At 36.3% G+C, this 131,690-nt stretch overlaps 9 protein-coding genes, 1 long non-coding RNA gene and 1 pseudogene across 12 annotated transcripts; 7 read left to right on the top strand and 4 right to left on the bottom strand.

The window, feature by feature from the left end:
• The first annotated feature begins 16,401 nt into the window (after positions 1-16,401).
• Positions 16,402-21,506, top strand: LOC139851585 (uncharacterized). 3 transcript variants are annotated; one of them, XR_011760664.1, is made up of 6 exons: positions 16,402-18,690; positions 19,420-19,490; positions 19,616-20,750; positions 20,864-21,009; positions 21,102-21,174; positions 21,295-21,506. XR_011760664.1 is itself a non-coding variant. In XM_071840663.1 (2 exons), the coding sequence occupies exon 1, from the start codon at positions 16,412-16,414 to the stop codon at positions 18,677-18,679; it is 2,268 nt and encodes a 755-aa protein (XP_071696764.1). In that variant the 5' UTR covers positions 16,402-16,411; the 3' UTR covers positions 18,680-18,690; positions 18,792-19,001. The 3 variants fall into 3 exon arrangements, 1 of the variants encoding a protein (XP_071696764.1); XR_011760663.1 differs by having other exon boundaries at positions 19,420-20,750; XM_071840663.1 differs by lacking the exons at positions 19,420-19,490; positions 19,616-20,750; positions 20,864-21,009; positions 21,102-21,174; positions 21,295-21,506 and adding an exon at positions 18,792-19,001.
• On the top strand, positions 19,318-21,363 carry LOC139855014 (serine/threonine-protein kinase Aurora-2-like). Its single transcript, XM_071844277.1, has 7 exons — positions 19,318-19,352; positions 19,420-19,490; positions 19,579-19,719; positions 19,812-19,887; positions 20,875-21,009; positions 21,102-21,174; positions 21,295-21,363. The coding sequence occupies exons 1-7, from the start codon at positions 19,318-19,320 to the stop codon at positions 21,361-21,363; spliced, it is 600 nt and encodes a 199-aa protein (XP_071700378.1).
• Positions 21,507-27,399: 5,893 nt separating the features above from the next.
• On the bottom strand, positions 27,400-31,941 carry LOC139855013 (uncharacterized). Its single transcript, XM_071844276.1, has 6 exons — positions 31,927-31,941; positions 30,828-31,544; positions 30,583-30,729; positions 28,935-29,363; positions 28,533-28,856; positions 27,400-28,104 (listed from the first exon to the last, which is right to left on the bottom strand). The coding sequence occupies exons 1-6, from the start codon at positions 31,939-31,941 to the stop codon at positions 27,631-27,633; spliced, it is 2,106 nt and encodes a 701-aa protein (XP_071700377.1). The 3' UTR covers positions 27,400-27,630.
• An 87-nt stretch (positions 31,942-32,028) lies between these two features.
• Positions 32,029-39,995, top strand: LOC139855012 (uncharacterized; annotated as a pseudogene).
• LOC139851834 (uncharacterized) lies at positions 36,420-37,378 on the top strand. The gene is made up of 3 exons (XR_011760749.1): positions 36,420-36,503; positions 36,581-36,927; positions 37,026-37,378. It is a non-coding gene; the product is annotated as an uncharacterized lncRNA (long non-coding RNA).
• A 1,382-nt stretch (positions 39,996-41,377) lies between the features above and the next one.
• LOC139851833 (ATP-dependent 6-phosphofructokinase 6-like) lies at positions 41,378-60,496 on the bottom strand. Its single transcript, XM_071841009.1, has 13 exons — positions 60,395-60,496; positions 59,985-60,031; positions 59,849-59,888; positions 59,248-59,310; positions 59,023-59,160; positions 43,546-43,704; positions 43,154-43,207; positions 42,986-43,054; positions 42,651-42,780; positions 42,208-42,470; positions 42,070-42,118; positions 41,833-41,987; positions 41,378-41,741 (listed from the first exon to the last, which is right to left on the bottom strand). The coding sequence occupies exons 1-13, from the start codon at positions 60,494-60,496 to the stop codon at positions 41,559-41,561; spliced, it is 1,452 nt and encodes a 483-aa protein (XP_071697110.1). The 3' UTR covers positions 41,378-41,558.
• A 1,697-nt stretch (positions 60,497-62,193) lies between these two features.
• LOC139852895 (small GTPase LIP1-like) lies at positions 62,194-66,449 on the top strand. Its single transcript, XM_071842238.1, has 8 exons — positions 62,194-62,442; positions 62,522-62,624; positions 63,481-63,572; positions 63,662-63,803; positions 64,547-64,851; positions 65,678-65,731; positions 65,807-65,934; positions 66,232-66,449. The coding sequence occupies exons 1-8, from the start codon at positions 62,431-62,433 to the stop codon at positions 66,422-66,424; spliced, it is 1,029 nt and encodes a 342-aa protein (XP_071698339.1). The 5' UTR covers positions 62,194-62,430; the 3' UTR covers positions 66,425-66,449.
• Positions 66,450-67,901: 1,452 nt separating this feature from the next.
• LOC139855721 (early nodulin-93-like) lies at positions 67,902-69,380 on the top strand. Its single transcript, XM_071844973.1, has 4 exons — positions 67,902-68,056; positions 68,559-68,620; positions 69,047-69,122; positions 69,255-69,380. The coding sequence occupies exons 1-4, from the start codon at positions 67,927-67,929 to the stop codon at positions 69,344-69,346; spliced, it is 360 nt and encodes a 119-aa protein (XP_071701074.1). The 5' UTR covers positions 67,902-67,926; the 3' UTR covers positions 69,347-69,380.
• A 1,690-nt stretch (positions 69,381-71,070) lies between these two features.
• On the bottom strand, positions 71,071-77,398 carry LOC139853128 (endoribonuclease YBEY, chloroplastic-like). Its single transcript, XM_071842505.1, has 12 exons — positions 76,917-77,398; positions 75,906-76,160; positions 75,592-75,687; positions 73,843-74,020; positions 73,193-73,261; positions 73,006-73,106; positions 72,468-72,560; positions 72,326-72,397; positions 72,037-72,156; positions 71,889-71,939; positions 71,594-71,782; positions 71,071-71,316 (listed from the first exon to the last, which is right to left on the bottom strand). The coding sequence occupies exons 1-12, from the start codon at positions 77,304-77,306 to the stop codon at positions 71,149-71,151; spliced, it is 1,782 nt and encodes a 593-aa protein (XP_071698606.1). The 5' UTR covers positions 77,307-77,398; the 3' UTR covers positions 71,071-71,148.
• Positions 77,399-110,940: 33,542 nt separating this feature from the next.
• Positions 110,941-111,709, top strand: LOC139855604 (lipid transfer protein EARLI 1-like). Its single transcript, XM_071844843.1, has one exon. It carries the CDS (start codon positions 111,017-111,019, stop codon positions 111,476-111,478), a length of 462 nt encoding a protein of 153 aa, XP_071700944.1. The 5' UTR covers positions 110,941-111,016; the 3' UTR covers positions 111,479-111,709.
• Positions 111,710-112,880: 1,171 nt separating this feature from the next.
• On the bottom strand, positions 112,881-114,853 carry LOC139852206 (auxin-responsive protein IAA7-like). Its single transcript, XM_071841447.1, has 4 exons — positions 114,484-114,853; positions 113,770-114,026; positions 113,566-113,677; positions 112,881-113,194 (listed from the first exon to the last, which is right to left on the bottom strand). Exons 1-4 carry the CDS (start codon positions 114,612-114,614, stop codon positions 113,116-113,118), a joined length of 579 nt encoding a protein of 192 aa, XP_071697548.1. The 5' UTR covers positions 114,615-114,853; the 3' UTR covers positions 112,881-113,115.
• Positions 114,854-131,690: the final 16,837 nt, after the last annotated feature.

The raw sequence follows: 131,690 nt of genomic DNA, 5'->3' as shown, positions 1-131,690 counted from the left end.
ACTACTCTCGTGATTGCCCAAAACCGCGTACTAATGTGATCACATGTATTAATTGGTCTTACGAATGCACCGGCGACATTCATGGATCTTATGAACCGAGTGTGCCAACCTATGTTGGACAAGTCGGTAATTGTGTTCATTGATGATATTCTTGTATATTCTAGGAGTATGAAGGAATATGAACACCATTTGCGTGAAGTGTTGAAGACGTTGAGAAAAGAGAAGTTGTATGCTAAAGTCTCGAAATGCGAATTTTGGCTAAGGGAGGTTCAATTCCTTGGCCATATTGTGAACAAGGATGGTATTCAAGTGGATCCGGGGAAGATAGAGATGGTGAAGGATTGGGGACAACCGACTACGCCTACAGAAATCCGAAGTTTTCTCAGATTGGCCGGTTATTATCGTCGGTTTATCCAAGACTTTTCCAAGATTGCTTCGCCATTAACTAAGTTGACAAGGAAGAATACGAGATTCAATTGAGAGAACGAGCAAGAAATTGCTTTTCAATTGTTGAAAGAGAAATTGTGTCAAGCTCCGGTCTTGGTGTTGCCGGAAGGGGTAGATGATATGACGGTTTATTGTGATGCTTCTTGCGAAATTAAGATTAAAGGGGTAATTTGAACTTTTGACATTAGACGAATCATCAGTTTTCTCCACCCATATGGCCATATGTTGAGACAAATGTTGCAACTTTTATAAGACACGAAATAAAATTGAAATGCGTAATATTTCTTTCAAAAGCCAGATAACTTGATGTGTAATAGTTGTTCTTGTTCTTTCGATTAGATCTTAGGGTTTTTATTTGTTAGTTGAATTTAGGTTTTTATTTGGATAGATGATTTAGGGTTTTTATTTTGTTAAAAGAATTCAAAATTTTATGATGTTTTAGGGAAGATGAAGATGAAGGGTAAAAGAGACGAATTTAATCTCACGTGTAATGTACATGTCAAAATTTAATATAATTTTGTATAGAAAGACAAAGAGACCACCAAGCAACATCTGTAAAATAAAGGGATCTATGTAGCTAACAAAATAAAGGGACACAACATGCAAAACGAGTTAAAGTGAGGGACCGGCAGAGAAGAAGGACTTTTAAAAAATTTCATTATCTATACTTTTCACTAATTAAATAGTCATTATGTCCTTAAATCATATATTCATATATTAGAAGGAGAACATAATGATAATGGATAATTATAATTATATAACTATGTTGAGACAAAGTAACACGAACACTTATAATATACTAAAATAATAATATAATCATAATTATAATGAATTAATTATAAGTATAACAATAATAATATAATAATCATTATAATAATAATTGTATTTATATTTATACTTATATTTTATATCTATCTATTTATATTTATTAATAATTTATAATTTATAATAACGCAAGCAATGTTTGTCGTTTTGGTATTAAATTTGTCGTTTTAAGTTATACTGTGAGTCCAATATTATATTAGTATATAATTTGAAACTATTCACGCCAATTTTATAATTTAAGAGTATTTTTGTCTTTTCACTCCCTTAATTTACTAATATACTTCTTTAAAATCTAATCTACTTTTTCAATTTTCGGCCCATTACCACCACTAACGCCACCACAACCACCGTCGGCCGCCACTACTACCACCACCACAACAATCGTCAGCCGCTACCACCACCTCGGTGCCACACATGGCCGGACCTAGGGTAGGGCCGCAAGTGCGACCGCACTGGCCATCAAGATTTAAGGGGCATCACGATTTAAGGGTTATCAGATAGAGATGTTGACTTCTTTTTTTTTTTTTTTTTCTTTTTTTTTTTTGCAGGAAGTTTCAATGGGGTAACAGAAAGGAGAGTAGATGAAAAGTTAAAAAGTTGCGAGATAAAAAATATTTTAGGAATATTAATTTAACTTTTGTCCTTTTACCGATATGTAAGTTTTAGTTTCAGAATATCATACATGTTTTATATTTTATAACACATAATACAAACTACTTTAATTTGTGTTGAAGTTATGATTTAAAAAAGTGGAGCCACATTGAGAATGAATTAATATTATCCGAAAGTACGGGAAAAAAATGTTGATGCATCTATAGGGCTATTGATTTCATTAATATAATACCGGAGTATTAAACTTGGTTTATAAACTTTTTTAATTAGTTCTTCAAGAAAAAAAGTCACATTATTTTCATTTAAACGATTTAGGCCTTGATTCTACTCGTACTTCATTTGTTATTGTAACATCCCGCCTTTTTCCGTCAACTTTTCCGTTTAACTATTTAAGTTCCGTTAGATGTTTATAACACATCTCGTTAATATGCGTTTGAATTATCTTGTTAGGTAATTCCCGCACCCGATTTAAGTTGAGGGACCAATCTTGCCAAATGTTGAAACTTGTGACTAGGTCAAAGAGTCAAACTCTCATTCTATCCATTCATTCATCTCTTCCAATTTCTTAATACTTCAACTTTTTCTCTCAACTTCAAGAACAAAGATTCATCATCCAAAACCGAGCTAGTGATCTTCTTGCCAAACAAAATACATATTTGAACTCCTCGTGATCCCCTCTTCGATTTCATACCGGTTTCATCAATTTTGGGTAACTTTCTAAAATCACTAATCTTTGTGTTCTTGAGATTTTTAAGTTATAAGTTTGTTAATTAGTATCTATGGCTCAAGTCTAGTTTGTTTATGTGTTTTGTATGCTCGTTTTGATATTTTGAAGTAACTAGTTCATATGGAAAGTTAACATGTTTAATCTTGAGTTTTAAGTGTTTATATGTTGTTTGATGTTATGAGTTCATGTTTTAATCTTGTTCCTAGTGTTACTAGCTTCATTTGGATGTAAAGATTGATCAAAGAAACCCCTTAAACTTGATTATGAAATTTGGTGATTTTTGGTTAGGGTTTCATGAACTAAGAATGAATTTTTGATGCATTAAATGACATGAAATGTTAATGGTAAGTGTTAGGTTGTGTTGTATGCTTAATTACCTTCGAAACGGCATATTGTTCATGTAATTTGGTTGCCGAATCATTAAATGGCATTTATGACTTGTGTGTATTGAATGAGGGTCACTAAATGCGGTTTTTGGTTGTTGTATGTGAAAGTTTAATTGATAATAAATGCATAGTTATGTTCCTTGTCAAAATACCTTTCCGGTGATATAAAATACATGCCTCGAATGTTTGCGGTTTGTAAATTGTGTGGGTTTGAGTTTTGATTCGTGTACTTAGGAGTTCAGCAAGCAGGGCCTGAAATCATGCCTAGACGCCGTCCCAGGAATCAGGACGCCGTCCTGCCCTTAAAACCTAGACGCCGTCTAGGCTACCAAGACGCCGTCTTGCTCTTTAAAATGGGACGCCGTCTAGCCTAATTGGGACGCCGTCCCATTACACTAAAGTGGGCTGTTTGCGAGGCCTTTTGACATAAAATGTTTAGGACGTTCTAGACCTCCAATTTACGTGTAACTTGTTTTAACATGCTTATATATGATTAAAAACTTCAGAAAATTTGTCCGAGACCCGACCCGAACGTGTTGACTTTTTCGTTGACTTTGACCCGACCAAGTCTGACTTTTAATCAAACTTGACCAATTACTTATGTAATCTTTCTAACTTGTTTCTATACGTGTACCTTGCATGAAACTTGACTATTTGCTTCACATGCTTCGTAATCGAGTCGTATTGAGCCATAGGACTAATTGAACAACTTTGACCCCTCGTGACTTTCGTTATTGATACAACCTATTTGTTTAGGTCAAGACTAGCATTGTTACTGCACGTTTACTTGTCGAAGTACTTTTTGGTTCGTGCATACAAGGTGAGATCATAGTCCCACTTTTTACTCTTTTGAACTTACTTTTGGGATGAGAAAACATAAACGATTCTTTTGAACTAAGTGAACACAAGAACGGGAAAACAAACATTCTACATACGAGTTTAGAACGAAAATCCTCAATCCGATTATCATTAGTTACATCAGATGGTGTAAGCGAGAACTTATGTTATATGGCCATATGGGTTTGACAAACCCTCATTCAAACGGTTCGCTACCGTTTACGAATGAAATATATTTTCGGGAACAGTGTTGTTCTAGCACTAATTGATGGGGTATTCAACGGACGGAACGTTAAGCTTTGATAATTGGGTGCTCGTGAATATTAACTTTTAGAATGTACTATGGCTTTATCGATGTTGCAAATCTTGTGGTTCAACTTACTATTACTCATTTACTTATTTAAACCTATGATTTCACCAACGTTTTCGTTGACAGATTCTCTATGTTTTTCTCAGGTCCTTGAACTTAGGTGATACATGCTTCCGCTCATACTATTTGATACTTGCATTGGATGTCGAGTATACTTGCTTACGTGGAGCGTCTTTTTGACTACTTTTAATCGTGTCGCACGTGTTTCATACAAACTTTAAACATTGTTATGTACTTGTTATGGAAACTACTTTTGTAAACTTTGAAACACCCTTATTTATGAAATGAATGCGACATACTTTTCGGTCAAACTTTGTTATAAAGACTTACGACCATGTAATGGGACCATACGTAGATGACGCCGTCATTTGACGATTTGTCGGGGTCGCTACAAGTGGTATCAGAGCCTTGGTTGTAGGGATTTAGAGTTCATTGGTGTCAACCCCGAGTCTTAGGGTACATTGGTGAGTCTAGACTACAACCGGCATATAGACTTGACGTAGGAATTACTTGACTATTTGTGCATTTATACTCGAACTCTCTTACTCATATCTACTCTTATCCTATCTAAATCTTGCGTTGTATAATTTAATTGACACGCCACCTTGACTATATGATGTAATGTCGAATGCACATATGAATTAGGGTAATATAATTCCCGGAAATTATATTACGGTGACTCATATGAACATACCGACATTATGACATAAAGAATTTAAGGCGGGTCAAGGATAATTTTCTCTCTATCTTTATCCCATATCACGGTTAGTATTATTTAGAATACTAACCAACGGTATTCTTTTGTTTTGAAGGAACAATGGCTCCTCGTCGTGTACGCCGCAATGAAACTCCCGAACAAGCTCTCGAACGGATGATAGCTACCGCCGTAGATGCGGCCATGGCCGGTCACTCTTCCAACAACAATAACAATAACAACAACCACAACAACAACAACAATGGGGCCGGTAACTCAAACGAGGGATGCTCCTACAAAGCTTTCATGGGGTGCAAACCTCACACTTATGATGGAACCGGTGGACCGGTTGTGCTTACTCGTTGGTTTGAACAAACCGAGGCCGTCTTTAGCATAAGCGGTTGTCGGGATCAAGACAAGGTCAAATACTCCACCCACACTTTCTCCGGAATTACTCTAACATGGTGGAACACCTATGTTCAATCGGTGGGTACCGATGAAGCTCATGCCCTCTCTTGGGCCGATTTGAAGGAAAAGATGATTGTCGAATACTTTCCGCGCGAAGAAACCCGAAAGCTCGAGGAAGAACTAAGAGCTTTGAAAGCGGTCGGAAACGATCTTAAGGCTTATAATCAACGCTTCGCCGAACTATCCTTAATGTGTCCTAATCTTGTTAACCCCGAATCTCAAAGGATTGAGCTCTACATGCTCGGTCTTCCAAAAAGCATCAAACAAGGGGTGATGTCATCCAAACCCACTACTCATCAAGCCGCTATGAACATGGCTCGCCAACTAATTGAAACGGTTGACGAAATCGTAGTACCGGCTCCTAAGGCCGAGGACAAGTCGGGTGGCAACAAAAGGAAATGGGAAGCCACTCCATCAACCAACTACAACAACAACACCTTCACCAAAAAGCCTTTCAACAACGACGGCAAGAAGGGTTATGTCGGAAACTTACCTTTTTGCAACAAATGCCACAAGCATCATCACGGTGAATGTAACAAGCTAGTTTGTCACCGTTGCCAAGGTGTTGGTCATAGGGCCAACAATTGCACAAGCGTCGCCCCCGTTGCTCGAAAGGGGCCCAACCCTCCAAAAACGGTCACTTGTTACGAATGTGGCCAAACGGGCCATTATAAGAACGAATGCCCGAAAAAGAAAGCCAACCCCAACAACCGAGGTCGAGCCTTTAACATCAACACCGAGGAAGCCCGAGATGACAATGAACTAGTCACGGGTACGTTTCTTCTCAACAACTCTTATGTTACTTGCTTATTCGATTCGGGTGCCGATAAATGTTTTGTGTCTAAGACTTTGGCTCCTACCCTTTGCACTCCACCACACCCTTTAGATACTACTTATTCCATCGAAGTGGCCGACGGAAAACTCTTAAGTGCCGACACATATTACCGGGGGTGTACTTTAAACATTTTGGGTAATGAATTTGAAATTGACTTGATACCCATGGAATTAGGGAGTTTTGATGTAATAATCGGTATGAATTGGATGGTCAAAAATAAATCTCACATTCTTTGCGATCTTCACGCAATCCGAATTCCTATCGAGAATGGTGAACCATTGATTGTCTATGGCGATAAGAGTTGCACCAGACTCAACCTCGTTTCGTGCCTTAAAGTTAGAAAACTGCTCCGTAAGGGTTGTTTTGCGATCCTTGCTCACGTTAAGAAAGTCGAGTCCGATGAGAAGCACATCGATGATGTGCCAATTGTTAGTGACTATTCCGATGTATTTCCCGACGAATTGCCGGGTCTTCCGCCTCATCGACCGGTCGAATTCCAAATCGATCTTATTCCGGGAGCCGCACCCGTAGCACGTGCACCATATAGACTCGCCCCATCCGAAATGCAAGAATTGCAAAGTCAAATCCAAGAACTACTTGATCGTGGTTTTATCCAACCTAGCCATTCACCTTGGGGCGCTCCGATTTTGTTTGTTAAAAAGAAAGACGGATCCCTACGAATGTGCATTGATTATCGTGAACTAAATAAATTGACGGTTAAGAACCGATATCCTCTTCCTCGCATCGATGACCTCTTTGATCAACTACAAGGGTCTTGTGTATATTCGAAAATCGATCTCCGCTCGGGTTATCATCAATTGAGGGTTAAGGGGGAGGATGTCTCCAAAACCGCTTTCCGAACTCGTTATGGTAGTTATGAATTCCTTGTCATGCCATTTGGTCTCACTAACGCACCGGCGGTGTTCATGGATCTTATGAACCGCGTGTGCAAACCGTATCTCGATAAATTCGTTATTGTGTTCATTGATGACATATTGATCTATTCTAAAAATGAAGAAGAGCACGAACAACATCTCCGACTTGTGCTTGAACTTTTAAGACAAGAACAACTCTATGCCAAATTCTCCAAGTGTGAATTTTGGTTAAAGGAAATTCAATTTCTTGGTCATGTTGTAAGTGACCAAGGTATTAAAGTCGATCCAACGAAAATCGAAGCCATTAGCAAATGGGAGACTCCTACTACTCCTACTCACATTCGTCAATTTTTGGGTCTCGCCGGGTACTATCGTAGATTCATCGAAAATTTCTCTTTGGTTGCACGTCCTCTAACCGCATTGACTCACAAGGGAAAGAAATTCATTTGGGCGACCGAACATGAATCCGCATTCCAAATCTTGAAAACGAAGCTAACCACCGCTCCTATCTTGTCACTTCCCGAAGGCAATGATGACTTTGTTGTATATTGCGATGCCTCAAAACATGGTTTTGGGTGTGTATTGATGCAACGAACGAAAGTCATTGCTTATGCTTCTCGACAACTCAAAATTCATGAACGAAACTATACGACACATGATCTCGAACTCGGAGCCGTTGTCTTTGCACTTAAAATGTGGAGACACTATCTTTATGGAACCAAGAGTACTATCTTCACCGATCACAAAAGCCTTCAACACATTTTCGATCAAAAGCAACTAAACATGAGACAACGAAGGTGGATTGAAACCTTAAACGATTACGATTGCGAGCTTCGTTACCATCCCGGGAAGGCAAATGTAGTAGCCGATGCCTTAAGTCGAAAAGAAAGAGCGGTGCCTCTCCGTGTCCGAGCTTTAAACATCACCATTCACACCAACCTTAATAGCCAAATTCGGGTAGCCCAAGATGAGGCTCTCAAGGATGAAAACATCTCTCTCGAACACTTGAACGTCCTCACCTCTCGATTCGAAGTTAAAGAAAACGGACTCCGATATTTCGCCGGAAGAATTTGGGTGCCTAGTTATGGGGATCTACGAAGCCTTATTTTAGATGAAGCCCATAAGTCACGATACTCGATTCACCCCGGTGCCAATAAGATGTACCACGACCTTAAACAACTATATTGGTGGCCGAACATCAAAAGGGACGTAGCCACTTATGTTTCCAAGTGTTTGACATGTTCCAAAGTCAAAGCCGAACACCAAAGACCGTCCGGACTACTTCAACAACCCGAGATCCCGCAATGGAAGTGGGAAAGGATAACGATGGATTTTATCACCAAGCTACCAAAAACGACGGGCGGTTATGATACCATTTGGGTTATTGTTGACCGTCTCACCAAATCCGCACACTTCCTTGCCATGAAAGAAACGGACAAAATGGAGAAACTTGCACAACTTTACATTAAGGAGATCGTAGCCCGACACGGTGTACCTTTATCGATTATCTCCGACCGAGATGGCCGTTTCGTTTCTAGATTTTGGCGTACATTGCAAGAAGCGTTGGGAACGCGTTTAGACATGAGCACCGCATATCATCCTCAAACCGATGGACAAAGCGAACGTACAATTCAAACCTTAGAGGACATGTTACGAGCTTGCGTGGTTGATTTCGGAAAAGCTTGGGACAAGCACTTACCTCTCGCCGAGTTCTCTTACAACAATAGTTATCACGCGAGTATTAAAGCCGCACCTTTTGAAGCGCTATATGGCCGCAAATGTCGTTCACCTCTTTGTTGGGCCGAAGTAGGCGACGTGCAAATCACCGGACCCGAACTCATTCACGAAACCACCGAGAAAATCATTCAAATTCGAGATAGGCTTAGGACGGCCCGAAGTCGTCAAAAGAGCTATACCGACAAACGACGCAACGATCTTGAATTTCAAGCCGGTGACCGAGTAATGTTAAAAGTCGCACCTTGGAAGGGTGTAATCCGTTTTGGGAAACGCGGGAAGCTAAATCCGCGGTATATTGGTCCTTTCGAAATCTTGGAGCGTATTGGAACCGTTGCTTATCGTTTAGATCTTCCGCCTCAATTGAACTCCGTTCATCCTACCTTCCATGTATCTAACTTGAAAAAGTGTCTTGCCGAACCCGATATCGTCATCCCTCTCGAAGAACTTACTATTGATGACAAACTTCATTTTGTGGAGGAACCGGTTGAAATTGTGGACACCTCCGTCAAGACATTGAAACAAAGCCGAATTCCGATTGTCAAGGTTCGTTGGAATGCCAAAAGAGGACCCGAGTTTACTTGGGAAAGACAAGATCAAATGCAAAGGAAGTATCCTCATCTATTCGTGAATTCGGAAACGCAAGACCTCGAGGAAGAAACAACGACTACAACGCCTGCTTAAATTTCGGGACGAAATTTCTTTTAAGGTGTAGGTAATGTAACATCCCGCCTTTTTCCGTCAACTTTTCCGTTTAACTATTTAAGTTCCGTTAGATGTTTATAACACATCTCGTTAATATGCGTTTGAATTATCTTGTTAGGTAATTCCCGCACCCGATTTAAGTTGAGGGACCAATCTTGCCAAATGTTGAAACTTGTGACTAGGTCAAAGAGTCAAACTCTCATTCTATCCATTCATTCATCTCTTCCAATTTCTTAATACTTCAACTTTTTCTCTCAACTTCAAGAACAAAGATTCATCATCCAAAACCGAGCTAGTGATCTTCTTGCCAAACAAAATACATATTTGAACTCCTCGTGATCCCCTCTTCGATTTCATACCGGTTTCATCAATTTTGGGTAACTTTCTAAAATCACTAATCTTCGTGTTCTTGAGATTTTTAAGTTATAAGTTTGTTAATTAGTATCTATGGCTCAAGTCTAGTTTGTTTATGTGTTTTGTATGCTCGTTTTGATATTTTGAAGTAACTAGTTCATATGGAAAGTTAACATGTTTAATCTTGAGTTTTAAGTGTTTATATGTTGTTTGATGTTATGAGTTCATGTTTTAATCTTGTTCCTAGTGTTACTAGCTTCATTTGGATGTAAAGATTGATCAAAGAAACCCCTTAAACTTGATTATGAAATTTGGTGATTTTTGGTTAGGGTTTCATGAACTAAGAATGAATTTTTGATGCATTAAATGACATGAAATGTTAATGGTAAGTGTTAGGTTGTGTTGTATGCTTAATTACCTTCGAAACGGCATATTGTTCATGTAATTTGGTTGCCGAATCATTAAATGGCATTTATGACTTGTGTGTATTGAATGAGGGTCACTAAATGCGGTTTTTGGTTGTTGTATGTGAAAGTTTAATTGATAATAAATGCATAGTTATGTTCCTTGTCAAAATACCTTTCCGGTGATATAAAATACATGCCTCGAATGTTTGCGGTTTGTAAATTGTGTGGGTTTGAGTTTTGATTCGTGTACTTAGGAGTTCAGCAAGCAGGGCCTGAAATCATGCCTAGACGCCGTCCCAGGAATCAGGACGCCGTCCTGCCCTTAAAACCTAGACGCCGTCTAGGCTACCAAGACGCCGTCTTGCTCTTTAAAATGGGACGCCGTCTAGCCTAATTGGGACGCCGTCCCATTACACTAAAGTGGGCTGTTTGCGAGGCCTTTTGACATAAAATGTTTAGGACGTTCTAGACCTCCAATTTACGTGTAACTTGTTTTAACATGCTTATATATGATTAAAAACTTCAGAAAATTTGTCCGAGACCCGACCCGAACGTGTTGACTTTTTCGTTGACTTTGACCCGACCAAGTCTGACTTTTAATCAAACTTGACCAATTACTTATGTAATCTTTCTAACTTGTTTCTATACGTGTACCTTGCATGAAACTTGACTATTTGCTTCACATGCTTCGTAATCGAGTCGTATTGAGCCATAGGACTAATTGAACAACTTTGACCCCTCGTGACTTTCGTTATTGATACAACCTATTTGTTTAGGTCAAGACTAGCATTGTTACTGCACGTTTACTTGTCGAAGTACTTTTTGGTTCGTGCATACAAGGTGAGATCATAGTCCCACTTTTTACTCTTTTGAACTTACTTTTGGGATGAGAAAACATAAACGATTCTTTTGAACTAAGTGAACACAAGAACGGGAAAACAAACATTCTACATACGAGTTTAGAACGAAAATCCTCAATCCGATTATCATTAGTTACATCAGATGGTGTAAGCGAGAACTTATGTTATATGGCCATATGGGTTTGACAAACCCTCATTCAAACGGTTCGCTACCGTTTACGAATGAAATATATTTTCGGGAACAGTGTTGTTCTAGCACTAATTGATGGGGTATTCAACGGACGGAACGTTAAGCTTTGATAATTGGGTGCTCGTGAATATTAACTTTTAGAATGTACTATGGCTTTATCGATGTTGCAAATCTTGTGGTTCAACTTACTATTACTCATTTACTTATTTAAACCTATGATTTCACCAACGTTTTCGTTGACAGATTCTCTATGTTTTTCTCAGGTCCTTGAACTTAGGTGATACATGCTTCCGCTCATACTATTTGATACTTGCATTGGATGTCGAGTATACTTGCTTACGTGGAGCGTCTTTTTGACTACTTTTAATCGTGTCGCACGTGTTTCATACAAACTTTAAACATTGTTATGTACTTGTTATGGAAACTACTTTTGTAAACTTTGAAACACCCTTATTTATGAAATGAATGCGACATACTTTTCGGTCAAACTTTGTTATAAAGACTTACGACCATGTAATGGGACCATACGTAGATGACGCCGTCATTTGACGATTTGTCGGGGTCGCTACAGTTATTTACAGTATAAATATAGTTTTATTTTCCTATATTCTATTATTATTATTATTATTATTATTATTATTATTATTATTATTATTATTATTATTATTATTATTATTATTATTATTAAATTTATTTATTTGATTATCTGAACTTCATTAAAAATCAATACTACACATAGGAGTAGTTCATATGTCCTCTTGAATAAATAACTAAATACTCATTCAGTCGTCTTAAAACGATTGTTTTATTAATTATCGTTTTTGAAGAAAACAAATAGAAATATAAACATGTATTTGAGACGGATGGAGTATTACTCCATAGTAATTTGGAAAAATATTACATTATACCAGTAAGAATATGGTCTTTTTCTATTTTCATTTACTCGGAACTTCAGTCACGTAAAAGGAAAAAAGGCACTAGGAGGATGTTTGACTAGACTCGTCAATTAAACCATTATTACTTGTAGTTTCTCTTCAAATTGTCACACACATAGAAAAAAATTATGGTGGAAAAAAGATGTATAAGTCGATTTAACCCTAAGGGGTGACTTGGTGGTAAGATGCTTGGAAAGTTTCAAAGGAACCCAGATTCAATCCCCACCTGTTACATTTTGGGGGGGTTTGTCTTTCAAAAAAAAAAATATATATAGTAGGGGCATTATTTAACCATTTTGCAGAGGGCATCAAAACATTCAGGACGGGTTCTGGCGTCACACTAACCATCACGTCTCCACCACCGGTAGCCACTACCGTACCCAAAATAAAACAAATCTTAGAACATATATTTTGTTTAGGTAAAGTACACGAGGTTAGAAAAAAAAGTCTTGAACCTAAAGAATCAGTGGGTTTGAAAGGCAACTTGTTTTTATTACTGTTAATTACTCCGTATTAATTATTATTATTTTGTTTAATTATTTACCATTTTATTAAAATCACACACCCAACCTTCTTCTTCCACCGACTCCTCCTATCGATTTATGTTTTTTTATTTCAGGCGATTAGTGAAAATAAATTTTTTTTTTTTCGAAAAGCAAATATAATTAACACAAGCCCACTAAGGGGGGGGGGGGGGGGGGGGGGGGGGGGAACCCGTACAACTATCCACAATCGACAACCAACTAAAGAGAGCCGTCGCAATACAACATGACAAGACTAAGTTGCGGAGATAGCAACTACTAAAGCTATGCTACACAATACAAGACCATGGATCCGAGATCCAACCTAGCCAATTAAGTCTTCGACTTTTAATCCGATTAGAGATCCATTCAAAGGACTTAAGTTGAATTTCCATTAACCCCGTAGATCCGCACCATGAGGAATTAGAGAACACCTTTTGATTACGATTCTTCCAAATCAAATAACCGCACGTCCACTCGATAGATTGCCATATACCCGCCCATAGTGGAGTTAAGGAACGATTACAATTACCACGGAATAATTCGCTTATACTCAAGTTTGAAACCGCTCCTAGGCCCCACCATTTGTAAACGCGAACCCAAATATCCATTGCATGACGACAAAAGATCAAAGTATGCTCAATAGTTTCGACATCATCGTCACATAAAGGACACCTAACGGAATCCAAGTCTATGCCTCTTTTATCAAGTTCGACACGTACCGGGATCCGTCTTTTTAGCGCCCTCCATATGAAGATTGCCACTTTGCTAGGGACCAAACGATTTTTTAAGAATTCTTCACCTCGCGCATTTGACCCATTATCAAGAGTTTTCTCATCGATGATACTAGCTAACTTTTTTGTTGTAAATAACCCGTTCCCCGCTAGGTTCCAAGTCCACGAATCTATAGCCTTATCTTGTTTCACATAAGCATTTAGCATTGCATGAAGAGAGACGAGCTCATTACAAGCACGTCCCGAAACAGCCCGTCTCCATCTAAAATTACATACCACATGTCGATTGCTCCAAGTAACCCTATCATGAACATTAGCACCCGAATCTTCTTCCAAGTGAAATAGCCTCGTGAATTTTTGCCTCAAAGGAATACTGCCAAGCCATGAGTCATCCCAAAACGATGTGTCCGATCCATCACCAATAACTTTCGAAAACGAGGAGGCAAATTCAATGCCCATCTTCTCAATCATAACACCTGCACGTAAAATATTGGACCACACACTACTCGTCCCTACCGACCCATAAGGGTTAGTAGGGGGAAGTAGCCCGTTAGAACCATAAATGCTCTTAATAAAACAAACCCAGAGTGAATTAGGCTCGGTTTTAGCACGCCAAAACCACTTCCCCAAGAGTGCAAGATTTTTCGCACGCAACGACCCGATGTTTAACCCCCCATCATCATAAGGTAGAAGACACTCATCCCATTTAACCCAAGATAATTTAGAACGCTCACCCGTCCCTCCCCAAAAGAAATTTCTCCTAATACTCTCAAGAATTTTAATAACACTCAAGGGGGCACGAAATAGGGAGAAATAGTATAGAGGTAAACTACTAAGGACCGACTTAACAAGCGTTAATCTTCCACCATAAGAAATCGATCTTGCTTTCCAATTGGCGAGCTTTGAGTTGAACTTTTCAATCACCGGTTTCCAATTATGCTCTTTGTTCATGTTTTTACCAACCGGGACACCAAAGTAAATGAATGGTAGTTCACCAACTTTGCAACCAACCCTGGAGGCTAAATTAGCAACATCACTACAAGGAACCCCCAAACCGTAAAGCACACTCATATGGAAGTTGATCTTAAGACCCGAAAGATTTTCAAAACACTTAAGGGTCTTCATTAGATTACAAAAATTTTGACGTTGCCATTCACCAAAAAATATCGTATCATCCGCGAACTGAAGGTGCGATAGATTTATCTTGTCATTTCCAATTTCTACACCTTTAAAAAGACCTTCACTACATGTTCTTTTAACAAGAAGATTTAAACCCTCCGCCGCAATGAGAAAAAGGAAGGGAGAAAGCGGATCCCCTTGTCGTACTCCTCTCTCAATAAGAAATTCATTAGTAGGTACACCATTAACCAGGATCGAGATTGAAGCCGACTTAAGGCATGCACGTATCCATCTCCTCCAACGCGAACCAAACCCCATCATGTTCATCATATCAAGCAGAAAGTCCCAACTTAAACTGTCAAAAGCCTTCTCAAAGTCAACTTTAAAAATAAGGCTTTTCTTCTTTTTTTGCTTTAGAAATTCGATCGCTTCATTTGCAATTAGGGATCCATCAAGAATAAATCTTCCTTTAAGGTAAGCACTTTGTTCTAAACCAATCACCGATGGAAGTACCTTTCTAATACGAATGGAAAGAATCTTCGCGAGGATCTTATAATAGCATCCAATAAGACTTATGGGACGGAACTCATGTAATCCAAGGGGATCAATTTTCTTAGGCACCAACGTAATAAACGAAGCGTTGCAACCTTTCAAAATTTCGCAGTTTTCCCAGAACCAATGGAGTGCCATCATAAGATCATTCTTGATTAGGTCCCAATGTAGATTAAAGAATTTAAATTTGAAACCATCGGGACCGGGCGCCTTTGAACAATCACATTCTTTTATTGCTTCAAGAACCTCCTTTTCAGTGAAAGATACCTCAATAGCAGCAGCAGATTCAGCACTTATTTTCGAGACAGATACCTGATCAGACTCGAGGAAGGTAGGAGCGTCGGCAGGCAAAGCAGCCGCACCCCCAGCTTCTGTACCAGCACCTGTTGTGGACACTGTTGGCGTCGAATGGGCAGGAGAATGAAGCTCAAAGACTGATGTTGTGGGGGCTGTTACACCAGCCTCTGAGCCGACCGTAGCAGCAGGCTGATCAGCTGCAAAATTCCTTGTGGTCGAGTTGAGAGGGACCAAGATGTTGGGGCGTGCAAAACACATTTTGTTAACGTTTCTTTTTTCGTATTGCAACTTGAAGTGATCGTGAACCGCTTGTTTAACCTTTATAGGGTCTTCACACCAAGTACCATCGATAACTAAACCCCGAATATTCCTCTTCGAGTGTCTTCTTTTGAAAACCGAGTAAAAATATTTGGAGTTTTCATCCCCGTCTTGAATCCATTTGACCCTCGCTTTTTCTTTTGCCATATTTGCCTTGACCTTCTCTTTCTCTATCCATTGTTTCCTAGAATCAATCCATCTCAATCTCTCATCATCACTTAAAACTCTACTCTCCGCTACTAGTTCCCATTCACAAGCTTTCTTTTTGAGGATTTCAATTTCGGCATCGAGACTACCAAAAGTATTCTTGCTCCACTCTTTCAATGTTTGTTTGACATTTTAGTTTTTTTTTTTTTTTTCCCCATCTTTTCAGTCGGCTATTAAATTGACTGAAATCTCCATCGTTTACATCTTAAACACAATTGTTTTTCGCTTCTTCATTTGCTGCAAAAATTCATTCATCATCATCAGGTAACTTGCGATTGATTGTTAGATTCTGTTGTTGTTTTTTTAAAGTTCAGCTATTATTATAATTATAATAAATTGTTAATGATATAAGAGCACACCTAATTGAAAATCTATTTACTCCGTATTTTAGAACAACTTAAAATGGCGATCAGAAGGCTTGCTCTGCTTCCCAACTCAGCTACCAAACTCTGTTCAATCTCTAACCCTAAAAACTTCTTCTGTTCCAATAACAATAACAATTATTCCGATAATAATAATAATACCAATGATCCACATGTACAACTTACAAACCTTAACGTACTGCTACAACAACGTCAAACCGACAAAGCCCTCGAATTGTACCAGTCAATCAGGAAAAATGGTGACTTTCCATCTCTATCTACATTCAATTCACTCCTCGAATGCTTAGTTTCTTCACGTGAATACAAAAAAGTATTAGAGTTATTTAGTAATGTTGTTGATTCCAGAATTAGAGTTGATAGTTTTACTTATGGGAAAGCTGTTCAATCAGCTGTTAAAATTGGTGATTTGAAAAGGGGTATGGAGTTGATGGATTTGATGAGGAATAATGGTAGAGTTAGTGTTACCAAGTTTGTGTATAATGTTTTAATCGGTGGGTTGTGTAAAGAAAAGAGGTTGGTGGATGCACGGAAACTGTTCGATGAAATGCTTGAGAGACGTGTGCCGCTTGATAAGGTTACCTTTAATACGTTAATTGACGGGTATTGTAAAGTTGGGGATTTAGATGAGGCGTTTAGGATTCGCGAAATGATGAAAGGTATGAATGTGGAGGCGAGTCTTGTTACGTTTAATACACTGCTTAACGGTCTTTGTAGAGGGAAAAGGATGGATGAGGCGATAAAGGTCTGGGAAGAAATGAAGGTTCTTGGGTTTGTTCCCGACTCGTATAGTTATAGTTTTATGTTTGACTGGTTTTCGAGGTCTAATGATGTGGATGCACTTGTGTCTTTGTATCAACAAGTCGATAAAGATGGTATTCGTATTAATGGATACACTACCTGCATTTTATTAAACGGGTTATGCAAGGGAGGGAAAACCAATAAAGCTGAGGATATTTTGGTGAAATTACTCAACAATGGACTTGTTCCAACTGCCGTGATGTTCAATACGATCGTAGATGGTCATTGCAGGGAGGGTAACATACAAATGGCTCTTTTTGCAATCGAGAAAATGAAACTTCATGGGTTAAATCCAAGCATCATCACTTTTAATTCAGTGATAAACGGGTATTGTCAATCTGGTAATCTTGTTGAAGCAGAAAAATGGATAAAAAGAATGCCAGAAATGGGTGTGTCTCCCGATGTAGTAACTTATAACATACTGCTTGATGGATTTGGACGGAATCATCAATTCGATATGTGTTTCCAAATTTTGGAAGATATGGAGAGTAACGGGTTGAAGCCGAATGCTGTAAGTTATGGGTCACTATTGAACCAATTGTGCAAGGATGGAAGGCTTGTTGAAGCTCAGGTTGTATTTACAGATATGATAAGTAGAGGTGTTGTGTTAAATACAAACATGTGTAATATGCTGATTGATGGGTATTGTAATGGAGGGAAGATAAAAGATGCATTCAAAGTGTTTGATGAAATGTCGATTAATAAAGTAGTTCCAACATTGGTTACTTACAATACACTCATTAACGGGCTCTGCAAAAATGGAAGGGTTGAGGAAGCCGAACAACTGGCTTCAAAAATCACAAATCAAGGTCTTAAATATGATGTAAGAACGTATAATTGCTTGATCTCTGGCTATTCTATGAAAGGAGATAGCCGCATGTGTTTAGAGTTATATGAGAAAATGAAAGTATCGGGAATCAAGCCTACTATTTATACATTTCATCCGTTAATTTCTGGATGCAAGAATGAAGGTATAACAGTTATAGAGAAACTCATAAATGAAATGTCTCAGATGAACCTGACTTTTGACCGTTTGATCTATAATGAACTAATTCGTTTTTATGCGGAGCACGGTTTAGTAGAGAAAACGTTTGCATTGTACAATGAGATGGTTGATAATGGAATTTTTCCTGATAGAATGGCATACAATAGCTTGATCATTGTGTATTTGAAAGAGGGAAAACTTGGTGAATCAAAGCATCTTGTTGATAAAATGAAGGCAGCGGGATTAGTTCCTAAAGCAGATACATATGAAATAATGATCAAGGGTCTTTGTGATATTAGCGAATTAAGTGAAGGGTATATTTGGTACGTTGAAATGGTTGATAATGGGTTTTTGCCAAGTGTAAGTGTTGCTAATGAGCTTCTTAAGGGTCTTGAAAAGGAAGGAAGGTTTCAGGAGGTACAAAGAATCTCGTCCGAAATGCGTGCAAGAGGATTAGATTATTCGAGTATAAATGAGGATGTTTGTGCTGCTTCAAATTTGTAGATGGTGGTAAGGTGAACCCACTAAGCTTGTATACTAGTATAATTTAGTTCTTTTATCAAGTTCTTAGTTCTACTTGCACCTTTTTAACCGTTTATCTCCAACAATTTATTAGATCAATGTAGTTGTGGAAATGATTTTGGCGTCATACAGTTGTGAGCTTCAATTATGCTGATTTGATTATAGATATGAAGTGTGAAGTTTCATGTTGATTTCCAATTATTGTTGAATCATTCAGTGGTGAAGTTTAATTATCCTGATATGGATTAAGATACGCAATTGTGATGTTTTTTATTATGTTGATTTGGAAGTTATGTTTGAATCATTCCATTGTGAAGTTTGATTATTCAGTTGTGAACTTTATATATGCTATTCTGTTTTTATGTTTATAGTACTGGTAGATGGCTTCTGTGATTATTTAGTTAGTAAACTATTGAAGATGAACATTTAGCACTAAAAGGAAGGATGGAAGGTAGAATAGCCACCATAGTGCTGTAGTGTCTCGCCTAGTCACATATATTTTGTAATAGTGACTAAAGTTACCTTTTTTTGGTTCTCTTTTCGGGCCCGAGTGATCCGAATCGCTATGCGAGCTGACTAATCTCGAGGCGACTCGCTTTGCGAGTTACAATTTGCTAAATATGCAGATGCTTGGGAATTTCCAAAAGAGACTCAGGTTCAATCCCCAGCTTTGTCTTTTAAAATAAATAAAAATTGCTAAATATGCTGGGGTAATTTTGCAGGATTATAGAGAGTGTGGGACAAGGAGTGGCTGAATTTGTGGAATGCATGACTTGCAAACACTGTGTCTCAGGTAAAAGCAATATTTGCCAACAATTATTAGGCTTGGAAAGAAACGGTGTAATACGTAGTGATAAAAAAACTCGTTTCTTTTATTGGAGGACAAAAGCCAGTTTATCACGATTGTGCTGTTTCTAGTTTCAGCGAATACCCAGTTGTTCATAAAGGGTGCGCTGTCAAAATCCACAAAGATGCTCCTTTAGAGAAAGTTTGCCTATTCAGTTGTGGAGCTGCAGCAGGCAGTATTCTAATAATATCCTATTACTACTAATTAGTAGACGCCCAATGTTTGCGTTGTATTAATAATAATAATATAGGCTGGAATCATTTTTAGGATTTGGTGCTGCTTGGAATGTTGCTGATGTTTCTAAGGGAATAACGATTTCGATTTTTGGTATAGGAACTGTAGGGTTATCTGTAAGTGTGTGAACCTTGTTTTCATAAACTGTATGCTGGTTACATGTAAAGTATATCTATCATTATGTATGTGTATTGTTTTGCACTGTTGTAAGAGTCGGCCGACACGTTCGTTTGGGGACTAGCTCGCCCTGACTCGCCCAAAAACGTCTTAAAAGTCGGTCAACACTAAAAAGGCGGGCCGAGTCGGGTCTGAGCAGAGGCGAAACTAGGATTTTTTTCACCGGGGGCAAAAAAAAAAAATTTAAACCGTAGCAATTTTTTTGGACAAAATTTGAAGATTTTGGGACAAAAGTTGGGAGATTTTGGGGCAAAATTTGAAGATTTTGGGACAAAAGTTGGAGAATTTGGGGCAAAATTTGAAGGTTTTGGGGCAAAATTTGTAGGTTTGGGGGCAAAAAAAAAAAATCCACCGGGGGCAAAGTCGAAAAACCCAAAATTTTTACACTGAAAAAAAAAAAATTCCACTGGGGCGGCCGCCCCCCTCTGCCCCTACACACTTTCGCCCCTGGGTCTGAGTCGAAGTCAAAGTTAGGTAAACAAGAATATACTGTATTTTCTAAGATTAGATTTTGTGCCATATACCTATGTTTGAAATATTTATAGTTTATGTTAGATATATTTATGTGTAATATAAATATGTTTAATTTATTTATTATTAAAAGTCAACGTTGGTCAACTCCTGACTCGTAACGTTGGTCAACTCCTGACTCGTCCCTGACTCTACTGACTTGTCCCCGACTCAACTGACTCATCCATCCTTCAAGGTCCCGACCGACTCGTCTCGTACTCACGACTTTTATAACCATTAGGAAGAGGAAAGTTCGGGCATGTCTATATCGCACGAGAAAATAGGGTGAGTAAACCAAAGATACTTGACATTCTTAGCATATTCTATGCAATCATATCCATTATATTTGTACCTTCTTTTATTTGTTTTTTTTTTTTTTTTTTTTTTTTTTTCCAAAGTAAATATATAGTGCTAAAGCTAAAGCAGTGGAGAGCAAGGAGCATGATGTGAGTCTAGATATACGGAGTTTTGATATCTTGTGCTATGAGTTTCTATATGGTCTCCCTCCATTTGAAGCAGAAGAGCACTCTGATACGTATAGAAGGTGATGATGCTATTTACAATATTACCCTCAACGTGTTCTAGTTTAATAAAGGTTTGGATATCTAATAGGCATTGTCAAACTCAATCGTGCAGGATAACACAAGTAGATCTAAAATTCCCCTCAAAATCTGTAGTTTCCACACTTGCAAAGGACCTCATTAGTCAGGTTTCACCAAACCCTTTTATAATTAACCGGGAAATTGTATTATGATTGGTTATTTGGATATCAATTTATGTCCAATGTAGACGTGATAATTGATTTATTAACATGTTACATTTGATGCAGATGCTTGTCAAGGATGCATCTAAACCAGGCAGCGAGCTCCATTTGTGGAGTCTGGAATTTTGCTTGTGATGGGTTGAATTTTTTTTATGTGGTTTCCTTTTTTGTAGGCATAGGTTTGGTGGTCATCAGATTCCTTTTTGGGCCGGATGTTCTATTTTCCATTGGTTTCGGCTTTTGCTGTTTGTTTGTTTATTTTGTAGTATTGTTACTCTAGCCGTTATTTAAGTTTCGGTTTGTTATAGCCTCGGTTTTACTTTGCTTACTAGATTAAACAAGTTTGTTCACCCTATTAGTGAGGCGTTTAGTTTGACTAGGCCTCGTCGTTCGATTCTTTTGAATTGGTTGTAGTTGTTAATCTTTGGACGCTTTCTAATCTGGGATGGCAAAAAGACCCGTACCCGATAGAAAAACCCAAAATCCGACATTTTTGGACCGGGTCCAGGCCACGTTTGCGGGTTCGAGGGCCGGGTATAGGGATGGTTTTGAAATTTTATCTGGGTTCGGGTTCGGGGATGGTTTTAGATACAAACCCGATTACCCGACCCATATACCTGAATAAAGACTTGAATTCGTATACCCATCCCATTTAATATTTCAGTAATAGATAATATAAATATAAATATGATCCAAAAAGGGATTTGAAGATTCTGGTCACAAAATTTTAACAAGAACACGACTACTTATATGATTCAAGTAGCTATTTCCTTTCAAAATCAATAAATCTTAAAATGTGAAACTTGACCGAATCAATAAAACTTAATGTTAAACCGACCGACAGAAGTTCAACTAGCTAGTTTGCAGTTCTTATTCTTACATCATACAATGGCCTGATTTTAAACAAGATAAAATAACAGAGGTTGATCAGATTAACACCACATGATGTAACTGTTAGTCTCCAACAACATCCGTTAAAAAACTAACAATTTAGTTCATAAAACAATACTAGAATAGAAACAAAAATGAAAACATGGTATCATACCCAATCAACTACGGAGTATAATAATAATACTAGTGAAATGACCCGTGGAATCACGGGTTTGTTTAAACGAAACAGTTTAATAATGTGTTTTAGGTATTAAGTAAACGTAAATGCTAAAGTCATTTAGTTTAATGACCCGTAGAACCACATAGTCTGACTAAGAAACTCGTCAGCTGAACATTTCATCAAACACCTAAAATGCGTATTAAACAATCTACATTCAATCATAATAGATAACATTGGTTGTCATTTTGTTTTAAAAGTGTAAATTAAAATATAAATTTAGAATTAATTTCCTTCTGCTTAGTTTTTAATCTTTTATACATTCTTGTACTCAATTCAAAATAATTAATTAAAATTATTCAAAATTATTAAATTTTAATAATTAAAATAATTATTAATAAGATTTAATTATTAATATTTTAACTAATAAGATTTAATTTTAATTTAAAATTATTTAGATTAATGACATCACCCACCATGCTTAGATTTTTTTCATTTGTTTTTGATTTTCTTTTAATAAAATAATTAACCTAATAATGAAATCATCATTATAAGATTTTAATAGAAACTATATATAATAATTAGTATAATAATCAGGTCTCTTTTTGTATGACCGAACCAATATGATTTTAAAGTAACTATTAATGTTTTGACTCGTAAATGGGGGAATGTTTTGACTCATAAATGGGGGAACCGAATACTGTGAATACCCGATAATCTATATAATCATATAAAGCTCTAAAATGATGATGTCATTATTAAGATAATTACCCCTTAATTTTTATAATAATGATGTCATAATTATATATTAATTTAATTAAAAAAATAATAGAAAATTTTTTATAAATGGAAATACTAATCTCTCTCAAATTGTAATTTTATTTTTCTAAAAAAATTTAAAAGACATTTATTATTACTAATAATTATTATTATTATTAAAAATATAAATACTCAACTTTGAGCGAACTTTATTATTATTATTTACTTTTAATATAATAATTATAATTATTAAATTATTAATATTCAAATATGGATTCTTTTTACGAAATTAATTATGTTACATATATATACGAAAATACATGTCTCTATATATTTGTAAAATCAACGACAAGTATCTTAGTCAAACGGGTCATTAAAATGAATGACTTTAGCATTTACATTCACTTAATACCTAAAACATGTCATTAAATTGTTTCATTTTAACAAACCCGCGATTTTACGAGTCATTTTACTAGTTAATAAATAAAATGGGGACCCGTCGGGTTTGGAACCGGGTTGGAGACTTAATCGGGTTTGGGACTCAGATCAGGCCCAATTACCCTATATACTACTACAAGACAAAAAGTTGCATCTCTATGGCCCAGTTCACGTTTTTCTTATTTATTTATTTATTTATTTATTTATTTCACTCTTTTTATCATTTAGAACAACTACATGGTAGTTTAGGTGGTACTCCGTATTTTTTTTAAAAAGTCAACAGCTATCAAGTTAAATTTCATACTCATTTTCTTTTTCTTTTTTTTTTACTTATGTTATATTAGCATTTAATAGCTAATACTTAATGAAGACTTGTATACATATACGGAGTAATAAAAATTGTCATAAAAATGAATCAAAACAGCCTTAACTAAAAGCTTTTGCTTCCATTTTTTAAGTGGATTCTTATTAGGGTCAATCACCAAAATACCCATTTTTTTGGCCTTTTCTGAGCTGGAACCCCCTTTTTTTTTTTTTTTTGAGAATTTGCCCGCGCAAGGCGCAAGTATCTTTAGACCTTGCGACCTTGCGGCTTGCGCCTTTGCGTGTAAACGCAAGGCGCAAGGATAAGGGCTTGCGTCCTTGCGTCCTTGCGCCTTGCGCCTTATCATAATGGATTTTTCCTGATTTCTGGATAAGATTTTTTTGGATTCTTTGTACCTTTACGGATAAGATTATGTACCTGTCTATTTAATGAGGCTAGAACTCCAGATTAATAATTTTATTTTACTTCATTTTCAAAAAGATCAAGTCATTAGAGCATCGTTAAGGTACCAACTTTTATCTATTTTTTCACTAATTTGTGTCTTAATGAGCTGTAGTAATGATGAAGCATTTGTTGTTCATGTATGTTGTGGAGGTAATTTTGAATTTGTTAACAACATACCTATGTATCTGCCTCTTGACTGTTTTAGAACCAGATTAAAACTACCACTTGCTCCACAAAAACCAATAAATCGAAGAGTATTGTTAAGGAAAATTCTCAAAAAAATTGAATTGCCACCTAATGCACCTGTTTCGCTAAGATATATTGATAATAATCATATTTTTGATATTACTGATGATCATGAAGATTTTTTTGAGTTTTTAAAACACGCTGTCACAAACGAGCCTATTGATATTTATGTTGTCGACAAAGTTAGAATGCTTCAACCCGGACAAAATTCACAAACACACCAGCCCCAACAAAATCCACAAACACACCATCTCCAACAAAACCTCCGGATTCTCGAGTCTCAACCAAACAAACAAACTCACCATCTGCAAAAAGAACAGGATGAAATACACAATTCCGAACCAAACCTCGAAACACACTATTCGGAAGAAAAACAGGCTGAAATACCACCTCCAAACACAGAAGAATTTGACTTCTTCAACCATGGCGCCGAGAACGTGTGTAAAATAAAAAAAATAGAGAACCCGTTTATACCTGTTGTTGGGTCTAGTGAATCGGATGAAGCAAGTGACGAGGAAGATGAAGATGAAGAAGATGAAGAAAAACAAGATGTATTCTGGAATATGCCAACTCTACACAGTCAGCAAGATGAAGAAAACCCAGAATTTACGACCCCAATTCCAACCACGTATCAGGTATCTGATTTGGTCAAAGTTCGTCAAACGTTTTCGAACAAGGAAGAATTCCTAAACCAGCTATTTACAAAATGCCTTGAAGAAAACTTTCAAATAAAGCCTGTAAAGTCAGACAAATCTCGGTACACCGCTAAATGTGTGTTGCCAAATTGTGAGTGGAAATGTAGTGCATACAAAATAAGACACACTGAAAACTTTATGGTTAAAAAGTTGCATGACGTACACACTTGCTCACGCACACAAATTATGGGAAACAATAAACATGCTACTAAAAAGGTGTTGGGTAGTATTCTTATGGATTCGTTCAAGGCTGCTAATCGAGAGTATAAACCAAAAGATATACGTGATGATGTAGCTAATCGGTTTAGAGTGAGTGTATCATACAATCAAGCATGGAGGGCCAAGTGTCAAGCAATAGAGATGTTACGTGGCAGTAGTGATGACTCCTTTAGAATGCTTCCCATTTACCTTCATAACCTTAAGATCCACAACCCGGGGACCATCACCAATTTGGTTACCGATAAAGAAAATAAATTTGTGATGTGTTACATGTCCATTGGAGTAGTTGTAAGTAAATATATTTTAGCAAAAACCACCTTTTAATATGTACACCATACGCAAAGGCGCAAGGGTCACCTTGCGCCAACTAATACGCAATGACGCAATAAAAACCTTGCGCCTTGCGTATGGTGTATGAGGTCTTTATTAATAATATTTGATTTACTGTGAAAATTTCATGCAGATTCGATCATTTGTGCAACATGTCCGCCCGATAATCATCGTCGATGCTGCACATTTAAAGGGTGGGTACCTGGGTACTAATTTAGTTGCTGTTGCGATGGATGGCAATAATGGAATTTTGCCATTGGCTTATGGAATTGGTGAAGGCGAGACAAACAGTGTTTGGTCATGGTTTTTTGGTAACCTAAGAGATCATTTAATGAGTTATGGTATGGTTGATCGTATGTCAGAGATTACTTTTATTTCTGATCGTGCTGCTTCAATAGCACACGGCATTGCAAACGTGTTTCCGGAAGCGTTTCACGCTCATTGTGCACGTCATTTATTCATGAACATCAAAACTAAATCCAACAAGATGAAATTCTTCGAATGGCACTTTTGGAAAATGGTTAAGGCGTACCGTGCGTCGGATTTTCATGATCATCTGGATGTATTTCGAAGGAGATTGAAAGCGTCTTATAAAGTTCTATGTGAGGATGGTATCAATAGATGGTCCAGAAGTCAATCTACTCATATTAGGTATTCATACCTTACAAGCAACAGTGTAGAGTCTATAAACTCTCTATCAAGACATGCTCGTAAACTACCCGTTTGCATGTTGTTCGAATTTTTTCGTTGTTCAATACAGGATTGGTATTTCAAACATCGCAACAAATCAGTTAGTCTTACTTCACCGGTTACTCCATATGTTGAACGTAAGCTAGCTAAGAGGACGGACAAATCAAGAAGATGGCGAGCATTTCCATCGACAAATGATCTAATAGAGGTACATGATGGACGAAATAATGGGTTGGTTAATCTACAAGATAGAACTTGTTCATGTGGTCAATGGCAATTATCAGGCATACCCTGCGGTCATGTGATTGCATCAGCACGACACTTCAGAGTGGAGGATATTAGTTGTTATGTATCACATTGGTTCAGCACTCAAACATACATAAATACGTATTCCGAACACATTCTTCCTCTCCCCCATCGGTCTGAATGGTCGGATCCGGTTCCCGGGATTTTGCAACTTGTACACCCCCCAGTTCTAAAGAAAAGACAACCTGGACGTCCTAAAGGTAAAAAACGCATTCCTTCAAAAGGTGAAGAAACTTCAAAAAAAGTAAGAACTTGTAGTCGTTGCAAAGAACCAGGTCATTCTCGATCAACATGCCCAGCTGCTTATGACCGAACAGGTGAATCAACTTCTCAACGGGCAAGAAACACAACCTCGAAGGCGAAAGAGACAGTCGAACCATCTCAAGCTTATCAATCTCAGTTTTATCCAACGTACAATTTAGGTAGTAATTAGTTCCTAGAATACGTTTATTTTCAGGAACAAATTAAGGTGTGATGTCTTCCATTGTTGTAATATTTTTTAATTAGTATTTTATGATGTGGTTTCGTGTGTTACTTCATATGTTATAATATTGAATGCACAAGCTAGTGTTACAAGAATAATAAAAATTTTGTGGCGCAAGGTCGCAAGATGAACCTTGCGTGTGTTTCAAAAATAAGCGCAAGGATGCAAGAAGAACCTTGCGCCTGCTTAATAAAAAGGCGCAAAGACGCAAGAATCACCTTGCGCCTGCTTCTAAATACGAGGCGCAAGGCCGCAAGAAGGACCTTGCGTCTACGGCTATTACGGGACGCAAGGTCGCAAGGTCTGATTACACACCTTTGCGCCTTCAAAAATACAGTTACGGACCTGTTCACAGTTTACAACATTTACAGTTTTATACACAAATTACATAATTAACTACAGTTTTCAAAATAAAACCTCAGTTACCAACTTTTGCTTTCTCTTTTGGTGGGGGTTCCTGGGTATCAAAGCGTGCACGAAAGAAGGTCTTGGCCATTCTCACTCTGTAGTCTTCTGCGGCCTTTTTAGGATCTCCAATGTTTGGGATTTCATCCCACCCAAAGATCACCCTCTCCATATGGATGCAGACCCAAACACCACAGTCCCCATTACTTCCACCTTGCACCGGCACGACTGGTGCTGCCTCGGTCATGAACTCGATGCTCTCCTTGTTTTCCAAGTAGTCAACAATCTGGGAGTCTTGCTTTTGGTTAAAGTAATCAATTGCTCTTAAGTATACAGGCAATTGATCTCCCAGATCTTTGGTGAGCTTGACAATTTCTTGATCAACATGACCGGGCAAACTATCGTACACCAATATCTTCTGTTCCTCCAAGTTCAACACAATCAGAATAAAGTGTTGAGCATCGTAAAAGTGAACGGGGATCAAAATCTGCAAAAAACATACACAATATTAGCTAAACTGTAATAGGCGCAAGGACGCAAGACCATACCTTGCGCCTGCAGAATGGAAGCAAGGACGCAAGACTAAAGGGCGCAAGGACGCAAGGACAACCTTGCGTCAACCAGAAACAACAGGCGCAAGGACGCAGGGACAACCTTGCGTCAAACCTAAAACACAAGGCGCAAAGACGCAAGTCACACCTTGCGCCTGTGCCAGAACACCTAAAAAGACCAGGCGCAAAGACGCAAGACTGAACCTTGCGCCTGTGCCAGAACACCTCAAAACACCAGACGCAAAGACACAAGGACAACCTTGCGTCCAACCTAAAACACCAGGCGCAAGAACGCAAGACTTAACCTTGCGCCTGTTCCAGAACACTTCAAAACCTAAAATTTGTATTGGGAATTAAAACATACCTTATCACAATAGGCCCAGGATGGATATAGCTCATCACTACCATCCCCTAATCCAATCAAATACATATAATCAGGTGGATTCTCCCCTGTGATTGCTACTTCTCCTCTTTTCTCCGCTTCTTTCCGTTTCTCTTCCTCCCTTTGTGTATCATCATAATAGGACTGAAACGCTGCAAGGCTAGAAAGGAAACCCAATGGCATGACAGTCCATCGAGAACTACACGCAAACGAGTCGGTCGGGATAATAGGAGTGGAATACTGGCTTGCTCGGGGGAGAACCCTCTGACGATATCTCAACATAAGTGTAGCCCATCCATCAATATGCTACAATTGTGATAAAACAAATAAGCATGAAACTTACTTAGTTTTCCAAGAATGGAAACAAATAAGCGAGCAACTTACTAAGTTTTCCAAGTATCCGGAATATCCAAGACCAAGTAACCTGATCCAAAACTCAGGTGTGAGGTATATAAAATTTTCGTTCTGAAAAATGAACATGCACCGCGTTTCTTGCTTACTATCCACCATACTCTTCGGATCTTTTGCAGGCCCAACGTGCTTTCTACCGTCTCTCCAAGCATTGGGTGGTGGTGGTAGTAGAGTTCCTTGATCATTCACTAGCCTGTCTACCATCGACCAAATTTCCTCGTCATTAACCCAATCCTTTTGCGACCGTTTACGCTTTTTCACAATCGGAGCAACAATATCTTCTTCAACAATAGGGTGGGGTTCTTCTTCAACAACACCCTGTTCTTCAGTATCGAGATTAACAACCTCCTCAGCCTCAGACACCCTCAGCCTTTTCACTTTGCGAGCAACATCATCTGACAGCTGTGAATTATAGAAAGTCAGGAAAAAAGGCGCAAGGGCGCAAGATAACCCTTGCGACACACGCAAGGACGCAAGGTATGACCTTGCGCCATTTATGTAACATAGGCGCAAGGTCGCAAGACCATACCTTGCGCCTGTTTGTCAAAACAAGCGCAAGGACGCAAGACATGACCTTGCGCCTACTTTTAACAAACACAGCCTGTTTATTCTCGATAATTAATGACAAAACTGCAAGTTTAAGGTAAAAAAATGTAATTAAAGATATACCTTCTCGATTGGTTTTCTGTATCCCGGTGTTGTGAAAGGGGAGCTTAGTACACGCGTTGGTCGTCGATCTCTCATTCCACGTCTAATCCGTTGAGCTGATTTGTCGTTTTCATTGTCTGAGAAGGATCGACCAAGTAACTCCTCATCTTGATTTTGCTCTTGTTCTGATATTCGTTTCTCTTGTTCAGATATACGTCTCTCGTGATCATTTATTTGCGTTCTACACTCTTGCAGCTCCTTCTCTTGCCTATCCATCCGTTTCACCAAAGACATGTATAATTCCTTTGCATCAGTAGATAAGTTTGATTGAGTCTGAGATTGAGACTGAGATTGAGATTGAGACTGTTCTCCACCACCATGTTCCTCATTGACAGGTTCATCTTCAACAGGTTCTTCAACTTCCTCATCCACTTCCGTCCCATCAAAGTATTGGCAACTTTTTAACCACCATTGACATCCACTCTCAACATCAGTGGGATGCAGAGTACGAAAAGGTCGTTTATTCTTCGGACAATCATCCTGTACAACAGCAGCAAAAGTTAAATCCAAAGGCGCAAGGACGCAAGACCAACCTTGCGCCTCGTAAATGATGACGCAAGACTACTCTTGCGTTGACCATAAGACGTTAGCTGAAGGCGCAAGGACCCAAGGACAAACCTTGCGTCCCGGAAACAAACACGCAAGCCGTGAACCTTGCGTGTTACGTCATCAGTAACCAAGCGCAAGGTTGGTCTTGCGTCCTTGCGCCTAATTACTGATGACGCAAGACTACTCTTGCGTTGGAGATATGACGTAAGGTGCAGGCGCAAGGTCGCAAGAACGAACCTTGCGCCTTGGTCACGCAAGGACGCAAGATATATCTTGCGCCCATCACAGAACCCATTTTATCCTAAATCCTTACTCTGTATTCTTCCAGCACCAACAAAACTTTTATGTTAAAAACAACACTTACCATAACGTTTAGTAGATGCAGGTAATCAGTGACTGAAAAAGTCTCAGCCGATGAACGTTTCCAAAATAAGGCCCTCGGTACTCCATTTTTGTCTGTCTTGTGGGCAAAACTTTTAATTGTTCGTCGATATGCCTCGAGAATCCAAATCTACAAAATTAGTTAAATAAATAAGGACGCATAAAAAAATAATATACGATTCAAATGTAGAGGTATTAACCAAATCTACCAAACTTGTTTATTTTTACCTTAAATGACCACATAAAACCGACCAAAGTATAACCCTTTCCCACCTCTAACTGACTTTCCCGAGCTTGAAATCCATCTTTAACTACGGGGTAAGTGGCATCCCAAATACGATTACCCCACGGGTAGTCATTCAATTTAGCAAAGTCTTCGACTAGCCATAGGTATTTTTTGCTCACCACATGAATCCCTTGCTTACCCATAAACGCTCTCTCCACAATCAAAATAATGGCTAGTCGCACGACATCATCATCACTAACCACAAAATCAGCACCATCATATAAAAGCTTTTGGATATCGGTAATTGTAATGTTTGAATTAACTTTACGATTTGGGAAACAACGTCGTCTAATCGGTGGTGTTTCTACATCATAACTTCTGGGAATGTAATGTGCCATGTCCGTGCGACGACTAAACTTAAACCCCGTGATGAGACAAAATTCCCGCCTACTAAATCTAATTTTGAAATTCGGACGGAAACTAAACCATATTTCCTCATCATCAGCAGGGTACTTTTCATCTATTCCTATCGGTCGCTCACTCTTTCTTTGGAGCATTGCATGTACAAGGCCCGGATCATTGCCGGTGTAAGAAAGATCTAGCCAAGGACCAAAACAAGTTCCCCTAAAAATTTTTTGTTGATTCTCAGTCATTGATGCCTTTAGTTGAGGTATAACATTAAGCATATTCTTCATCGTCAACTTCGCCTCAACATATCCCTGAAACAGACAGTTTTTCAGAAGAAAAATACAGGCGCAAGGACGCAAGTCGCACCTTGCGTCTCGTGTATCACACAGGCGCAAGGACGCAAGACGTGCCTTGCGCCAGCTACTAGGGACAAAACGCAAGGACGCAAGACTTTCCTTGCGCCTATACCAGATTCTAGTTTTAAGCCCTAAAACAATCGTGTTCCAGTTTTTATAAAATGTTAGCTTCCAAATACTGTAACTTTAACAAATCTAGCAACACTATAAGTGAGTTTTGCATCACCAAGCTCGTTGAAGCATTTCATCGAACACTTGGTGTGCAACAAAAATTATATATCATTTTCGACATAGAAATGGAGTAATCGAACGGAGATAGTTGAAAGGAAACACTTACCTGTTCTTGTGACATATTGATCACGTTTTTTGTCGGTTTTTTTTCTCTTCCTTTTTCTCAATCGTGGTGGTGATGGTGATGCTAATGGAGGCGGTGATGGTAATGGTGGTGAGATGTACTGATGGCGGTGGTGCTGGCGATGGTGGTGGTGGTGGTGGTGATGTGGTGAGTCTCAGAAGAAAGGTCGCAAGGGTAGACGGGTCGCAAGGGGGTCGCAAGTGCAAGGTTCTTTGTAATCGCCGTCGGTCGCAAAGTGGTCGCAAGAGCTGAGTGTCGGGGTGTGTGTGTGTATGTGGTGTCTGATTTCTATATTTGACCTAATTTTTTAACACAAGGACGCAAGGCGCAAGGCGCAAGGACGCAAGGCGCAAGGACGCAAGTCGCAAGGTCTCTTGCGCCTTGCGCGGGCATTTTGTCAAGGTTTTTTTTTTTTGGGTACCAGCTCAGAAAAGATCAAAAAAATGGGTATTTTGGTGATTGACCCTTCTTATTAAGATCCTTTTCTTGGACTTCCTTTTCGACTGGCCCACCTTTTTTTCTCATGCCCAACGAAGTGGGCTTAACCATCTTTTTTTTTTTTTTTTTTTTTTTTTTTTTTTTTTTTTGGGAAAAAAAAAAAAACAATTTATTTTAAGTGCAAGTCAAGATGGCGACCAGAATACTAGGAGTAGAAATGGCGACCAGAAGGCTTGCTGTTGCTCTGCTTCCCAACTTAGCTACCAAACTCTGTTCAATCTCTAACCCTACCAAACTCTGTTCAATCTCTAACCCTATAAAATTCTTCTGTTCCAACAACAATAGCAATTATTCCTACAAAGTTCTTATGTTACAACTTACAAAGCTTAACGTAGTGCTACACCAACGTCAAACCGACAAAGCCCTTGAATTGTATAATAAGCCAATCAGGAATATGGATTTAATGAGGATTAATGGTAGAGTTAGTGTTACTAAGTTTGTGTATAATGGTTTGATTGTTGGGCTGTGTAAAGAAAAGAGATTGGTGGATGCACAGAAACTGTTAGATGAAATGCTTGAGAGACATGTGCCGCCTGATAAGGTTACGTTTAATACATTAATTGATGCGTATTGTAAAGCTGGGGATTTAGATGAGGCGTTTAGGATTCGCGAAATGATGAAAGATATGAATGTGGAGGCGAGTCCTCTTACGTTTAATACGCTGCTTAACGGTCTTTATAGAAGGAAGAGGATAGATGAGGCGATTAAGGTTTGGGAAGAAATGAAGGTTCTTGGGTTTGATCCCGACTTTCATACTTATGATTTAATGTACAATTGGTTTTTGAGGTCTAATAATGCGGATGCTCTTGTGTGTTTGTATCAGCAACTTGATAAAGATGGTAAACACATTGATAGATTCACTATTCACATTTTATTAGATGGGTTATGTAAGGGAGGGAAAACCAATAAAGCTGAAGATATTTTGTTGAAATTACTCAATAATGGGCACGTTCCAACGCCCTTTATGTTCAATACAATCGTAGATGGTCATTGCAAGGAGGGTAACATACAAATGGCTCTTTCGGCAATTGAGAAAATGGAACTTCGTGGGTTAAATCCATGCAGCATCACTTTTAATTCGGTGATCAATCGGTGCTGTCAGTCTGGTGATCTTGTTGAAGTAGAAAAATGGATAAAAAGAATGCCAGAAATGGGTTTGTCTCTTGGTGTGGTAACTTATAACATTCTGATTGATGGATTTGGACGGAATCATCAATTTGATATATGTTTCCAGATTCTCGAAGAAATGGAGAGTAATGGGTTAAAGCCAGATGCTGTAAGTTACGGCTTACTAATGAATCAATTGTGCAAGGATGGAAGGCTCGTTGAAGCTCAGGTTGTATTTGCAGATATGATAAGTAAAGGTGTTGTCCCAAATACGAACATTTATAATGTGCTAATTCGCGGGTATTGTAATGGAGGGAAGATTGAAGATGCATTCAAAGTGTTCGATGAAATGTCGATTAATAAAGTAGTTCCAACATTGGTTACTTACAATACATTCATAAATGGGCTCTGCAAAAAGGGCAGGGTTGAGGAAGCCGAACAACTGGCTTCAAAAATCATAAATCAGGGTCTTGAATATGACTCAATAACGTATAATTGTTTAATCTCTGGTTATTCTATGAAAGGAGATAGCCACATGTGTTTAGAGTTATATGAGAAAATGAAAGTATCAGGATTCATGCCTACTATCGATACATTTCATCCGTTAATTTCTGGATGCAGGAATGAAAGTATTACAGTTATGGAGAAACTCATCAATGAAATGTCACAGATGAAAGTGACTTATGACCGTTTGATCTATAATGAACTAATTCGTTTTTATGCGGAGCACGGTTTAGTAGAGAAAACGTTAGCATTTTATCATGAGATGGTCGATAATGGAATTTTTCCCGATAGAATGGCCTACGATAGCTTGATCATTGTGTATATGAAAGAGGGGAAACTTCGTGAATCATAGGATATTGTTGATAAAATGAAGGCAGCAAGATTAGTTCCTAAAGCAGATACATATGAAATAATGATCAAGGGTCTTTGTGATATCAACGAATTAAGTGAAGGGTATATTTGGTACGTTGAAATGGTTGCTAATGGGTTTTTGCCAAGTGTAAGCGTTGCTAATGAGCTTCTTAACGGTCTTCGAAAGGAAGGAAGGTTTCAGGAGGTACAAAGAATCTCGTCCGAAATGCGTGCAAGAGGATTAGATTATTCGAGTATAAATGAGGATCTTTGTGTTGGTTCAAATTTGTAGATAGTGGTAAGTTGAACCCACTAAGCTTGTTTACTAGTATAATTTAGTTCTTTTGTCAAGTTCTTACTTCTTAGTATGACTTGCACTTTTTTAACCGTTTATCTCCAAACAATTTATTAGGTCAACGTAGTTATGGAAATGATTTTGGCGTCATTTAGTTGTGAACTTCAATTATGCCGATTTGATTATCGATAAAAAGTGTGAAGTTTCATGTTGATTTCCATTTATTTTTGAAATCATTCAGTGGTGAAGTTTAATTATCCTGATATGGATTATAGATATGTAATTTTGATGTTTTTTATTATGTTGATTTGGAAGTAATGCTTGAATCGTTCCATTGTGAAGTTTGATTATTCAATTGTGAACTTTATATAAGTTATTCTGTTTTTGTGTAAATAGTACCGGCAGATAGCTTCTGTGATTATTTAGTTGTTACCTTTTATAGGCTGGAATCATTTTATAGGTTTTGGTGCTGCTTGGAATGTTGCTGATGTTTCTAAGAGATCAACGATTGCGATCTTTGGTTTAGGAACTGTAGGGTTATTTGTAAGTGTGTGAACCTTGTTTCATAAAACTTTATGCTGGTTACGTGTAAAGTATATCTATCATTATGTATATTGTTTTGCACTGTTGTAAGAGTTGGCTAACACATTGGTGTGGGGACTAGCCTATCCCGACTCGCCCAAAAACCTCTTAAAAGTCCGTCAACACTAAAAAGTCAGACTGAGTCGGCTAAGTCGGGCCGAGTCGGGTCTGAGTGAAAGTAAGGTAAAAAAAATTATATTCTTTTAATATTAAATTTTGTGCCATACATCTATGTTTGAAATATTTATATTTTATGTTTGATTTATTGTTGGAATGATTCTTGATTTTAAAAAAACTGTTTTTTATGACTGTAATTGTGTTTTATGTATTTTGAAGGATGAATGGGATAGAGTTTGAGAAAATCACACTAAAAATCTTGGAAGATGAACAACTTGCCTCTGAATATAAAGGTTCATTACATAAAAATCTTTAACTGTTTTGTGTTAAGATTGTGCATTTTTTAAATTTTTGTTATTTAATGTAAACATAGATCAGAAAAGAATTTACATACTAACTAAATAGACAAAAGTTATGAATAGTAATCAGGGGTATTTTCGACTTTTTACCTTTTTAAAATTTTTTTTTAACTAAATTTCATTTTACCAACAAAGCCCCTCACACTTTTAAAAAAAATTCAAATCGACCCCCCAAACAGGGGTTAAAGCGTCAAATAACTATTTTCATAAAAAATCTTAAATAAACTCCACCCAAATATTCAACGAGTCATATCTTCTCGCTCGCAACGAGTTAAATTTTTTCGACACCATCGTTAAACTCGAAATAATTTTAGGAACACAATGTCACTAGCTATACGCAAAACGGACGCTTTTTAAAAAACGCTAAATATTTGGGGTATTTTTCATACACGTTGATTTTGCGTTAATTTTTTTAAAAGTCGACAATTCCATAGCGAAACGCGGAGATGCACATATATTGTTAATTTAAAATAACATTTAAATCTCTCACGGGTTATACCTTTTAGTTCGACTCGAGTTGCGCTTCAACGACATCGTCGTTAGCCACAAAATAATTTTACTAAATGCAATAAAATACATTGAAAATCGAACCCCCGGCGCGAAGCGAGGGTTCGATAACTAGTTATTAACTAATTAGCATAAGTATTTTCACTGGTATTGTTTATGCAGAAATAAATCCCATGTCTCAAGTTCCAGAAATAGTCCATGGAGACTTTAAGCTGTTTGAGAGGGGTTTTTTTTCATCTGTAAGCCTGTAATGTTTTGTCTTTACTCTTTACCTTCAATGAAAATTGATTTGGTACATTTTTGTTATCACTATTAGTGTTATGAATAATGGAGCAACATCATTGGTCACCGCAGCATGCGTTACAATCTTTGGTGTAGTAGGTGTCAGTGTAGCCACCACATTAGCAGCGATGGTAATCTTTAGTAACCACTTTTTTTGTTGGTGTTTGAATTTGTGATATGAACTTGCAATATGAATATTACAATGTTAAATTGTAGTATTTACCCAATATTGTTTGTATTAAATGTATTTTAGTTATGGCTATTTGGCTATTTTGAGGTTAACTAATCAGTTTCGTATCAACTGCAATAAAAGAGAAGAGTCGTGTGTCAATAAGGAAAAGGCAAAAGAAAGCATCATTATTTGACGAAAATGGCAGCCAGGTAAACTAACCAGGTATAAACTATCATTATTTGATCACTCGATGCTTTCATTTCATGTCACAATGTCATTTTTTGTAATGCATGTACAATTCTATTAGCGAAAAGGAACATGTTCCCAACTTAAGGTAAACATTACAAAGTGTCAAGCAAATATTAAAGTAAGTACCTGAATAAAAGTGTAGACTAGAAAGGTATTTGAAGCAGAGGAAACAAAAGTGTCTACAACATAAGGAAGGAGATGATGCAAAAGATTATGATACTAGCTTAAGGCATGAAATTCAAAGTTGTAACAACCTTGAATCGGGCCTAGCGGTAAATGACTTTTTACCATTAGTTAATATTAATTTATTAATATTAGTGATTTTAAGAATTATGTGTTAACAATTATTTGATTCTTTAGTTATGTGCGTTTTGTGACAAGGGTCACATAACATGTTTCATTATGTGTCGTTGTTGTGGTGTATGATTAACTTCTTATTGCATCTCATGCAGAATACGTTGTAGCATCTTCTTTGTTATTTAAGTTGTTTAAGTTTGTTTTTTTTTTTGCCACTTTTGGTGTTTGTTTTGCAGTTCATAACATTTGGTTTTGCGTGTACACCGTCAAGAAGCAGCAGCAACAGTTGCAGCCGCATCGAGGGCTGCGGGCATTTCAATTGAAGGACCTGATCTACTCGGTGAGAATTACGGAAACAAACCAGAGCTCACATGCAAGCAGTGTGGATTTATCAAAAGTTAATTCAGTTTAACAGGTTTCATACTTTTTTCGTTAAAATCTACAGCTAGCGTTAAAATTGCATAAACCTTAGAGCAGCAACGCGCGAACCCTCAATTCTTGTTTACTCTATGAAACAAAAATGAAAACATTGTATACATACCTGTTGACAATCAGGTCTCTTTTTGTATGATTCTAAGACCACTTCCTATGGGAGCATTACCCGTAGCCACCCGTCATTACCCGTTAGTTACCTGCATAATGCCATAGGCACGGATTCATTATAGGTATTAGTTATAGGAGTCTCACCATGGATTTAACGAATGGTTATTGAAAAAAATGGGACCCACTCACCCCACATGCTAGTAGCTTTTTGTAAAAAAATACCCCTTTCACAAAATGTACAAACTTTTTATGCATATTTTACAACTTTTTTTGTGTTGATTAAAATAAATATAAAAAAAATAATTAATGATGTGGCATGTAAGAGGAAGATGTTTTAGCCATTATAGGCAGTGTTTAGTTATAGGATTTTATGGGTTAGTTATAGGATTTGAGTGCTGATGTGGCGCTGATGTGGGGATCCGAATACATAAATGGGCATCCGAATACATACCGTGGGGATCCAGAATCCGATAGTTAATAAGTGAATGAGGACCCACCAAATATGAGACCGGGATTGTTAACCAGGACCGAGTCCGGCCCGTTGACATCCCTTAAGTACAAGTCAAAATGGCGACCAGAATGCTATGAGTAAAAATGGCGACCCGAAGGCTTGCTCTCCTTCCCAACTTAGCTACCAAACTCTCTATAATCTCTAACCCTAAAATATACCTCTGTTCCAACAACAATAACAATTATTCCTACGAAGTCTTCGCGTCACAAGTTATAAAGCTTGACGAACTGCTACACCAACGTCAATGTGACAAAGCCCTTGAATTGTATAATAACTCAATCAGGAATATGGATTTGATGAGGAATAATGATAGAGTTACTGTTACTAAGTTTGTGTATAATGTTTTGATTGATGGGCTGTGTAAAGAAAAGAGATTGGTGGATGCACGGAAACTGTTTGATGAAATGCTTGAGAGACATGTGTCGCCTGATAAGGTTACATTTAATACATTAATTGATGGGTATTGTAAAGCTGGGGATTTAGATGAGGCGTTAAAGGTCTGGGAAGAAATGAAGGTTCTTACGGTTTCTCCCGAATCGTATACTTATAGTTCTATGTTTGACCGGTCTTTGAAGTCTGATAATGTGTCTTTTTATCGGCAACTTGATAAAGATGGTTATCATCATTATGGATCCAGTACTATCATTTTATTAAATGGGTTATGTAAGGGAGGGAAAACTAATAAAGCTGAGGATATTTTGGTGAAATTACTCAATAATGGACTCGTTCCAACGGCCTTGATGTTCAATATGATCGTAGATGGTCATTGCAGGGAGGGTAACATACAAGTGGCTCTTTCGGCGATCGAGAATATGAAACTGTATGGGTTGAATCCAAGCAGCAACACTTTTAATTCGGTAATCGGCCAGTACTGTAAGTCTGGTGATCTTGTTGAAGCAGAAAAATTGATAAAAAGGATGCCAGAAATGGGTGTGTCTCCTGATGCTGTAAGTTATGGTTTACTAACGAACGAATTTTGCAAGTACGGAAGGCTTGTTGAAGCTCGTGTTGTATTTACAGATATGATAAGTAGAGGTGTTGTGCCAAATACGAAAATGTATAATATGCTAATTGGCGGGTATTGTAACAGAGGGAAGATAAATGATGCATTCAAAGTGTTTGATGAAATGTCGATTAATAAAGTAGTTCCAACAGTGGTTACTTACAATACACTCATAAACGGGTTATGCAAAATGGGCAGGGTTGAGGAAGCTGAACAACTGGCTTTGAAAATCACAGATCAAGGTCTTAAATATGACTCAGATACATATGATTGTTTAATCTCTGGTTATTCTATGAAAGGAGATAGCCGCATATGTTTAGAGTTATATGAGAAAATGAAAGTATCAGGATTCATGCCTTCAATCTATACATTATTACTTGTTGATAGAATGAAGGCAGCAGGAGTAGTTCCTAAAGCAGATACGTATGAAACAACGATCTCGTCATATTTGGTACGTTGAAATGGTTGATAATGGGTTTTTGCCAAGTGTAAGCGTTGCTAATGAGCTTCTTAAGGGTCTTCGAAAGGAAGGAAGGTTTCAGGAGGTACAAAGAATTTCGTCTGATTATTTATGTTTCTAGACCATTAAGTTAATGTTTATGTTTATATTTATGGTTTTCTTCTATATTTACATTTATAATCTTGAAATTTATTATTTAATGTAAAAAGTCTAATCTGATTAATCCCGAGTTGTCGACCCCAAACTATACAATTAAGCTAATCCTGGTACTATAGTACACCTTAGTAATGAACTGTTAAACCCTAAGTGCTTTAATGAAATGAGGAGCCCTCAAAATTATACATGTTACTCGCTGCAGTTTAAGCATTTGAAGAGACTGGTGCAGGTTCCTCCTACATTGACCGAAGCATTTGAAATGGTCAATCAAATTCACAAGGCACGCACGCACGCACGCACGCACACGACCATTTCAAAGTCTTTTTTTTCCTCAGTTGCTACCTGAACTCCTGTTGCTTTCTCTTTCCAACAATTGTCTTGCTGTTGCTTCTTTCTGAAATTCGATCACTTGTTTTGGTCCCAAAAGCTCGGCTGATTGGTGGAAGCAAGTACCCTGGCCCACATTCTGTCGGTGATGAATACCTTATTATGATGATCCACTATACGCTGCACCTCAACAAACCACATCAAACTTGCTGCTAAGAAATTAACAGAAAATAATAAACTTAAAGATATATGGATTTAAAAGCTTTTCTACATGTATTAATGCCTCCTTGTTCCTATGGATTTCCTGTTTTGGACATCAAGTACCAAGTACATGTTTATTTTACTCATATGGTGTTTGGGTTTCCATTGAAAATCAAGGTGGCATGATTGGCCTGAGATCAGATGGGTTCGGTATCTAATTGGGTTGGGTTGAAATTGGTTAATTAAAATAAATTGAGTCTGGGTTGAGTGGCTCATGATTGCAAACAACCCCGTCTCTTGCCGTTGCGGCGGTTTGGTGACTAGCCCGTCCCGTCTCGGTCAAAAGTACAAATTGGTGTCAATGTTTCTCGTACGCATGGTTGCAAATGACGGTTGCGGCGGTTTGGTGACTAGCCAGTCCCGTTTCGCCAAAAAAAGTTCTAATAAGTCGTCAACACTAAAATTCAGGACAAAGTTGGTCAAAACTCGGCTTTTTGTCCGTGTTTGTTCTAGTGTAACTGAAAATCTCCAGCCCATTTCTAAATTAGCTGTGAAAAACACCGGCTTAATAGTTATTAAATACACTATAATTATAGAAAAAAATATAAAAGAACTTGTATACTCCGTATTATTTAAACTAACACCGCATCATCTTATATGTAAATCATTGTTTATAATATTTTTGTCTAATATAGTTATATTTTATATATTTATGTCAAATATATCTATATTTAAAAGTCAATGTTGGTTAACGTCCGTTTCGACCCCGTCTTGACTCACTCGCCCTTTCAAGGTCCTGACCGACTCGTCTCTGTCTTGCATCTTTTTCAACCTTGCTCGTATGATATACATATCATGAACTTAAATGAATGCATGTTGCATAATCAACTATGCAATTAAGATAATCCTAGTACAATAGTACACCTGAGCAATGAACTGTTAAAGCTTAAGTGCTTTATTGAAATGATACCATCAAAACTATACATTTTAATCGCTGCAGCTTAAGCATTTGAAGAGGCTGGTGCAGGTTCCTCCTACATTGACCGAAGCGTTTGAGATGGTCAATCAGATTCACAAGTCAAAGTCTTTTTTCTCAGTTGTTACCTGAACTCCTGCTGCTTTCTCTTTTCAACAATTGTCTTGCTGCCTCTTCTTCCCCTTTCTCAAATTCGATTACTTCTTTTGGTCCCAAAAAGCTCGGCTGATTGGTGGAAGCAAGTACCCTGGCCCACATTCTGTCGGTTATTACAACCTTATTATGATGATCCACTATACGCTGCATATCAAGAAACAACCTCAAACTTGCTGCTAAGAAATTAACAGAAAATAATAAACTGAAAGATATATGGATTCAAGTATCAACTTACACTGAACGGAATATAAGTATGTCGACCATGAACAATGCCGCTAATGAAGCCGGTGAACCCCGCCATGGCTCCATGTACACAGTTTTGAGCTAGGAGAGTACAGTATATATTATCAGATGCGTTACTTGGAACCGCACGGATCATGTAAGTAGGATCTGTATCATTCAACATATTGTTTTTGTTAATTAAGATTTTATGCTATGGTTCACAGTAGAATAATGTATAGTTACCACTTACCAATGTATTTAAGTGTAATTGACGTGTAACTCTTTGTAGCAAAGTGATCCTGCAATGCAATACAAGAATAAATCTGAAGCATAAAATTAAAATTAAAATTAACTATAAATTCATCAGGATTAAGTATACAATTAATACCTTAATTTTTTCAGAAAGCCACTGTCCAACATCTTTAAGTAATTTGTTCCCAGAAGCATCTTTTGCGGTTGATGAATTGGTTTGTGCAACTAGCTCTTGACCAGCTCCTTCAGCTACAACAATAACCATGTGTCCATTTTCTTTGAGCCGTTGCTCTACGTATTCTAAAAGGCCACCTTCACCTTCTAGATAAAAAGGTGATTCTGGTATTAAACATAGGTCCACATCCCGACTCGCAAGAGTTGCATACATTGCAATAAACCCTGAGTTAAAAAAAATAATAAAGAATATTTAAGTAGGAAGCCAATAGGTAGAAGTTACTAGTGGCAAAATAGGCAGTTTGGGAGTGTTGGGTAACGGGTCTGAATTCGTTACCCAACCCAGGTGGGGTCGAATTTGCCACCTGTACATTTTTTTTTATGTCAAGTTGAGGTAAAGCTAACCGCTGTAACGCCCCATTAGTTTAACTACTCCTATTCCATTTTCTGCACTCACTGCCTCCACATGTGCAGCGTCAATAGCACGTTGAGCCTCTTCAACAGCAGTATCAAAACCGAACGACCTGTCAATGACCTGAAACAAGAATGAAATAATCTGAGAGATGCTAGTAAAAATGCAGCTAACACCTAAACCAACAAGCCAGAGCAAAAAATCCAAAAATAGTTCAGTTTTATTCAACTTTCTTAAAGAACCTGGCATACTATAATTGATGATAAAATTATAGTATACTTGTTAATAAACTTAAATAAAGAAAATGGATTGTCCAGAATGAAAATACCGTGATGTCATTGTCAATTGTCTTTGGAATCCCAGCCACAACTGCTTTTATGCCCCGTCGTCTAATTTCCTGCACATATAAAATGCTACCGAAATGATTTTGCTGTTCCATTTTAGTGCTATACATATATATAAACTGTGAAAATTAATAAGTTATAATGCAACATACTTCAAATATTATGGCTGCACCTTTTTGTGTTCCATCACCTCCAATTATATAAACCTGTAAGAATTTAATAAATCTATCAGTAGTTTGTGCAGCATGAACTAGTGGCAAAACATTCATTAGATTCTTACAAGAAAAGAAAAGGTAAAGGTAGACATATTGAAGCATGGGTCGTAGATGTGGCAATTTCAACCCACATACCAATGGGTCAAAGTTTATTTCTAACAAAGTCAAACAGGCTGAATAAACCTAGATTACATTGAAATAAATAACGATATATTATAAATAAATTAAGAAATTTGGGCAAAAAGTCCCTATTGATCCATAATCCAATCCGCCCATTTTGCCACCTCCATCATGTAACATCACTCTGCAGCACGTCAACCTTCAAATACCTGATTGATACCACGGTCTTGAATGCTGTCAACAATCTTTGACTTGTCATGGCCCCCTCGAGAAGAACCAAGAACTGTACCACCACGTTTATGGATATCGTTTACAAAGTTGGGTGTCAACGTGATGGTGTTTTTTGAGTAGAAACCTCTGTAACCCCCCTACATGATATTATGCAAATACATATTAGACAACTACTTGTATTGTAATATAGCATTGTAATCATAGTTTAGGGATTGTTAATGTAAGTATACCTTCTATAAATAGAAGGTCTCATGTACTGGTATAACACACAAATACAAGAACACAGTTCTTTCTTTCTCTCTTTATCTCTTACAGTTAATATGGTATCAAGAGCTGTAAAGGCCTAAGTCCGGCAACAATTCCGGCAGCCAAGCTATTTTCCGGCAACAATTCCGGCCAAAAAAAAAAAAAAAAAAAAACTGACCTTAAAAACTCGTAGTATGCTCTGTGGTTGCAGCCTTGCCTGAACCTTCACATCAGAAACGAGGCTTTCGGGTCATAACACCCAACCCGTCATCACACAAACCCACCGCCATTATCTTCAGTGAAGAAAATGTAACTGAAGATCAACTACCTCAAATCAGCGAAAATTACAAACTACACTAAGTTCGGAATTATAATCCGAATCAAAACCAAAATTTTCAGCCTCAAAGAACACCAAAAGTAGCCGGATATTTTCCGATCCTTTTTAGATCTAGCCCGATCCAGCTTAAATCAGGGAAATCGGCCAACACCATTAGCTTCGGAATCAAATTCCGACCTAACCCTGAATTTTTTAGATTTTTTTTTTCACTGTTCATCTCCGGCGCCACTGTTCATCGCCGCAGTCAGCCACTGTTCACCGCCGCCGGCCACTGTTCACCGCCGCCGCCACTGTTCACCGCCGATTTCTTTATTTTTGGTTCTGTTTTGGAAAGAACGGGAGTAAAAGAAAAATAACCCACTGAAGTTTAACTCCATTCTCTTTTATATTACCTCCCGTACTTATCTTCTCTATTCTATATTTTATTTTTATTTATTTTCTTTTCAAAAAAAAAGAGTAAAAACAAAAAAAAAAACAAAAAAAAAAAACGCAAAAAAAAGCAAAAAAAAAAAAAAAATAAAAGCGCAAAAAAAAAAAAAAAAAAAAACAGATACGAAAAAAAAAAAAAACAAACGAGTTACTGTATCATTTTCTCTATTTTTGAAAATGGCACTATTAGCTACATTTACTCCAGCAGAGAAAACCGCACACAACTCTCACAAATTTGGTTTCACCTTATCTCCCACGAACTATGGTTACTGGAAGACAATGGTTCAACCGTTCTTCGTCACCAATAAATTGTTTGACTATATTGATGGCACAATCCCTTGTCCACCTAAGAATGTCCCATCATCGGTCCAATCACCAGAAAAAGATGAAGAAACACAGTCTCAACCACAAAACCCCAATTACATTAATTGGGTCTCTAATGATGCTCATATACGAATGCTTCTCATTTCTACTATATCCGAAGCATCATTTCAACATGTTCAAGGACTAACGTCTCGTGATCTCTGGTTGTCCCTTGAGCGTGCCTACGCTCCTCACACTTCCTCTCGGGAATACACTTTAAAAACCCAACTTCTCCGACTACAGATGAAGCCAGATGAAACAACCGCAGACTACCTAACTAGGATTCAAGAATACGATGTTGCGCTCGCTAACATAGGCGAAAAGATGAAAGAAAAAGATTTGGTGATGCTAGTTATATCAGGACTACGAGAGGAATACAACGGTTTAAAATCAAGCCTTCTGGGCCGCGAAAAGCCTCCTACCTTTGTAGACCTTCATGGTCTGCTATCAGACCACGACTACATGATCAAGAAATCTGTACCTGACATTCCTTCAGCTCAAGCATTCACGACTAGCACACAAAGTCGCAATTCAACAGCTCCTAATAATGTCTTGCCCGCTTCACAAACAGATCAGCTTCAAGCGGTACAATCGCTTTTATCTCAACTTGGACTCCAAGCTCAACCTGCCCATACACCGGCTGCACAAGCCATGTACACTAACCGATCTGGCAATAACCGTGGTCGTGGACGTGATTACAGGCGTGGACGAGGCAACTATAACAACAGAAATCAAGCAGGTAATCGAAATTCATTTAACTGGGCTTCTAATCAAAACACAGTTTTTGGCACATGCAACAGGTGTGGGATTGGGCACATCCCATCTCAATGCCCTAATCGTTACCCTGCTACTATGAGACGACAGTCACCTTCAGCCAACTTTACAGACTATCGCTCCCAAGCGTCAACCTCTTGGATCCCAGACACAGGCTCTAGTCACCATGTTGCTTCAGACCTATCCAACTTTGGCAACTCCGAGGTCTACTACGGTGAGGACAATCTTCATGTTGGCAATGGTAAGGGTTTACCCATTTTACACGTTGGTTCCTCACAATTTTCGTCTCCAAACAAAACCTTTTCCCTTAAAGACATACTTCATGTTCCTGAAATAAAACATAAATTACTTTCTGTACAAAAGTTTTGTCTCGATAACAATGTGTATTTTGAATTTCACTCAACTTTCTTTGCTGTGAAGGACAAGATTACACACACTACCCTCCTCACGGGTCCAAGTAATGGTGGTCTTTACTCCTTCCATCTTCCCCAGTTCACAAAATAGCATTCTCCACTACCCGTGCATCTTCAATTACATGGCATCAAAGACTCGGACATCCACATCCACAATTGTTGAAGTCCATGTTATCTAAATATCATTTGCCTTTACAAAATAAGTTTACAACCACCTTTTGTGATTCATGTAATGTTGGAAAATCCTCTAAACTTCATCTATTACCATCTACTTATAAAAGTTCGCACATTTTGGATTTAGTCTTTTGTGATGTATGGGGACCTGCGCCTGTTACCTCCTATGATGGTCACAAATACTTTTTGTTGTGTATTGATCACTTTTCACGATTTATGTGGTTTTTCCCATTAAAACTCAAATCTGATGTTTATGCCACCTTTAAGCAATTTGTGGCAATGGTTGAACGACAATTTCAGACCAAACTCAAATCTGTCCAAACTGATTGGGGAGGTGAATTTAGAAATCTCCATCAATTCTTTTCTCCACTAGGCATCAATCATCGTCTTTCCTGTCCTCATACAAGTGAACAAAATGGTTTGGTTGAAAGACGACATCGTCATGTTGTTGAAACCGGTCTTACTCTACTCGCTCAATCACATGTACCACAACGTTTTTGGCATTTTGCTTTTGGAACTGCAGTATACCTTATCAATCGAATGCCATCTCGAACAAACTCAGCCACCTCACCTTTTGAACATGTGTTCAAACATAAACCTGATTTTTCATTTCTTCGAGTTTTTGGGTGCCAATGCTACCCTCATCTTCGTTCATACAACCAACACAAAATGGATTTTCGATCTACACCTTGTGTATTTCTTGGTTACAGTACTGCCCATCATGGTTATCGATGTTTCGACCCAAAGTCGGATCATATTTATATAGCCCGTCATGTTCGATTCAACGAGCAATCTTTTCCTTTTAAACAATCTGTTACAACCATTTCTACACATCCAGTCAATCCCTACATCTCTAAATATCCAAATCCTACCTCACAAACTAAAGATTCACCTTCCACAGTTCCTAAAACACATTCTGTCCCACCAGAACCACAAAATACCACCACTACACCGCTTGAACATGGCACGATCAAACCACCTATCATTCAAACATATCATCGACGCTCCAAAACCTCCTCATCATCACCTAAACAAAGTCACAACCAACTACCTCAGACTACTGCTACTACTACCACCACTTCCACAAACACTGAGCCACCTCCTCGTTCTCGACCAGCCAATCTTCGCCCTAATCCTAAACAAATCCACCAACATAAGGCTACCTCCTATCATACAAGAGGTCCCTCGTCCGATACTGAACCAGCAAACTTTACCATTGCTAACAAAGATCCTCACTGGCGTAAAGCCATGACTGAAGAGTATTCAGCGTTGGTGCGGAATGGTACTTGGTCACTAGTACCTCGTGTTCCAAATTCTAATGTGGTTGATTGCAAGTGGGTATACAAATTAAAACGGGATCAAACAGGGGCAGTACAACGCTACAAAGCACGTTTAGTTGCTAAAGGGTTTCGACAACAACCAGGCATCGACTATCAGGAAACATTTAGCCCCGTTGTAAAATCAACAACCATTCGTGTGGTTCTCTCCTTGGCTGTGTCTCAGAAATGGTCCCTCAGGCAACTTGATGTACAAAATGCCTTTTTACATGGTGATCTTCACGAAACAGTTTATCTACAACAACCACCGGGATTCGTCAATTCAGCTACACCAAATCATGTGTACCTCCTTCACAAAGCCTTATATGGATTAAAGCAAGCACCTAGAGCATGGTTTCATCGACTCTCGACAGCACTTCATTCTCTTGGATTTCATGGGTCGAAAACGGATACTTCCTTATTCATCTACTCTAAAGGGAACACTCTTCTATATATGCTTGTGTATGTTGATGACATTATTTTAACAGGGAACGATACAAAAGAAATAGATAGGGTGGTACAAAGTCTAAGCCGCTCATTTGCTGTTAAAGACATGGTGTGACGATCGCTCCAAATCCAAATGGACGAACACGTCATTCATTGATTTCATTGCGAGGTATTTGACCACTATGTGATACATTTTGTAACATTGTATTCGTTTGAAAAGGTATTTCATAAATGAATATATAAATTCCAGGTTTTTAACATCTGATGATTTCTACGTATAGACAATCACCATTTAAATGGTTTACAATAATACATCTGTTGACAATACAGTCAAAATAAGATACATGGTAATGGTTTGGTGAATGCAAGTTTCTTGTATATAGCATGTATGACTCCAAGCACATATCTTGTATCACGTATAAGCAAACAGCGGAAGACTTCTAGAATCCTGAGAATAAACATGCTTCAAGTGTCAACACAAAGGTTGGTGAGTTCATAGTTTTAATATTACACATAATCCGTATATCAATGTGGATTACAAAAGTTCAGTTGTTTTATTCAAAACGCTTATCAATAGGTTTTACATAAAAGGTGGATCACAAAATTTCAGTTGTTTCATCCGAAACGTTTATCAATCGGTTCTACAAAATTGAGCACCCTGGTAACTAAACTTTAATACTTATATAATTTGTACTCTTTGTATAATCATCTTAATAATACACGCAAACCAACGTGTACGCTTCTCAAATAGCATACGTCCGTTAAAAGGCTAGTGCTCTAGCTCGGACGGGGATATCAAGCCCTATGGATCCATATACTACTACTCGCGCCCACCAGTTCTTATAACTGGCAGTTACTAGTTACCAAAGCTAAGGGATTTTCGGTTTAAACTCAGTGTAGAATTTAGTATGTACTTGTATCCATTGCGTTTAAAATAAATTGCATGTATTCTCAGCCCAAAAATATAGATTGCAAAAGCAATTAAAAAGGGAGCAAATGAAACTCACGCATATAAATATTGTATATCGGTTAATAAAGCATTTGCATGTATTCTCAGCCCAAAAATGTAGAGAGTAAAAGGGATCTTATGAAACTCACTCAAATCAGTTTTAGTTTTTGTATTCATTTTATAAAACAGCGCATGTATTCTCAGTCCCAAAAATATATATAAAAAGGGAGTAATGAAACTCACGCATATAAATATTGTATATCGGTTAATAAAGCATTTGCATATATTCTCAGCCCAAAAATGTAGAGAGTAAAAGGGATCTTATGAAACTCACTCAAATCAGTTTTAGTTTTTGTATTCATTTTATAAAACAGCGCATGTATTCTCAGTCCCAAAAATATATATAAAAAGGGAGTAATGAAACTCACTGTTTAATATTGATATACAATATTGCAGGAAAGCACGTAGACGCATCGGAGATGATAAACACGAGGTTTGATTCACAAAAAATACCCCCGAACATTACCCATAACCTCCTTGGCAATAACCCATAATTTCCTTAGCTCTAGCTTGCTCGAAAACTCATTTTGAAAATTACTTGGACAGCACTCCGTCGTAATATTTGATGTACATTATTATTTTTGTATCGCAAAAATAATAACACTAATAATAAAAAAAATAATAAGATTAATAATAATCTTATTAATAATAATAATAATAATAATAATAATAATAATAATAATATAAATAATAAATAAAATAAATACGGAGTAATATGTATGTGTGTGTTTTTTTTTTTCTTTCTTTACTCGGCAGAAAATGTTGCAATTTATAGAACCTGGCCTGAAATCTGGAGTCATGCGACTCGCATGGAAATGGCCTTCTGGCCATGCGACTCGCATGAGGACCAGGGACAGCTCACATTGTTTTGGCTCCTAGCTTGTCGACATAATATAAAATAAATATAAATATATAAATAATTAATATAATTATTTATATATTATATTTTATTCTTGTGCATAGTAGACTAGATATTTTTGGTCCGTTGCGTCGGGCGTTTCTTCTTGACTCGGGTCCCGGTTCCGGATTTTCAGACGTCCTTGCGTACTATTTTATATCGTGTACTTTGCGTTCCGCAACTTGTACTCTTGTCATTTTTAGACGTTCTTCATCAATAATTTGAACCTTTTTAATTGTATCTTGTACATTTGAGCATTTTGGACCTTTCCGTCTTCAATTCTTCGTTTTCGCCTTTTGTCTTCGCACTTATTAAATATAAACGAATATTACTTGAATATGGAACAATTACAACTAAAATCCTGTCTTTCTTGGGGGATAATGCTATGAAATATATGTTCCTTTTTAGCCTTATCAATAGCCTTAAATTATCCCTTAATTATATCACTCAAAGTGTATCTTAAACTTTCGAGTGTTTTGGTCATTTACTTCTATAAATCATCGTCTCGCTATTTGTTAAAATACATTTTTATAATAGCGTTTTACTGTAGCAAAGTTACTGTAGCAAGTCAAATTTTACTGTAGCAATTCACTGTAGCAAAGTCAATTTCACTGTAGCAAATAGTGATTTTCGAAAACACTGTAGCATTTTGAGTAATGTGGCAATTTGAAAACACTGTAACAAATTAGTGTTTAACTGGTTCATCTTAAACGCTTTAGTTAACTTATCTAAATATCAATTGAATCAATAAACGAATGTTACTATCGTTTATTATATATATGTATATATCTTTTTAATATACATAAATCAGTTTTTTAAATACACATTGGAAGTTATTTATAAATAAATTTTAATAATAAATATTTCAACTTATCATATACATTCAAATAGATATTTAAACCAATAAGTTTAATGTACGGTATCAAACAATTAATACATTGTTACCTTTTCATGTTATAGTATATATGTATCTATTTACATATAATTGTTCGCGAATCGTTGGAAACAACCGAAGGGTATTTAAATATATAAAAGTAATTCAAAAATTTTGAGATTCAGTTTTACAGACTTTGCTTATCGTGTCAGAAATGTTAATCATATAAAGATTAAGTTTAAATTTAGTCGAAATTTCTGGGTCATCACAGTACCTACCCGTTAAAGAAATTTCGTCCCGAAATTTGAGTGAGGTCGTCATGGCTAACAATAAAAATGTTTTCATGACGAATATGAGTTGATAAATAGAATTTTATTACCGTTGAGTAATATGGATAAAACAATCCAATTACTCAGAGCTTATAAGAGAAGTTATCGTAATAGAGTGAAATGGAGAATAGAGATGCGTCTTATCTCTTGATGTAGTAACGATTGATTTCCGGAATTTAAGGAATAGAAAATCTTCATTATCTAAATAAGATTTGATTCTTCGGGAATTAAGGAAATTATGATTTCCTTTGATTAAATGCGTAATCTACCTCGATTGCTATGTCTGATATTTCGCTATAAATTGACCTCTTCCGTTTCATTTGTTTTCACCACTCCTACTTTCTTTCCCAATTAATACATTCAAAAGATTGTGAAAATGTTTAATCCAGTTCTGGTTCTTGACCTAATATTGACGTTTGCCACACTCATCCTTCTTTTCCAGCTCCCACCAGAAGAATCTGTTTATTTCTATTATGCTCTAGGGATAGTTGTATTTATCATTCTCCCGTGTCTTTATATTGCTATACGCATTGATATACACGGTTTGTAAATTTATGTGTTTTTATCTGGCTTTTATTTTCAATTATATTTCGGAGCTTCATGCTTTCGTTTTCTCTTCCCGACCTTAAGTCAAGCGGATACTGGTCCAGAATTCGTAGCTATACATTTCAGAATGAACATAGTTAATGTTCTAAGAAGGTAATCGTAATGGCACGATCTTGATTTGTCAAATTACCAGAATATCCGGAAAAGACCAAATCATCAAGAAAATATTTTCTTGATATGTTTAGAGGTTAAATAGAATAAAAGAGTTATGTAACATGGTTCATTATGAGGGTGGGATCTGTGAACCTTTATCACGTTCCATTAGAAACTCAGCATGACTTACTGTAATATAATCACGTTGATCAAGTGTCATTATATTATACTAACTCATGCTTCAGTTCCCAACACTACTTCAAAAACATCCATTTTTCAAAATTTTCAGAAATTAGAAACTAAAATAGTTTCTTTTATGATGTAACACAGATAGCGTGAAGAGATAAATAATTTCGGATGATAATAGTTATGAAGATATCTTCAGAAATATCGAAGATATTTATAATGAAAGATATGATAATATCTTAGAATTTCTAATATCGAAGGATGATGAAGAATATTGTCCGTAGGGGTTTAGTATCAGGAGCAAGGTATTCGTTAATGACTTCAGAAGATACTGAATCATTTGTATTCTTTAAAGGCAGGTTTAGTCTTTGTGATTTATCCACAACCCTCCTTCATACTTTGCTCAATCCGTTTTCCAGTTTCAAACCTTCTCTTTTTCTCAGCTTTACCACCATATTATTCTTTATCATCAAACTTTTGACTGTTAAGGTCGTTTACAGTTTTTGCTGCTTCATCAGCATTGTTCCAATTTCAGAGAACTAGTTTCATAGTTTGGGGTGTTTTTCAAAAACTTCACATTCGAAGTATGTAATTCGAGGAGGTAGACGTTATATGTACACATATAACTGTTGGCGTAGACGTGCTGCAAGATTTCAAAATACTGATTGCAAATTCCCGATAGTTGGAATGGCAACTATTGTTACAAGATGTGGATGAGTACATGATAGGGTTTCAATGTATATATAGTGATTTCCGGAGAGTTTCAAATAGCAGAGTGACGGAGTCGCTGGTACATTTACTGCTAATATGGTGGAACATAAAAGGTTCCCCAGTAACAAAAACGTATATGCCAAAGTTATAAGTCTGAAAGGTCGTCGTTGACTAGTTGAATGGGTGATAATACTGGATACTTTTAAAAAGGAATTGCAAGGTTACTTTCAGTAATAATAATGCCGAAGGATTTATCACAGATACGTGTTAAAGTTTTACTTAGGTTTCGAGAGCTTTCCAGATATATGATTATAAGTACAAATCTTTCTTCTCGTAGATATCGTGTAGTTGGTTTGTCTTCTCGTTTGTTCATTAGTTGAAGTGTTTCCAAGAATTTCGATGGGTTTGAACGCAAAATATAATCATATGATGTTCTAGTACTGTTCTGAATTCAAAGCATGGGTTTTGAAGCATGGTTTTGAAAGATGTAGGAATCTAAGAGTGATGTTTTTCGTTTAATCTTGACTTGGATTCTGATCTATCGAAATCAGAATATGAAATTGAATGAAAATGGTTATTCTGCGATGAACAGATACGTATATCTATAGGTTTGAGCAGTATAGTTAATGATTGCTGAATCAGAATTGAAGAATGTATAGTGTAACATATTAATGTGGAATTTATATATTTCTAGGGTATTACCTACCCGTTAAAATATTCTCATCATTAACAGTTTGTACAAAAGGATTTTCAATTACAATCTTTATGAAAATATATGTATGTATATTTCCTTCAGATGTAATATAGATTTAATGAGTTATTAAACTCATTTGATTTTCGGTTGGAACTAGAAACGAATAATCTCTTCTATATTAAAGATTACATAATCGTCGCAGGATATTTCTCCAATGAAGTTATGAATTAATACTTCATCGTTTATGGTTATTAGTATTCTTCGGTGCCTACGGTGCGTATGAGGTTGATACTCGTGGGACAGATTATGAGGTTAAGGTTTACGGTGCGGATGTTGTTGTTGGTGGTACTGGTACTGTTGTTGGTTGTGCTGCTGGTTCTGGTGGTGCTACCGGTGCTGCCTGTGATGCCTGCAAATTGTGCATCATATTCTCCAAAGCCACAACTCGAGCGCGAAGCTCGTTAACTTCTTCTATTATTCCGGGATGATTGGCGGTTGGTACGAGAGGATGAATATAGTTTAAAATTCTAGTTATCATATAATCGTTGCGAAATATCCTGGAAATTAGGGTAAAGATAGTGTTTCGAACGGGTTCGCCGGTAAGTGCCTCAGGTTCCTCACCAAGAGGTGAATTCGGTTGGTGGAAAGGATCGCCTTCCTCTTCTCTCCATCGATTAAGTTGATTACGAACCCATCCCCCATTCATCCAGAATTGGTGGTGACTGATTGGTTGATTCATTCCGGTTACACTGCTTTCGGAACTCAGGTGGAAACTCATATCGGAATCCGAAGAACCCGAATTACTTGCAGAATTCATCTTACACGGTTAGATAAATAATTTTCGATGTGAAATGATTTTCGGATATCGGATGATATTCTAATTACATAGAATACCTTTATATAGTACAAAGGATCCGCAAATTACGGAGAAACTTTCGGAAACTGTCAAGTAAAGGTAACAGTAACAGATACGCTAAAATATTCATTTTGTCTATACACTAGTCATGCAATCCATGCAATAAGATGTGTCTAGACTACAAATGATAAGCAGGTAATTTTCCACACAAGGAATGATAAGCAGGTAATTTCTAACAAAAAAATTATAAGCAACAACTTTTATCATGCAGACATGGTCGAAGTCCAGACTCACTAATGTATCCTAACAATAACCGGTTAGACACACTAATGCAAATTCTGGTTCGCTAAGACCAACGCTCTGATACCAACTGTGACGATCGCTCCAAATCCAAATGGACGAACACGTCATTCATTGATTTCATTGCGAGGTATTTGACCTCTATGTGATACATTTTGTAACATTGTATTCGTTTGAAAAGGTATTTCATAAATGAATATATAAATTCCAGGTTTTTAACATCTGATGATTTCTACGTATAGACAATCACCATTTAAATGGTTTACAATAATACATCTGTTGACAATACAGTCAAAATAAGATACATGGTAATGGTTTGGTGAATGCAAGTTTCTTGTATATAGCATGTATGACTCCAAGCACATATCTTGTATCACGTATAAGCAAACAGCGGAAGACTTCTAGAATCCTGAGAATAAACATGCTTCAAGTGTCAACACAAAGGTTGGTGAGTTCATAGTTTTAATATTACACATAATCCGTATATCAATGTGGATTACAAAAGTTCAGTTGTTTTATTCAAAACGTTTATCAATAGGTTTTACATAAAAGGTGGATCACAAGATTTCAGTTGTTTCATCCGAAACGTTTATCAATCGGTTCTACAAAATTGAGCACCCTGGTAACTAAACTTTAATACTTATATAATTTGTACCCTTTATATAATCATCTTAATAATACACGCAAACCAACGTGTACGCTTCTCAAATAGCATACGTCCGTTAAAAGGCTAGTGCTCTAGCTCGGACGGGGATATCAAGCCCTATGGATCCATATACTACTACTCGCGCCCACCAGTTCTTATAACTGGCAGTTACTAGTTACCAAAGCTAAGGGATTTTCGGTTTAAACTCAGTGTAGAATTTAGTATGTACTTGTATCCATTGCGTTTAAAATAAATTGCATGTATTCTCAGCCCAAAAATATAGATTGCAAAAGCAATTAAAAAGGGAGCAAATGAAACTCACGCATATAAATATTGTATATCGGTTAATAAAGCATTTGCATGTATTCTCAGCCCAAAAATGTAGAGAGTAAAAGGGATCTTATGAAACTCACTCAAATCAGTTTTAGTTTTTGTATTCATTTTATAAAACAGCGCATGTATTCTCAGTCCCAAAAATATATATAAAAAGGGAGTAATGAAACTCACGCATATAAATATTGTATATCGGTTAATAAAGCATTTGCATGTATTCTCAGCCCAAAAATGTAGAGAGTAAAAGGGATCTTATGAAACTCACTCAAATCAGTTTTAGTTTTTGTATTCATTTTATAAAACAGCGCATGTATTCTCAGTCCCAAAAATATATATAAAATGGGAGTAATGAAACTCACTGTTTAATATTGATATACAATATTGCAGGAAAGCACGTAGACGCATCGGAGATGATAAACACGAGGTTTGATTCACAAAAAAAATACCCCCAAACATTACCCATAACCTCCTTGGCAATAACCCATAATTTCCTTAGCTCTAGCTTGCTCGAAAACTCATTTTGAAAATTACTTGGACAGCACTCCGTCGTAATATTTGATGTACATTATTATTTTTGTATCGCAAAAATAATAACACTAATAATAAAAAAAATAATAAGATTAATAATAATCTTATTAATAATAATAATAATAATAATAATAATAATAATAATATAAATAATAAATAAAATAAATACGGAGTAATATGTATGTGTGTGTTTTTTTTTCTTTCTTTACTCGGCAGAAAATGTTGCAATTTATAGAACCTGGCCTGAAATCTGGAGTCATGCGACTCGCATGGAAATGGCCTTCTGGCCATGCGACTCGCATGAGGACCAGGGACAGCTCACATTGTTTTGGCTCCTAGCTTGTCGACATAATATAAAATAAATATAAATATATAAATAATTAATATAATTATTTATATATTATATTTTATTCTTGTGCATAGTAGACTAGATATTTTTGGTCCGTTGCGTCGGGCGTTTCTTCTTGACTCGGGTCCCGGTTCTGGATTTTCAGACGTCCTTGCGTACTATTTTATATCGTGTACTTTGCGTTCCGCAACTTGTACTCTTGTCATTTTTAGACGTTCTTCATCAATAATTTGAACCTTTTTAATTGTATCTTGTACATTTGAGCATTTTGGACCTTTCCGTCTTCAATTCTTCGTTTTCGCCTTTTGTCTTCGCACTTATTAAATATAAACGAATATTACTTGAATATGGAACAATTACAACTAAAATTCTGTCTTTCTTGGGGGATAATGCTATGAAATATATGTTCCTTTTTAGCCTTATCAATAGCCTTAAATTATCCCTTAATTATATCACTCAAAGTGTATCTTAAACTTTCGAGATGTTTTGGTCATTTACTTCTATAAATCATCGTCTCGCTATTTGTTAAAATACATTTTTATAATAGCGTTTTACTGTAGCAAAGTTACTGTAGCAAGTCAAATTTTACTGTAGCAATTCACCGTAGCAAAGTCAATTTCACTGTAGCAAATAGTGATTTTCGAAAACACTGTAGCATTTTGAGTAATGTGGCAATTTGAAAACACTGTAACAAATTAGTGTTTAACTGGTTCATCTTAAACGCTTTAGTTAACTTATCTAAATATCAATTGAATCAATAAACGAATGTTACTATCGTTTATTATATATATGTATATATCTTTTTAATATACATAAATCAGTTTTTTAAATACACATTGGAAGTTATTTATAAATAAATTTTAATAATAAATATTTCAACTTATCATATACATTCAAATAGATATTTAAACCAATAAGTTTAATGTACGGTATCAAACAATTAATACATTGTTACCTTTTCATGTTATAGTATATATGTATCTATTTACATATAATTGTTCGCGAATCGTCGGAAACAACCGAAGGGTATTTAAATATATAAAAGTAATTCAAAAATTTTGAGATTCAGTTTTACAGACTTTGCTTATCGTGTCAGAAATGTTAATCATACAAAGATTAAGTTTAAATTTAGTCGAAATTTCTGGGTCATCACACATGGGTAACTTATCTTATTTTCTAGGGATTGAAGTCACAAGGAATGGTAATGACATGATTATATCACAACGCAAATACATCCATGAACTTTTGGAATGCGCCGACTTATCTAATGCTAAACCAGTTTCATCTCCGATGACAACCAACGCCAAACTTGCTCTTGGTGATAGTGCAACATTTGACAACCCTGTTCAATACCGTCAAATTGTAGGTGCCCTTCAATACGTTACATTGTCTCGACCGGACATCACTTTCGCAGTCAACAAAGTCTGTCAGTACATGCATTGTCCCACGATAAATCATTGGTCAGCAGTTAAACGAATTCTCCGTTACTTACAAGGCACTGCCAATTATGGTTTACGATTTATGCACAACTCCGGAACAGTACTTCATGCCTATACTGATTCAGCATACAACTCACTGACTAGCTTCTCTGATGCTGACTGGGCAGGTTGTCCAGATGACCGTCGATCCACGGGAGGATATGCTATATATCTTGGTTCAAACCTAGTCTCATGGCCAGCTCGAAAACAAAAGACTGTCTCTCGATCCTCAACAAAATCTGAATACAAGGCCCTAGCTGACACGGTTGCAGAAGTAACATGGCTTCAAGATCTATTACGTGAACTTCGTGTTCCTGTTAAATCGGTTCCTACCTTATGGTGTGATAACCTTGGCGCTACATATCTCTCAGCTAACCCAGTCTTTCATGCACGTACAAAACATGTAGAAGTTGATTTTCACTTTGTTCGAGAAAGAGTTGCTCAACAAAAACTTTCAGTTCAGTTTATAACTACTGATGACCAGATTGCTGATATCTTCACCAAGCCATTGTCCACACCAAGATTTCTCCAGTTACGATCCAAGCTACAGGTTGTTACCCGACCTTAGCTTGCGGGGGAATATTAGACAACTACTTGTATTGTAATATAGCATTGTAATCATAGTTTAGGGATTGTTAATGTAAGTATACCTTCTATAAATAGAAGGTCTCATGTACTGGTATAACACACAAATACAAGAACACAGTTCTTTCTTTCTCTCTTTATCTCTTACAGTTAATAATACAAGAATTCAAATAATGCATTTAATTGATTAATTGATACTACCTCCGTCCCAGTTCAAATTGTCCACTTGTTCTGACTTTAGTCTTTTCTTTCAAACTTTGACTCTAAATATTTTTATTTTCACTATATATTATTTGATGAAATTTATATCAATGGGTTGATTTTTGAATATATTTTTACCGGTACAATGATCATTAAGTATTATATAACACACAAAAAGTAATTTAAAGTCAAAGTTGGAAAGAAAAGACCCCTAAAGTCAAAACAGGACAATTGAACTGGGACGGAGGGAGTATAAAATACTTTTGATGCAGACACTTACATTGATTCCAAGAACTTTTGTGACACCATACATGTGATAAAGAGCACATACAATTTCCCCAATCACTGTGTTTAATCCTGGGCACAAACCACCACATGTTACAATACAAGCATGCACCTCATCTGGTGCAAAATAGACCTGCAACACAGATAAATGATATTTAAATAAAAGTATTAATATCAATCAACAGAGGCGAAAAACAAATTAGACAAGTATTTGTTATACGTTTTGGCGGGGTCCAGCCCGTCGAAAATGTACTCCTCTTGGATCGTTCTTGTGGACAATAACCTACAAGAAGACATCAATGAATTAGGTTGTGTTTGATTTCCTCTTATTTGAATGATTCGTATGTTGAATCATTCAACATTCGGCACATTTATATTTGGCATCTGAATATGACAAATGATGCTAAATGACAAGAAAATGTGTATTGAACTATTCACGGTTCAAAGTTAGAAATACTCTATTGGGCAGGGGCGGAAATATGTAGGGTCAAGGGGCACCAGTCTCCAGTGGATTTGTAATTTTAGGGCAAAATTTTTGGATTTTTCGATTTTGTCCCTAGTGGATTTGTAATTTTTAGAGCAAAATTGTTGGATGTTTCGATTTTGCCCACAGTGGATTTTTTTTCCCCCCAAAAAATCTCTATATTTTGCCCACAAAGCCTTTATATTTTGCCCAAAAACCTCCATAATTTGCCCAAAAACCTTCATATTTTGCCCAAAAAAAGTTGCTACGTTTCAAATTTTTTTTGCCCTCGGCGAAAAAAATTCCTACAGCTATTGTGAGTAGTATTTGCAAGTGTGTTTTACATACAGTAACTTACCTTTTCTGGCACACTGTCATCAAAATCAATAAAATATTGCCTGGAATTCGGGGGAGATATTGTCATTAAAATGTAAAATCATGTCGAAACAACTTATATTGCGTATTGAAACATATGAAGGTGCAAATATACTCACTTTACGACGGAATATGCAGGATTGAATCGCATTGGATTTGGATATATCTGCAGAAAATAAATAACACATAATTGAACTGATAAGTATTATGAGTTTCATATAATAGAGGACCACCACTGAAAGATTTGTTAGATTGTGTTTATTATTCATGCTGTAAATTTGTTTTCCTTTTTTTTAATCAAACCACTTCATATTTCGTGCATGATGCAACCATCCCAATATAGCCGGTTGGGGTCCTGATGTCTTATTGGTGCATGAAACTTTAGTCATTTGCATCCAAATACCATACTGTTGTCATTTTAATGAGATGAAGTATACATTATACCTATACATGTGGATATATATTTTAAACTAATTTTGTAAATTTAATATGGACAAATCCGGATGGAAACCACAAGGAAAGTAATTACATTGAGATTAGGAATATAATCAGTCAAATGAGGAACATCTTCAAGAACATAACCATAATCCCCCTTTTCAATCTTCATGTTAGAATTTCTCTCTTGTTCCATTTATTTATTTGTTTCCTCTCAATATACAACAAAAATACAAGAATCAAAAGATGGGTTTATTTCTTGTTGATGATAATAATATATGCATTAATAAGAATTCTTTACTGAATTTTGTGGGTTAATGTTCTCTATATTAAGAAGGAAATATTAGGACCCTGGTTTAAAGGAAAAATGTGGGAATTTTAGACAAAGATTTGAAGTCGCAACTCACAAATGATGATTTGATAATTGAAAGAAAACCACAAAACAATTAAGAATAAATTTTGAATTCTTGTCTAACAAATGACGTGACACGGTACGGAAGCTTGGCTTGAGTGATATGGGGGTGTCATCCAACTTGGGTATTGTCAAACCAGGTTCGATTCTCACTCCAAACAGGGAGTTTTAACCTTTGGGTGTACTGTCAACATCAATTCGATCTGGAAAGGTCTCTGGGGGAGGGGATCGACCTTCGATGGTACTGTCAATATCGTCGCAAATTGAGTTTCCTCCTAACAAGTATGTGGGTGACGAATGAGAGCATTCAATGTCGATATCCATATTATCCTGTTATCGGAAATGTAAGCATTATTAATCTTAAACAAGTGACATATCTATATTATCTCGTTATCGTTTCTGAAATCTTATTTTGACATCATATATATAAGCTTATATGACAAACACCTTCCAATCACTTTCTTTTGATGATTTTCAGGCGAAATAAAATTCGTTTCGACTATTATATAACATTTTTCAAGATCAAACATTGATTTGAAACAAAAAAAAAAATCAAGTTAATCCATGTTTTACGCAAGTTTTTCGTAGACCTTATTAACAAGTAATATTTCACTTAAAATAGGATGTCATTCATAGATTGTGTAAAACATGGATTAACTTGCATTTTTTTTTTGTTTCAAATCAATGTTTGATCTTGAAAAATGTTATACAATAGTCGAAATGAATTTTATTATGCATGAAAATCATCAAAGTGAAGTGATTTGAAGGTGTTTGTCATATAAGCTTACATGTACAACAGCACCATATTCACTTTCCCCTATTAAAATATTATATACATAACTAATACTAATTGCGGCGACTGTTCACAGTGGCAGACCTGTAAATATCCACCCCTTTGGAGTAAAAATGGTAATTTGACAAAAAAAATTCTTTCTTCTCCTTTCTTTATTTACAATATTTTTACCTTTTTTTTTTTTTTACCTTCCTTCTCATCTCTTTCATTTTTTTAAGTTTCATGAACCGAACAAGTTAATCATCCATTAACCAACCGTTAACTGACAAAAACCTTCCGTTTTCTTTTACTTTCTTTCCCTTCCTTTATTTACAATTTTTTACCCCCTCTTATTTTTACATTCTTTTTCATCCCTTTAATTTATTTACGCTTAATGAACCGAACAAGTTAACCGACCGTTAACAGACTAAAATTGTCCGTTCAGTTAGCCGACTAAAACCAACTTACAGCGAAGCACAAATCTTTTTTAATCGTTGTAATCAATAGGGTTAGGCTGAAGCATAAATCTATTGTGTTTTAAGCTCACTAATACACCGACACCATCTTATTTAAACAACTACAGTAATTTTTTAAAATTTCAAACATAAATTCTCAATTTAATTATAATTTTAAATTTTAAATTTAATTTAATTTTAATTTTAATTTAACTACAGAAAAATAGAGAGTGCTACTAAAACACACACACACACACGTGTAAATCAAATCTAAAGTGACAGAATCTTGCTTGCGCCTTAAACTTTGTTATCGAAATCCGGGCCTTTTTTCAATCAGTTAAACCGTACATCTGAAACTATTGAATTGAAATCAGTACATCTACCATCTGATCTGATCTCTAATTTCTCCTTCTACTACAACTCAGATTCACTTTCACTATCGAATTATACTATGAATCAACCATCTGATCTGATCTCAAATTAGGCTTTTAATGCCGCAACAAGTAAGAAGAAGGTTAATAGTTGTTCTTATTGATTAATGATTTATAATAATAATTAAATTAATAATCAATAATAAGTAAGATGTTTTGGAGGGAACGTGATAGAGATACGGTGATCAATAAAGAGCAAAATGGCGGTGGTCCTCTTTGTGGTCAAGTTCGAGTTCTTGTTGTTGGTGATTCAGGTATTATTACTATTTCATCTTCCAGATTTATACCTGTTATTATGTTTTAGTTAATTAATTACGGAGTAAATTACTTTTTAGGTTTAATTTTGATAATAATATTGTTGTGTTAACTGCAATCTAGATGTTATTGGTATATATTCTACTGTTGCTATTGTTTTAGGATTTTTCTAGGGTTTGGAGTAGGACTATAATATAGAGAAATCTAAATAGCAAATGAAATCTCCAGTATAATGTGAACTCATGTTCTTATGTAACACTACATTAGTTTCTTCCCTGTGATCGTGAATTTCGTTTACGAAATTGTAAATATTAAATTTTTAATTCAAAGTAGGGTTAAAGCTACAAATGGGTTATATACTTTCTCAAATGTCCCGATGTCGCCCATATAACCATTTGCGTCTTACTGTCGGCTATATACTTTCAAAAAGTGTACCAATATGAGCCAGTATACTTTTTTTACCTGCAACGAAAACAATTGATGACGTGGCTTCTAAGTAGTCATGGCACGTCGGTGATACATCGGAACAAAAACTGAAAGTATATAGCCTACGTCGGAACGAAAATGAAAGTATATGACCTATTTGTAGCCATATAAAATGAAAAAAAAAAAAATGTTGAATAATAAACTTTACCGGTTAAGCAGGTAACTAGTAACGAAATGTTGACATTGGTATACTTTTTGAAAGTATATAGCCGACAGTGAGACGCAAATGGGTATATGGGCGACATCGGGACATTTGAGAAAGTATATAGCCTATTTGTAGCTTTAACCCTTCAAAGTATTTGATGGTTTCTTTAATACTGTATGTGTCACTGTGTTGATTGAAAAAATGTATATCCTGTGTGTATTTAGGTGTGGGGAAAACTTCTCTTGTTAATCTGATTGTGAAAGGTACGACAACAAAGCATCCTTCTCAAACAATTGGATGTACAGTAGATGTGAAGGTATGTTACAAATTATTTTTTCTCCATAGATGGCTTGAAAGATGTGGTTTTACGATTTACGAAGCAATTTTTTTGTTATCGTTATGCAGCATTTTACGTATGGAGCGCCTAGTAGCTCTTCTGATAGTGTTAAAGGTGATAAAGATAGAGATTTCTTCATTGAACTCTGGGATGTATCTGGACATGACCGTTATACGGATTGCCGTTCCATATTTTATTCTCAAATAAATGGTATGTTTTTAAACTTCAGCTATGCTTGAAACTTAAAAAAAAAAAAGTAGACTGAAAACTTGCGTTTTAAAAATTTGGTAGTTTGATTATGGCCAGTAAGGGTGTTTAGATGGGAGATATCAAAGTGAGATATCAGATAACTGTGTTTTTATATATTTATTCTTAATAACCAGTTCTCTTGCAGCAACTTCATATCTGCCTTTTCTGTTCTGATTATTTTGGCCCTAAAGTCCAATAGTCATTCTGTAATCAGTTTTGTCAAACTCTAGAAAAATGGTTATTACGAGGCACAATAATAACTTTTGCAACACATACAAACACAATGTTAACTGGGAATTAGATGTGACAAAATGGAATTATCAAAATGGGTTCGTTTGACCTACACTCACATGTTTTTCCATTCCTTTATCGACTTTTTATAAATACTCAATGCTCTAAAAATTTGATTACAGGATAACTTATATTATAATGACAAGTACTTAATCCTTGAATTAAGTGATTTAGGTGATTTAGGAGGAGGTTGTATGCATATAAAATATACTTTGGGCAACTTTTCAACTCATTTGAATCGCTAGATTCTCCAACGTTTTTATTTAAATCTTTTGAACCGTCTGAGATAAAACATACTCCAAATTGATCCGTTTATCAGTAAATGGGTTTATGCACCATCTGTCACATAATTTTATCATTTGTGATGTAAATCCATACTTAAGTTGCTATTATTGCGTTGATTATGTGTACAGGCGTAATCTTTGTACATGATCTCTCTCAAAAAAGGACAAAAACAAGTTTAAAGAAATGGGCTGCAGAAATTTCAGCAACTGGGACATTTTCAGCCCCTCTAGCAAACGGTGGGCCCGGTGGCCTTCCTGTACCATATCTAGTCATTGGTAACAAAGCAGATATAGCTGCCAAAGAGGGGACTAGAGGTAGTAGTGGCAACCTTGTGGATATGGCCCGCCACTGGGTTGAAAAACAGGGTTTGCTGTCATCAAGCGAGGAACTTCCATTGATTGACAGTTTTCCGGGAAGTGGCGGACTTATGGCTGTAAGTTTTTTTATCAAGCGTTAGTTAATAAATTATCAAGATATTTGTCAGTTTTTTAATAAATTGATATTGGTGATATATATATTAAAAAAAAAAAAAACATGCTTGAATCTGATTCCATGATTGCTAGAAGCTGGTTAGTATGCTAAGGTGGTACTATGGACGGGGTTGGGTAGCGGTCAATGCTACTAAGGTGTTGTTTGTTTTTCAGTCTGCAGATCTTATTATGTCCTGTGTCTGTGCGCCCGCAGACGTTTGTTTTCCTGAAGAAATAAGATAAAATAATGTCTTATTCTGTTTGCAACCTCGCAGACTTAAAAATATGCTTTAAGTGATGCATACAGGAGTAAGCAATTTTGCAGACATAAAAACAAACAGTCTTCACTATTCTTCACTATTCAGTATACAGATCTTTAGACCACATCTTTTTTAATCTTTACAGACATGGTCCGCAGATCTTCAGACAAAAACATCTTAAAAAACAAGCAGCACCTAATTCTTTTGTACGGGTCAGATCTCTTAGCCCGGAACCCTTTTTTGTCCAACAATCTTAAAATCAGTTTATTGACATACATTGGATGGATTTCGACCTGTTTGACCCATGCGGCCCTTTTCTTTCTGTTGACTGATTAGGGATAAAACATAATACTATGACTCAACTCATTTCTAAGTTACGAGTTGAAATTACGTCCTCTATATAAAAGTAGCTAATGATTCATCCGATGAATTATTCATCTTGGGAGAAACGCATTTCGTGATGGTATTTACTCCGTAATAAGTAACAGATTAGCTAACATAATTTGACTCGACTGTTAAAAATGTGCAGGCTGCAAAAGAAGCAAGATATGACAAGGAGTCTGTGATGAAGTTTTTTCGGATGGTATGCATATGTTATCTTCTACATATAGTTCAACCAAATTTAATAATCAAAACGTTGTTCAACTTTTTTTTCCAGTTAGTAAGAAGAAGATACTTCTCAGATGAGTTACCTATGGCGGGCCCATGGTCCACCTCAGTTCCAAGACCATTGCAGAAGCCGGGTGACAGCATAATTGATGAAGACCAATTATACACGAGCACAAGGTTTGCTATCATAACTTTTTTTATTCGTTTTTCGTGATTTAGGAGGTATTTTGGTTTTTAATTGAATACCCTACATTCGTGGGATTGGGTATTGTTGTTGTTGTTGTTTGGTTTTTAATTGACTTCAAATGGATGTCAACCCGTTCGACCCGCTTCTTTTTTGGTTACATCTTTTAGCTTAACCCAGTTAACTTATTACACGCAAAACTTAACACAAACCGACACAGTTCACTAATTGAGATAAGTGGGTCAAAATTGGCACCTCTACTTATATCACATATCGGCTAATATTTGCAGGACAATTGGTGACCCCTACAAGTACAACGTTCTACCACCACTTCCAGCTCAGCGCAATCTGACCCCACCTCCTACACTTTATCCACAGCAGCCAGTGTTGACACCTGATAATTACAACATCCCAAGATTCAACTTGAGTGGAGCTCAAGAATTAACAAGTATCAGATCGAAACGTAATGATATTAATGTGTGAATTTGCTTGCCACTACAGCTACTATTAGAAAAGGCATATGGTTCTTTTTTTCATACTGTGTTGCTGCTTCTTGATTGTAAACTACAGTCAACTCATTCTTTGACTCACACTGGGATATATTTTGATGTTTACAAGTTGGTTTGATATGTTGTATCATATAAATATTACTTGTATCATCCAGTTACTGTCTAAAATTGTTTTTACTCTTGCAAATAGTGAAAGTGAATTTCATTGTGATCATGCTATATTGTAATCGTATTATGTTATGTTATTTTTTCAATATTTTTAACATTAAGTTGATCACATTATCCCTTATATCATATAATTGATCACTATTACGCAATCATGCAATTGATCAAGTTTATCTCCCTCGCTGGTAATTCTTTGAAAAAGAAAAAAATGTTATTAGCTATTCACCTATGAGTTGAGGGGTGACTTAATGTATATGAACGAGATTAGGTACTCGCGGGATTAGGCAATCTTGTTGTAGTGTTAATGGTTCCTTAAATGTTTTTATAAATAATAAAATATTTTTTACTAGTCATTCATTCATTTTAGGTTACCAACTATCGATGGAGCCCACGCTTCGCAGCGGAAGTTCAAACAGGCCTTAATGGAAAACTCAGTGTTTGGTTAAAAAAAAGAAGCCAATATGTATGAAAGGTATTCTCAACTGTTTAGTGTTTTTTAAAAAGCTTTTGTTTTACGTATAGTTAGTTGCGTTGTGTTCGTAAAATTATTTCGAGTTAAATGGTGGTGTCGGAAAAATTTAACTCGTCACGAGCGAGATGATATGTTTCGTTGTAGATTTTGGTGAAGTTTATTTAAGATTTTTTATTAAAATATTAATTGACATTTTACCCCGTTGGTTGGGGGGCGTATTTGGATTTTGGGAGAAGTTTGACCGTTGTTTGTGTGAAATCTGAATTTTATTAAAAAAAATTGCAATTTAGCCCTTGCAATTTTGGAAGGTTTTCATTTTTTTTAGTAAAGGATCTCTGTAATCATTTATGCAAGGCGTACAAGTGTTATGCACAAAGTTGGGGACTATTCGTTAGTAGAACCCAAACTTTGTGTTTTAGTTCTCTGTAATATTATTATATATTATAATATAATATAATAACACAAGGTATAAAATGGACGAGGTCATAGGAATAAAGAAAAAAACTAAATCACCATTGATAACATAAAACACAATTATTGAATTATTCATATTGTTTTATGCTTGCTTTTTACCTAATTAATATTTAATATTTAATATTTTGATATTAATTAATAATTAATATTTAAAACAAAAAATGGTAGCAGACAAACTAAAATTCCATCTTTAGCCCACCGGCCCCCAAAATTCACTCAAATTCGATGATTAGGTCGGTCTGCTGATTATCCCAAACTGCACACCCCAATTTTACGTATATCTTTGATACACACTTATATATTGATTATGATTTGAATCTGAATTATAGGTTGCTTTAGAAATCAGAAGAGTAAAAGAAGAAAAAATGGGAATACCAATGGATATGAGAGACGCATGGGTAAACAGGAAGAATAAATCATCGCCATCGTCAAATTTTATGATTCCTTCTCCTGAAGAAGATCTTAAGTTTCTCAGATCACAAATGTGTACTCAAGGTTTATTTCAATTTCAATTTTATTGTTTATGTTTATGCTTGTTTTATCTGTAATATGATATGATATTATTGTTGTACAAATTTTATGTCTGTTTTATGTGGAATTTGAATGCAATAAGTCTGAATTCGACGAAATTTTGGTTGTTCATCTGGTTCTTACTTATATTTAAGTTCTTATTGCAACCCTTATGTTCCCTATTGGCTATGCCTATTGTCCAACAGACATTTAATGATAGTTTGGTCGTTCATGAGATTCCTATTTAAAATTACATCTCTTATAAGAAACTCGAATCTTCGTACTGCGCACAAATAGGGGTTGGTTATAGTCAAACAAGCTTTATTTATATTACCATTAAGTTTGCTTTATTTGAAGTGGCCTCTATATGTGTGTGTGCGCGCGCGCGCGTGCATTCATGGGAAGCACGCAATTATCAGCAAGGAAAACGTCAAGTATGTACATGCACATTTCTTAGGAAATTAACAGGTAGTTTCATAATTTGCAGAAGGAGTGCGTGCAGGAGTCAAGTCAGCATCCATTGCATGTGTTGCCAGTGCAATCCCTACGGTTAGTGGCTTAATTTATTATTCTTTCAGATGAATGTTTTCTCTTCTAAATGTATATTTACTCCGCAGCATTCAAGGAATGACCTTTTAGTCCTAAGGTGTCTATTAGTGTATTTCATACTGTATCAATCTGGTTAACTTCAAGGCATACTTTTTGTACTTTATTTCCCTTTTACAAGTCGATGTTAAAGAGACTTAACTTATTGTCATGTGATGTTGTATATTTTCTTTTGTACAACATTTACTTAAGATTTTTTTAGCCCAAAATCGTGGCTGGTTTTGGCATTATTTTCTAGTTATTTACATGATGATTACAATCATAGTATATAGTTTGTTTTTGGATAAGCCTTGGTAGTTTATGAAACCATTGACTCATTATCATGTGATCTTATTGCCACTGAAATATTTGTGTTTATCTTGATTTCAGCTAATTGCTGTGCGGACAATCCCTTGGGCAAAGGCAAATCTGAATTATACTGCACAGGCACTCATCATATCTGCAGGTACATTCCAAAGTTTAGCAATTTAATCAATGACCATGACATTATCAAAACTTTCATCAGATATGTAAGAAGGTTCTCATATACATGATCTAATTTATGTTTTCCATTTTTCTTTTTACTTTGTTAAAACAGCATCCATTGCAGCATACTTTGTGACTGCTGACAAAACTATCTTGGAGTGTGCAAGGAGAAACACACGTTCCCTTTATGATAAATCTTCTTAAGATCTGACAACTGTTGATATGCAACTTCTCGGTGTGTCTGTATCGAGTTTTGGCTTCTTGTAGCCACGAGATGCACATTTCAAATGTTTTTATGCATCAACCTGTAGTGGTTCTGTGTGTTATAATTTGCCTAAGTTGTCATCAAGGGGCCAAATTCTGCACTTTTATGATCAAATTGTGAAGCATGTCATGAATAAGTTCTTTGTTTTCTGAATGATATCTCAGGTTTTTTTATATTTGCTCTGTTTTAGCCTATAATGTTGCAACTATTTTCATTTTGAAATGTTGTAGATTAGATTGTGTTTTCTGGGTGAACTTTTTAAGTCTAATAGTAATGCCATTGCCCCCTTGAAGCTTTATAAGAAAACGGTGGTGTTACTAACATATGCTATTTTCTCCTGTTATAAACACAAGTTTTGTACAAACAAGAATGGTTCATGTGAGTTAAGGTTTTTCATTGGGCGTGGCTCTTTTAGCTCTTTGCTAGGTGCGATGTACTGCTTAGTTGTAAAAAGACGATAAACTATAAGCTGAATCGAACTCTTCACATATGGGCACTTCTGAAGAGGATTGAAATGGTTGCAAACTTGCAATCATTAAATCTTAACCATTTACATAAGTCGAGTACTCAAATATTTTGTTGGGATCTAGTTACCACTGCCATAATTTAGACCCCTCTACTTGTTAGATTCACAAAAAAACGATTGAAACCACCCTTTTCTTGCCTCATTGTCTTAAAATTTCGCTAGCCAGACTACATTCCATAGTAGTTACTTAAAAATATGTTTCAGGCAACTCAGATCCATGGACACACAGTAGATTAAACATTGATCGGAGAACATGTTTAGCAAAAAATTCATCGTTTCTCAATAATAACAACAGTATCTAAATTTTTTTTTTTACAAATGACACAGAATAGTGAAAATGCATGACCCGAGCTGTGCAAACACAAGTATGGTGCTCTTGTCTTGAATAAAATGAGATATAAGAAAAGGATGAAAGCTCTAAGGCCTCCGAAGGGAGTCCTTGAAGTATAAATACATTATGCAAATCAAACGGTATCATGCAATTCAAAGGTCCCGGACTTGAGTAGAGCAAGACATATCAATCATAACATGAACGTGAGTATAGAATCAAGTATCAACTAAAATGGCAAAATGCTGAGTTTACAGTAACGACTGTTCCCTGATGTCATTGAACCTTATATTCAAAAGACAAGTTTTCAAATTCTCATGTACACCAATGAAATTGCTAGAAAATTGGAAGGTACTGAAAGAAATAAAAGCAATTATAGTTATAGATATTCCTTATTTTACAATAAGGACACAAATCATTTTTTTTTTTTTTTTTTTTTTTTTTTTTTTTTTTTTTTTTTTTTTTTTGAAAGGCAATGTTAGTGGTTAGCTCACGAAGTTAATTCACGAAAATCCCCCCCCCCCCCCGAGACTCGAACCCTGGTCTCCTCGATCTCCTCGAACACCATGTTAACATGGTGACCAATGAGGCAAAGCCCCATTGGTCAATAAGGACACAAATCATAGACAGAAAATATTAGTGTCAATCTACAAAAAGGTCTCATAGACCAATTACAAAAACCCGTATTTAACTCTTTTTGTCGATTGTCAAGAAGCCTTTCGTATCATCTTTAACGGTATCTAGCTAGCTAAGTAATGAATAAGAATCCCAAGGGGTTTATAATGAAAAATATAAATTAATGGAAAAAATCCAAAGTGCATCGTTGCGTCCAGATACACTCTTCATGTGGTAGTAAGAGTTTGATTCTTTGCACTCAAATGTGTATTCTAAAATGCATACCTATAAATAGCATCAGCAACTCCATCTTCATCGTTACTGGCGCCAATCACATTTGCTACAGCTTTTGTTTTCTCTGATCCGTTACTTAAAGCTATGCCTAAAGAAGCTAATTCAATCATCTCAATATCATTCTCACCATCACCAATTGCCATTACCTGTTCATCATTGGTAGAAAAACATTCTATCAAATCAGAAACCACACAGTTCAAAAACAGATGCATATCAATGATTGACATTAGGGAAATATATGGGAACTACCAAAAGTTTGACTTAAAGTCACAACATTACTTTTATAAGTCTGTAATCTATAATTCCAATTTTTAAGAGAGGTGTAGTGATTTATATTTGGACCAAAAAAACATGTTTCACAAAAGTAAATAATGACTGTTTTGATAGAAAAAAGACACATACGCAAGTGTCATGAACACGCACCTCGTCTGCAGTAACACCAAAATGATCGAGCAGCATTCTTACTCCACTCCCCTTTGAAGTGCCAGCTGGCACAATCTCAAGCATATCGGGCTGGGCCTGGACCACAGAGGCCCGACCTGTTGTTGCTTCTGACCAGTATGGCCTGAGACTACCAGCCACCCCTTCAGCAGTGTGTAGAAATAAAACCTTCTGTAGTTTCAATTATAACATTTACAAAAGACAATAAACGTAAACGTGTGAAAATAGTATAAACAAATTATAATATAAAATATTCTCCAAAAAGTCAACTAAATACCTGCACGTCGCCACTTCTTAACAAGTCATCCACTGAAGACATAATCTCTGCCTGACAACGTTTAGGTTAAACTAGTGTTAGAGGCAGACAAAATCCAATTAAACCTGTTTTGCACAGCAGAAAATAATAATAGTAATAACTCAGGCACCTTTGGCTCATTATACACAGTATGGAGTGCGTCAACAAGAGGGTGGCTGAATAAGGTCAGGCAACGATTCTCACTGAATGCAATAAGTGGAATATTGTGCTCTACAGAGTAATGAAATGCCTGTCACAATTGCAGCATATTAGGCATCAAAATTCAGCACAACAAAAAAAAAAAAAAAAAAAAAAAAAAAAAAAAAAAAAAAAAAAAAAATTTCCAACTAATGTTACTCCAAGCTTTAGTCATTACGTTATGATATAGCAGAAACTAATGAATCATAGCATAAATATACCTCTCTGCAAACATCTGTATCTAAATTTCTTCTGTGAATTTCCCGGCCTTCTTTACCATAAACAAGCAAACCCTAAAAGATTTAAAAGGAGTTAAGAGTAAGAAGAAGATAACAAGGAGTCACCAAAATGTCAATATCAAACCTGTATGAAAACACCAGGTGAATACTCGGAGACAATTCCATCTCTTCCTGCTAAATCGACCATCTTCAAAAGAGTTATAGCAGCTGGACGAGTCTGTTTCCAAAATTACAGGCAAAATTGTGAGATTTCGAGCAAGCACCACAACTAGATGTGGCAAAAAGAGTGGGTTCGGCAATTCAAGTAAAACGGGGTCAGGTGAAAGGGCTGTTTTTGGTACTGATCGAAACAGGTCAGGTACTAAGGTTGGGTTGATCCACAAATGTATTTGTCTATTCGTTTTTGGATAATGTGTTTAATATGAGCATGAAAGCTAGATTACTGAAATAACTATTGAAATTTTTCAAGTTTAATAATATGTAGGCTGTGAGCATTTTAATTATACTTTGGGCGACTTTCATTTGACAGATTAAGGGCTAAACCATGACCCGAATCAGCCCTTTTTAAGTAAATGGATTGGAGTTGCTACCTCAAACCACGACATAGACAACAATGGAGACTATCACTCCAAAAAATATAAAAATAATTATGTTTTTCTTACTTTCCCAGTAGCAATCACCACTTTAATACCCCTTGATGAAGCCTCTCTTAAAGCGTTTGCATTTGCTTCAGATATTAGACTTTTGCTGTTCAGCAGTGTACCTTATGTCCATAGAGATAAACGACAACTAATAGTCATATGTGGTACTTGCAAATAACATCTAAAAACAATTTGAAGTCAAACTCACCATCCATATCACAAAATAAATAGCTGAACTTTGGCTTGTAGAACCGAAGACTGCCTGCTTTTTTCCTCCCTTCAGACAATTCAAGTGTAAGTTTCTATCTGACAAGATGCTTTGAACAACCAAATTAGGATTAGTTGAATAAAAGGTATTAATTTTGGTCCAACCGTTAATATCAGTGACCAAAATTAATTTGAGATATTCAAAAATCTTGATTGCAGGGTAACCAGTTTCTTAGAACACGTCAGCTATGTAAAGGATCAACATTTTATTGGTAAAGAAATAATTGACATAGTTACCTGCATGGATTAGCTTAGACGTGAGGTTTCAAAGGTTTTAATATGACAACAAAGTTAATTACAATAGCAAATGAACTAAATTGTAACCTTTTAATTCAATTGCACACATAGAAATATTATGCTCAAAAGAAGTTATCGAGGTTTAAGGGGCATATGAAATTGTATATTAGAACTGTTACTCTGCTTATTGCATTTCAATACAGCAGATAGACAGCTTTAAGGTGTCTAAGATTTGCTTATTTAAACTGCTTATCTGATATTCAGAAATTAAATACAGTTTTATATAAGCATCTTGGTGATGAACATCCCCGGCTGCTTATTTCACAAGAAGTTAATCAGATAAGAGTCAAATACCATCAGATGTCTTTGGTAAAGGGATTTGACCATCTTCAGCATTCGATGCACTTTGGATAAGTCCTTTCCCTTTCCATCCAAGACTTTTCAGAAGACGTTCTTCTTCCTCCTCCATTTCTGCTTCAGCTTCATCACTTAGTTCGTGATCATAACCCATGAGATGCAATAACCCATGAACCTATAAAAGATAAATGAATGAGTTATCAGATATTCATCTTATCAATTGATGAGGCCAAAATGTATATTTGTGCGCTGGATTTGATTAACTAGGTCTTATAATTCCCTGAATTACCTAAGGTAACATACGGTACCTTCAACTTGGAAAAGTTGTAAAGCCTTGACTTGGTTGACTCGGTCACATGGTCTCACATGACTTGCTTTCGTAAACAACTTCACCGAAATATAACAACTCTTAACTTATTTTATCTTCATCATACTGCATGTGCGACATTCATAAACACATACATAGACGCATTTGATTCTCCAAAAAATTTTCAGGTTCCTTTGGCAATCTCCTTCCCCATTATATTACTGAACATTTTTCTGTGTCTATTTTCTTCCTTTGATTGTTTTAAATACGATATAAATGTTTTGCCCTTTATATGAATTAAACATTAGAATACAAGAGACGGAGAAAACATGTTTCAAGAAACTGTTTCCTAAAAGATTAATATTAAGAATCATCGAGGGTTAAATTTAACAACGGACCGGATTATTATTGGGCTCAGAGACTGGATTGTCACTCTGACACGGTCTAGATGATGCCATTTTGTCTTGTCGAAGTCTTCTATCTCTTCAACAAGCAATTAACTTTGACAGATATTTCCTTTATTAATTGATAAATATAAATATGATGGCTTATCGAGGAGGAGAAAGAGAGACATTATGAGAAATGGTGCACACGATAATTGGGGGAGAAATCTTATTCCATTTTAAGTTTTTTATTAACCCAAGTTCTAGATTGTATTAAAGATGGGTGTGATATAAATAATTGAGACCAAGTTTCAAATTTTATTATTGGTGGATGTAATTATAAAAACATACCAAATGGCCATTGGTCTAGAGATATCAAGGTGACCCCTAAAACCAAGAGGTTGTGGGTTCAAGTCCAGAGTGGACATGTATATATTTGTGAAAAAATTGTGTGGGTGAAAAGGTTTGCCTTTAGAAAAAAAAAAATACATACCTCATACTACGGAAAATGAGAAAGGAAAGGGACTGAGTGAGATGAAGATTGAAGAGTTTTAAAGAAAAAGATAAAGGCTTTTTTATTTAAAGGCAAAGCATATGTAGTATGTGTTTCTGTATTTGTTTCAAGAACACTAAACATGGAAGACGATGAAAAAAAAAAGTTTGTTTTTTATAAGGCTCGAGGAGAATATAATTAGAAGCTAGTTATTTGTGCAGTAATGTTCAGAGAAAGCAAGTCATGTGAGATTGTGTGAATAAGCCAACTGAGTTAAGGGGTCCAAATTTACCACTTTCTAAAGTTGAAAGAACCATTAGAGATAGTCAAATTTATGGTACAAACATACATCATGGCCATCATATAATAACACATTACACACATATGTACATATACGCAAACACATACATGAATGCTAATATATACACATTGAAACAAATTTAAAGAAGGTTTTCAGGAGGTTTCAAACTAGAATGATATGAGTGAGAAGAAATGATACCAAAGCATCCTCACAGCTCTTTTAAATATATCAAATACAGTTCAAAGTTAATAGGAAATGGTACCATAAGAATGCGGATCTCATCAAGAAGAGTGTGCCCTCTTTCCTCTGCTTGTCTTGCAGCCGTTTCAACCGAAACTATTATGTCACCCAACATTAGCTGCAGCAAGATGAAAAAAATGTTATTGTGTGTTTAAGTTCATCCTACCAATTACTTAAAGTTTTCATCAAAAATCCAAACGTGATAATGATAATTCCTTTTTATTCTTTTGCTCGTTCATTTTCATATGATAATACTATTTTACAACTTTTCCTCTAGGCCACAACTTAACACCAACTAGTATTTAAAATTTAACTGATGTATAGAACAGTTGTTACCAGCGGAAGCTTAAGTTCAGGTATATGCTGAGACATAGAGAGAACGTCAGTAGCATGATCCTCATTCCTCCAATCTTTATTAAGCTCACGAATAAACTCATCATTACATAGAAGTAGTGATAACTCAACACTCTCATATTGGCCAACATCATCAATGACAGGACATCTTGTTTTATGACGATCTGAATCTTTTAAACCATCAAATGCTACTTTCATAGCCATTGGGACGTTTAGACGAAGCATTTCTGCAATATCCTGCAAAAACTCACAATGAATAAGCAACGCTTCTCCATTCTATTCTATCATTAAAGTCTACAAAACAAAGTTTCCAAACAACGTACACCAAGTAGATGTCAAATTACACTAATATGAGTTGCTAACTTGAAGTTTCTGCCATGGTATCCTATCTACTTGGCTTATTTCCTCATTAACTACAATTATGAAAAGAAACGTGTCAACTATATATCTTGATAGTCTAAAGAGTACATCAGATGTTTACATCCTAATTGTTGAACTAAGTATACTCTAATACCTTCTTATAGTATGTAGGTAACCAAAGATCGTTTGATAAGTTAGTAATATAACTTTTAACATTTCGTAATGTAGGTAAACAAAGCTCGTTTCTCTCATGAAGATGATTGCAGGTTCAGCTATATCAACTGAAATGTATGATATACCTGGAATCTGCTTACCTACACTAAGAAGTTCAATCAACTTTTTTGTTGAGATTCCAATTCATGTTACCTTTTGCTGACGAAATCGAACTTACAGGCATTTTAGCATGTCAATGTCCCTTCAATCATATTGAGGTATTTTGAAACTTAGACTACCTATTCTGGAATTTGTCGTAGCATAACCTAAAAGAAAATTTGTCCTAGCACGTGAACTTAAGCATATTAGCTGTTAGATAAACAGAAGGTTCTAATTATATAGATAAATCATCAATTAATTTTAATTACAGCAAATAAACAAGTAATGCAATGGAATGAAATGAAATGAAATGTAATAAACCAGAATTTCAGGATCATCAGGTAACTGTTGCTCGATACAAATCTTAACATCGAGTTCTAATTCCTTCTTCTTTTTAGCCGCCGGACGTCCTCGAACCTTCCGATAATTTCGCTGTTGCTGCGACGCAAACGCCTTCCCTCCGAACCTTCTAGAATCATCTAAACCACGAACTAATGGAGTATTAACAGAATAATAATAATTATACGAAACGTTAGTGCGTGAATTAGAAAGTTGTGGTAAATGTAACGATGAGAGTTTAGTGTGTAACGGTGAATTAGAGATTGTACGGAAGAAGATGCTGGTGGTGGTCATGGTAGGAATATGTGAAAATGAAGAAGAAAAGGAATGGTGGAGGTTGTGAAGGAGGATTGGAGGGAGGCGTGACCTCATTAGACGGCGACTGGTTGAAAGTGATGTGCTGCACGCTTACAGTCAGAGCCGTCGTGCGGGGGCGATGATAGCCGGGAATTGGGTTTTTGTTATTTTGGTGAACAGGGACCAAACTTCGAATTGATAAAAGTGAATGATTAGAAAGATTCAGAATCTGAATGGTAAAAGCTTTTTGCTTCGAATGAAAATAAGTTGTTTGATAATCATTTTTAGAATGAACGATATGAACTGACTAAAACTACCTTATTAACGTGCAGTGGCGGATCCAGGATTATTTTTCTACGGGGGCAAAAATTTACTAAAATTATTTGAATTTCAATTCAAAAATCATATAAAAATGGACATAGCTCCTAAGTTTTTCAAAGAGATAACTTATAAATGCTATCAAAAAAGTAATAATAAAAACAGCTGCTGCAAGACTCGAACCCCCAACCAGTTTGTTATTAGCGCCTTACATTAATCAGCTGATCCAAGGGCAGTTTGTTACATATTTCTTCTATATATTATATAACCTGATAGTTACGCACGGTTTTATCGCATTTACATAAAAAATTATTAAAATATTTTCGATCGCCGGGGGCGGATGACCCCGGTTGCACCATGCTGGATCCGCCCGTGTTAACGTGTGATATGAATAAAAAATTCAATATACTTGTTACTTAGGTGATCTGGATATGATCTGAGGAGAATATTATAGATAATTTGAGCTCTTAATGGTTAAGAGAGTGTTTCATCTCTGAATGGTTCAAAGCTAAATTCTGAACCATTCAACACCATATGTCATTCAGAGGTCAGAAACAAACGCACTGAATGCTGAACGGTTCAGCATTCAGTACTGAACCATTCCATTAAGAGACAAACAAACGCACCCTTACTCCAACCCCGTTAAAGATGTCTCACAAAATTGTCAATAAAAGTGAACAATCATATATCATATCATATAAATATAAATAAATAATAACAAACAAATGAAAATAAAAAATAAAAAAAATGGTATGTTATCGAGTACAACATATTTACTTGCCATGGTTGGTTGAAATAATAGATTAATAGGTACTGTATATCAACTTAGAGGTTTGTTTACCTCTTAATTAAATAGTTTAACATTTGATACGTTAGTTTTTAACGTGTAAAATGACATATCATATTGAATAGTTCAACATTTAGTGCTGAATTATTCATAACACTCTATTAATCATTAAACACTCTCTTAACTATTTAACACCAGAATTTTCTTACATAATGTCTTTAACACTTATCAAACAAGTATGTTGAAATTTTTTATTCATTTAAAATGTTAATAGAGTAATTTTATCTCATTCTTATTGTTGATTCATAAGATTATCAAACAATTTATTGTCATTCATAATCACTTACATTTACATTTAGAATTTTTTAGTAGTGACTAAAAATGTATATAGAATATTTTGTAACAGATACTATAAAGTTCAAAGATATAAGAATCCTTTATTTATATTGTACATATGGATATATTAAAGGATAATTACTAAAACATTAAATTATCAAAACAATTACGGAGTATAAAATTTCGCTAAGAAAACATTGACATGATGCTTCACAAGGCGTAAAACACTCGTTTTTTTGACCACTATCGCTCGATCAATATGGCTTGCGCCTTTACGACTCATCGAATTATTATCGGATGTGCAAGACGAAAGGGCTTGCGCCTTGTGTCTGACATTAGGTGAAACCTTATATGAATCAGATTTTGAGGATAAATTTCTCTCTAAGATTTTACATAAATGATAGTAAACATTTTCAATGTCTTGCAAAAAGAAATGAAAGAGAAATTTTAGGAAGATGGTGAGGTTAATAAATGAGTTCCAGGTTCAAGCCATAGTTATGCATAAAACGTCAAATCTATAACATGTCAAAAAATATTAGCCGTAAATACTCATCGAGATAAAATTTTACAGGAAATATTAGTCGTAAATACTTATCGAGATAAAATTTTGTTGAAATGGAAAAGTAAATGGTTGGTGGATGGTAGTTGCCTACGATGGAAGACTTTCTTATTTTCATATTTCACCAACCACATTTGTAGTACTATAAATATGGCAGCACTCATGCATATTTACTAGTACCATATTCTTTCTTTCTTCCTTGTATTCTAATAGATTAAATAGAGAGTTTGTGAGTAATCTCCTAATTACAAGAGATATAAAGATTAATGTTTATCCTTGTAATTAGAGAGAAGTGTAATTCCTATTATTCTTATTAGTAAAACGTTTCTTTCATTGCCCGTGATTTTTACCCTATTGGGGTTTTTCACGTTAAATCTCGATGTTCCTTTATTATCGTTTTCATATTATTACTAGCGGTTTGCTATAATTCGGTGTCACTTTTCTCAACAAGTGGTATCAAGAGCTAAGGTCTAATATATAGTGTGTATTATTAATCTACTTATCGTATGCTCTGTGGTTGCCACGAGAGTGGATCGTCCACATCAGAAAATAAGTAAGATTAATTTCACTCGATAAGTTCTCGGGTACTATTTCTCAGAAAAAAATTAGTATTGTCGAAAAAAAGATTGTAATTATAGCAATGTCTACAAAATTTGAAATTGAAAAGTTCAATGGGAGTAACTTCTCGTTATGGAAACTAAAGATGAAAGCTATCCTGAGAAATGATAAGTGTTTGACGGCCATCAGTGGACGGTCCGCCGAAGTCACTGATGAAAAATGGGAAGAGATGGACGGCCAGGCTATCGCAAATCTTCATCTGACACTAGCAGATGGCGTTTTGTCTAGCATAGAAGAAAAGAAGACGGCGAAAGAGATTTGGGATCACCTCGTAAAATTGTACGAGACCAAATCACTCCACAACAAGATATTCCTTAAGAGGAAACTTTATGCGCTACGCATGAACGAATCTACTTCAGTTAATGAGCATATTAATTCTTTGAATACTCTATTTTCTCAACTCGCTTCATTAAGCTGCAATATAGAGCCAAAAGAACGTGCTGAACTTTTACTTCAGAGTCTACCTGATTCGTATGATCAACTCATTATTAACTTAACCAATAATGATCTCTCGGAGTATCTAGTCTATGATGAAGTTGCGGCTGCTATTCTAGAAGAAGAAAATCGGCGCAATAACAAGGAGGACAAACAGGCCGGTTCACGACAAGTGGAGGCCTTGGTGGTGTCAGGAGGGAGATCAACGGAACGTGGCCCAAGTGGGAGTCACTGTGATGCCCCGTACAAAACCATCGTGTACGAATCATCAACAACAGGATCATTACAAGGTTAAGTACTATATGCTGTAATTAAAGAAGTTGCATTCACGATAAAAAGGTGATGTCATAACCGACATCAAATGTTTTACATTTCAAAAGCATGCTTCACTAAGTAGAAGCAAATAAATAAGTGTACGTGACCCCAAAGGTCGTTACATAACATAGTTTCAAAAGTACGAATGTTTGAATGCAAAGTAAAGTAGTTCATGCGTGGACAACTCTAAGCAGCGGGTTCTACAGCACGACTAGTACACAGCGGAAGCAACCTCAAGTACCTGAGAAATACATGCTTAAAAACGTCAACACAAAGGTTGGTGAGCTATAGTTTAAGTATAACAGTATGTAAGGTAGGCCACGAGATTTCAGTGCTACAAAGAGCGTTTCAAAACAGTATGATAAAGTATATGTTAACCGTGGGCACTTGGTAACTAACTTAACGTTTAAAATACCCCCTGAAAGTACACTTGGCGAGTGCGTATGTTTACGAAGTATTAAACACTCGTTGACTGCTAGCGCGACTAGCCCGAGTGGGGATGTCAAACCCTATGGATCCATATCTAAGATTCGCGTTCACGGTTCAAAAACCAATGATTAAACGTTACCGAGCTAAAGGGAATGTTTATGCCGTTGTATAACCCACACATATATAAGTTTAAATACTCGTGCCTAGTATGTAAAACATAAAATCCGCATGTATTCTCAGTTCTCAAAATAAGTTAAAGTAAAAAGGGAATGCTATAACTCACAATGATATGTAGCGGTAAAGTAGTAGTCGGGAAAGGTGTGCAAGTAAATGGTCCGAAGTCCTCAACCTAGATCGAATAGTACTAAGTCAGTAAATCGTCTTAATAGGTTTAAAAGTATGTATTTAAGGTCTTAAGGGTCATCATCAATCATCATTAAACAAAAGGCGTAAAGTAGGTTTCGTTTATGAAAGTAGTTTAAAACAAAGTCTGACTTCAGTCAGTCACCACGGCCTCTACCCTTACTGAATTAAGGTGAGACCAGTGGCCATGGCTCCGTCTATGAGTCCCTTAAGTGTGATAAAATTTACAGAAGCAAACTCGTCTTTGTTTGACCGTGGCGACGGTCTAAGTGCGAGTAGGTCAGAAATTTCTGCACAACATTAAAGGACATAGTAACGATCGGAGGGCCATAAATCCTAAACCGTAACTCGGATTAAGACGAGTCCTATATGAAAAGTTATCTACTCGAAAAGTTATATCTAAAAATCAAGGTTAGAACAGCCCAGGTCTACTGGTCTGTTCCAGAATCATCAGGTCAGTAGGTTTTGGACAGAACAGTGAGTTTAAAAGGGTTCCGGTGGTCTTGGTGCTTGATGTTCATCATGGTTCTCATCCTTGATGCATATAGCTTCAAGTGTACAAATTATTGATGTATCTACATCATCTTAACCAAGTCTTGACCATCATAACCCATGTGCAAGTCTAAGGCATGAAGCACAACTCACTTAAGAGTTGCATGAAGTTTGATGAACCAAAGTTACATCAAAGTCTTAGGTTAGACACTTACATGAACTATAAACTTGGAAGTTAACTAACTAATCAAGATCATAAGTAGTAGAACATAGTTCTTAGTTTGATCTTGAAGATCCAAGACTCAAAAGTCTAGATCCAAAGTTATATTTAAGGAAAACTTATTTGTGTGTTCTTGAACTTTCAAAGTTAACTTAATTTGTTCAAGAGATATGAGATCAAGACTAACTTGTAGTACTTGACCATATAAACTAACTACATGAAATTAAAGTGTATAAAATAAAGAAACAAGTTAATTAAACAAGTAATTAGTTCAAGGGTTGCTCATACTTTAAAGATTCAACCAAAGTTGATCTTTAAGTAAAGTAAACTTTAAGTTTACTTCCATGACTTACAAGTATGATTTCAACAACAATGAACTTATATCTCTTGAAACAATATATGTAGAACATAAACTAGTAAGTTTAGTTCTTGGGTGTTCTTGAAATTACAAGATAAATGAAGAATTCAAACTAGTAAGTTTGATTCTTGAAAGCTAGTAATTAAGTAACAAGAAACTACAAAGTAAGTAACAACAACATGATTTAAATCAAAGACAAGTAACATTTAAATAAAAGAATGATGATGATGAAGATGTAGAATTTAGTTTTTAGAAGTAAAAAGGAGAGAAAAGTTATCTTGCTACTTACTAGATTTGAGAGAAAAGCAAGAGAGAAAAGAGAGAAAGAAGTTGCAAGTATGTGTGTGTGTTTGAATGAGGTTTACAAGTAATGAAGTAGTAAGGTAAAAATGAAATCAAAACCTCCATATGGTGGCCCTAAGTCCACGGTTTTGCTGCAGTTTTTAGGAGGGAGAAGTTTGTTTGTTGGATACTTGGATGAAAAGCTTACAAAAGATGGGTATTAAGGGTGCATGCATGGGGAAGGTGTGAAACTAGATTCCAAGTCTTCTTTAACCAACTAGTTCATGAACTAATTGATACTTACAAGTAGTGTTGGGCTAATTAAGTCCACTAATAATGTAGGGTGGGCTTGGAAGTCCAATAACATGAGTCCATTACACTAACAAAGCCCAAGTTCAAATAAACCACATGTTAAACCAATTAAAGCCCAAGTAACTAACTAATAGCCTTAGTTAATTAAAATGATTAATAAATTTAATCATGAATGTAAATAATATCTAAAAATATTATTCGTGAAAGTTCCGGGTGTCACAAAGACGTTTCGGGCTCTTAAAAGTCAAGTACGGGCAATCAAGGCAACATGTAATTGTAATAACGTACATTCGTTTAAACACGCATATTAATAATAGTAATTATTAATAAATAAAAGTTGAAAATTCCAGGGTCGTTACATTACCCACCTGTTAAAGAAAATTTCGTCCCAAAATTTAAGCTGAGGTAGATGGAGGAGTCGGGAAAAGGTGAGGATACTTTCGCATCATTTGATCCTCTCGTTTCCAAGTAAACTCAGGTCCTCGTTTGGCATTCCATCGTACTCGTACAATCGGAATCTTGTTGCGTTTCGAAGTTTTGACCTCACGATCCATAATTTCAACAGGTTCTTCCACAAAGTGGAGTTTGTCGTCAATCGTAAGCTCCTCAAGTGGTATGATAAGTTCAGGTGCAGCAAGACACTTCTTCAAGTTTGACACATGGAAGGTAGGATGAACTGAGCTCAATTGTGCTGGTAGATCTAATCGGTAAGCAACGGGTCCAACACGTTCCAAGATCTCAAAAGGACCAATGTATCGTGGGTTCAACTTCCCACGTTTTCCAAAACGGATCACACCTTTCCAAGGTGCAACCTTTAACATTACACGATCACCAACGTTGAATTCAAAGTCCTTACGTTTAAGATCGACATAACTATTTTGACGATCAAGGGCAGTCTTAAGTCTAGCTTGGATCTGAGCAATCTTCTCCGTGGTTTCATGGACTACCTCGGGTCTGGTGATTTGCTTTTCGCCTACTTCGGCCCAACAAATAGGAGATCGGCACTTACGGCCATACAATGCTTCAAAAGGTGCAGCATTAATGCTAGAGTGATAACTGTTGTTGTACGAGAATTCGGCGAGTGGCAAATGTCTTTCCCAGGCCTTTCCAAAATCAATGACACATGCACGCAACATGTCCTCCAAGGTCTGAATCGTGCGTTCACTTTGCCCGTCAGTCTGAGGGTGATAAGCAGTACTCATGTCGAAACTAGTTCCCATGGCTTCTTGCAAAGAACGCCAAAATCTAGAGGCAAAACGGGGATCGCGATCGGAGATGATCGATAAAGTTACACCGTGTCGTGATACAACCTCCTTAATATATAATTGAGCAAGTCTCTCCATTGTATCTGTTTCCTTCATCGCTAGAAAGTGTGCAGATTTGGTAAGGCGGTCAACAATAACCCAAATGGTATCGTATCCGCCCACCGTCTTTGGTAGCTTGGTGATGAAATCCATTGTGATCCTTTCCCACTTCCATTGTGGGATCTCCGGTTGCTGAAGTAATCCAGAAGGCCTCTGATGCTCGGCTTTAACCTTCGAGCAAGTCAAACACTTACCAACATAAGTCGCAACGTCCTTCTTAAGATTCGGCCACCAATACTGTTCTTTAAGGTCGTGGTACATTTTGCCTGCTCCAGGATGAATCGAATATCTCGATTTGTGTGCTTCATCAAGTATCAGGTTCTGTAGATCTCCATAAAGAGGTACCCAAATTCTTCCGGCATAACATCGGAGTCCAGACTCCCTAACCTCGAATCGAGAGACAAGTATGTTCAGATGTTCGTGAGATATGTTCTCCTCCTTGAGAGCCTCAAATTGGGCTACTCTGATCTAGTTGTTGAGGTTCGAATGAATGGTGATGTTCAGAGCCCTAACACGAAGAGGTGCTGTCCTCTCCTTTCGGTTTAAAGCGTCAGCTACAACATTGGCCTTGCCAGGGTGATAACGAAGTTCAAAATCGTAGTCGTTGAGTGTCTCGATCCATCGACGCTGTCTCATATTTAGTTGCTTCTGATCAAAGATGTGCTGGAGACTCTTGTGATCGGTGAAAATAGTGCTCTTAGTTCCATACAGATAATGTCTCCATAATTTGAGTGCAAAGACAACGGCTCCAAGTTCAAGATCGTGAGTAGTGTAGTTCCGCTCGTGAATCTTCAATTGGCGGGAGGCATAGGCAATAACTTTTGATCGTTGCATCAGTACACAACCAAAACCACTTTTTGAAGCATCGCAATAAACAACAAAGTCGTCACTGCCCTCAGGAAGTGATAGAATAGGTACAGAGGTTAACTTCTTCTTCAAAGTTTGAAATGCCGATTCGTGTGCGGGTTCCCAAATGAACTTCTTGCCCTTGTGAGTCAGTGCGGTCAAAGGACGCGCAATCAGAGAAAATCCTTCGATGAATCTTCGATAGTAACCGGCGAGACCTAGGAATTGGCGAATATGCGTCGGAGTAGTGGGGGTCTCCCACTTGCTGATGGCTTCAATCTTGGCGGGATCAACTTTGATACCCTGGTCGCTTACAACATGACCCAAAAATTGTACTTCCTTCAACCAAAATTCACACTTGGAGAATTTGGCGTAAAGTTGCTCTTGTCTTAAGAGTTCAAGCACTAATCGGAGGTGTTGCTCATGTTCTTCTTCGCTCCTAGAGTAGATGAGGATATCATCTTTGAAGACGATAACAAACTTGTCCAAGTAAGGCTTGCAGACACGATTCATGAGGTCCATGAACACGGCAGGTGCATTTGTCAAACCGAATGGCATCACGAGAAACTCATAATGACCATAACGGGTCCTGAATGCAGTCTTCATCACGTCACTTTCCTTCACCCTCAACTGGTGATATCCGAATCGCAAATCGATCTTTGAATAAACGCTATCCTTGTAGTTGATCAAAAAGATCGTCAATTCGTGGAAGAGGATACCGATTCTTGATAGTCAATTTGTTGAGCTCACGGTAGTCGATACACATACGAAAGGATCCATCCTTCTTCTTCACAAACAGAACAGGTGCGCCCCAAGGCGAGAAGCTTGGTTGAATAAATCCTCGGTCTAACAGCTCTTGTAGTTGACTCTGTAATTCTTGCATCTCGGAAGGTGCGAGTCTATAAGGTGCGCGAGCTACAGGTGCAGCTCCTGGCACTAAATCAATCTGAAACTCTACGGCTCTCTGCGGAGGCAATCCAGGCAATTCCTCTGGGAAGACATCGGAAAATTCGTTCACAATTCGAATGTCGTTCACGCTCTTCACCTCAGTTTCTACCGCTTTCACATGTGCTAGGACAGTAAAGCGTCCCTTCTTCATAATCTTTTGCGCTTTCACGCAACTAATGAGGTTCAACTTCGAGGTACATCTCTCTCCATAGATAACCAGTGGTTCACCATCTCCTTGTGGTATGCGAAGTGCTTTATCTCCACAGATAATATCGGCCTTTATCTTGCTCAACCAATCCATACCAACGATCACGTCAAAACTTCCCAGTTTGATAGGTATCAAATCAATTTCGAAATCTGCACCAGCTATGTTGATGATAGCTCCTCGACTAATGTGGTCAACTTTTTCAAGTTTTCCATTTGCGACCTCGACAAGCATACTTTCTTTTAACGGGACTAATGACCAATTAATCTTATCGCAAAAATGTCTACATACATAACTTCTATCCACACCAGTATCAAACAAGACAGAAGCTAAAAGATTGTTGATTGTGAATATACCTGTCACCAAGTCGGGGTTATCACGTGCATCCCTTGCATTAACATTGAAGGCTCTACCTCGGGGTGGTCCTCCGTCTTTTCACTTGTTTGGGCACGCGTTTCTGAAATGGCCCGTCTGTCCACATTCGTAGCACTTCTTCGGTCCATTGGTGTTCGGTTTCCCATTCAAAGTGGTGACCTTGCAGTCTTTCCCGATGTGCCCAGCCCGTTGGCACTTCTCACAGACAACATTGCAATACCCAGTGTGGTGCTTGTAACACCTCTTGCATTGTGGTAGGGTTCCTTTGTAGTTCGGGTTGGTGTTGGTGTTGTTGTTGGGATTAGGGTTTCCACCGTTGTTGTGCCTCTTGGCGGGGGTTTGATCGTAGTTTCTCCCCCTGTTGTTGTTGTTGTTGTTGTGGTTGTTATGGCTGTTGTCCCATTTCCTCTTTTCACTACTACCGGCTTCAAACTTAGCCTTCTCCGGCTCGTCAAGGATGATTTGATTTAGGAGAGTATGCGCCATGCGCATTGCTTCGGGAACATTCAGTAGTTTGGATGAGGTGACATTTCCTTTGATGGACTTAGGGAGTCCCGAGAAGTATTTCTCCAAGCGCTTAAATTCGGGGGTGACCATGGTCGGACACATAAGAGCCAACTCCAAAAACCTACGATTGTAACTGTTAAGGTCGTTTCCTACGGCCTTCAACTGCATGAATTCAATTTCCATCTTCTGAATTTCGGTTCTTGGACAGTATTCCTCAATCATAGCACACTTAAACTCTTCCCAAGGCGTAGCATACGCCTCATCAATCCCTTTTGCTTGAGCTAACGTGTTCCACCACGTTAGCGCGCCGTCAGATAGCGTGCACGATGCAAACTTAGTCTTATTATCCTCTGAACAGTTGCTAACTCGGAATACTGATTCAAGTTTCTTGAACCATCTGGTGAGACCAACTGGTCCCTCGGTGCCGCTGAAGTTATGCGGTTTGCAGCTCTGGAATTCCTTGTATGTACACCCATTTCGAACGGGTGGAATAACCGGTGGTGGTGGTGGTGGAGCTTCTAGATTTCTTTCTGCTAGGGCTGCAGCGACCCGTTCGTTGATCATGTCCTCAATCTGGGCGGCGGTAGGTGTGGATCTTCCGTTAGCCATGGTATTCTAAACAAAATTTTTGACTCAAGTCAAAATCCAGTATGCAAGTAGTAATAATACAGTATATAGTGACCAACATGGAATCAAAACATCACATGTTATTAAATAATGTATCTAGGTACAAATACCACAGAATCATCGTACAGCAATGTAAATAGAACATCGTGCAGGAATTAAATAACGCAGAGTTCCATTCATTAATAATAATAAGTTTCATACATCTGAATAAGTTCGTACAATACATATGAAATACATGAAACTATAACTAGATTACATCATGAAATCTAAATACAAAGTCCTACGGTGAAGGCGGGTGAACTGCTCCTCGAGCCAACTGCTCCTCGAGCTCAGTGACTCGAGCTCGGAGAGTCTCAACCTCCCTCATCAGTTCCTCGTTAGAGGGAGCTGGTGGGGCAGGCGGTGCAGGTGGGGCGGGTGGGGCGGGTGGTGCCGGTGGTGCTGATGTAGATGGTCCGGCTCCGGATGTAGATGGTACGTCCCTAGATGTAAGTGGTCCGTATCTAAATCTAGGTGGTACGGTTCCAAGAATAGTCAATATGTAACGGGGAACCTTACGTATCTGTGGGTCGGCAGGGTATGGCACAACTCGTTTACGAGCAGTAATTCTACGTCGATGGCCAAAAGCATCAGTAAAAGCACGACCTCCATTCACCCCTGGAATGACGGTGCCGTCGGAATGGTACCGCTTCTTCGGCGGGGTGGAGGGTGCCTGAATAGGTCTATCAACAGGATCCTCATCATCGCTGGAGTCGTCTGATGATGAAGAATCGGCGGATGATGAGTCATCCGAATCGTGTGGTGGTGACACTGGTGGCTGAGCTGGTAATCCAAAGCGTCCGAAGGCGGCCAACATATGTCGGTGTCTGCCTGGCGGAATCACGACTAAACGTCCGTCGGGAGTGCGTCGGCAAGGCGTGCGCATGTGGTTACGAAACGGCCCTTCCCCGAACTCTGTGGGGATCTCAATACCACCAATGCGGGGCTGTGACCTCGAGGGTCCGGGAGCGGACACTGGGGCAAGTGCACTAGTACCATCTCCGGAAGTGGAAGCGCCGGGATCACTAGTGGGTGTCGGTGCCGGTGTATCGGCAGTAGCAGCAGCAGGTGTAGTAGTAGGTAGGGCGACGGGGTCTGAGTCTGTACTGCCCGAAATGCCAGCAGGTGGAACATCCGACATCTGAACAAGGAAAAATAAATTTTTCATGTCAGTATGTCATAAAGCAAGCAAATAATAGGCCAACAGTTTAAATCATGTATAACAATAAGTAGCATGGCAATATCAGTAATCGTACGAAACTAGCATGCAATCGAAAGCAAGTAATAGCATGCAGTAGTGAAATCACGTAGTAGCATACGGCATATAGCAGTAACAGTAAGCAGCAGCATGCAGTAAGTTCAGCAAAAACAAGTAAACTAGCAAGTTGTAGATTAGTCCTATTAGTGAATCCTACTCGGGTCGGTCTTAGACTCACTAATGCAACCTAATTCCCTACAACCAATGCTCTGATACCAAATGTGATGCCCCGTACAAAACCATCGTGTACGAATCATCAACAACAGGATCATTACAAGGTTAAGTACTATATGCTGTAATTAAAGAAGTTGCATTCACGATAAAAAGGTGATGTCATAACCGACATCAAATGTTTTACATTTCAAAAGCATGCTTCACTAAGTAGAAGCAAATAAATAAGTGTACGTGACCCCAAAGGTCGTTACATAACATAGTTTCAAAAGTACGAATGTTTGAATGCAAAGTAAAGTAGTTCATGCGTGGACAACTCTAAGCAGCGGGTTCTACAGCACGACTAGTACACAGCGGAAGCAACCTCAAGCACCTGAGAAATACATGCTTAAAAACATCAACACAAAGGTTGGTGAGCTATAGTTTAAGTATAACAGTATGTAAGGTAGGCCACGAGATTTCAGTGCTACAAAGAGCGTTTCAAAACAGTATGATAAAGTATATGTTAACCGTGGGCACTTGGTAACTAACTTAACGTTTAAAATACCCCCTGAAAGTACACTTGGCGAGTGCGTATGTTTACGAAGTATTAAACACTCGTTGACTGCTAGCGCGACTAGCCCGAGTGGGGATGTCAAACCCTATGGATCCATATCTAAGATTCGCGTTCACGGTTCAAAAACCAATGATTAAACGTTACCGAGCTAAAGGGAATGTTTATGCCGTTGTATAACCCATACATATATAAGTTTAAGTACTCGTGCCTAGTATGTAAAACATAAAATCCGCATGTATTCTCAGTTCCCAAAATAAGTTAAAGTAAAAAGGGAATGCTATAACTCACAATGATATGTAGCGGTAAAGTAGTAGTCGGGAAAGGTGTGCAAGTAAATGGTCCGAAGTCCTCAACCTAAGTCAAATAGTACTAAGTTAGTAAATCGTCTTAATAGGTTTAAAAGTATGTATTTAAGGTCTTAAGGGTCATCATCAATCATCATTAAACAAAAGGCGTAAAGTAGGTTTCGTTTATGAAAGTAGTTTAAAACAAAGTCTGACTTCAGTCAGTCACCACGGCCTCTACCCTTACTGAATTAAGGTGAGACCAGTGGCCATGGCTCCGAATATGAGTCCCTTAAGTGTGGTAAAATTTACAGAAGTAAACTCGTCTTTGTTTGACCGTGGCGACGGTCTAAGTGCGAGTAGGTCAGAAATTTCTGCACAACGTTAAAGGACATAGTAACGATCGGAGGGCCATAAATCCTAAACCGTAACTCGGATTAAGACGAGTCCTATATGAAAAGTTATCTACTCGAAAAGTTCTATCTAAAAATCAAGGTTAGAATAGCCCAGGTCTACTGGTCTGTTCCAGAATCATCAGGTCAGTAGGTTTTGGACAGAACAGTGAGTTTAAAAGGGTTCCGGTGGTCTTGGTGCTTGATGTTCATCATGGTTCTCATCCTTGATGCATATAGCTTCAAGTGTACAAATTATTGATGTATCTACATCATCTTAACCAAGTCTTGACCATCATAACCCATGTGCAAGTCTAAGGCATGAAGCACAACTCACTTAAGAGTTGCATGAAGTTTGATGAACCAAAGTTACATCAAAGTCTTAGGTTAGACACTTACATGAACTATAAACTTGGAAGTTAACTAACTAATCAAGATCATAAGTAGTAGAACATAGTTCTTAGTTTGATCTTGAAGATCCAAGACTCAAAAGTCTAGATCCAAAGTTATATTTAAGGAAAACTTATTTGTGTGTTCTTGAACTTTCAAAGTTAACTTAATTTGTTCAAGAGATATGAGATCAAGACTAACTTGTAGTACTTGACCATATAAACTAACTACATGAAATTAAAGTGTATAAAATAAAGAAACAAGTTAATTAAACAAGTAATTAGTTCAAGGGTTGCTCATACTTTAAAGATTCAACCAAAGTTGATCTTTAAGTAAAGTAAACTTTAAGTTTACTTCCATGACTTACAAGTATGATTTCAACAACAATGAACTTATATCTCTTGAAACAATATATGTAGAACATAAACTAGTAAGTTTAGTTCTTGGGTGTTCTTGAAATTACAAGATAAATGAAGAATTCAAACTAGTAAGTTTGATTCTTGAAAGCTAGTAATTAAGTAACAAGAAACTACAAAGTAAGTAACAACAACATGATTTAAATCAAAGACAAGTAACATTTAAATAAAAGAATGATGATGATGAAGATGTAGAATTTAGTTTTTAGAAGTAAAAAGGAGAGAAAAGTTATCTTGCTACTTACTAGATTTGAGAGAAAAGCAAGAGAGAAAAGAGAGAAAGAAGTTGCAAGTATGTGTGTGTGTTTGAATGAGGTTTACAAGTAATGAAGTAGTAAGGTAAAAATGAAATCAAAACCTCCATATGGTGGCCCTAAGTCCACGGTTTTGCTGCAGTTTTTAGGAGGGAGAAGTTTGTTTGTTGGATACTTGGATGAAAAGCTTACAAAAGATGGGTATTAAGGGTGCATGCATGGGGAAGGTGTGAAACTAGATTCCAAGTCTTCTTTAACCAACTAGTTCATGAACTAATTGATACTTACAAGTAGTGTTGGGCTAATTAAGTCCACTAATAATGTAGGGTGGGCTTGGAAGTCCAATAACATGAGTCCATTACACTAACAAAGCCCAAGTTCAAATAAACCACAAGTTAAACCAATTAAAGCCCAAGTAACTAACTAATAGCCTTAGTTAATTAAAATGATTAATAAATTTAATCATGAATGTAAATAATATCTAAAAATATTATTCGTGAAAGTTCCGGGTGTCACAAAGACGTTTCGGGCTCTTAAAAGTCAAGTACGGGCAATCAAGGCAACATGTAAATGTAATAACGTACATTCGTTTAAACACGCGTATTAATAATAGTAATTATTAATAAATAAAAGTTGGAAATTCCAGGGTCGTTATATTACCCACCTGTTAAAGAAAATTTCGTCCCAAAATTTAAGCTGAGGTAGATGGAGGAGTCGGGAAAAGGTGAGGATACTTTCGCATCATTTGATCCTCTCGTTCCCAAGTAAACTCATGTCCTCGTTTGGCATTCCATCGTACTCGTACAATCGGAATCTTGTTGCGTTTCAAAGTTTTGACCTCACGATCCATAATTTCAACAGGTTCTTCCACAAAGTGGAGTTTGTCGTCAATCGTAAGCTCCTCAAGTGGTATGATAAGTTCAGGTGCAGCAAGACACTTCTTCAAGTTTGACACATGGAAGGTAGGATGAACTGAGCTCAATTGTGCTGGTAGATCTAATCGGTAAGCAACGGGTCCAACACGTTCCAAGATCTCAAAAGGACCAATGTATCGTGGGTTCAACTTCCCACGTTTTCCAAAACGGATCACACCTTTCCAAGGTGCAACCTTTAACATTACACGATCACCAACGTTGAATTCAAAGTCCTTACGTTTAAGATCGGCATAACTATTTTGACGATCACGGGCAGTCTTAAGTCTAGCTTGGATCTGAGCAATCTTCTCCGTGGTTTCATGGACTACCTCGGGTCCGGTGATTTGCTTTTAGCCTACTTCGGCCCAACAAATAGGAGATCGGCACTTACGGCCATACAATGCTTCAAAAGGTGCAGCATTAATGCTAGAGTGATAACTGTTGTTGTACGAGAATTCGGCGAGTGGCAAATGTCTTTCCCAGGCCTTTCCAAAATCAATGACACATGCACGCAACATGTCCTCCAAGGTCTGAATCGTGCGTTCACTTTGCCCGTCAGTCTGAGGGTGATAAGCAGTACTCATGTCGAAGCTAGTTCCCATGGCTTCTTGCAAAGAACGCCAAAATCTAGAGGCAAAATGGGGATCGTGATCGGAGATGATCGATAAAGGTACACCGTGTCGTGATACAACCTCCTTAATGTATAATTGAGCAAGTCTCTCCATTGTATCCGTTTCCTTCATCGCTAGAAAGTGTGCAGATTTGGTAAGGCGGTCAACAATAACCCAAATGGTATCGTATCCGCCCACCGTCTTTGGTAGCTTGGTGATGAAATCCATTGTGATCCTTTCCCACTTCCATTGTGGGATCTCCGGTTGCTGAAGTAATCCAGAAGGTCTCTGATGCTCGGCTTTAACCTTCGAGCAAGTCAAACACTTACCAACATAAGTCGCAACGTCCTTCTTAAGATTCGGCCACCAATACTGTTCTTTAAGGTCGTGGTACATTTTGCCTGCTCCAGGATGAATCGAATATCTCGATTTGTGTGCTTCATCAAGTATCAGGTTCCGTAGATCTCCATAAAGAGGTACCCAAATTCTTCCGGCATAACATCAGAGTCCAGACTCCCTAACCTCGAATCGAGAGACAAGTATGTTCAGATGTTCGTGAGATATGTTCTCCTCCTTGAGAGCCTCAACTTGGGTTACTCTGATCTGGTTGTTGAGGTTCGAATGAATGGTGATGTTCAGAGCCCTAACACGAAGAGGTGCCGTCCTCTCCTTTCGGCTTAAAGCGTCAGCTACAACATTGGCCTTGCCAGGGTGATAACGGAGTTCAAAATCGTAGTCGTTGAGTGTCTCGATCCATCGACGCTGTCTCATATTCAGTTGCTTCTGATCAAAGATGTGCTGGAGACTCTTGTGATCGGTGAAAATAGTGCTCTTAGTTCCATACAGATAATGTCTCCACAATTTGAGTGCAAAGACAACGGCTCCAAGTTCAAGATCGTGAGTAGTGTAGTTCCACTCGTGAATCTTCAATTGGCGGGAGGCATAGGCAATAACTTTTGATCGTTGCATCAGTACACGACCAAAACCACTTTTTGAAGCATCGCAATAAACAACAAAGTCATCACTGCCCTCAGGAAGTGATAGAATAGGTGCGGAGGTTAACTTCTTCTTCAAAGTTTGAAATGCCGATTCGTGTGCGGGTTCCCAAATGAACTTCTTGCCCTTGTGAGTCAGTGCGGTCAAAGGACGCGCAATCAGAGAAAATCCTTTGATGAATCTTCGATAGTAACCGGCGAGACCTAGGAATTGGCGAATATGCGTCGGAGTAGTGGGGGTCTCCCACTTGCTGATGGCTTCCATCTTGGCGGGATCAACTTTGATACCCTGGTCGCTTACAACATGACCCAAAAATTGTACTTCCTTCAACCAAAATTCACACTTGGAGAATTTGGCGTAAAGTTGCTCTTGTCTTAAGAGTTCAAGCACTAATCGGAGGTGTTGCTCATGTTCTTCTTCGCTCCTAGAGTAGATGAGGATATCATCTATGAAGACGATAACAAACTTGTCCAAGTAAGGCTTGCAGACACGATTCATGAGGTCCATGAACACGGCAGGTGCATTTGTCAAACCGAATGGCATCACGAGAAACTCATAATGACCATAACGGGTCCTGAATGCAGTCTTCATCACGTCACTTTCCTTCACCCTCAACTGGTGATATCCGAATCGCAAATCGATCTTTGAATAAACGCTATCCTTGTAGTTGATCAAAAAGATCGTCAATTCGTGGAAGAGGATACCGATTCTTGATAGTCAATTTGTTGAGCTCACGGTAGTCGATACACATACGAAAGGATCCATCCTTCTTCTTCACAAACAGAACAGGTGCGCCCCAAGGCGAGAAGCTTGGTTGAATAAATCCTCGGTCTAACAGCTCTTGTAGTTGACTCTGTAATTCTTGCATCTCGGAAGGTGCGAGTCTATAAGGTGCGCGAGCTACAGGTGCAGCTCCTGGCACTAAATCAATCTGAAACTCTACGGCTCTCTGCGGCGGCAATCCAGGCAATTCCTCTGGGAAGACATCGGAAAATTCATTCACAATTCGAATGTCGTTCACGCTCTTCACCTCAGTTTCTACCGCTTTCACATGTGCTAGGACAGCAAAGCGTCCCTTCTTCATAATCTTTTGCGCTTTCACGCAACTAATGAGGTTCAACTTCGAGGTACATCTCTCTCCATAGATAACCAGTGGTTCACCATCTCCTTGTGGTATGCGAAGTGCTTTATCTCCACAGATAATATCGGCCTTTATCTTGCTCAACCAATCCATACCAACGATCACGTCAAAACTTCCCAGTTTGATAGGTATCAAATCAATTTCGAAATCTGCACCAGCTATGTTGATGATAGCTCCTCGACTAATGTGGTCAACTTTTTCAAGTTTTCCATTTGCGACCTCGACAAGCATACTTTCTTTTAACGGGACTAATGACCAATTAATCTTATCGCAAAAATGTCTACATACATAACTTCTATCCGCACCAGTATCAAACAAGACAGAAGCTAAAAGATTGTTGATTGTGAATATACCTGTCACCAAGTCGGGGTTATCACGTGCATCCCTTGCATTAACATTGAAGGCTCTACCTCGGGGTGGTCCTCCGTCTTTTCGCTTGTTTGGGCACGCGTTTCTGAAATGGCCCGTCTGTCCACATTCGTAGCACTTCTTCGGTCCATTGGTGTTCGGTTTCCCATTCAAAGTGGTGACCTTGCAGTCTTTCCCGATGTGCCCAGCCCGTTGGCACTTCTCACAGACAACATTGCAATACCCAGTGTGGTGCTTGTAACACCTCTTGCATTGTGGTAGGGTTCCTTTGTAGTTCGGGTTGGTGTTGGTGTTGTTGTTGGGATTAGGGTTTCCACCGTTGTTGTGCCTCTTGGCGGGGGTTTGATCGTAGTTTCTCCCCCTGTTGTTGTTGTTGTTGTTGTTGTTGTTGTTGTTGTTGTTGTTGTTGTTGTGGTTGTTATGGTTGTTGTCCCATTTCCTCTTTTCACTACTACCGGCTTCAAACTTAGCCTTCTCTGGCTCGTCAAGGATGATTTGATTCAGGAGAGTATGCGCCATGCGCATTGCTTCGGGAACATTCGGTGGTTTGGATGAGGTGACATTTCCTTTGATGGACTTAGGGAGTCCCGAGAAGTATTTCTCCAAGCGCTTAAATTCGGGGGTGACCATGGTCGGACACATAAGAGCCAACTCCAAAAACCTACGATTGTAACTGTTAAGGTCGTTTCCTACGGCCTTCAACTAAATGAATTCAATTTCCATCTTCTGAATTTCGGTTCTTGGACAGTATTCCTCAATCATAGCACACTTAAACTCTTCCCAAGGCGTAGCATATGCCTCATCAATCCCTTTTGCTTGAGCTAACGTGTTCCACCACGTTAGCGCGCCGTCAGATAGCGTGCACGATGCAAACTTGGTCTTATTATCCTCCGAACAGTTGCTAACTCAGAATACTGATTCAAGTTTCTCGAACCATCTGGTGAGACCAACTGGTCCCTCGGTGCCGCTGAAGTTATGCGGTTTGCAGCTCTGGAATTTCTTGTATGTACACCCATTTCGAACGGGTGGAATAACCGGTGGTGGTGGGGGTGGAGCTTCGAGATTTCTTTCTGCTAGGGCTGCAGCGACCCGTTCGTTGATCATGTCCTCAATCTGGGCGACGGTAGGTGTGGATCTTCCGTTAGCCATGGTATTCTAAACAAAATTTTTGACTCAAGTCAAAATCCAGTATGCAAGTAGTAATAATACAGTATATAGTGACCAACATGGAATCAAAACATCACATGTTATTAAATAATGTATCTAGGTACAAATACCACAGAATCATCGTACAGCAATGTAAATAGAACATCGTGCAAGAATTAAATAACGCAGAGTTCCATTCATTAATAATAATAAGTTTCATACATCTGAATAAGTTCGTACAATACATATGAAATACATGAAACTATAACTAGATTACATCATGAAATCTAAATACAAAGTCCTACGGTGAAGGCGGGTGAACTGCTCCTCGAGCCAACTGCTCCTCGAGCTCAGTGACTCGAGCTCGGAGAGTCTCAACCTCCCTCATCAGTTCCTCGTTAGAGGGAGCTGGTGGGGCAGGCGGTGCAGGTGGGGTGGGTGGTGCCGGTGGTGCTGATGTAGATGGTCCGGCTCCGGATGTAGATGGTACGTCCCTAGATGTAAGTGGTCCGTATCTAAATCTAGGTGGTACGGTTCCAAGAATAGTCAATACGTAACGGGAACCTTACGTATCTGTGGGTCGGCAGGGTATGGCACAACTCGTTTACGAGCAGTAACTCTACGTCGATGGCCAAAAGCATCAGTAAAAGCACGACCTCCATTCACCCCTGGAATGACGGTGCCGTCGGAACGGTACCGCTTCTTCGGTGGGGTGGAGGGTGCCTGAATAGGTCTATCAATAGGATCCTCATCATCGCTGGAGTCGTCTGATGATGAAGAATCGGCGGATGATGAGTCATCCGAATCGTGTGGTGGTGACACTGGTGGCTGAGCTGGTAATCCAAAGCGTCCGAAGGCGGCCAACATCTGTCGGTGTCTGCCTGGCGGAATCACGACTAAACGTCCGTCGGGAGTGCGTCGGCAAGGCGTGCGCATGTGGTTACGAAACGGCCCTTCCCCGAACTCTGCGGGGATCTCAATACCACCAATGCGGGGCTGTGACCTCGAGGGTCCGGGAGCGGACACTGGGGCAGGTGCACTAGTACCATCTCCGGAAGTGGAAGCGCCGGGATCACTAGTGGGTGTCGGGGCTGGTGTATCGGCAGTAGCAGCAGCAGGTGTAGCAGTAGGTAGGGCGACGGGGTCTGAGTCTGTACTGCCCGAAATGCCAGCAGGTGGAACATCCGACATCTGAACAAGGAAAAATAAATTTTCCATGTCATTATGTCATAAAGCAAGCAAATAATAGGCCAACAGTTTAAATCATGTATAACAATAAGTAGCATGGCAATATCAGTAATCGTACGAAACTAGCATGCAATCAAAAGCAAGTAATAGCATGCAGTAGTGAAATCACGTAGTAGCATACGGCATATAGCAGTAACAGTAAGCAGCAGCATGCAGTAAGTTCAGCGGAAACAAGTAAACTAGCAAGCTGTAGATTAGTCCTATTAGTGAATCCTACTCGGGTCGGTCTTAGACTCATTAATGTAACCTAATTCCCTACAACCAATGCTCTGATACCAAATGTGATGCCCCGTACAAAACCATCGTGTACGAATCATCAACAACAGGATCATTACAAGGTTAAGTACTATATGTTGTAATTAAAGAAGTTGCATTCACGATAAAAAGGTGATGTCATAACTGACATCAAATGTTTTACATTTCAAAAGCATGCTTCACTAAGTAGAAGCAAATAAATAAGTGTACGTGACCCCAAAGGTCGTTACATAACATAGTTTCAAAAGTACGAATGTTTGAATGCAAAGTAAAGTAGTTCATGCGTGGACAACTCTAAGCAGCGGGTTCTACAGCACGACTAGTACACAGCGGAAGCAACCTCAAGCACCTGAGAAATACATGCTTAAAAATGTCAACACAAAGGTTGATGAGCTATAGTTTAAGTATAACAGTATGTAAGGTAGGCCACGAGATTTCAGTGCTACAAAGAGCGTTTCAAAACAGTATGATAAAGTATATGTTAACCGTGGGCACTTGGTAACTAACTTAACGTTTAAAATACCCCCTGAAAGTACACTTGGCGAGTGCGTATGTTTACGAAGTATTAAACACTCATTGACTGCTAGCGCGACTAGCCCGAGTGGGGATGTCAAACCCTATGGATCCATATCTAAGATTCGCGTTCACGGTTCAAAAACCAATGATTAAACGTTACCGAGCTAAAGGGAATGTTTATGCCGTTGTATAACCCACACATATATAAGTTTAAGTACTCGTGCCTAGTATGTAAAACATAAAATCCGCATGTATTCTCAGTTCCCAAAATAAGTTAAAGTAAAAAGGGAATGCTATAACTCACAATGATATGTAGCGGTAAAGTAGTAGTCGGGAAAGGTGTGCAAGTAAATGGTCCGAAGTCCTCAACCTAAGTTAAATAGTACTAAGTCAGTAAATCGTCTTAATAGGTTTAAAAGTATGTATTTAAGGTCTTAAGGGTCATCATCAATCATCATTAAACAAAAGGCGTAAAGTAGGTTTCGTTTATGAAAGTAGTTTAAAACAAAGTCTGAATTCAGTCAGTCACCACGGCCTCTACCCTTACTAAATTAAGGTGAGACCAGTGGCCATGGCTCCGTCTATGAGTCCCTTAAGTGTGATAAAATTTACATAAGCAAAATCGTCTTTGTTTGACCGTGGCGACGGTCTAAGTGCGAGTAGGTCAGAAATTTCTGCACAACGTTAAAGGACATAGTAACGATCGGAGGGCCATAAATCCTAAACCGTAACTCGGATTAAGACGAGTCCTATATGAAAAGTTATCTACTCGAAAAGTTCTATCTAAAAATCAAGGTTAGAACAGTCCAGGTCTACTGGTATGTTCCAGAATCATCAGGTCAGTAGGTTTTGGACAGAACAGTGAGTTTAAAAGGGTTCCGGTGGTCTTGGTGCTTGATGTTCATCATGGTTCTCATCCTTGATGCATATAGCTTCAAGTGTACAACTCATTGATGTATCTACATCATCTTAACCAAGTCTTGACCATCATAACCCATGTGCAAGTCTAAGACATGAAGCACAACTCACTTAAGAGTTGCATGAAGTTTGATGAACCAAAGTTACATCAAAGTCTTAGGTTAGACACTTACATGAACTATAAACTTGGAAGTTAACTAACTAATCAAGATCATAAGTAGTAGAACATAGTTCTTAGTTTGATCTTGAAGATCCAAGACTCAAAAGTCTAGATCCAAAGTTATATTTAAGGAAAACTTATTTGTGTGTTCTTGAACTTTCAAAGTTAACTTAATTTGTTCAAGAGATATGAGATCAAGACTAACTTGTAGTACTTGACCATATAAACTAACTACATGAAATTAAAGTGTATAAAATAAAGAAACAAGTTAATTAAACAAGTAATTAGTTCAAGGGTTGCTCATACTTTAAAGATTCAACCAAAGTTGATCTTTAAGTAAAGTAAACTTTAAGTTTACTTCCATGACTTACAAGTATGATTTCAACAACAATGAACTTATATCTCTTGAAACAATAAATGTAGAACATAAACTAGTAAGTTTAGTTCTTGGATGTTCTTGAAATTACAAGATAAATGAAGAATTCAAACTAGTAAGTTCGATTCTTGAAAGCTAGTAATTAAGTAACAAGAAACTACAAAGTAAGTAACAACAACATGATTTAAATCAAAGACAAGTAACATTTAAATAAAAGAATGATGATGATGAAGATGTAGAATTTAGTTTTTAGAAGTAAAAAGGAGAGAAAAGTTATCTTGCTACTTACTAGATTTGAGAGAAAAGCAAGAGAGAAAAGAGAGAAAGAAGTTGCAAGTATGTGTGTGTGTTTGAATGAGGTTTACAAGTAATGAAGTAGTAAGGTAAAAATGAAATCAAAACCTCCATATGGTGGCCCTAAGTCCACGGTTTTGCTGCAGTTTTTAGGAGGGAGAAGTTTGTTTGTTGGTGTGACGATCGCTCCAAATCCACATGGACGAACACGTCATTCATTGATTTCATTGCGAGGTATTTGACCTCTAAATGATACGTTTTGTAAACATTGCATTCTTTTGAAAAGGCATACCATAAATGAATATTTAAATCAAAGGTTTTCGACATCTGATGATTTCTACATATAGACAATCACCGTATATAATAGTTTACAATAGTACTTCCGTTGACAATGCAGTCAAAATAAGGTACATGATGATGAATTGGTGAATGCAACGTTTTCTTGAAAAATATGCCATATAAGACTCCATGCACATAGCTTGTCTATCATATAAGCAAACAGCGGAAGACTTCTAGGGAACCTGAGAATAAACATGCTAACAAGTGTCAACACAAAGGTCGGTGAGTTCATAGTTTGTATGTTTCGCATAATCTGTATATAAAGATGGATCACAAGATTTCAGTTGTTTCATCCAGAAACGTTTATTAAAATATTCTACAAAATTGAGCACCCTGGTAACTAAACTTAACGTATATATATTTTATACCCTTTGTATAATCATCTTAATAATACACTCAAACCAACGTGTACGCTTCTCAAATAGCATACGTCCGTTAAAAGGCTAGCGCTCTAGCTCGGACGGGGATATCAAGTCCTATGGATCCATATACTACTACTCGCGCCCACCAGTTCTTATAACTGCAGTTACTAGTTACCAAAGCTAAGGGATTTTCGGTTCAAACTCAGTGTAGAATTTAGTATGTACTTGTATCCATTGTGTTTAAAATAAAGTGCATGTATTCTCAGCCCAAAAATATAGATTGCAAAAGCAATTAAAAAGGGAGCAAATGAAACTCACGCATATAAATATTGTATATCGGTTAATAAAGCATTTGCATGTATTCTCAGCCCAAAAATGTAGAGAGTAAAAGGGATCTTATGAAACTCACCTTAGCAGCACATACAGTTGTTCATCGTAATGTAACCGAAACTAGGTATATCAAAGAATCGTAGATCTCAACCTAGAGAACATATGTTGGTCAATAAATGTCTATCAATCTAGGTCAGGTCATAGTGTATCACAATCCTAATGCTCGAGGTCGACATATAAAAGTTATCCAAAGTCATTTCAAAAAGTCAATTTTGACAATAGTTTAACAAAACGAGACGTACCTTATATAAGGATTCATTTACTCGGTTGGTAATATTCAAAAATCCAATTTATCAATCTCGTAAACAAGTTGTTTAAATCTTAATTGTAGATTCAAAAGCAATTTCAATTAACTTCAATCATAATTCAGTTGCTCATATCTTTTAATCCGTTCATCGAAATTATTCGATATCTAAATGAAAAGTTATTGATTTTTCGCCAGCTTTCCAAAAACATGTATATCATATACCTTTTACCAGTAATATATGTATTTAATTCGTGATCTATTATAAACTGTTTAACGACGAAATTTAGCATACACGTATGTATAAATATATATACTCGAGCACTAGACATGGATACACAATTAATATATAAAAGATAAAATATGAGTGCTTACGTATCAATATTGAGATTCAATATTGTAGGATAGTACGTAGAAGTAACGGAGATGATAAACACTAGGTTTGACTTACGAGCAAAACCCTCGAACAATACCCATAACCTCCTTAGTAATAACCCATAGTTTCCTTAGCTCTATCCCACTTGAAAACCCATTTTGAAAGTGACACGCTCATGACCTCGTCGTAGTATTTTAAGTGATATAATTAATAATAATAATAATAATACTATTAATAATAATAAAATAAATAATAATAATCTTAATAATAATAATAATAATAATAATAATAATAATAATAATAATAATAATAATAATAATAATAATAATAATTTAAATAAATAAATTTACACATAGTAATATATGTGTAAAACAACTCGCGCAGAAACCTGGTATTTATAGGCATAATTCCTGATTCTGATGCCCATGCGATCGCATGGGTTTTATGCCTATTTCTCATGCGATCGCATGGCCGTCAGATCCAGCTCACATATTTTTGTTTTTTTGTTTGTCGACATAATAATTAATAATATATATAATATATTTAATTTATATAATTAATTATATATTATATTAAATTCACATGCATAGTTAACTTGTAATTTTTGTTCCGATAAGTCGTACGTTGTTACGCGACTTATGTCCCGGTTCCGATTTTTCGAGTGTCCCTTCGTACGCTGAGAAAACTTGTAATTTTCATTCTGGGACACGTACCTTTGTCAAAATATAGCCTTAAATTATCCCTAAATTATACCACCCAGAGTATATCTTAAACTTTAGAGTATTTTGGTCATTTACTTCTATAAATCATTGTCTCGTTATTTATTAATATAATAGTATTTATCAAACGTTTCATAACCAAGTTAATATCTATTCTCAATATTTATAAACACGTTTTAAAATACGTATCGCAAGTTATTCATATAATTAATTCTTAACAGTTAATATTCCTTATTATTGTATGTGTCCAAATTACGTTATTTAAATAAATAATTCACCATTTATTCCGAATACCGTTAAAATGAATGATTTCTCAAATCAAGTGGACCTCTCAACAGAGACTCGTAATAATATCATAATTCTTAAGAGACTCGGTAAATATCTTTTACTTGAATCGTTTGGCATAATCTTTTAACTCTGTAGTTAAATATATCAATCAGATAATTAAACCAATAAGTTAAATGCACAGTATCATATCCTCAACACTTTGTTACGTTTTCAAGTTATAGTATATGTATCTATATATAATTGTTCACGTTTCGTTGAGAACAATCGAAGATTAATTGAACAGTTCAAAATTTTGAGATTTAACTTCATAGACTTTGTTTATCGTGTCGGAAACGTTAATCATACAAGATTAAGTTTAAATTTGGTCAGAATTTTCCGGGTCATCACAGTTGGATACTTGGATGAAAAGCTTACAAAAGATGGGTATTAAGGGTGCATGCATGGGGAAGGTGTGAAACTAGATTCCAAGTCTTCTTTAACCAACTAGTTCATGAACTAATTGATACTTACAAGTAGTGTTGGGCTAATTAAGTCCACTAATAATGTAGGGTGGGCTTGGAAGTCCAATAACATGAGTCCATTACACTAACAAAGCCCAAGTTCAAATAAACCACAAGTTAAACCAATTAAAGCCCAAGTAACTAACTAATAGCCTTAGTTAATTAAAATGATTAATAAATTTAATCATGAATGTAAATAATATCTAAAAATATTATTCGTGAAAGTTCCGGGTGTCACAAAGACGTTTCGGGCTCTTAAAAGTTAAGTACGGGCAATCAAGGCAACATGTAAATGTAATAACGTACATTCGTTTAAACACGCGTATTAATAATAGTAATTATTAATAAATAAAAGTTGGAAATTCCAGGGTCGTTACAGTCACAATCATGGTAAACCAAAGTCTAAAAAGAAGAAGACCTATACATGCTACAATTGTGGCAAGAAAGGTCACCTGAAGAAGGATTGTCGGAGTTTAAATAACTCAAATCCTCAAGGAAATATTGCAACCACTCCAGATGATGGGACTGCTTTGGTTAGTGAGGCAGTGGTAGCAAATGAAGGCAGAAAGACATTTGTTGATGTCTGGTTATTTGACTCGGGAGCTACTTTTCACATGACCCCTAAAAGAGAATGGTTCAAACAATATGAACGTATCTCAGGAGGATCTGTATACAGTTGCAATGATCATGAACTAAAAATCATTGGAATTGGAGATATCATTCTGAAGATGCACGATGGTACAGTTCGTACTATTCAAGGTGTACGATACGTGGAGGGTTTAAAGAAGAACTTATTGTCTTTAAGACAATTGGATGATCTTGGTTGTAAGATGGTGATACATGAGAAGATCATGATAATCAAGAAAGGCGCGGTTATACTTATGAAAGGAGAAAAGGTGGGTGCTAATTTATACATTCTGAAAGGCGAGACGGTACAGGAATCAGAAGCATCTGTTGCTTCGAATAGTTCAAGTGATAAAGTTGCTATGACATGGCATCAAAAGCTTGGACACATGTCTGAGCAAGGTATGAAGATTCTTGTTGAAAGAAATATTATTCCTGGTCTTACAAAGGTATCGCTACCTTTCTGTGAGCATTGTGTAATCAGCAAGCAGCATCGCCTGAAGTTTAACACATCAAATTCTAGAAGTAAATTGATTCTAGAATTGGTTCACTCTGATGTGTGGCAAGCACTAGTTCAATCCCTAGGAGGAGCAAAGTATTTTGTATCATTTATTGATGATTACACTAGGAGATGTTGGGTGTACCCAATCAAGAGAAGGGAGGATGTGTTTGAAGTTTTCAAAGTTTACAAAGCGCGAGTTGAACTTGAATCTGGTAAAAAGATCAAGTGTTTAAGGACGGATAATGGAGGAGAATACACTGGTGATGAATTTGATAAGTTCTGCAAACAAGAAGGTATCAAAAGGCAGTTCACGACGGCATACACTCCTCAACAAAACGGAGTGGCGGAGCGGATGAATAGAACTTTGTTAGATAGAACAAGGGCGATGTTGGCAACTGCAAGCTTGGGAAAATCATTCTGGGTAGAAGCAGTAAGTACTGCCTGTTACGTGATAAATCGGTCACCATCAACTGCAATTGAGTTGAAATCGCCGATGGAGATGTGGACTGGAAAACTAGTTGATTATTCTGACCTTCATGTATTTGGAAGTCCTGTGTACGCAATGTACAATTCTCAAGAAACGACAAAGTTGGATCCAAAGTCCAGAAAGTGTTTGTTCTTGGGGTATGCTGATGGAGTTAAGGGGTATCGCTTGTGGGACCCCACTACCCACAAAGTAGTCATCAGCAGAGATGTTGTCTTTACAGAAGACAAAGATCTTGAAGATGTTAGCACTTCAAAAGAAACTATACCGATACATGTGGGTAATGAATTTCATAAAGATTCTTCTGAAGCAGTACCAGAGCACGATGAAAATCAAGTAGTCGTTGATGAAGCTCCAGCGACTCGTATTTCTAATCGGGAACGAAAACGTCCAGGGTGGCACTCAGATTACATTATGGAAAGCAATGTTGCATATTGTCTTCTAACAGAGGAAGGAGAGCCAACAACTCTTCGCGAGGCACTAAATCATTCAGATGCATCTAAGTGGATGACAGCTATGCAGGAAGAAATTGAAGCTCTTCATAAAAATAAAACATGGGAACTTGTGCCATTGCCGAAAGGTAGAAAACCTATTGGAAATAAATGGGTGTATAAGATCAAGCGAAATGGCGATGATCAAGTAGAGCGGTATCGTGCAAGACTGGTGGTTAAAGGATATGCTCAGAAAGAAGGTACGGACTTTAATGAAATATTTTCTCCTGTGGTTCAACTTACAACAATTCGAGTAGTTCTAGCGATGTGTGCTACATTTGATTTGTATATAGAGCAGCTAGATGTGAAAACTGCATTTCTTCATGGAAATATTGAAGAAGAAATTTATATGCTTCAACCAGAAGGTTTTGAACTACAAGGAAAAAAGAACTTGGTTTGCAGGTTAAAGAAATCTCTGTATGGTCTCAAACAGGCGCCGAGATGTTGGTACAAGAGATTTGATTCTTTCATGATGAGCCTTGAATATAACAGACTTTATGCAGACCCTTGTGCATATTTCAAGAGGTTTGGGGACAATGATTTTGTCATTTTGCTGTTATATGTAGACGACATGTTGGTTGCAGGCCCCAACAAAGATCGTATTAATAAGCTGAAGGCTCAATTGGCTAGGGAGTTTGAAATGAAAGACTTGGGTGCCGCAAACAAGATTCTAGGGATGCAAATTCACCGAGACAGAGATAATAGGAAGATTTGGCTTTCTCAAAAGAATTATTTGAAGAAAATCTTGGAGCGTTTCAATATGCAAGATAGTAAGCCAGTCTCAACCCCACTTCCTACTAATCTCAAGTTATCCTCCGTTATGTGTCCTAGCAGTGAAGACGAGAGGAATGAGATGTCTCGAGTACCGTATGCATCAGCAGTGGGAAGTTTAATGTTCGCAATGATATGTACAAGACCAGACATTGCACATGCAGTGGGAGTAGTTAGTCGGTACATGGCGAATCCTGGTAAAGAGCACTGGAATGCGGTAAAGAGGATCCTTAAATACATCAAGGGAACCTTAGATGTTGCATTATGTTATGGGGAACCGAAATTTATTGTTAAAGGGTATGTTGATTCAGATTATGCAGGTGATATCGATAAAAGTAAATCTACCACTGCATATGTTTTCACACTTTGTGGTGGAATAGTAAGCTGGGTTTCAAAACTGCAGTCAGTTGTGGCGACGTCAACAACAGAGGCAGAATATGTAGCAGCTACTCAAGCTACTAAAGAGGCAGTATGGTTGAAAATGTTGTTGGAGGAACTTGGGCACAAACAAAAGAATATCACTCTATTTTGTGACAACCAGAGTGCCTTGCATCTTGCAAGGAATCCGGCATTTCATTCAAAGACAAAGCATATACGAGTTCAGTATCACTTCGTTCGTGAGAAAGTGGAAGAAGGAACCGTGGATATGCAGAAAATTCATACTGACGACAATGTAGCTGATTTTCTAACAAAGTCAATCAACCGTGACAAGTTTATTTGGTGCCGTTCCTCATGCGGCCTAGCGGAGACGTAAGTAACATAATTGGCAAGGAAGGATTATCGTGTGAAGATTGATTGGGCTTCAATCGAATCTTCAAGTGGGAGATTGTTGAAATGAAAAAGTAAATGGTTGGTGGATGGTAGTTGCCTACCATGGAAGACTTTCTTATTTTCATACTTCACCAACCACATTTGTAGTACTATAAATATGGCAGCACTCATGCATATTTACTAGTACCATATTCTTTCTTTCTTCCTTGTATTCTAATAGATTAAATAGAGAGTTTGTGAGTAATCTCCTAATTACAAGAGATATAAAGATTAATGTTTATCCTTGTAATTAGAGAGAAGTGTAATTCCTATTATTCTTATTAGTAAAACGTTTCTTTCATTGCCCGTGGTTTTTACCCTATTGGGGTTTTCCACGTTAAATCTCGATGTTCCTTTATTATCGTTTTCATATTATTACTAGCGGTTTGCTATAATTCGGTGTCACTTTTCTCAGCAAATTTTACGGACCACATAAGAACAATGTGCAAGGCGCGATGTTAGTTTACGACCTGCATGCGGGAATAATGACACATGGTCACAAATCAACCTTGAATCTTTTTAGAGCAATTTTACAACCTTATAAAATAAATATAATCACAAAAATGTCTGAGATAACAACATTTTTAAAACATGGATTATTAATCAAAGTAAGCATCAAAACAAGATGTTGCAAGACTATCACGTGTTTGAAAGGTGCGGCTTTGTCCGATCTTCTCATGTTCACTGAAAATAAACATCGAAACATAATGTTTCAAAACTATCACGTGTTTGAAATGTGCGTTTTTTGTCCAATGTTCGCGATTTCACTCAAAATAAGCATCGATACATGAAGTTGCAAAACTATCCTGTGTTTGAAAGGTGTGGTTTTGTATGATCTTCGCGTTTATACTCAAAATAAACATCAAAACATGATGTTGCAAAACTTTACGTGTTTGAAAGGTGCGATTTTATCTGATCTTCGCGTTTTCACTCAAAATAAACATCGAAACATGATATTGCAAAACTATCATGTGTTTGAAAGGTGCGGTTTTGTCCGATCTTCGTGTTTTCACTCAAAATAAACATCGAAAGATGATGTTGCAAAACTATAACGTGTTTGAAAGGAGCGATTTTATCCGATCTTAGCGTTTTCACTCAAAATAAACATCGAAACATGATGTTGCAAATCTAGCACGTGTTTGAAAGGTGCGGACATAAATAAGTGAACACGATGATCGGACTATATTTGATATCAGTTTTGCTTCCAAATTTTCAAAACCGAATAAACCTAAAAAATCGAAATTTAAATCGAGAAACACCTAAAAAAACAAATTCAATTATCCCAAAGTAAACGTAATTGGTGTAGTATAAATTGCATCTATCATACCTCTTCGATTTCAAAATAAGTTGTTCACCTTACAATTTATATATGTCCAAATAGATTCCACTTCCAATATAACTAGTAAATATCATAAAAGTCCTTATTTTGCAATCATTTAATATTCTCAATCATTCATTTCTAAAATAGATTTGGTCAAATTTAAGTTGAATATAATGACAAAAATGACATTCATCCAATTTATCTTAAAAAAAAAAAAAAAGAAAAAAAAAAGAAGGTCATGGGACATTTAAAATGGGACGGACGTAGTATTTAAGATTAGATAGGTTTCCCATAATTTGATGGCTGATGCTCAATATTACAAGCGTTGACTAGTCATAACTAAAAGTATTAGAATGTAAAAGAAAAAACTTAATGGACCGAGCCCATACACACAATGCCTATACATATAATCGGGCCGGACCATATTTACGTTTTAATAAAAAGGATGAATTCAATAGCTACAGAAAGAAGTGAAGAGATAGAAGTGAAGAGATGTATATATAAAATCTTGTAGAAAAAGTCATAAGCATCATGAACCACATTTTTCTCTCTTGGGTACTAGATCAATTTGTAGAATTAAAGAATGCCACATATATAATACTTGTAACATGCATGAATCTAAGCAATGGGACACACATGCATATGATTCCAAACAAGCTACAACTTGTGAATAAGCATACGTATTATTTCTTAAAACATCTTCTTTTTCTAGTAACAAAATATCAAGTTTTGTGGCCCAAATTTACTACTAAAGGCGGCTTAATTCCTTTCTCACAAGACACTATACAGAGGGAATTAGTTAAGTAAACGCGTCTCTGTCATTGGGTGTGAATATGAAGAAAACTTTATAATAAGACAGTAATCGATCGACATACGAGTTTCAGTTCAATTGAGTATTTGAAGCAGTCCAAATAAGCTACATTTTGATCGTATCAGACATGTAGATATGAAACAAGTGGTTTTTAATGGCCGAGTCACACTTGTTAATGTATGTTACTTAATTGAATTATGAGAAAATTAGAAGTTAAGTTATGAATTCCAAGTTTTTAGCTGGACTGTACATGATATTAGATTTGAGCTTAACAAATCAAAGACACAGATGTGTTTAAAATTGTCAAACAGCTAAGTCAAAGATCGTTGACTTGTCAACCACATACTTTTTTTTTTCTTAACGGCGGTTAGGGGTCAATGACGGGGCCCGAACGCGCTGTCGGAACTCACTCATCCAATAATTTTTTTGGATGAACTATTACAGTCCTACCACCCCTCAGGAGGAAATCTTCACGACGAATTGATACGCTCATCGCGTATGATAAAACCCTGATTAATTATCATATCTAGCTGATCAATAATTAGATATTAATTAGTTACTGAGTGACATTAACTTTCTTGTTTACTTAAATCAATGATCAAGAACAAGAGCACAAATCTCTTTTGGCATTCAGTTAATTGATATTTCAAAATTTGTTATGTTTTCAATCCCACAGACATGATCAAACCCTGATTAATAATCGTCGTCGAACCTAGGGGAAGAAAAGGAACAAAAAATGTGTTAGTTTTAGCTGTTTTTGTTGTGCTCAAGTGATTACATATTATTAATTGTTAATTATAATTTTCATATCATAAGTTTAAATGAAATAATTTAAACTTTTTTTTTTCTTCCATCCTGTTATTGAATGAAGGGTGGCTAATTGACAGAGAGGAATGAAACCATGGATCCTGATAGTACATTGACAAAACCTACTACTGTATTTTATAGATAAGATAGATTGCTAATTGAGATACTTCATTATTACATAACATAACCATCCAAAATTAGGTGTAGTGGTTAGGGTTCTAATTTCCTCACAAGAGGTCTCGGGTTAAAACGTGTACCTAGAAAAAGACTCACGAAATAACCCGGTTATACCGTTACATCCGGAAAAAAAAAAAATCCACCTCGGATAGCATGAACATTGAAAAACATTATCTGATAATTACATAACGTGTGAAATGGCCAATTGTATGCATGTTGATATCTACCCTTGATCAATACCAGCAACAGTTGGGCCAAAAACCAAATTTGTACACCTATATAAACCCTTCAACCCCCTTCATCTACATTCACCCATAATCCTCTACTGCACTCTACACCAAATCATAAAGAGCTATCAATTACTTAAAAATGGCCTCAAAAAGCAATGCTTCACTAGTCCTTTTTCTCGCACTCAATCTTCTCTTTTTTGCCGTTGTGAGCGGCTGTACTTGTAATACTCCCCCTCCTTCACCCAAACCAAAACCGACACCAAAACCGACACCAACACCTAAACCGACACCAACGCCTAAACCGACACCAACGCCGAAACCCGCACCAACACCAACGCCAACTAAGGCTACTTGCCCAAAAGATACCTTGAAACTTGGAGTGTGTGCTAATCTACTTGGCGGGTTAGTTGGACTCCAAGTTGGTTCCGCGAAGCCATGTTGCTCCCTCATTCAAGGCCTTGCTGACCTTGACGCTGCAGTTTGCCTATGCACCGCCCTTAAAGCTAATGTATTAGGGATCAATCTTAACGTGCCCGTCTCTCTTAGCTTGCTTCTTAATGTTTGTGGTAAAAAAGTTCCTAGTGGCTTCAAATGTGCCTAAGTTGATTGGGATGCATGCGCATTTTCTTCGGATTATGATATCATACTCGTAGTTTTGTAAGAGCTTCGCTATAGGCTCATGTGATGTGATCATATATCATGTGTTTACTTTCTGTTATGGTGTTAATTATTTTGGGCATGCATTAGGATGCATTGTATGAAATCCTTGTGTTGTGTTTGTAACAGTTCATATATGGTTCAATAAAAGATACGGAGTACTTTTTATGTTGAACATTGTTAAAGACTTCTTGTCCGAATATTTTTAGACCAAAAAAGAACTCAATTATGTGCATGCTACCTTCACGCTTATTTGTCCGGATGTGTTTACTTAGCCATCTTACTATATCTAAAAGATTACTATATCTTTGTCTTGCTCTTATCGACATGTAAATGATATGATATATGATAGGCTATAGCCAAAAGGTCACAATCATAATTTGGACATTTGCAGCTTAATAATTTTGGTAACTTATTCTAAGCATACAAAGAATTAATTGACAACTTTTTTCTGCAAGAACAATGTAAACAGGTAAACAGATGATTAAAGTTTTCATGTTCAGGCTACTCTTGGTCTTGGAGGCGAGCATTTTTACTCCGATGTGAACAGTTTAACCATGTCATCACGTGACCGTTTATGACCTTTTCCTACTATCTCAATCAGTGTCGAATCTAAAATGAAAACTTAAAGGGGCAAGTTAATTATATTTAAAGGATAGTTTCAGTGGTTGTTTACCTTCGGAAAAATATAAACCCTAAAAGTATATGGTTTATATAATTAAATTTAACGGAGTCATACCTCAAGATATGTTTTTAGTAAGGTTTACATTTAAAACTACACAATCCCAATGATTCTATTAGATTAAAGCTTTCAAAGTTTAGCTAGTGCCAAAGCAGCATTCAATTTTTCAATACGAAACCTTCACTACCCATTAACGAAACTATAAAGAACATGTATAATCGGATCTGATTTATATGTTCAATTACATAACTGGATCTGATTTGTGATCTCAAGTTCTCGCTTTCTTGTAGCCAATTTAACTATTGTGTGACAAATAATTCACTTTGATAAAATTAGTTAGAACGGAGGATTCCGATTCATCAACGATTTAATTTGTTTTTGTAAAAGTGTAAAATCGAATAGTTACTTGCTACTTACATAATGTATAGATAACTCATTTTGTAAGCCCACAAGTTTTTAACAAGCCTTTAACAATTTTAGCGATCATATTTCCTAAATAGCCCATTTATGTGGAAACTAGTTAAATTAGACCCATCTTTATAAACTATATAATTGATCGGGCCACTAAATAGCCCATTGACTTCTTTGACCTGTTTTCATTCCGATTTCCAAAACACTAATTCATACAAAATGTCTAAGCAATAATTATCTTCTACACTCGATAAGCTCAAATTAGAATATATACAACTAATTAAAAGCATCAAAGACATGATGTATTCAACGTTTACTTGCCTAATAGGCCTTAAGCAAAGCTTACATGATGATCTAGCCCAAAAATCAGTATCACACAATCAAACATTACCACAGCTGGTCCATTTTATTTCATTTCAACCATTTCAACACTCTTTACAAAACAAAACAGCACTTTTTTTTCAAGATTGATCTTCGATGAGTCGTAATCACTTATTATGGCGACGTAAAACAGGCAAGTCGGATGTTTTCAACACACGAAGCCTCTTTGCTGACGATATAAACATGCTACATAAAAACATACCCTTTACCATATCAGTAACTCATTTTATGTCAATAGTCGCTTCACAAAAAAAAAAAAAAAAAAAAAAAAAAAAAAAAAAAGAAAGAAAAAATCAAGCAGGCTTGCCTGAGTGGCCACCGAGTTGCCAATGAAACACATCACTCGGGTTCGATTCCTGGCTATGCCATTTAGAAAGGGAGTGTGACCAGATGGGGCGCATACTGCGCAATTCCCCGGTACCAGGTCTCGCGCTCGGGGGGCTTGATTACCCAAGGTTACCCTCTATGGGGAGCTAATGTGCTCGTTCATATGGGGTTTCCCGCTAATCCGAAAAAGTAAATAAAAATAAACAACGATAAATAACAACGATCCTTACTCCCAAGGGACATCACCAACAAGGATTCTATCTCCTTCATTATCTTCGTAAACGAGGGTGTATTCTCCGTTTCCATCCAACAATCCGGTTGTCACACTAACATCTCCTTGAGCTAAAAAGAAAATCGACCGATTATTTAATTTATTACTTTGTATTATTTATAAAACGAAACGATCATAATTGATTAACCCCCAAAATTTGTACCTGCCAAGAGCCCTCTAAAAAGTTCATCTACAGCTGAGGAGAGCCTTTGATAATTATCATAGGCTTTAAGATCAACTTTTCTTCCAATAGCAACTCCATCCATATTAATCTTCACATATAAACTACTATTTTCATTATCGAAAAAATCGGTTTTCTTGTTATTTATTTCTTCCTTGATTGAACTGCTCGATGTCTTGATGTTCTTTCTTGAAGCTCTCACCGGTGGCCATCCTACCACTGCTGTTGTCTGTGCAGCCCTACACAGTTTAGTAAGTAAAGTTACACCCAAAGTTTTTGTAATTGAAATAAAAATATTTTTTAATAATTTATAATTTATAATTAATAATAATACAAAAATCATAAGGAAGACCTTATATTATGATTTATGAAACATGCACTCACAAATTCATCTATAATTCTAGGCATTATCTAAACCATATATTGAAGATTTCTTGAGTTGATTGTGTCCAAGTAAAAATTTTAGAGGATTAAAAGTGTAAATAATATATTTGTTTTCTAGCCAATGTTATGTTAGCTTATACAGGGTGTAAATGAGTTGAGTTACTCGAACTCGATTTGAGCTGAGTTTAAATGAGATCGAGCTATGAATGATGGAAGTGTGAGAAATCATAAGTACATGTGTATATGAAACATGTTAAAAATCACTATGTTTTATAATTCATAACATGATACATGTTCTAAAATCAGGGATACCTTTTATGTGAGCTCTTAAACATTGGTGGATAATTAGTGCCATCTCCTGGGGGACATAGCCTTAGTTCTAGTCCTGTTTCCTCATAAGCTTCTTTAAAAACCGCCTTCTTCGATTTTGGGTATCCCTCCATTTAAGTTCTGAATCAACGTTGTTGAACGAAAAAGAGAAAACGAAAGTCTTGGTTAACTAAGTGTTACAACTCGATAACGAAAGATCAACAAAAGGAGAAGAACTTAAAAGGAGGTCTAATAGAAAAGAAAGTTGTGTAAGATTAATGAATGACACGAAAGAAGCATACAATCACATGAGATATTTATTGATCTTTTTGGCAAAGCCAAAATTACATCTCATGCTTTTAAAGGAAGCTTAAAAGAGACTTCCGTTTTGTAGTGTTTGGAGAGAGAAAATATACAAAAATTAGTTGAGGCTCATTACCATAAAAAATCAATAATAATTGTTGGATAAACTTGCCATCAACATTATATGAAAATTATAGATTGCTTCAATTAAATTGCATATTCTCGACATGTCTGTGTCAATTGAACTTTAAAATTTATTACTAATAAAACTATTGTTAATTATTAGTAATACACAATACATATAACAATATGAAGTAGTAGACTAGTAGGTAATAAGTAATATTAAGTCAAGTTCATCCGCAAAGAGTGAATTTTCTATTTATCAAGTTATTTTAATGTTAACTAAGATAAGAAAATAGTTTCTTAGATGTTTATAAATACTGGAATTAACAAATAAAAGAGCATAATTCACCAGATAAAAAAAAAAAAGTATTTACTTGAATTTTAATCCCCTAGCTTCGAATTAGTCATAAAAAAATTAAACCACCTGTACCGGTTTATGACACTATGATAGTCAATCAAAGTTTCTTAACTAACTTACTCAATTAATTAACTATATCAATCTTTGTTTTGAGTTAATGAATACAAAACCTGATTAATAGTAAATATAATTTAATCTTGGCTTAATTGGTTCGTCAAATCTAAATACACATAGGGTATTTAGACCATATACTATATGCCATATGTATGTACTTCCGCTAACACGTTTTATACGTAAGTCATTATGTCAAGCCAAACTCGAACCAAGTTTGTCATAGAAGACATAGCAACTGAATCATGAACAGATGGATTTCTAGCAAGCCAAATTTAATTTAAAGATAATTTCAAACGGCTTGTTAAAGAACTCATAGAGACAACGGCTAAAATTGACAACGACTATAATGTACCAACGTCAACCAAAGTCTAGGTCTATTGCACTATAAAAGGAAGCTTCAAGACTTGAAGACAAGTGACCGTGAAGGGTGAACCTCTCCCGCACCTAAAATGAAGATCATTTAGATTTGCTTGAGCTTATGTTGCTTCAAATCATGAAGGGTTAATCTTAGAGAGAGATTCTATGTTATAATTATAAAGTTAAAATGTAAACATGTCCTTAACTTATATCTTGTAGTGGATTATGTATGAACAAGTGTGTTATGTGATAGCAGTTGTAATAATCTCGCTTAAAGTAGATGTTCACTTTCATAAGAAAACTTGAGAGTGAGGAGTGTATGCTTAGTGATACACAATTTTAGTGGAAGTGTCATGTGTGAGGCATTGTTGTCTTTGTGATCATGTGGGTATAGTCGTTTGAAAAAGAGAGATAGAGATAGAGAATGAGACTATTCTTCACGAGCTAAAAATTGCTCTATTTGACTATGTGAGTAGATCTGTTAAAACTATGCAATCTTATTTTTATATTTTTACTTTTTGGTTTTATTTATTAAGTGCAGGGACTTGTGTTGAAATAAAATGGATGTCTGATGCTAAAGGTTTGGATGTTTGGGCTCTTGTGTGAAGTTTATGTTCTTCAGGGTGCTTTGTGTAACTTTCTTGCTGAAGGTTATAAATACCCTTCTAGGGCTCGGGTCATAGACACGCTCCATTCCATTTTTAGATCATCACCATCATCGTTATTATTCGGCTGATTTGTTCTCATATCATTGTTTTCTAGTGTTTCAATTGTTCCAGTGTTCCTGTGTTTATTATTTAGATTGTATCATCAATTGGTACAATCTTGTGTTTTAGTGTTCTTTGTTCCAGTTTCTTTTGTAATAAATCAAGGATTGTGTAATCGTTTATATTGGTGATTGATTGGATCTGATTATTTTGATTATTCTATTCGTGAAATTGTACATGGTATCAGAGCGATTGGTGACTTGATTGATCCAAATTGCTCAAGTTTATCGTCTAATTCTGATTCTAGGGTTGACGACTGGTGTTAAGGTGTTGCCCAGATCCGTTTGATTCTTACATCCATCGATCTCATCTGTGTCTATTGGGCTAGATTTCGACCTGTGATTGTTTTTTTGGGCCACTTGCATTGAATCAAGAAGAAAGATCCCAATTTTGTTCGAATTAGGGTTTGCTTCTTTCTCCCGTGAATCCAAAAGGTCAAAGATTGGTCGCTGTTGCTGCACTGTGGAGTACTCTGTAACCTTTTCTTTTCCCTCTTGTGTCGGTAGCAAGTTCCTACTCCAGGGAGTTCTCTTGCTTAAGAGGATTAACTGCCCCCTGGTGTTATACTTGGTCTATAGCCAAGACTCTCTTGTTAATTATTGTTATTATTATTATTGTCTGCCTGATTGGTTTGGTTTCTGTTTACTGTGGTTGCCTTGTGTGCTCTGCTTCTTTTTTGTTTAGACTGAGGGGACCCCAAGGAAGCCCTGGGGCAGAATCCCTTTGAGATTCTGTCTATCTGGATCCCTACTTGGTTGTCCTTTAAGTTCTACATTGGTTGTTTGTGTGTTTTCTTGTTCTTTTCTGTTTTGTGTTATCATGGTTACTGAATCTGGTGATGGATCCAAAACCACTCATGTGAGTGACCTTGATTTTGGGGATCCCTTATATTTGCATTCCAGTGATACTAGCATTACTGCTCTTATTTCACTAAAATTGAAAGGAACTGAAAACTATAATGTCTGGAGTAGGGCTATGTTGTTAGCCCTACAAACAAAAAACAAAACTGGGTTTATAGATGGTACTGTCATTAAAAACACTTCTGATAATGTTCTTGCCCTACAATGGGATAGATGCAACTCTGTGGTGTTGTCTTGGATTCTAAATTCTGTTAGTGAAGAACTTTTTTATGGTCAAGTATTTTCAACACTTGCTAAAACTGTGTGGGATGAATTAAAAGAAACATATGATAAAATTGATGGCTCAATTACTTTTAACCTGCATAAGAAAATTAATACTATTTCTCAAAATGGTGACTCCTTGTCTGATTACTACCACAAATTGAATGCTTTATGGAAACAATTTGATGTCCTTGTTAGATTACCTACATGTGGTTGTAACAACACAAAAATTAAGGATCACAATGACTTAATCAAACTTATGCAATTTTTAATGGGTCTTGATGAATGCTATCATGCTGTCAGAAGTAACATTCTCACAAGGGAAAAACTACATAGTGTCCAAACTGCTTTTTCTATTGTGTCAAGAGAGGAATCTCATAGAGATTCCTCCACTGTCAGAGGGGTTGGGAAATCACAACAGTCAGCTTTTCTTGTGTCAAAAACCTTTGATAACAAAAAGAAATTTGGAAAGGGCCCTAATACCAACCTAAAATGCACAAAGTGCAACCTAAATGGTCATACTATAGACAGATGATATGAGATAATAGGGTACCCTCCAGGTTGGGTTAAAAGGGACAACAATAATAGTACTAGCAATAGCAGAAGCATTCCTAGTAATAACTCTGTTGGGCAAAGTGCTCCTTTCACTCCTGACCAAATAAACAAGCTGATGAATCTCATCAATGACTCCTCTGAAAATGTGCATGCTAATGTGGCAGGTACTTTTAAAAATATGAATGTGTTATTCAATGAAAACTTTCAAAAATTCTTTAAATCTAATAACACATCTCATGAAATGAACAACTGTACTGGGTGGATCATTGACTCTGGGGCTTCACAACACATGACAGGAAGTATAAAAAATATGAAAAACCGTTTTGATGTATCTACCTTGGGTATGACTGTGGGTCATCCAAATGGAACTCAAGCTAAGATAACTAAAATGGGAGATCTAATCTTAAATAAAAACATCTTACTGTCAAATGTTCTTGTTATCCCTGGCTACTGTGTCAATTTGTTATCTGTTCACCAATTGTCTAAAAATAAAAGGATCTTTGTTGGTTTTAATGACACAAAATGTTTCATTCAGGATTTGTTGGAAAAGAAGATTGTGGGGACTGGTAGTTTAAATTGTGGGCTGTACCTTTTTGATGAATGTCAAGGTGATTTGAATAATTGTGAGACTAAGTGTTTTGTTTCTTTTAATCTGTGGCACAACAGACTTAGTCATCATGCCAAGCCTGTTTTAGATATTCTTAAGAGAGATCTTGATTGGAATTCTGAACCTGACAATACCATCTGTGATACTTGCCATAAGGCAAAACAGACCAGGGAACCTTTTTCCCATAAGTGACCACAAATCTAACTCAATTGGTGACCTTGTTCATTTAGATTTGTGGGGGCCATATAGGGTCACTTCCAGGGAGGGTTACAAATACTTCTTAACAATTGTTGATGACTTTACTAGAGCTGTGTGGGTTTACATGTTAAAATCCAAAACTGATGTGTTTGATATGTTTGAAAACTTTACAAATTTACTCTCAAATCAATTTGGCAAAACCATAAAGATCATAAGATCTGATAATGGCACTGAATTTGTAAATAACAAGTTTGATTTTTTTTTTGTAACACTAAAGGCATTGTTCACCAAATAAGTTGTGCTTATACCCCTCAGGAAAATGGAATTGCTGAAAGGAAACACAGACACTTACTTAATGTTGCTAGGTCTTTATTGTTTCAAAGTGGCATTTCTCTTGAGTTATGGTCTGAATGCATCCTAAATGCTGCTTATTTAATCAACAGGCTTCCTTCTTCTGTTCTCTCAGGAAAATCCCCATATGAAATGATTTACAATAAGAAACCAAGTTTCTCTCACTTAAGGGCTTTTGGGTGCTTATGTTATGCTACCATCTTGAATAACAGTGATAAATTTGAAAAAAGATCTGAAAAATGTGTTTTCCTAGGATATTCTTCTTTTTAAGAAGGGTTATAAATTAATAAGTCTTGAGTCAAATGATATTATATTTTCTAGAGATGTGAAGTTCTATGAAACTGTTTTCCCTTTTAACTTGAAGTCTCAAAAACAACCTTTTGATGAAAATAAAAATGTTTTAAATCACTTGAATTTTTTTGATTTTTACTCTGAAAACCCCAAAAGCCCAAGTCCCAATGATGAGGAGAGAACAAACTTAGATAATGTGGGAAGTGGCAGTGATTACAGCAACCATGAGACTTTCTCATCTGGAGGTAGTGATACCACTCCCACACCTGAAAAAACATCTTCATCTCCTGAGGGCAACACTTATCAACCTGAACCTGAACCCTCATTTGTTCAACCTGAGAACACAAATGAAGAAGGACCTGTTAGAAGGTCCATGAGACCTAGGGTTTTCCCTTCAAAACTGAAAGATTTTGTTGTTGATTCCAACACTAGTCACCCTCAAAACAATTATGTGAATTTTAAATGCAAATATCCCTTGAGCAACTATGTCTGCTATAATAACTTGTCTCCCTCTGCCTTGTCCTTCATCTCTTCTATTGACAAATCCACTGAACCCACGTCTTATCATGAGGCTTCCAAACATCAATGTTGGAATGATGCCAAGAATGATGAGATGGAAGCCTTGAACCAGAATAACACTTGGGTTCTACCTGAACTTCCTGTTGGAAGAAAGCCTATTGGAAGTAAGTAGATCTATAAAATTAAGTACAGGGCAAATGGTGAAATAGAGAGATACAAGGCAAGACTAGTAGCCAAGGGTTACAATCAAAAGGAGGGTATAGACTATGAGGAAACTTTCTCTCATGTGGTCAAAATGGTTACAGTTAGGTGCATTCTCACCTTAGCTGTTAACAACAATTGGTCCTTGTTTCAACTTGACATTAATAATGCTTTTCTGTATGGAGATCTCAATGAGGATGTATATATGACACTACCAGAAGGTTATTTTTCTAAAGATGACACTAGGGTTTGCAAACTAACAAAATCTTTGTATGGGTTAAATCAAGCCCCAAGACAATGGAATGAAAAATTAACCTCCTTTATTCTTGAATATGGTTTTGTACAAAGTATGAATGATTATTCCTTGTATACTTGGTCTGCCGATTCTGTTTTTATTGCCCTGCTTGTGTATGTGGATGATATGATTATAACTGGAAATGACTTAAGTGAAATTGATAAAGTCAAAGCCTTTCTTAAGTCAAAATTTAAAATAAAAAGACTTGGGTGAACTTAAATACTTTCTTGGAATTGAAATTGTTAAAACTAAGCAAAGCATTTGCATGAACCAAAGAAAGTATTGTCTTGAACTTTTGAATGAGTTTGGAATGTTGGGATCAAAACCTATGGCCACACCTTTGGAAACTAATTCTGTCTTAAATCCAGATGAATCTGAGTATGATAAAAAACTTGATGATATTTCACAATATCAAAGACTTATTGGGAAATTGATTTACCTCATTTTGACTAGACTCGAAATTTCATACTCTGTTCAAAGTTTGAGTCAATACATGCATTCACCACTTCAATCACACACACAAGCTGCATTTAGGGTTCTAAGATACTTAAAAGGAAATCCAGGTGCTGGAGTTCAGATTATAAGAAATCTAGGTATGAATAATCTTTATGCTTATTCTGATGCTGATTGGGGTAAATGCTTGAGCACTAGAAGATCTGTATCTGGGTATTGCTTGTTTTTTGTGGGTCACTCATTAGTTGGAAAAGCAAAAAGCAACCCAATGTGTCCAGGTCTTCTACTGAGTCAGAATATAGATCTTTAGCTGCCACAACCACTGAAATCTTATGGGTTGTGAAGCTGCTTACTGATCTTAAAATAAATAATGTGCTACCTGTCAACCTATTTTGTGATAACAAATCTGCCCTTTTACTTGCTGCAAATCCTGTATTTCATGAGAGGTCAAAACATTTTGAGACTGAAGTTCATCTTGTAAGAGAAAAATGCATGGCAGGTGTTATTAAAACTGATTATATTGATACTACTAAACAGGTAGCAGACATTTTCACAAAGTCACTTAATAAATTCCAACATAAGTTTTTTTGTGACAAACTTGGAATCATCAATGTATATAAAGACAAGATTGAGGGAGGGTGTTAAAACTATGCAATCTTATCTTTATATTTTAACTTATTTGGTTTTATTTGTTAAGTGCAGGGACTTGTGTTGAAATAAAATGGATGTCTGATGCTAAAGGTTTGGATGTTTGGGCTCTTGTGTGAAGTTTATGTTCTTCAGGGTGCTTTGTGTAACTTTCTTACTGAAGGCTATAAATACCCTTCTAGGGCTCGGGTCATAGACACGCTCCATTCCATTTTTAGATCATCACCATCATCGTTATTATTCGGCTGATTTGTTCTCATATCATTGTTTTCTGGTGTTTCAATTGTTCCAGTGTTCCTGTGTTTATTATTTAGATTGTATCATCAATTGGTACAATCTTGTGTTTTAGTGTTCTTTGTTCCAGTTTCTTTTGTAATAAATCAAGGATTGTGTAATCGTTTATATTGGTGATTGATTGGATCTGATTATTTTGATTATTCTATTCGTGAAATTGTACAAGATCTCTTAGTGAGCCATACATTAGAACTTAATAAGCTAGACCCTACTCTTCGTGAGCTTGTATTTGCTCTTGGTGAACTTTGCTCTAAGTGAGCCTACACTAGTACATAATGAGTTGGAACCTATTTTTAGTGGGTTTGTATCTGCTCTTAGTGAGCTTAAGATCTTGGTAATCCATGTTTGAATTTGCTCTTGGTGAGCTTGATATTGCTTTGTGTGATATTTATGTGTAACGGCCTCTCGACAGGTTTTGAAGAAATCTTAGTGAAACTCTCAATTTGAGGATTGAGGAATGGATTATGAATGATTGGTTAACATCCTCTCTAACCACTCAATATCTTGGTGTTTATGTCTTATTTTACATTCTGCATCTATATCACTAACACTTAATTGTTTAAGAGGATAAAATTGATTTAAACCAAGTTGATTTTAAATACTCGAAAAATGACTAATTAACTATTTAAACCCCTTATAGTTACTTATGAACTATTTATTATCATAACTAGGGTTAATATAATCCAAGTGAATACTAAGAAAATTGGTTCTTAATTAGGTAATGGAAACAGATAAACAACTAAAGAACATGTAATTAGACATTACAAGGATTAAAATAGAATTACCGAATAGTTAAACGATGTTATTGCTTAAGAATTTGGCATTTAAAACTCCAAAGTAATAAATGCTTAAAAAAACTAGAGTAAAGCTAAAAAAAAAAAAAAAAAAAAAAAATTCCGAAAACCATTTTGAATTAAAAAAACATAGCCTTCATTTTATAGCGAAAAATACTTGCAAAAATTTGGAATTGCACACAACCATCATATAGCCTTCAAGAACCGCTTCAAATTCTTCTCTTTGACGGCTTACTTCAAAGTCGACGGCGCGAATTTCAGAATATTCTCTTCGATGGATTAAAACAGAATTACCGAATAATTAAACGATATTATTGCCTAAGAATTTGGCATTTAAAAATTCAAAGTAATAAATGCTTAAAAAACTAGAGAAAAGCTAAAATAAAAAAAAAATCGAAAACCATTTTGAATTAAAAAACATAGCCTTCATTTTATAGCGAAAAATACTTGCAAAAATTTGGAATTGCGCACAACCATCATATAGCCTTCAAGATCCGCTTCAAATTCTTCTCTTCAACGGCTTACTTCAAAGTCGGCGGCGCGAATTTCAGAATATTCTCTTACGTGGCATCCTCTCAACCGACGGCTAGCCTTCGCAACCGCCAACCCATCATCTAAACCGGGTAAAAAAAATTATTTCGCAAAACCGTCGACCCTAAAGCATATTCAGCACCTCTTCGTCTCTTATAATCCGTTGAATCGGCTCTAAAGCATAGTTGGTGTCCCTCCGTCTCTTATAATCCGTTGAATAATTATCGCTCAGTTGTGACGACCCGAAAATTTCTGAACACATTTAAACTTTATCTTTATATCATTAGATAAATATTTCAAACATATATATTACGTACAAATTTACAATTCTAAATAAAAATATATATATATTTTAACTTAGTCATAAAACGTCCTGATTTAAAATAATATATTTTGATAAACAACGAGCCACTGATTTATAGAAGCAAATGACCACAACGCTCAAATATATAAGTTACATACCTTATAAAATGTTTCATTGTTGTCTAAGTCTAATTTTTGTAAAAGGTACACGTCGCGTAACGTAAAAGGCTAGTTTTCTAAACATACGAAAGTGCGTTCGAAAAACCGAAAGTGGTACATGAGTCGAGTGACAACGTACGAGTCATTTGAAAAAAAATTACATTTTTACTACGCATGTAAGTATAATATAATATTTAATTAATTCTAAAGATTTAATATATTATATATTAATTAATATTATTTATGTTAACCAAATGTAAATTGAGTGTCGGCAGTCTTTTGTTTAGTGCATATGAGCTGGTAACAAGACCTCATGCGATCGCATGAGGCCTCCCTTACTTTCTCATGCGATCGCATGAGAGGGTTAGGTGGGTAACATCTATTTAAGTCGAACGAAATTCGGGTTCTGGTAACTCATTTCATCACACATCTTCCCAGAAACATAAATATTTATATATATTATTAATATTATTATTATTATTAATATTAAGTTTATTAATATTAATCTTATTAGTATTAATATTTTAAGTAGCATTATTATTAGTGATATACATAAAATATTACGACGAGATCATGAGTGCATTAATTTCAAAACGGATTTTATGAGCGGGATGAAGCTAAGGAAATTATGGGTTATAGCTATGGAGGTTATGGGTAATGTTCGGGGGTATGCTCATGAGGTCAAACTAGTGTTTATCATCTCCGCCGCGTCTACGTACCTTTCCTGTAATACTGAATCTCAATATTAATACGTGAGTACTCATAAATTAACTTTTATATATTAATAGTATATCCCTGACTAGTGCTCGAGAATATAGGATTATGCATGCTTGTACTTGTTGATATTGCCATTAGATAGATTAGGTTGAATCTTGAATTAGTTACATATGCGGTTGAGATAAGGTATAAGATATGCATGTCGTTGGAAAGCTGGCGAAAAATTAAGAACTTTTCATTTAGAATTCGTGTGATTTCGATGAACGGATTAAAAGATACGACCAACTGAATTTTTGTATTGTTATTAAAATGATTATTATTATTACTATCGTCGTTATTATCGTCGTAATTATTATTATTACAAAATAATACAACTTTTAAACATTATTATTATTGTCAATTTTATTTTATTAAATAAATATGATACAAAGATATTTTTACCACGCGTAATATAATTACATTAATAATACCTATCACTATAGTTTTACGATATTAATTGAACTTCATAAATTTTATAAAAGTATATTTTTATCATATATAAATTTTAATATATTTTTGTATTTATAAATGATTTTTATTATTTACTTTAATAAAAACGATAAATATATTTAAAACGACTATATTTATGTTATATAATAAACAAGTATAGATTTTGGATATCATTTTGAGTCAAGTTAACTTTTGTTGACTTTTGCATGATAATCTCGAGCATTAGGATTGTGATACACTATGACCAAACCTAGCTTATTAGACATGTATTTATCAACGTATGTTCTCTAGGTTGAGATCTACGGTTAATTTTGCATTCCGAGTTTCGGTCACTTTTTGGTGAATGACCTTATGTGCTGCTAAGGTGAGTTTCATTTGCTCCCTTTTTAATTGCTTTTGCAATCTATATTTTTGGGCTGAGAATACATGCACTTTATTTTAAACACAATGGATACAAGTACATATTAAATTCTACACTGAGTTTGAACCGAAAATCCCTTAGCTTTGGTAACTAGTAACTGCCGGTTATAAGAACTGGTGGGCGCGAGTAGTAGTATATGGATCCATAGGGCTTGACATCCCCGTCCGAGCCAGAGCACTAGCCTTTTAACGGACGTATGCTATTTGAGAAGCGTATACGTTGGTTTACGTGTATTATTAAGATTATTATACAAAGGGTACTTATTATATAGACGTTAAAGTTCAGTTACCAGGGTGCTCTGTTACGTAGAATCTTTTGATAAACGTTTCTGGATGAAACAACTGAAATATTGTGATACACCTTTATATACAGATTATGCGCAACATTAAAACTATGAACTCACCAATCTTTGTGTTGACACTTTTAAGCATGTTTATTCTCAGGTTTCTAGAAGTCTTCCGCTGTTTTCTTATATGTGATACAAGCTATGTGCATGGAGTCATACATACTTTATTCAAGAAAACTTTGCATTCACAAAATCATCACCGTGTATCTTATTTTGACTGCATTGTCAACAAATGTATTATGACAAACTATTATTTATGGTGATTGTCTATATGTAGAAATCATCAAACGTTGAAAACCTTAGAAATTGATATTCATTTATTGTGTACCTTTTGAAAAGAATGCAATGTTTACAAAACGTATCATATAGAGGTCAAAACCTCACTATGAAATCAATGAATGATGTATTCGTCCAAAGGGATTTGGAAGGATCGTCACAGTTGGTATCAGAGCTTGAGGTCATAGGAAACCAGAATTTGCATTAGTGTGTTTAACTGGTAATTGTTAGGAAGCATTGATGAATACTTTAAAGTATGAGTTGAGGGAGGAATAATAGAAGGTGAGCTGTGGAAATAAAGAAACAAAGGGGGTGAATTTATAGTAAAATATCCGATAGAGCAATCAAAATAGGTTATCGCATTTAATCAAAGAAGATCCTAATTTCCTTAATTATCGAAGAATCAAATCTTATTACGAAGATTTTCTCTAAATCCCTTGAAATCCGAAAATCAATCCTATCTACGTCAAAAGATATGTCGAATCTACATTTATTCATTTTACTCTTTTGTGATAACTTCACTCGTACTCTTCAATTAATCGAATCATTTTATCTATATTACTCAATAGTGATAAAACTCTATATACCAACTCATATTCGTTATAAAAACATTATTATGATTAGCCATGACGACCACGATCAAATTTCGGGACGAAATTTCTTTAACGAGTAGGTACTGTGACGACCCGAAAATTTCTGAACAAATTTAAACTTTATCTTTATATCATTAGATAAATATTTCAAACATATATATTACGTACAAATTTACAATTCTAAATAAATAAATATATATATTTTAACTTAGTCATAAAACGTCCTGATTTAAAATAATATACTTTGATAAACAACGAGCCACTGATTTATAGAAGCAAATGACCACAACGCTCAAATATATAAGTTACATACCTTATAAAATGTTTCATTGTTGTCTAAGTCTAATTTTTGTAAAAGGTACACGTCGCGTAACGTAAAAGGCTAGTTTTCTAAACATACGAAAGTGCGTTCAAAAAACCGAAAGTGGTACATGAGTCGAGTGACAACGTACGAGTCATTTGAACAAAAATTGCATTTTTACTACGCACGTAAATATAATATAATATTTAATTAATTCTAAATATTTAATATATTATATATTAATTAATATTATTTATGTTAACCAAATGTAAATTGAGTGTCGGCAGTCTTTTGTTTAGTGCATATGAGCTGGTAACAAGACCTCATGCGATCGCATGAGGCCTCCCTTACTTTATCATGCGATCGCATGAGAGGGTTAGGTGGGTAACATCTATTTAAGTTGAACGAAATTCGGGTTCTGGTAACTCATTTCATCACACATCTTCCCAGAAACATAAATATTTTTATATATTATTAATATTATTATTATTAATATTAAGTTTATTAATATTAATCTTATTAGTATTAGTATTTTAAGTAGCATTATTATTAGTAATATACATAAAATATTACGACGAGGTCATGAGTGCATTAATTTCAAAACGGATTTTATGAGCGGGATGAAGCTAAGAAAATTATGGGTTATAGCTATGGAGGTTATGGGTAATGTTCGGGGGTATGCTCATGAGGTCAAACTAGTGTTTATCATCTCCGTTGCGTGTACGTACCTTTCCTGTAATATTGAATCTCAATATTAATACGTGAGTACTCATAAATTAACTTTTATATATTAATAGTATATCCCTGACTAATGCTCTAGAATATAGGATTATGCATGCTTGTACTTGTTGATATTGCCATTAGATAGGTTAGGTTGAATCTTGAATTAGTTACATATGCGGTTGAGATAAGGTATAAGATATGCATGTCGTTGGAAAGCTGGCGAAAAATTAAGAACTTTTCATTTAGAATTCGTGTGATTTCGATGAACGGATTAAAAGATACGACCAACTGAATTTTTGTATTGTTATTAAAATGATTATTATTATTACTATCGTCGTTATTATCGTCGTAATTATTATTATTACAAAATAATACAACTTTTACACATTATTATTATTGTCAATTTTATTTTATTAAATAAATATGATACAAAGATATTTTTACCACGCGTAATATAATTACATTAATAATACCTATCACTATAGTTTTACGATATTAATTGAACTTCATAAATTTTATAAAAGTATATTTTTATCATAAATAAATTTTAATATATTTTTGTATTTTTATTATTTACTTTAATAAAAACCGATAAATATATTTAAAACGATTATATTTATGTTATATAATAAACAAGTATAGATTTTGGATATCATTTTGAGTCAAGTTAACTTTTGTTGACTTTTGCATGATAATCTCGAGCATTAGGATTGTGATACACTATGACCAAACCTAGCTTATTAGACATGTATTTACCAACGTATGTTCTCTAGGTTGAGATCTACGGTTAATTTTGCATTCCGAGTTTCGGTCACTTTTTGGTGAATGACCTTATGTGCTGCTAAGGTGAGTTTCATTTGCTCCCTTTTTAATTGCTTTTGCAATCTATATTTTTGGGCTGAGAATACATGCACTTTATTTTAAACACAATGGATAAGTACATATTAAATTCTACACTGAGTTTGAACTGAAAATCCCTTAGCTTTGGTAACTAGTAACTACCGGTTATAAGAACTGGTGGGCGCGAGTAGTAGTATATGGATCCATAGGGCTTGACATCCCCGTCCGAGCTAGAGCACTAGCCTTTTAACGGACGTATGCTATTTGAGAAGCGTATACGTTGGTTTGCGTGTATTATTAAGATTATTATACAAAGGGTACTTATTATATAGACGTTAAAGTTCAGTTACCACGGTGCTCTGTTACGTAGAATCTTTTGATAAACGTTTCTGGATGAAACAACTGAAATCTTGTGATCCACCTTTATATACAGATTATGCGCAACATTAAAACTATGAACTCACCAACCTTTGTGTTGACACTTTTAAGCATGTTTATTCTCAGGTTTCTAGAAGTCTTCCGCTGTTTGCTTATATGTGATACAAGCTATGTTCATGGAGTCATACATACTTTATTCAAGAAAACTTTGCATTCACAAAATCATCACCGTGTATCTTATTTTGACTGCATTGTCAACAAATGTATTATGACAAACTATTATTTATGGTGATTGTCTATATGTAGAAATCATCAAACGTTGAAAACCTTAGAAATTGATATTCATTTATTGTGTACCTTTTGAAAAGAATGCAATGTTTACAAAACGTATCATATAGAGGTCAAAACCTCACTATGAAATCAATGAATGATGTATTCGTCCAAAGGGATTTGGAAGGATCGTCACATCAGTCGACAATTATAGTATTGGTCGGCGCCTATCGATCCCTCTATAGAATGTCTCATTTATTACCATAACAATCGGTGGCTAGAGACTGCAGTTGGCGGCAGTGGCGGAACTTTAAACCAACTACAGACGGGGTGAGTCGAAAAATTTAATAAAATTTTCATTGTCAGCAGGGGCAAACACTAATAAAAACCTTATTTTTTGGTAATTTTTTTTTTAGTGTAACTTTTTTTTTCCCGTTAAATCCAGGGGGGGCGCGGCGCCCCCTTTGGAATACCTTATGTTCCGCCCCCACTTGGCGGCTTTACTTCGAGAACATTTATTTCATCGACTCTAAAAGCTTCGGGATCTGTATCAGCCTCTAACTCTCGAGTTTCTCATCATTTTGGCTAGAATCTAGAGTTTTCACATTCAATCGTGTATAATCAATTTCAAACAAAAGTTCTTAGAATTAATTATAGGGCAAATTTATATTTATATATATACTAACAGACAAAACACTATTTCACTATTTATCAATAGTAACCAGGGGTATTTTCGTCATTTCACTTTCTTTCTTTTTGTCCCCAACGATAAAATAAACAACTTTCGTAAAATAACTAACCGTTCAATGTTACCAAAAGATTACAAAAAAATCAACTAACTTTTTTTTTCCTTTCTCTCTTTTCTTCCTCAACGATAAAGGAGACAACTTTCATAAAATGTACAACCCTTCAATGCTATCAAAAGATGTCGATTTTTTTTTTTTAGAAAATAGATCAACTAACTTTAAAAAAAAAACAACGAACGCTAAAAGAAGCAACTTTCACAAAAGGAACAACCCTTCAATGTTAGATGTCGAAAAAAATTCTTTTTTACAAAATAGATCAAGACTTTTTTTTTTTAACTCGCATTCAAAACGGAGCTCCCGGCGCGAAGCGAGGGCTCCATACCAAAAGATGTCGAAAAACATTTTTTTTACAAAATAGATCAACTAACTTAAAAAAAAAAAACAACGAGCGCTAAAAGAAGCAACTTTCACAAAAGGAAAACCCTTCAATGTTAGATGTCGAAAAAAATTCTTTTTTACAAAATAGATCAAGACTTTTTTTTTTAACTCGCATTCAAAACGGATCCCCCGGCGCGAAGCGAGGGCTCCACAACTAGTATATACTAATAGACAAAACACTGTTTCACTATTCACCAATAGTCACCAGGGGTATTTTCGTCATTTCACCTTTTTTTTTTGTCCCCAACGATAAAATAAGCAACTTTCGTAAAAGAACCAACCCTTCAATGTTACCAAAAGATGTCGAAAAAAAAAAAATACTTTTTTACAAAAAAATCAACTAACTTTTTTTTTTCTCTCTTTTCTTCCTCAGCGATAAAAGATGCAACTTTCATAAAATGAACAACCCTTCAATGCTACCAAAAGATGTCGAAAAACATTCTTTTTTACAAAATAGATCAACTAACACTAAAAAATAAAAAAATAAAAAATAAAGAAACCGCTAAAAGAAGCAACTTTCACAAAAGAAACAACTCTTCAATGTTAGATGTCGAAAAAAATTCTTTTTTACAAAATAGATCAAGACTTTTTTGGACTTTTTTTTAACTCGTATTCAAAACGGAGCCCCCGACGCGAAGCGAGGGCTCCACAACTAGTTCTCTTTAAAGATAACCTTTTTGCTTCGATTTCCTATTTTAGATAACCTGTGTTTATTTTAATGTTTAAAGAATTGTTTTATCAAATGTTATTTTAAAAGAGGAGTATCGTCATTTTTAAGTTAGAACTCCGTCAAAAAATGAACGATACTCCATTCATTAACTAAATCATATGCAAACATGATCATTGACATTTATCTGAGGATATTGGAGACCCCGTGAATGATGAATCTTACGAACTGGATATTTACTTAATTTTAGTTATGTTCGTAATATGATCGCAGAAGATTAACGGCACACGTATGTGCCAATTATAAAGCTTGCATATGTTAGTTATGTACGTTATTCTCAGGTAGTTGCCAATAATAAGATTAGCATATGATTTACATAAAAATAATGGAGTATTGTTAATTTTTTGAAGGAATTCTAACTTAAAAGTAACGAGACTTCTATTTTGATTAACATTTGATAAAATAATCCCTTTACACATCAAAATAAACACATATTACCTAAAATATAAAATTGAAGTAAAAAAATTTATCTTTTAATAGAATCTGCCCTTAATTATACAATAACTAAAATATAATTGATATTGCCGATAATTAAGATATAAAATACGAATAGTCAAGTAGTCTAGGAAACTAATAAGAATTATTAAATATACTTTGGTTCAA

The sequence above is a fragment of the Rutidosis leptorrhynchoides genome, chromosome 6 (genome assembly GCF_046630445.1).
Source record: "Rutidosis leptorrhynchoides isolate AG116_Rl617_1_P2 chromosome 6, CSIRO_AGI_Rlap_v1, whole genome shotgun sequence".
In the NCBI taxonomy this organism is placed as follows: domain Eukaryota; kingdom Viridiplantae; phylum Streptophyta; class Magnoliopsida; order Asterales; family Asteraceae; genus Rutidosis; species Rutidosis leptorrhynchoides.
This window is presented reverse-complemented; position numbering and strand designations above follow the sequence as displayed.

Coding starts and splice junctions, on each gene's coding strand:
- LOC139851585 (XM_071840663.1), top strand. CDS start 16,412: ATGGCGATCAGAAGGCTTGCTCTGCTTCCCAACTCAGCTACCAAACTC.
- LOC139855014 (XM_071844277.1), top strand. CDS start 19,318: ATGCAGATGCTTGGGAATTTCCAAAAGAGACTCAG. Junction 19,353..19,419: donor AATTTCCAAAAGAGACTCAG/GTTCAATCCCCA, acceptor GTAATTTTGCAG/GATTATAGAGAGTGTGGGAC. Junction 21,175..21,294: donor CAAAGGACCTCATTAGTCAG/GTTTCACCAAAC, acceptor CATTTGATGCAG/ATGCTTGTCAAGGATGCATC.
- LOC139855013 (XM_071844276.1), bottom strand. Junction 30,730..30,827: donor GTTTTATGTGGTCATTTAAG/GTAAAAATAAAC, acceptor CTAATTTTGTAG/ATTTGGATTCTCGAGGCATA. Junction 29,364..30,582: donor TGCATCTACTAAACGTTATG/GTAAGTGTTGTT, acceptor TATAATTCACAG/CTGTCAGATGATGTTGCTCG.
- LOC139851833 (XM_071841009.1), bottom strand. CDS start 60,496: ATGGAACAAGAGAGAAATTCTAACATGAAGATTGAAAAGGGGGATTAT. Junction 43,705..59,022: donor CAAAAGTTCTTGGAATCAAT/GTAAGTGTCTGC, acceptor AATATCATGTAG/GGGGGTTACAGAGGTTTCTA. Junction 42,471..42,650: donor ACTAATGGGGCGTTACAGCG/GTTAGCTTTACC, acceptor TTTTTAACTCAG/GGTTTATTGCAATGTATGCA.
- LOC139852895 (XM_071842238.1), top strand. Junction 62,625..63,480: donor TCTTGTTGTTGGTGATTCAG/GTATTATTACTA, acceptor GTGTGTATTTAG/GTGTGGGGAAAACTTCTCTT. Junction 65,935..66,231: donor CAATTATACACGAGCACAAG/GTTTGCTATCAT, acceptor TAATATTTGCAG/GACAATTGGTGACCCCTACA.
- LOC139855721 (XM_071844973.1), top strand. CDS start 67,927: ATGGGAATACCAATGGATATGAGAGACGCATGGGTAAACAGGAAGAAT. Junction 68,057..68,558: donor ATCACAAATGTGTACTCAAG/GTTTATTTCAAT, acceptor CATAATTTGCAG/AAGGAGTGCGTGCAGGAGTC. Junction 69,123..69,254: donor GGCACTCATCATATCTGCAG/GTACATTCCAAA, acceptor TTGTTAAAACAG/CATCCATTGCAGCATACTTT.
- LOC139853128 (XM_071842505.1), bottom strand. CDS start 77,306: ATGAGGTCACGCCTCCCTCCAATCCTCCTTCACAACCTCCACCATTCC. Junction 76,161..76,916: donor CTGATGATCCTGAAATTCTG/GTTTATTACATT, acceptor GAGTTTTTGCAG/GATATTGCAGAAATGCTTCG. Junction 71,317..71,593: donor TTGGTGTTACTGCAGACGAG/GTGCGTGTTCAT, acceptor AATGATGAACAG/GTAATGGCAATTGGTGATGG.
- LOC139855604 (XM_071844843.1), top strand. CDS start 111,017: ATGGCCTCAAAAAGCAATGCTTCACTAGTCCTTTTTCTCGCACTCAAT.
- LOC139852206 (XM_071841447.1), bottom strand. CDS start 114,614: ATGGAGGGATACCCAAAATCGAAGAAGGCGGTTTTTAAAGAAGCTTAT. Junction 114,027..114,483: donor TTTAAGAGCTCACATAAAAG/GTATCCCTGATT, acceptor TAAACTGTGTAG/GGCTGCACAGACAACAGCAG. Junction 113,195..113,565: donor GTTGGTGATGTCCCTTGGGA/GTAAGGATCGTT, acceptor GTTTTTATGTAG/CATGTTTATATCGTCAGCAA.